The 144,179-nt window shown below is 46.3% G+C and overlaps 1 protein-coding gene and 2 long non-coding RNA genes across 4 annotated transcripts; 2 read left to right on the top strand and 1 right to left on the bottom strand.

Annotated features, from left to right (window-relative positions):
- The first annotated feature begins 5,740 nt into the window (after nucleotides 1-5,740).
- LOC123586757 (60S ribosomal protein L32-like) lies at nucleotides 5,741-6,104 on the top strand. Its single transcript, XM_045456147.1, has one exon. The coding sequence runs from the start codon at nucleotides 5,742-5,744 to the stop codon at nucleotides 6,102-6,104; it is 363 nt and encodes a 120-aa protein (XP_045312103.1). The 5' UTR covers nucleotide 5,741.
- A 4,085-nt stretch (nucleotides 6,105-10,189) lies between these two features.
- Nucleotides 10,190-117,914, top strand: LOC123585426. The gene is made up of 6 exons (XR_006706157.1): nucleotides 10,190-10,315; nucleotides 102,491-102,694; nucleotides 104,681-104,807; nucleotides 105,370-105,372; nucleotides 115,737-115,871; nucleotides 116,700-117,914. It is a non-coding gene; the product is annotated as an uncharacterized LOC123585426 (long non-coding RNA).
- A 16,453-nt stretch (nucleotides 117,915-134,367) lies between these two features.
- Nucleotides 134,368-136,309, bottom strand: LOC123585427. 2 transcript variants are annotated; one of them, XR_006706159.1, is made up of 2 exons: nucleotides 135,757-136,309; nucleotides 134,368-135,201 (listed from the first exon to the last, which is right to left on the bottom strand). It is a non-coding gene; the product is annotated as an uncharacterized LOC123585427 (long non-coding RNA). The 2 variants fall into 2 exon arrangements; XR_006706158.1 differs by having other exon boundaries at nucleotides 134,368-135,266.
- Between the last annotated feature and the right edge of the window lie 7,870 nt (nucleotides 136,310-144,179).

Genomic DNA, 144,179 nt, shown 5'->3' on the forward strand with positions numbered 1-144,179 from the left:
ACTTACTTGCGAGGCTTGTCTTGCATGCTACGAGAGGAGCAGATCTCTGTATCTGTCTGTCAAATCTTAAGTGCATGTAAAGGCCTTAACTAGTTTCAGTCACGGGTACCTTCCAGATGGTCTCGGCACAACCACATCTCTGTCTAAGGCTGGGTCCTTGGGGCAGCTTCTGGAAGCAGGGAAGACAAGTGGAATGCACACTCCGAGGACAGGGAAAGGAATGAGGAGCCTCCAATGGCTGGGATCCAACTCACAATTCAACCAGCAGTCACATCCTCTCTGCTGTGACCTCCCCAGCACTAATGAGTTATTTATTGAGCACTTTTTCATTGCTTATTGCTATTTGGATATCTCCTCTTATAAAGTACCTGTTCAAATCTTTTATCCATTTTTATATTGGGTTGTTTGTCTTTCACTTATAAATTTTAAGCCCCATTTGTGATTCTGGATCAGGTGTTTGTCAAATCCATTTCTTGCAAATATCTTCTTTTACCTAGTGACTTTCTGGTGGAAACTTACATTCTTAATTTTAGTGTAGTCTAATTCTTTAGCTTTTTCCTACTAGTGGCTTTTGTATCTGATTTATGAAATCTTTCCACAGCCAAGAGCTTTATTGTTTTACCTTTCACAATTCACACATAGATCAACAATCCGCTCGGAGAAGTGAATTTTCATATAACGTCAGGTGGGAGCCAAGGTTTGTCTGATCACTCAGTTTTGACTTTGTTTTCTCATGGATATCAGATTGGCTCAGCACCACTGATCAAACTGAACTAAACATGAGTTCATACTGATGTTTCCAATTCGAATCCATGATTGCATGGATCATTCTAACCTCTTGACTTGTTTATCTGTAAATCCTAACTCCAACAGTGCAAAACTGGACTCCTTTTATCATCCATTTACTTAATTGCTCCAGTATGTTACAGTAATATCACAACTGTTCATTTGTACGCCTTTACTGAGATTGTCTCATACATTTGTAATACACTTAGATTCTTTTGTCATAGTCTGCATTCTGTCTTGGGATGTCCTGATCTTGTAAATTAAAAAAAATGTTTTTTCAACATTATGCTTCACTTTCTGTGCTACAAAATTCTATAGGTTTTGACAAATACATAACAAATAATGCTATGTCTTTAGCATACAATTATTTATTTTATTAGGCAATTTACAGTTGCCTAATACAAGCTATTTTTAGATCTTTTCCCATGCTTATTTGCCATTTTGAATTTATTTGATCTTGAACTTATAGGACTTGTAGGGCTTTCTGTAAATTATTTAATAGAAATGTTGTTGAGCATCATTGTCTTTTTTTCCAATTTTATGAAGGGAAGTTTTCTACATTCCATCATTAACAATACTATTTATGAAGTGTATATGTGCCTTTCCTTATAGATTTCATGTGGCAGTAAGGGAAATTTGTTTTATTCCTAATTTGGTTACAGTGTTAAAATTTAGCCAACAAGTTGGTTGCCTAAAAATATGGAATTATCATCATTTTTAGGCATATTAACCTGTAATTTTTCTTTCTGAAGATATTCTTACTGGGTTTTGGTATCAAGGTTGTGCTGGTGTGATAAAATGAACTGAAAGGAATTGCTTTTTTTATGGTTATCTAGAAGAATTTATGTGTAGTTCAGTTTTTCTTCCTTAAACTGCTGGAAGAATTCATTGCCCTCATTATCAGTCTTTTTTTTATTAATTTTTTTTAACGTTTTATTTATTTTTGAGACAGAGAGAGACAGAGCATGAACGGGGGAGGGGCAGAGAGAGAGGGAGACACAGAATTGGAAGCAGGCACCAGGCTCTGAGCCATCAGCCCAGAGTCCGACGCAGGGCTCAAACTCAGGGACCGTGAGATCGGGACCTGAGCTGAAGTCGGACGTTTAACCGACTGAGCCACCCAGGCGCCCCTATCAGTCTTACAAGATTATTAATGGACATATAAAATACTAACAAACAACAAATAAAATAGGAAGATTTAGGATTATTTGTATTTTCTATATTCTCTGTGTCAGTTTTAGAAAGTTTTAGGATTTGTCTTTTTAATATAAATTTTCATGTCTATTGGGAAAAATGTCATTTATTTTATCCTCTTGTCACATTAATGTCTGTCAGATTTGTGGCAACATCCCCTTTTATGGCCCTAATGTTTGTAATTTGTACCATCATCCTCTTCTTGGTAAGTTTTTCAAAATGTTTATCAATTTTTTTCTTCATTTCAAAGAATAGCTATGTCTGTCTATTTTCTCTCCTTCGTGTTTCCTATTATTAATTTCTGTTTTGATCTCCATCTTATTTCCTCCTAGGAGAAATTTTAATTGTCCCCCCCCCCTTTTTTTTGTCAAAATTCCTGAGATGAAATTTTATATCTTTGAATTCCCACCTTTCTTCTTTTCTATTATGTGTATTTAAGGTTATGAACTTAGCTGTAAGTATACTTTAACGAGATCTCACAACTTCTGACAGACATTATGTTCATTACATCCACCTCAAAGTGTTTTTGATTTCCTTCAGGATTACTATATTGATTCATATATTATTTATAAGCATATGTGTTAATCTCCAAATAGATATTTGGAATATTTCTATGTGTTGCTGCTTTCTAGCTTATTTCCCATGTAGGCAGAGAATGAATTCTCAATTGTGTTAATATTTGACATTTGCTGAGACTAGTCTATTGTCCATCATTTGATTAATTTTTGTAAACATCGGATAGGTGCTTGAAAAGATTGTGTTTCTTGAAATTGCTGGTTTCAGTATTCTACATATGTCAGTTTGGTTAGTTTATGAGTTTATCATAATCAATTAAGTTTGTCTGAAACTGGGTTTCACTCTTTATAAAACCTAATTTACTTTTTTTCTTTGCTCTTCTCCCTAGGAATATATAATGATACATTTATAAATATCTGGAGGACATCTTGATTATTTATCAGCACTCCTTTTTCTTGGTCACCAAGAAATCTAAGTTATAAATAGCCCCAACATGATGCTCCATTTAGCTGTTCAGCTCGTCCATCTCCTGGCTGCAATCTTTTGATTTTCTGCAAAGATGAATAAGCAAATGTCTTGAGTGATCAAAGGTGAGGCTACCAGGCTCTGTACTGCGCATTTCCTAATCTGTGGCAATTTTGCTTCTTAAATATTGGTTATTTCCATAGCCATAAAGTCTATGTCATTCTCTCTTGCCCCAAGAGGGTGCCAAAGTTATGATTAGTTTCTCTACTCCTTAGCATTCTCTTTTTGCTAAACTTCTCAGCCTGGAATACGTAAAAATCTATGAATGCCTTGCAGGAAAAAGTGACATAAAATGTTGGATTCACCCCAATGCATTTCCCTTCTCTCTATGGTCCTAATTCTGGCTCCATAAGTGACTCCTTGGTACATTCAAATTATTTTTGTATTTTGTCCATCTATTCTCTCTGTTCTCAGCAGGAGTTTTAGACTGCTACAAGGTAGGTCTTCATTACCAGAAATAGAACTATTTTTGTTTGTTTGTTTCTGACTTCTTGAATTGAAACTATAACTCATTTAATTCCTATATTGTTGATTCTCATAAATAAATACATATCAGGTCATATACTTCTAAATATCACATTGACTTAATCTCTGAGGTTTTGATTTAACTGCTTTATAGTTCATTTCAAAATATCTTGCAATTTTCATTGTCATATTTTTCTTAACCCCTGAGTAATTAAGGAGAGCTTTCAAAAAAATGTTTAGGCACATGCTTTTTTTTTTTCTCTTTCAGATACATTTCCGTTACTGATTTTGAAGTCATTTATACTGTTGCCAGAGAATATGCTATCAAAGTGTGGTCCAGGGACTTGTACCATGTCATCAGCCAACAGTTATTAGAAATGTAAATTCTTTTTTAAAAAATATACTTATTTCTTTGGGGGGGGGGGGGGCATGTGTGCACATGAGCAGGGGAATGGCAGAGAGAGAGAGAGGCCGAGAGAGACAGAATCCCAAGCAGGCGCTGCACTGTCAGAGCCCTGATGAGGGCCTCAGTCCCATGAACTGCGAGATCATAACCTGAGCTGAAATCAAGAGTCTGACGCTTAACCGCCTGAGCCACCCAGGTGCCCCAGAAATGTAAATTCTTTTTTTTTTTTAACGTTTATTTATTTTTGGGACAGAGAGAGACAGAGCATGAACAGGGGAGGGGCAGAGAGAGAGGGAGACACAGAATCAGAAACAGGCTCCAGGCTCTGAGCCATCAGCCCAGAGCCTGACACGGGGCTCGAACTCACGGACCGTGAGATCGTGACCTGGCTGAAGTCGGACGCCTAACCGACTGCGCCACCCAGGCGCCCCAAGAAATGTAAATTCTTAAGCTGCACCTCAATCTACTGAATCAGACTCTCTAGGAATTGAAGCCAGCTATCTTGTGGCTTAAGAAGCTTAACAGGTGATTCTTATTTACAATAAAGATTATTAGAATTTCTTAAGAATATAAGCCTTTCTTTGTGACTTAGTCTATGGTCAAGTTTTTTAAAGAGACAATGTGTTCATAAAAACAATCCTATCTCTCTTTGTTGGGTGTAGAGTTTTACATTACATTCATTGTACTATTCAAATAATTAAATAATTTATATACTTTCCAGTTCTTCAATATTCTTGATCTATCAGTTTCTTTAGAGAAGCATAAAATCATGGTTTTTTTCCCTCTTGCTATATTCACTTATTACTTCAAGAGATAATAATTGATGTCCACTATGTGCCAAATACTGTTGTTATTTTTAATATTAAGGAGTGAACATCCATTCTTATTAATGCTATTACTTTTAAGTTCAACTCTTTAAAATAATGATATGCCTTTGTCAACATTCCCTTACTTAGGATATGCATCTTATACATTTTCTTACTTATATCTCATTTACTCTGCAATTTTATTTTAGGTGGGTCTCTTGTGATCAATAAGAGGTAGAAATAGATAGTTTTCTTATTATTATTGTTATTGATAACCTTCGTTAAAAGGTTAATTAGCTTATGTGTTGTGATTACAGGCATACTCAGATATATGTCTATCCACTAATCCTTTTTTCCAGATTACCATCCTTTTCTAATTGCCTCTTTCCCCTTCTTACTTTGTGAGGTTGATGAAAATATATCCCCTTTTTTATTGTTTTGCTAAAAAAGCACATATTTCTATTCTCTTTATTGGTGATTACCATATGGTTACTAAATATATATTCATCTATTGATTCAATGTGACTTGAACAAGATTGTTTTCCTAGCATTGACAAATTGATTCTAAAATTTATGTGGCAATTCAAAGGACCCAGAAGAGCCAAAATAATCTTTATATAACAACAGAACAAAATAAGATGGCTTTGAACTGCTGTCAGTTTTAGGCTAGGCAAAGAACAGAAGAACAAAAGAAAGGGGAGAAAAGAACCACCAGAATTTTTGATAGAATAAGAAGAAAATGGCATAAAATTTGAGTAATTAAATGTCTAGAGAGAAAGGAGAGTAACGCTAGGGCAGAAAAATTATTTCAAAAAATGAACGGTCTGATAAACTGAGAAAACTCTAAATGGGATAAGTATAAAAGAAACCAAACAAGGAACATCAAACCAAAAATTTCAAACAACAGTTTTAAAAATTAAAATCATCAGCTGAAAGCAAAAGACCCGGAGAAACCTTGAAATCGATCAGAGATTTAAAGACACAGTTTTGTCACTTCCTTGGGGCAGCCTACAGAGGTTAGCGGCCATCTCCTACTCGGCATCATGGCTGCCCTCAGACCTCTGGTGAAGCCCAAGATCATTAAAGAGAGGACCAAGAACTTCATCCTGCCCCAGTCAGAAAAAATATGTCAAAATGAAGCACAAGTGGTAGAAACCAGAGGCATTGACGATAGGGTGCACAGAAGATTCAAGGGCCAGATTTTGATGCTCAACATTGATTATGGGAGCAACCAGGAAACAAAGCACATGCTGCCTGGTGGCTTCTGGAATTTCCCAGTCCACGACGTCAAGGAGCTTGAAGACCTGCTGATGTGCAACAAATCTTACTGTACAGAGCTTGCCCCCGATGTCTCCTCCAAGAACCGCAAGGCCATTGTGGAAAGAGCAACCTCGCTGGCCATCTGAGTCACCAGTTCCAATGCTGGGCTGCACAGCAAAGAAAATGAATACACAGCTTAGCTTATGTGTGTGTGGTATTTGTGTTAATAAAACCATAGAACTAGGGGCACCTAAGTGGCTCAGTTGGTTGAGCGTCTGTCTTCGGCTCAGGTCATGATCTTACAGTTCGTGGTTTCGAGCCCCGCGTCAGGCTCTGTGCTGACATCTCAGAACCTAAAGCCTGCTTTGGATTCTGTATCTCTCTCTCTCTGCCCCTCCCCGGCTCATGTCCTCTCTCTCTCTCTCTCTCTCTCTCTCTCTCTCTCTCTCTCAAAAATAAATAAACATTTAAAAAAAAAAAAGTAAAACCAGAGAACTGCCAAAAAATTTAAAATAAGTAATAAATGAAAACACTTTTAGATGGTGTTGGCAAGATGGTGGGATTCAAAGTTCTCTGCTTGTATCTACCTGCGGCACAGTGATTTGGCATCAATCCTTGGGCAAAAGTGCCTTTGTGGGAGCCTTGGGACCCAGGTCGAACATTGTGATACCTGGGTAGAGTCCAAGACCAAGAGCCCGCACCCAGGTGGCTAACTGACTGGTCCTGGCTGCAGACCCAGAAACAGCTCTGTGCCCCTGCAGACTAGGCTACAGCCCCATTTGGTTGTCACGAGCACCATATGCTAAGGGACCGGGAGGAGTCACACCCACCCATACATTTAGTAATAGGCCACAGCCCTTACTTAGTCTGGGCTGTGGACCCTGAAGCCATGACCTGGCTTCAGACTCTCTTAGTCTCGGTCTGGGAGCCCCTGGACACAACCCACCCTGAAACAGCCCTTTAACTGAGCTCCAGCCACTCCCAGCTAGTCCCAGGGCAGTCCTACCAGTCCAGAGATCCCAGCAAGAGGCACTCCCGCTGGCACCCCTGGAGATCCTAAAATGTCGCTGTGCTTGGCTCCAGACCATCCAGACACGGTCTGTGAGAAGTCCCGCTGGTCCAGGGACCTGACAGGGGGCAAGCCCATCATGCCCCTGAAGGGAAGCCCAACAACCTAGAAATGATCCTGCGACTCGGCTCTAGTCCCTCCCAGCCACTAACTGCAACGGTCCCACTGACCCAGGTGCCCCGTGGGAGACCTGGCCATTCGTTGCCCCCCAGAGGCAGAGCAGACAACCTGGAGGCAGCACCAGATCCTGAAATGGCCCCGCGACTCTAACCCCTGCCAGTTGTGGGACATGAGCAGTAGCCCAGCAGGACACACACCTGCCCGTGCCCCCAGAGTGAGCCCCAAACCTCAGACTGACTACAAATCCTGAAACAGCCTCACAGTCCAGCCCCCGCCACGCCCAGCCACGCCCAGCCACGCCCAGAGAGACCTGCCCCCTCAGATACCGGCTGCAAAGTATGCCCATCTCTGCCTCCAGAGGCAGGTATGCAGACTCTAGTCTTGGCTGTAAAATCTGGAGCAGCCATGGTACATGGGTCCAGCCCCCTCAGCCATGATTGGGTGCCACTATTGCCCTCTCAAGGGGCCACCCAGTGACCAGGCAGGAGTCCTCTCAGGGAATAGGTAGGGGCCACACCTACCACAAAGCTGGTATCAGGCCAACTGTCTGTGGACCCAACTGAGGACTCTGAAATGGACCTTTGACTCAGCGCCACCCTACTGAACAAAGTCCTGGAGGCATTTCCGTCTACTCAGGGACCAGACAAGACCCATGCCCGCCCAACTCCCTGGTGACAGGTCCACCAGCCCCGGATACCACTGCAAACCCAGCAACAGCCCAGATAGTCTTGGATCCAGCCCAGTATGACGATGATTCCAGAGGCAATGCCGTCTGGCAATGCCCAGGAAACTGACAAGAAAAAGTCTTTATCTGCTGAAACCAGTCTATAACGACTAGAAGAGCCGTTGGCTCCTTCAAATGCACAGAACATTTGGGCTACATGGGTCATGAAGAATCAGGCAAATATGACACCACCAAAGGAAACTTATAAAGCTCCATTAACTCCAAGGAAATGGAGACCCAGAAACTGCCTGACAAATAGTGCAAGATAATCATCCTCCAGGAAGACATAACAATCCAGATTAATTATTATATTAGTCAGGATTCGCCAGAGAAACATAACCAGTAGGATGTGTATACATATACACAAAAGAGATTTATTGTAAGGACTTGTCTTATGCTACCATGGAGGCTGACAAGCCCAAAGATCTATAGTCTGCAAGCTGAAGACTCCAGAGAGCTGATGGTATGGGTCCAGTGTGTGTCCAAAGGCCTGAGAATCAGGAGAGCTGATGGTGTTGTTCCCGTTCAAAAGCTAGCAGGCTTGAGACTCAGCAAAAGCCCGTGTCCTAGTGTGAGTCCAAAGACAGGGGACAATTAGTGTTTCAGAAAAAAAGCAGTCAGGTAGAAGAACCCCCCTTTATTTGGGGGAGGGTCAGTCCTTTTTTTCTATTCAGGTCTTCAACTGATTAGATGAGGCCCACCCACATTAGTCCAGGCAATCTCCTTCACTCAGTATATCAATTTAAATATTAAACTCAACCAAAAATATCCTCGCAGAAACACTTGGAATAATGTTTGACCAAATAACCGTGTACCCCATGGCCCAGCCAAGTTGATATAACACTAACCATCACACTTAGGCATTTACTAACAGAGTTCCAAACTTCATAAAGCAAAATATGGCAATACTGAAGTTAAAAATAGCCATCTCTATAATCATAGTTGGAAGTGTTATCATCCTATTCCAGTATTTGGAACACTAAGACAAAAATCTCAGTGTACTCATCCAGTGAATTGTTCACTTCTGATATTAGACTTTTCAGCCCTAGATTTTCCATTTGGCTCATTTCTGTCGTTCTCGTTTCTCTGCTAAGATTCTCCATTTCCTCATATGCCCACCCTTTCCATGAACGTGATTTCAAGAGCTGTTTGCATGTTTTCGTCTGCTACTTCCATCATCTGGATTTTTCCAGGACTGTTTCTATTGACTACTTTATGCCTTGATTGTGGGTCACATTTTCCCACATGTCTTGCACTTGTAGCGTATATATTTTTACTGTATGTTCAGCCTCATGAATAATCATCCAGATGTTTAATCCACTTGGATTATGTTCCAACAATGGCATTTGTGTGTGAGAACCATAAAGTTTAAAACGTTTTCTCAAACTCTCCTAACAGAGATGCCCCAGAGACCGTCTTCACACTCAGATCTATTTACCTTTTCACCAAAGTAATTTCCCTTAAGGACATCATTATACTGGCTGTTCTGTTAACATATGCTTCATGCTGTTATAAGGCTACATGGTGATGATGTATATGTCCCCAAATGGTTGTCATAATTAAAATTATTCTCCTCCTACATATTCTTTCAGTAGGTCCTCTAGGCAAAAAGAGTAAGACCAGATGAGACCAGGAAGCCTAGAGAGACTCATTATCAGGAAGATTTTCCCACCGAAAGTATAAAGATGGCAAAATGAAGAGGGCCCCCTTCATCAGAAAGTTGAGTTTCTGGCCCGTATCTCCCAGAACAAGACCGCAGGCATCTCATTATTTTGCACTTGGTTTTCCTTTGCTGTAATAACTGGAACAATGCTGACCTCATGGGATTATTTGAAGGATTAAATGAGATGAACTGTGTCCGTATTTGGAGTTCACGGTAAATACTTGATAAACACTTGTTGAATCTGAATATGACCGTTACATAGGACATTGGAAAAAAGCAAAACTCGGGCGTTGGGTATAAAAAACAAGGAATCTCTGGTAGCTCGTGATCTGGTGCATTTCCACCTCAACTTGCTCCTTTGTGAAAGGGGGGACTCCTCAGCTGCCCCGTGAGGAAATGGGGCAGGTGAACTGCAATGATCCTATAAAATGGCGAACGCGGTGCCCGCTATAAAGTCTCCCTGTAATTAATATTAGAACTTTTGGCTTAACATTAATTTTTTTATGTGATCTTCCACAGATGCATTATGTTCTCATTTTCTGGAGCTTTAGGGCAAAAAAGCACTGCTCCGTTTAATCCATCTTCTCTCCCCCACGCATGTGCTCCCTCCTTCCTGACGGTTTTCCTTTCTCTGTTTTCTTTCTGCTTTAGGCTCAAGTGGATTAACTACTTCTGAGCATTTGAGACTGAGATGAATCCTCCCGAAGAAATCTCATCACAGATGGTTCGGAGCTGCACTGATTAGAATGCTTACTGTTCCAGCACTAGGACACGTTTAGAGGTGAGAAAGATAAAAACATTTCTTTCTTAAGCTGAGGATTTCCCAGAAGGTAATAGGAAAAGAGTCTAAATCAAGGTTAAAAAATGAATACATTATCTGTTTGATGTTTACCCATTGGCAGGTCTTATAAGTTAAGAAGAAAGTAATATCTTTGAGGGGGTTCACATTTAAAATCAGTTATGAACGAAATCCGATGGCATTGAGTGTTTGCATTAGATAAGCTCCCCAAAGCCTAATTCTCAAAGTCAAAGATTTTATATTTCCATTACTTTTCCTTTCGACCATTCTACCAATGTGATGAAAGTGTACTGGATTCACAAAGAGGTTCTGGACAGCTGCTTATTAACTTTGCAACCTTGGGCATTTCACAGAAACCTTGCGGGCACCCTGTTTATTTGCAAAGTGAGAGAGTTAATGCCACTTATCGGCATCCTTTCTCTCTTCTGGTCCTACTGTTCCTGTCCTGTCCTGTCCTGCCCTGAGTCCTCAGTATTGCTCTCCAAAGCAGTTAAAAAAAAATAATAAATCCTTCCTCCAGGATCCCCATCTCCAATCAACAGTTTCAACCGTCCTGAAATTATTTTTTTGTAAAATGAAAATGTGATATCAAAAAAACACTCTTTGGGGTGCCTGGATGTCTGCTGCCAAGGCCGTTAAGAGGCAAATGTACTTCTGGGTCAATGACCTTGAAGGCTGTGGGATCCTGCTGACATAGGTACAACTGGAAGGAGAGATGTTCTATCCCTATTGGCCTATGTGCGAGTGAAAAATAAACCATTATGATGTTATACCATGGAGCACTGGGGGCTTCTTTGTTATCACAGTACATCATGGCATAGCCTGACTGATAAAGTTGCCAATATTTTAAAATTAAGAAGTTTCACGTAAAAATCATGAATCCTAGTTTTATTTGGAAAAACTAGAACATTTCTGATGGTGGGTTTGGACCCTTGAATAGCAGCAATCTGCTGTACCTTGTGTTCAGCTGGAACACGTGTGATCTCTTACCCACCACTGCCTTTCCCTTCTGCTGCTCTTGTTTCCATTATCTGCCCAACTATTGTTCTGTGTATTTGAGTTTGTAACCCATGGTCTACAAAATATAATTCCAACCAATGTAGCATAACAGGCCCTTCCTGACTTGAGCTCACTTGTCCTTACGATCTTGCACCAAAATGCACTGGTAACCTTGCATTTGAAGTTGCTCAAAGATTTCATTGCCTTCCATGCCTCTAATATTTTGGGTATTTTGGTCTCTTGGCATCTATGGTCCTTGCTGCATTGTTAATTTGGCGGATACTTCTCCATTTTTCAATATCCAACTCCTATCTTACCTCTTTGGGAAATCTTTCCCATGCCTTTTTAGCACTTCTCCCAAGCAGAACGATTTCTCCATGTTAACACTTACCCTCTTGTCTTTCTTATGTATGTTCTAATTCCCAAACCCAAGCACGGTGGCTGGCACAGGGCAGGTGCGTAGCCCATGCTAACAGGGTAGTTGCTGAAGTATGGCATTTGTTTTTCAAGTTTCAGAGCAGCGCATGCACAGGGTGATGATTCAAATAGCACAGAAAAGCTCATGGCGGAAGAAATGCTCCCCCCTCCCTGCTCTTAATGCCGCTAATCAGAAACAGCCTCTTTTTCATACCGTTTCTGCTTTATTTATTCCATTTACTACATTTGAAACTGTATTTCTTGATTTATTGTTTTCCTCCCATCTCACCCACCTCTCCCCAGCATCTCAGACTACTGCTGCTAGCTTTACGCTCCGCCAGTTGCCTTTAAAACTCTCATCGTAAGTGTTAAGTTCTGGTTTCTGTTCCTCTCAATAGTGTCTCTTAAATTTAGCCTCTTCTTTCCTTTCTGCCACATCCCCCTCTTGCCCCCATAGCCTCATTCTGTAGACATCACTGGCTGTCAAGGATGTTCATATCGAGACTGTACTGCCACCCTAATCAGATCTTCTCTGATTTATGTATTCATTTGGTCCAATACCTTTGTCCTTACTGCACAGCCAGATGCCCCTCCCCTACGCCTTCCAACCTCTCCCTTCGCACCCCTGCCCCACGCTACCTTCCCAGCCGACCCATTTCTGACAAAAGCAAGGAACAACGCTCTTCTGCTCTGAAGGCTTCCAGCCCAATCTGTTTTCCTCTCCTTGCAAGCCTACTCATTCTGTTATTTCCTAAATCATCACAGAAGCAGGGCAGCTGAGAGCTGAGTCAGGGACTGTCCCAGGCACTCTGCGTGTGAAAAGAAATATGCCTTATAAGCTAAGTAAATCAGGAGTCAACATTTTTCTTTATAGACACAGATTCGACTTAATGGGCTGAATTAGTAAATCCAGAAAGGGACCTGTCCGAGAGCCAAGTCCATCATCTTTATAACAGTGTGGTGTTTTGAGAGCATAACTCTATAGTCCTTACAACTCAGCGCTGTCAGGATCACTGAGGAGGCAGCCACTGTAAGAGAGGGATGGGTAATTTTTTTCCACTTCGGTTTTTACAGTGCAATTAGCCCAGCTGTGGAAGGTTGAAGTCTTGGATTCCTGATCCAGAACTATCAATTCTTTGGCTGGACTAATCAAACAAATGGGCTTAATCTCTGTCTGAACTCCTCCATCACTTTCTAGGTCATTACCAACTCTAGTTGACAAAGATGTCACTCCCCTGGTGAAGATTCTTTGGACTCCTTACTCATTTCTGCTGTCGCAGTCGCCTCTGGGTACCATAGATGAAGGGGCTCTGGTGACTTTCTGAATGAGTATTGTTGTTTAATCTACCTAGCACTTATCCCCCCTCCTTTCAGCAACCTAACTCTGATTTTTCATGGAAACACACTCTACCTATCCACATATGTGACATTGGTGTGGCTCACCTCAACCTCCAGTTCTGGATAAGCATGTGACTCAGCCTTGGCTAAGGGGCACACGCCACCATTCTGGCCACCAGATCAAGCTCCAAATGGGCATGAACAAGTCCAAGTGACTCATACTATCTTTCGGGTGTGCTCTGGGAGAGAACTCTTAGAATAGAACCAGTACTGAGACTACAGAGTTGAGAAATGGGTTAAAAACCATGCTCTCATGTCATCTCTTAACTTGAATTCTCTTGAAAGCAGAGCCTAAGATGAGAACTTAGGTTCAGGAAGTTTATTTGGGGAGGTTCTTCCAGGAAGGAGTGAGGAAGTAGGGAGAGTGGGAATGAGGAAAAGGAGAGCCACTGTAAAGGTGTGTTTTTGTGTTTCGAGAAACATCTATTGAAGATGTCCTTAATCCCATGGGAGAGATACAAACAAAGACAATTCCCCCTCAAAGAAACTCTGGGTATTATTTTACATATAATGATGCCTATGGTTGCTGCAGTCAGTTTGTGGTCAGCATGCTACTGAAGCTCACAGAAGGAGGACAGAGTTAGGAAATCCAAGAAAATTGGAGTGAAGTCATGCCAGAGCCTTGATACTTGGTGCCTGCTCACTTCTGGACGAATTGTTACATGACATAGTCACATTTTGCTGTTGATTTAGCTGGCCTATATTGGGGTTCTTGCTACTCTATAGCCAAAATTATCTTGACTGATATGCTTACTACTGAATGTATTAGAATGAGGAGGAACGAAGAGAAGTTAGGGCAACCATGAAGTTTTGACCTTGGTGGCTGGGCCGATGATGAAGCCGTTCACTGAGACAAGGAACACTCTAAGAGGCCCAGACTTGGAAAATGGATGATAACTTGAGTATTTAATATGTTGGACTTGAGATGCCTGCTTGACATTCACTTGGAGAAATCCAGGGAGCAATCTGACATGTAGATGTGGATCTTTGGGTTTAGACAAGTTTAGGGTACCACGTACATGGGTGAGAGTTGAAATGTGTGATGACTCAGACCACGCACAGAGAGATGGCCAGGTGAGCAAAGAGACATAAATCAGCAGAGGTATATCAGAGTCCCTTTAAGTCATTAAAAAAAAAAAAAGTTGATGTGCTTGGGGGAAAGTAATCCAAACTAGATGTATAAGGTGATAGACTCTAAGAAATGAGACTCATACCTCATTCCTTGAGGATTTCATCCCAGTGCACCACAGGTCAAAGTGGGCTCCAGAAAATAGATAAAGCAGGAAATTATACCCACAATCTCTCCCAGGTTATGGGCTGTGCACTTTGCAGTTGGGTCTCAACAAGAGCGTAAGAGAACAGGAGGATACAACGAGAGAGAATGGACGTGCCCAGAGTCCTCACTCTCTGCCAGGGATCGTGCGTACCATGTGCCATTTCACCTTGTGGCCCCCCTGTGGGATAGGCACTGTTGTCGTATTCATTTCACAAGGGAAGCAAAGAGGCTCCGAGAACTTAAACAACTACCCACAGTCACGTGCCAGCAGGTGATAGGACCCACAACCCAGAACCCCGGTCTGCCTGATGCTAAAATCTTTGCTATCTCCACTACTGTATGTAGTCTCCGTTAGGGATATACTGCATGTTCTTGTAGAATAGTAGTTTGTGTATATATTTACCTTCCTTGTAGGCTGCTGGTGGCATATTTCAAACTTCTTTTCTAATTATGAATTACATAAGCAACGTAGTAGAGTGTATTATGAGTAGATTTGCCTATGAGGAAAAGAGAATATCTTTTGAATAAATGATAAATGTTGGCTAGATCATAGATTGATCCTTCATGATTGTGATAACTCAGATTACTATTAAGCAGACAATTGCCTCCCTAACCCACTCACTGTGGGTAGAGTATATTTTCTACCCATTAATGTTGGGCTTGACCATATAACCTATTTTGATAAAGGGATGTTAATAGACATGAAACAAGCAAAGACTTAAGATGTCCTTATGGGGGGTGGGCTCCACCCCCTTGCACGTCTAACCATTACCATGAGGAAAATGGGCCCCCGGAAACCTGCTGGTCCCACATGAATGAGAGACACATGGAGGGGTGTTGCTGCCACTGACCCATGACCAGCAGCGTGAAGCAGAGCCACCAGAACTGCCTACAAGCTGTGGTTGTGTGGATGGACACTTACCATTCCACGCTACCGAGGTCTGGGGCCGTGTGCTATGCAGCAGGAGCCAAATGATGCAATTATTATCAATATAAATGACATTTCTTGATCTGATGCATCCATTAATTCAATATTTATTTGACAGTTACTGTAGTGGGACCCAAATACAAATGATGAAGACAATAGGCACAGCCATGTCATCATAGCTTAGTAGAGGAAAGAAGTATTTAAATAAAGCATTGCAACAATATATTGTTAGAATTCTGCAGGGGAATGATAGGAGGGTACAGAAACCATAGCACAGGCATCATCCCATTGTGGGTTTATGGTCAAGAGAGATTCCTGGAAGAAGCAACATCTCATCTGTCACCTGAGAAGGAAGTGATATTAAAGTTAGTTGGGAGAGGAGGACACTTGGGAAGGAGAGAAGGTGGGGGGAAGAGAGGACGTTGCAGGCGTCCTGCAGAAAGAAAGGACGGCATGTGCAGTGTCCCAGGGGGGCAGAAAGAACAAAGACTATCAGGGAATGTGAAAACTTTTCAATAAAATGGAGGCCAAAGGGATCAGAATGGATGGATGGCTGATCTCAGATCTCAGATCATGTAAGCACTGTAAGTCTTGTTAAGTCTTGTTAAGAAGTTTGGACTTTGGGGCACCTGGGTGGCTCAGTTAAGTGTCCAACTCTTGATTTCGGCTCACTGCATGATCTCAGAGTTCGTGAGTTCGAGCCCTGCGTCAAGCTCGGTGCTGACAGTGGGGAGCCTGCTTGGGATTCTCTCCCTGCCCCTCCCCTGCTTGCTCTCTCTCAAAATAAATAAATAAACTTAAAAAAAAAAGTTTGGACTTCATGAAAAGAGAACTAGAGAAATTGTTTCATTAAACTTTAAAAAATCTGATTATTTTTCTCCTTCCAAAATTATAAATAACTTAGTTTATTCAAATAACACATTTTGAAAATTTTAGGGCAAAATAAAAAAAAAATTAAAGATCTCTTCCAAAATCAACACACCCACTCTAATGATGAACCACTAGAGCATTTCTAATTAACCAAGAGCTCATTTTATGTTCCTGATCGGCACACTCGGAGAGCCATGTGGATAATTTAATGTGAGGGTGTGAATGTGTGCTTCCCTCTGCTCTTTATTTCATGCTTCAGACGTTGCCATGGGTAACCAAAATCTGTTCCAGAAATTGACAGTTAGTTCGTGCTTACACAAAGGCAGGCAAAGAAGAAGAAAATCTTTCACAGCCCATAATTTCCCCATGACCTGTCCTCTTGGAGTCTTCCCAGGTCCCAGTCATCCCACGAACTTCTCCATCTGGAGACTATAAACTCCACAAGGGTAGGGACTCTCCTGTTCATTCCCCGAACCCCCAGGATATAACACGGATCCTAGCACACAGTAGGAACTCAATGTATGTTTGTCGAATAGGTGAATAAATGGATGACTGATTGACTTGCTCATGCAAATCACAGTGAGCCAGTCCAGGTAGGTTTCCTTTACTAGACTGAGAGTTTCTTGAGGTCATGAAGCAGGCGATGCCCTTTTGTGTGCCTTCAGTACCTACCACTGTGCCTCCCAGGTCATAGATATGTGGCTAACGTCTTACTGCATGGACGGGTGGGTGGGTGGATGGATGGATGGATGGATTGGTGAATGAATGAATGAATGAATGAATGAGCAAATGAATGAATGAATGAGGTGAATTGCAAGTACAGCATCTGCTAACCAGAAATAAGTTGGAGTCCAAAATATTAAGTATGAACACAGAAACAGATTCATTTAAGACAAGTAGGTTAATAGCCGAGGCAGGGGTTGAAAGACATGAGAAGAACAAATGAAAAGTGGAAACGTCAGTAACCGAAAACAAAGAGAGTGGAGCAACATGCCTTGGCTCATTCCGTCCTGGACACCTGGGACAGTTTCAGCTCCTGAATGCCCTCAGGCCTTGTCTGTCTTCTCTGTTGAACTGTTCCTTCCTTAGTTATTAAGACATGGCCTGGATACATCAGTGTGATGTTTAAATTCCTGTAATGATGAAGGTGATAACAATCACCTAGACTAAATTACTTTTCATTTTCCCCCCAAATCCACAGAAAAAGAGGGGAGGTGTGGACAGAACATGAGTGTTTCCCGCTTAATCTCTTTGATATTGCTGAGCCAAGCCTTGCGCCTTGTAGGGAAAGAAGACCTGGTCTGATGACCTTGATGTTGCCTGTGGTTTTGTATAAACGTTGAGCTCCTCGCCTTCTCCACACTGACTCTTTCAGAGAACCCAGCTGGATGGCACAACGTTTCATCTGGGCACCGAGGAGGACCAGAAAGCCCCACTGCTGTGCCTGGGAAGACTCTGGCCAGCATGGTGGGGCCCCAGGGTATATACCCCTGTCCTGATCACTGCGTCCCCTGGTGGGCTGATTGCAATTCTGGCAACGTGGTAGAGAGGAAACAAAAGTCCATGGAGACATTCCTATGTCATCACTGGCTGGTGAAGGTCTTCTGGGTGCTTTGTGGGCTTTCACATTATGAAGACTATGGATGAGGAAATGTCTCTGGTTATATTTATAGTGTGGACTGTGTGTTCACTTGTCCATCCTAATTCGAATAACAGACATTGCCTCACCCATGTGCTGCAACACCCGTCTTTCATTCACTCTGTAAACACTCATCGGGGGAGCATAGGTTTGTTCTAGGCTTCTCTAGTCCTGATGAGGTGCTCTGCAAATATCCCCAGCTGGAGATCCAGACTCCCTGAGAACTGGCCTGGTGGGGAAACAGTATCTTTCTTCCTATCTTCTACCCCAAACACTTACGGAGGGGTAGCTCTGGGCACAAAGGACTGGAGAGGATGGAAAATATGTATTGAACATCTACATTGTGACAGGCATGTGCCCAATCATGTACTTTTTTCCCCAGCCAAACACCATAAGGTAGATATTCTGGTTTGTTTTCCACAGCAGAAAATAGATGTTTGGGAATATTGCATAACTTGTCCAAGTTCATACATCCGTTAAGTGGCTAAGTAGTAAAGGTAGGAATCACCCTTGGGTCTACTGACTCTTTCCTACACAGCTGGCTGTCCCCAGGGTGGCTCTAGCATCTCACTTCTCCTAAGGTGGTGGCAGGCTTCTCCTCCTGGAGAAAGCAGTCCAAATTCCAGCAACACCTAGATCTCGTGTCCACATTCTCCTGTTCTCCCCCTCTGCCTCCATTCACTACCCACCCGAGCTTTCTCTCAGGAAGTCACAGCTGGACGTCACTGACACTTCGGTGCCATTAAAGTCACAGTGCCCCCCTCTGTTAGAAGATCTCAGTTCCCTGATAAGCTCCCCCCTGTGGAAGGGAAATCTGTCCATAGTTCGGCAAATTTGAGGCAGTGTCTGGGAGGAGGGAGGGTTTTCTGAGAGGGCTCCACAAAGGTCATGACATTCTCTGCAAGGTCCCAGAAACCATACTACAGGCTCAGCTGTCATTCTAGCTGACCAGTCCAACCAAGTGAAGATCATAAAGTTAACAGTACAAAGGGTCTAATAGAGAGCTCCTTAGAGGCGCCGAGAGGTTACAGATGCAGGTGATGATGGGAAGGGGAGACGGAGGGGCCAGGCAGTCGGGGACCTCAACTGTCCCATATGTAAGGCTGTCCCTGGGAGGTCCAGAGTCCAAACAACTCCGTTTCAGGGAGGAGGCACAGCAGGGTCAGGGAGGCACTTGGCATGTCTACTAACAGAATGGAGGTGAGTTTCCGGCGCCCCAGCTAGCAGGGGGTGGAGGGAGGGAGAACTGGTGGAAATGAAAGAAGGGTTGGAGGCAAGAGTCACATCCAAGCATCCAAGTCATGGGCCATCCCTGAAATCTGATTGGAAGAGTAATGGAAAAGCATTTTTTTTAATTATGTTTTAAGAATTGCTCAAATGTTTATTTTTGAGAGAGAGAGAAGGAGCTGGGGAGGGGCAGAGAGGGAAAGGGGACAGAGGATCTGAAGCAGCCTCCTCACTGACAGCACAGAGCCCGATGTGGGGCTTGAACCCACGAACCGTGAGATCATGACCTGAGCCAAAGTCAGATACTTAACCGACTGAGCTTCCCAGGTGCCCCAGGAAATCATTTTAAATATGAGATTATTACTTGAGCATTAATGTTATGATACAGCAGGATTTCTAAGGTTCTGAGCTAGTAAGGTTGCACAGGCAATAATTAGATAATAGCTCTGTAGGTTAAGCTCTCATCAATGGGAGGAGTCTGGCTGAGCAAGGCTGGGTAATATGTAGTATGCCCAGAAACCCCAGCCTAGAAGCTTCCAGTGGGCCTTCTCACCCCCTCCAGAACACAGAGCCTATTATCAGGCTCTCTGGGATCAATTCCTGCCTCCACCCCTTACTAGCTGTGTGACCTTGAACAAATTAATCAACCTCCCTGGGCTTCGCCCTCCTCATCTGTAAAATGAGGATAATAATAATAGGACCTCACATTGTGATATGAGCATTTCACGAGTTATCATATATGCTCATAACAAAACCTGGCACATGGTAAGAGCTATGTGAGTGTTAGCTGTTAGTATGACTATTATCACATCAGATTTTCAGGGCCAACGGAGGAGGGAGGAGACAGACATACAGGAGGACCTTTGTCCTCAATTTAGAGCTAAGGAGACATGATCTCACTTTGATAAAATATATATATATATATATATATATATATATATATATATATATATGCACGCACTCAGGTCCACAATACACCATGGAAGCAGTTATGCAAAGGTGACATTTGGATGTGCTTAAAGAGGGGACAGAACAGGACAAGGACAACAGCCCCAGGTGACCAGTAGGCAGGGGACCAGGAATTTGGCTCACGAGCAAATCCTTCGTGCTTCTCAATTTGCATCAGTTTCTCTGCAGACTTGTGGTTTCTTCATCCACCGACCGTTGAGCATTTTTGGTGAGTGCCCCAGCAGATCGCTCATGCGGGTCTGCCTGGTCCACATCACATCACTTCTGCAGGCTGTCTGCGCAGGGGTGGGGCGGGCCAGGCTGCGGCTGCTCTAGGGAGCCCAGGAGGAATGTGCAGGCTTCGGAGTCCCCGAGGTGTCCTCCTCTGAGCCTTGGTTTTCCCTTCTGTCAAGTGCTTGCCTCACAGGACAGCTAGCTGTGAGGAATGAGTGTCACGACACGTGCGAAGTGCCCGCTGCATTGCATCACGTGTGGTCAGCATGTGGCCCTTCACTTCTGTCACCCATGGCAAAGTTCCAAATAAGGAACGAGCTGAAGGGGAGTCTTCTTTAGTCTGTAGAAGCTGCCACCCACTAACACTGATGGCAAAGATTCCAGAGTCATTGGGAAGATTTATTAATCCAAAAACCATTTATTGACCACTTACTTGCAATAGCTCCTTCATAGATATTGAGTTCTCGCAACAGCCTTAACAGATAAGTGCTATTATTACCTCCATTTTAGGGGAGAAAACTGAGGCTCCGACAGGCAGAGCAAATTGGCCCAAGATTGGAATTTGGACGTGTCTGATTCTAAAAAGTTAGCTTCAGATTCACTCCCTCCCGCGAGCCTTTGTGATCGCAACACGGGGCTATTGTAGTCGTGTTTATGTCCGGCAGCGCCTTACCTTTTGGGAAGTTGGTTTCTCTTCCTGTGTTACGTCCACTGTGAAGGTAGTGCCTCGTGGCAGGAGAAGGCCACCACCCAAGATAAAGCTGGGAAAGAGGCATATGATGCAGGACACTTTCCCAGTCACCCCGACACCCACCCGAGGGAGAAGGTCAAGTGGGGTTGTCGGATTTCAGGAACGAGAACACTGCATTTGACATTTTATTGTTAGCCCTAAGGCGAGGGAAGCGGACGTGTTGGGCAGGGGATGGGTTCAGAGGGGAGTCAGGAAAGGGTCCACTTGTACCTGAGGACTCAGCATCCCTCTCTTGTCTGAACTCAGTCCAGAGTGGCTACATCAGGAGAGAAAACCCTGAGAAGGTGTAGGGAAAGCAGGAGGCACTGGTCTTAGGACCCATGTCTCCATTAGAACTTTGGGACAAGACTCCTCACAGGGTACCAGCACACCAGCATGTGGCCCCGGGGCAGCTGGGCTGATGGCAAGGGCCCAGGAAGAGCCAGGAGGGGGCCAGAGGGAGCACTCCAGGGTTCCTCAGCTTCAGCCATGCAGAAGGGAGCACACATTTCTGGTTGCTCCTGAGAAGACGAGGCACACGTTAGCTGAGGCTGGTGAGCCAGGAGCCCAGCACGAGGCCATCCTGCTGATGGCTGAGGCTGCTGGCCAAGGTCTGAGCCAAAGCTGAGGGGCAGAGTGGGGATGGGCTTAATGCAAAACAGGGGAGGACAGAAGAAGGAGAGGAGGGGAGGGAGGGGAGGGGAGAGGAGAGGAGGGGAGGGGAGGAGGGGCGAAGAGACCAAGGGGAGGGAACAGAGAACCTCCTCACTGCCCTCTGTCTGCATCGCCAGCCCCAGATCTTAGCAGCAAATGTCAGCCTTGTGATGAGCAGAGAAAGGGACCTCCCTAAATAGACTGTGAGGACCCCTAAAACCACAAGGCCCCACCCCAGGACCTGCGTTTCCTCTATCTAGACCACCACTAAAATACGGACACTTCCTCTTTGCAAGACCCCAAAATGGCCAGGAGAAAAGGGGGAACTCAGAAAGACTGAGGAATTTTCTACAGCAGGGACATTTGAGAAAATTAGAGAATGAGATTACTGGCAAGTTCAAGTATGTGGAGCGAGTGTGTGTTTCCTCGACCCAGTGGGATGGAAAACCGGAGCAGAGGGGATCGGATGCAGAAAACAAAGATGCGTGTTGAACTCCCGGTTTGCAATGTATTAACTTACTGGCCCCACTACATGGGAATGAGGAAATACATTCTTGGAAGAGTGAAAATGCCGTTCAGCATGACTGCATAGAGGGTCAAATAATGGGGGTGCCGCTTGGTGCCATGACGGTAGATTGAGAATCGTGGTCCCCATAGCACCGCACTGCTCCCAGTGGCAAGGATAATACTCATCCTGCTCCGTAAAATTTCACTGGAGAACCAGTCACAGGGCCATAGTGACACAGACAAAGGATTTTAAGCTGGCTGTTTTTATTTATTTTTTAAATGTTTATTTATTTTTGAGAGAGAGACAGACAGAGGGTGAGCAGGGGAGGGACGAAGAGAGAGAGGGAGACACAGAAGCCGAAGCAGGCTCCAGGCTCTGAGCCATCGGCACAGAGCCCAACATGGGGCTTGGACCCACGAACTGCGAGATCGTGACCTGAGCTGAAGTCAGACGCTTAACCGACTGAGCCACCCGGGTACCCCTAAACCAGCCCGTTTTAGATGGGAAGATTCCTATGGGTTTAGTGGCCACCAGAATGCGAGGCCATGGGACATATAGCCCGGAGAAGGTGATCAATAACAGCCAGCCTGTCAGCGTGCTGGAGAGCCTCTCGGCTGTGCTCAGGTGCAGCTAGCAAAACCCACCTGCCAAGGTTTCCTAGAGAAGATCAATGAAAAGGATGCGAGCAGGGACTCTGGGAGAGCCGGGGTTTGAACCCAGGCATTTTGGGGCCAGAGTCCACGTTCTTCACCGTTTTGTCCCACTGCCTTTCATCGCATTGGGCACTCAGTAACCATGTATCAGTTGAATGAATGTATGAGCAAAGAGGTGGATCTGAGTCGCTGGAAATGAATTACAAGATTCAGGGAGGGCCAAGCAAAGGAAGCAAGGGAAGGTGAGCATGCACAGCCGCTCTACGGGAGTCCACGCAAAATTCTGTTGGACGAGGAGGTGCGGCTCCACCCCTTTTTCCGGCTCCTACTCTTCCTGAATGCACCTGTTTTATCTTAATAAGGATGCTGTAAAGACATCTGACATATAAGCCCCCAAACTAGCGCTGTGGTTCGTCCGTGTCAAGAGTAGTAATCTATCGGGGTGCCCGAGTGGTTCAGCGGGTTAAGCATTCAACTTCAGCTCAGGTCATGATCTCACAGTTTATGAGTTCGAGCCCCGCTACGGGCTCTGTGCTCACAGCTCAGATGCTGGAGTCTGCTTTGGATTCTGTGTCTCCTTCTCTCTCTGCCCCTCTCTCATTCTCTCTCTCTCTTTCTCTCAAAAATAAATAAACATTTAAAAAAAGAATGATAATTATCATAGATTTCGTATCAGCCTCACTTCTGGTCTTGTGCAGGGTTGTGCCTCAGCCCTACCTGAGCTTCAGGTCACTGCCACATCCCAGCATGACTAGGATCCCACCCTGGGTTTCTTTGCCTTAAAGAAAAAGTCATAATAAAGCGGGGGCGGTGTTGATTATCCACACAAGACAGGTTAGATGGGGCTCAGCAAAGTCTCAAGGCGTGGGCTGGAGTCCTTCTGTGAAAAACCTCATGTCGTCCTCAAAATAACCACTGAGGTTGGCAATATGATCATTGTAGCTTTTAGGATTGGAAAACTGAGGCTGAGAGAAATTACATAATTTGGATGAGATGGTAGAGCTTCCTAGTAGCAGGGTGGGACTTGGATGCAAGTTCTGCTGAGACAAAGACCCAAACCCTTAATTTTTGTGTCATGCTCCCTCACCATGAGGTCAACCTCGGGGCCATGTCCATACAACAGTTGAGCTGAATGACCTTGAACTTGAATTGACAGAGTGGAGTGAGAATTGCCTGAGCCTAATAATTCTCTGATTTACAGTTTGCCCTTCAATATTTGTTCATCCTATTATTGTATTTGCTGCTAGCCATAAATTAATCAAATATGAGATACGATATTTACATAGTTAAAAACCAATGCTCTTGTCCTCTTCTTTGGTCCAAAAACATTCATATTTTACCCAAAGGAATGTAGTCAATCTTGTCCAGAGATGTTGACTCTAGATGTTCTTATCTTATCTTAAAACAACACACTTAATCACCTTCTGCACACAAACTTAGCATGGCAACCCGATCTAAGTAAAATTTAACTTTCTGTAGATTTTACCACACATCACCACTTTCCTGCTCAAGAATGATTTCCAGCCATTTCTGTCTATTGAAGGAATGGTTGTTTGGATTTATTTCTAACATTTTTCATTTGAAACACCGTGATGGAAAAAATAGACTTCTTTTCATTATACCCTGGGTTATGACATCAACCACAAAGACTGTCACTTAAGGTCAGGTTTCTGGGAGGAAGGGAGAGCCAAGATGGGTAGACTGGAGGTTTAGGACACTCAGCTGATTCTGGAGTTGTTGAGGGGGTGGGTGGGCCCAGTAGCAATGTCTCAGGGAAGCAGGAGAACTCCTCAGTGTAGGAGGTTGGATAGAATGAGCCCAGCCTGGCAACTGGGAATCTATGCTCCAAGCAAGGCAGGTAGGGGCATTATGCCCCGATGGAGAACACAGGACAGTGTAGGCACTATAGAGAGTGGAGGGGTAAGAGGCCAAGAAAGCAAAAAATCAAGTTAGAAATGAAGTCACGGAAGCCAAGGGAAATGTTCAGGTGGCCAGTGCTTGGGGCAGACACACCACAAGAGTCCATGGGCCAAGCCAAAGTCACCAACCTGGCTTGAGGACAGTTATATAATTCTGGGATCCGTCTGTTGCAGGAGTGAGTTCACTGCCATCTTGTACACACTTTATTGGTCCAAGGACCAGCTGGGGCAGGTGCTGCAGGGGACAGGCCCTAGCTTCCTGTGGCTGGGTGAGGATGGGCGAGAGAGAAGTGACAGTGTCTCCACAGCTGGCCAGATCTGAGTTTCTGCACCTGATTCACTTTTGGTATGTTTTGTTTCCCCTAGTCTGACGGCATCTTCCAATTTGAAATCCACCCAGTTGCCTGAGTAATGGATCCAGTTACCGTAACCATGTTACAGACCAAGTTAGGAGATGGTTCTACTTGTCTGCCCAGTTTAGGAATGCGGTCCACAAGACATCATCTCACTCTTACCCAAAGTGTAACAGGGTGCAGGCATCAGCAGCAATGGCATCACCAGAGAGCTTGTTAGAAATGTCAAACCTCAGACCCTACCCTTGACCTGCCATATCAGAACCTACATTTAGCCACAGACCCAGGTGACTGAGGAGCACTGATCTGTCCCGTATTCTTTCATCACATTCTTCAGCCACACAGGATGGAGGAAAGTGCGTGGGTGGGAAGACCGGGTATGCAGTATAGTTGTCACTTATTTGGTAAATAACCTTGGGCAATTAACCTGCCTCGGTCTTGATATTCTCTTCTGTAAAATGGGCACAATAGACTCCACTTCCTGTGGTCGTGAGGATGATTACAATGATATCTGTATAAAGTGACTTCCTATGGTGCCTAAGAAATGACAGAGGGTAGACAAGTGGGAGTGGCCGTACTGGTGATGCTGGAGCTGGTAATCCCCATCACCATCCACTGCAGCCTATAGGAGCTCTCCCTGAGGGGGTTCAGCCACAAGAGGAACTGAATGGGAGTTGGTGGGGAAGAGGGAGTATTTCGGGTGCATCCGATTTAGACAGAGGCTCTGTAAGCTTCTGACCAGCAGGAATCTCCCACTTCTGCCTTCCCCACCCTCTGTTCCCTGCTGGTGGACACTGATGTCATCAAAGCAGGTTCTGATTCCAGGTCCAGACTACACCCAGCAGTGAGGAAAGGGGTGTTCTAGAACCGGGGTAGCTGACTTCAGCCTGGGAGTTACTCTTCCTTGCCTTAGGCCACTTTGCCTCACACCATTAAGCTGCCATCTTGGATCTTTCTCTCTGAAACTCTGACTCAGTAGGTCTGGAATGGGGCCCAAGAATAAGCATACCTAACCTGCTTCAGGTAAGGCTGACACTGCCTGTCTATGGACCACCTTTTGACCAGCACAGCCCTAGAAGACTCGGAGGAAGGTAATGTGGGACCACAGATGAATTCTCCACTAGATGAAGAACTACTTAGTGTAAGTTATGGCTCATTTACATTTCCCCATGCCGTGCCCCTCCCCCCCCCCCCCCCACCTACCCACAGCCCAGTGACTGACACATACAGGGCTTCCGTGAGTATTTGGTGAATGAAAGAACCCCCACCAATCTCCAGCATTTATGTTAGTCTTTACAGAACAGAAACTTACCCTACATCTTTTCCCAGAAGCTAGGACCTAGCCTCTTGCCCAGAGTATGAGTTTCCCGGAGCTGCTGTAACAAATCACCACACAGTGTATGACTTCAAACAGTAGAAAGGTGTTCTGTCACAGTTCTGTCAGAAGTCTGAAATCAAGGTGTCAACCAACAAGCTGTGTTCCTTCCAAAGGCTCTAGAGGAGAGTCCTCCCTGGTGTCTTCCAATGGCTCCCAGATGTCCTTGGTGTTCCTTGGCTTGTAGCTGTACCTCTCTGGTGTCTGCCTCCATGTTAGCATGACCTCTCACCTGTGTCTGTACCTGTGTGTCCTGCCTTCCTCTTTTTTTTTTTAATTTTTAATTATTTTTAAAAATGTTTTCTTTCCTCTTCTTATAAGGACACCAACCACTGGATTTAAGGCCCGCATTAATCCAAGATAACTTCTCTTGAGGTTATATCTGTGTAGACCTGGTTTCCAAATTAGGTTTCTGAGGTTTCAGGTGGATTTGGGTGGGGGCAGGGGGCACTATTCAACTCTCCACAGCCAGGTGGGCAGACCTGACCCTTCTGATTGAACCAAGATACCTCTGCATTCTTTTTGCATATCCCCCTTTCCTCTACCAAGCTTCTGGCCTGCAAACAACATTTACCATTGACGCTGTGCAACTTGTGCTTTCTGTTTCCACCTGCCCTTCCCCACTGTGTGCATTCTCATCTCTGTCTCCCAGGTGGTGAATCTTAGATTTTGAAGTCGCACAATTTCTTGTACTTAATCTTCCTGCTTAACACCCTCCCGGCCCCCATCTCGGCTCTGATTCTCAAACTGGGACAAAAAGGGGATGATGTGGACCAGGGTATATGAAGTTTAAGGGAAAGAAGGGAAATGATGCTGGCTTATAAATTTTTCTGAAAGATCCTGGTGGAAAACCAATTATGTTGAAGAGATTGATGACGGGCGCACAGGGTTTTTAAAGAACGAACATGAGAGTCTTCAAGTACCTTTCAAGCTTGTGTTATGCTGCTTGGGTTACTTCTTTCTGAGATTTCTCAAATGCGATTGTGCATTTCTACTCTGGGGCACTTTAGTGGGGTAGGGTAAGATTCTAGCTTTTAGAACAAGACCACCTTTGATGTGGCCCTGCCTACTGGTCTGGCTGGTAACCCTTTTCTACCCACCACCTGCCCAGCGCTCTATGTACCTGTGACTCCGATATCCTCAAGAAGCCCAAGCTCCTGTGAGCCTCTGTGCTCCTCTACACATGTACCAGCTGCCTGGGCAGCCCCTGTTCCTCGCCCATCCGACTGGCCCTTATTCATCTCATCAGGCTTTACTCAGGTCTCACCTCTTCCAGAAAAGTTCCTGGATTCTTCTGGGTGAAATTAAGCTCCCCTCTGTCATGTTCCTCTTTTGCTGGCCTGTGACCTTGGGTACACCAGTGACTGAGTGCCCATCATCCATGCCAGTGTGGTCCTGTTAGTTTCTCTTGAGGACTGTGAACAGCATGGAACAATAAACACATTTCAGTTGTCATAATCTTCCCAGCATCTGACAGATGGCTTTGCATGGGGTTTGGCCTCAAGGTCTGAGTATGTACCAAGTGGAAGACTACATGATGGGTCAATGTATGGATGAAGGCCCCCAAATAGAGTCCTCAGGCATTTCCCCTAAGATTCCTGTGTGTTTCCCACTGCCGCTGTGACACATTGCCACAAACTCTGTGGCGTAAGAGAATACAAATTTATTCTCTTACAATTCTGGAAATATGAGTCTCACTGGGTCTCAAATCAATATGTTGGCAAGTGCCCTTCCTTCTGGAGGCATTGGAGAGAACTCATTTCCTTGTCTTTCCTAGCTTCTAGACAGAGACTACATCCCTCGACTCAGAGCCCCTTCCCCCGTCTTCAAATTCATCTCCTTGAGTCTCTCTTTCACTAATAAGGACTGTTGAAGTTATGTTGAACCTGAATAATCCAGGATAATTTACCCATCTCAATCATATCTGTAAAGTCCCTTTTGTCATGTAAGGTAATACATTCTCAGGTACTGGAGAGTAAGACCGGAAAATCTTTTGGATGTTGGCGGGGGGGGGGGGGGGATGGGGTTATTAGGACCTGGATATCTCTGCACATCTGCAGGGGGAAGGCTTACTTTATTCTGCCTACCACAATGACCAGAGCTCAAAGTCCCCTCCGGAGCCCCCTCCAGCCAATGACATAAAAGGGGCCAGCTTGCCATTCTCCTGGGTGCAGGAGCTCCAACAGTGTATGAGAGCATCACAAGGGCTGGGCTTTGGTCTTCTTCTGGACCTGTGGCGCTGCCAAGACCTCCTTCCCAGCAGCTTCCTCTAACTGCACAAAGGAATGGGTCCCCAGGGATGCCACTAACCTGCTCACCAAATGTGCAAGGAAATGAGTTGCCAGCTCTGAAAATGAATAGCTCTGAAGGTGCAAGAACGTAATGTGTGGAGGCAGGGTTGGACTTGGAAGGCGGTTCTGACAAAGGGAATATGTTCGTCAGTGTGGCAGCCGTACTTCCAGGCAGTGGGATGGCGAGGCTCAGATGGCACGAGTTCCCGTTCTCTGCTTTCGTGGAAAGGTGCCTGGGGGGTTGCCACAGGCATCAGCCCTGTGCCAGGCACTGTTTGGGACAGATGAGCAGACAGAGACCGGGCACCCAGGGCCCTGCAGGGGACAAGGGTGACTATAGTAAGACACAGAGAGTGCAAGGTGGGACTGAGATGGGACAGCTTTCAGGATGGGGAGGCTGAACCAGAGCTGAGGACATTCCTAGCTGGGGCATTAGCATGACCAGAGCCCTGGGGGGGAACTGTTTGATCGGAAGTAGGAAATAGCCCAGTATCAGTGTCGGAAGGCAGAATTAGTGTGAGGAGTCCAGACAGAGAAGCAGCATTAAAAGTCACTCTCTAATGGTCAGTAATTCCTGCACGCCTGGGTGGCTCAGTCAGTTAAGCAACTGACTCTAGATTTTGGCTCAAGTCATGATCTCATGGTTCATGGGATCAAGCCCCGCATCAGGCTCTATGCTAAAGGCATGGAGCCTGCTTCGTATTCTCTCTCCCTCTCTCTTTGCCCCTCTCTGTTCTCGCTCTCTCTCTAAAAATAAACAAATAAACTTAAAATTTGAAGAAATCTTTATAATAGTTGATATTCCCTGGCTACTGACCTGCAGGTGTTCAGAGAAAGCCCCTCACATAGGGTCACCTCTGACGCAGGTCCCTCCCCTGAATTGATTTGAGGACTAAAAGAGAGAGATGTGTAAATGGCCACAGTCCCTGGCTTTAGCTCAATGCACTCACGGGCATCCTCAGGACCTTGCCCACGCTATTGCTTCGACATGGGCGCTCCCTACAGCCTCTGTTCTCATCCTGGCAACCATTTAATGGTAAATGTCCCCTCCCTAGAGAGGCATTGGGAGCTATCTTATTAAAATCGCCCATCCGCCTCACTTAGTCTCCATTCCAGAACTATGTGCATGTCCTTCCAAGTACACCTCAGGCTTGCATTTTTTTTTCTCAATCCCTTGGGCTTTGTCTGGGTCCCTTTGTGTATCCCTGTCCACAAAGACAAAGACCCTGTCCACTTCTGGGCCCCTGTTGTCCAGGGCTCTGCAGACATGCATTGAATGAATAAACACATTCATGCTTGATGTATTTTTAAACGTGTCTCATCTGTTTTATAAGAGGCTTCTGTTAAAGATGCCAGAACCACAGAGAGCAGGTTTTTGGTTGAAGCAAAGCTGAGCATTGGGATCAATAGGATCGACGGCCATCAGGAAGCAAAATCCTTGGGACCTGAGGTCAGAGTACCCAGGTGGGAATTTTGGCTCCCTACTGACCCGGCTGATAAGCTCCTTGAGCACAGAGTGTTCCGGTGCTTGGGACAGGGAGCACCATTGAGTGTTCAAAGAATGCATAGAGAGATATTTGTACCTCTTTCTTTCTAGTGTTTTTGCTTCTACTAGTGTTTTTGTCTTTGGGCCATCAAAAGTCTGAGATACTTTTATGTAGTCCTATCGCGTTTGGTCCTTGTATTCCTATTTATTTTTAGCAAAAAAACAAAATAACATAAGATAAATGCATCCACTGTGATTCCAATATGATCGTGCTATTTAGTTCCTCTTTCGTTCAGCCCAATGAAAGGGTGATTACTTAGAACTTTGATACATTCCTAGCTCTTTGGACCAAATGGGTGGTGGAACTGTCCCTGCTCCCTGGAGTTTTCTTTTCTAGCCCCGGGCTGTGGTAGCTTATAAAATCCCTCCACAGTCTTTGAACTACCAAACAGTGACCCCTCCTAACAAATCGGCCCATCAAGCTGATGTTCTTCATCCCTATTAGCGGGCCTGAATTTCCAGCCCAGACCCACTTCTAATGGGAGTTTGTACTTTCTGGGGCGGAAAGCTGAGCTTGGCACAATCCAAATGCCTCTTTGTTTATGCCCGTTTGCCTATGATGAGAAAGACACTAATTTTCCAACACAGAAGCTGATGGTCTCTGTCAGTCACTCTTCCACAACTAATTTCCCTCCCTCCTCCCCTTTTCTTCCTCCTCTCCTCCCTCCTGGATTAGAATCCTGGTTCCTCCAATTAGTGGTTGGTTGACCTTAGTTACATGATTTCATCTGTTTGTGCCCATTTCCTTCTGTCTAAAGTAATTGTTCCTACTCAAAATTCTATTTTTAATATTACATGAGAAAATGTGTGTGTGGTCCCAGACAGCTTGCCTGGTGCTTAATAAATGCTTCATAACTGGGGGCTGCTATCCGCTCTATTTCCTCGATTCTCACCCTTGCTCTGGCCCCCTCTCTCTTTCCTCCTCCTTATGCACTCTTTCTTCCTTCTAGTATATAAATTATTCCTCCTTCCCTCCCTTCTTCTTCATCTCCCCTTTGTAATTCAGCTCCAGCGATTACCTAATAATCAGCTTGACCAGAAGTTACATTATCATCCATCTGAAATGTTCAATTGGGTTCCCGGGCCCTTTGAACCAGCGAACATCAATACAGAGTTGGTTTATTATGGCACCGATATTTACGACGGCAGGACAGTGTGGCCTTGTCTCCTCTCCAGCAGCCGCTGGATGGTAGACGTAATCACAGAAGAGTTCATGTTCTCTAATCAGGATGTAGGAGCATCAAAGGAAACAAACCTCTTAATCTCGGGTAAGATTTTTCTTAGGACAAAGCAAGTAAAAAATATGCTTATTATGCCAGGACTTTGCATCCTTTTTCTGACTTGAGCAAAGGCCCGTAAATTGTTTTCCCACTGTTTTCAGGCCAGCTGTTAGCTGTGTTTGCTGACTCTCTGAATTATCGGCCAGCATGTTGGCACCTTGTTAATCATGGCAACGTTTCCTCTGCCTCTTTTTGGAGAGAAATTCTGCTTTCTAAAGGAAGACACCTTTTGGCCAGTCAGAGTTTAATACCAAGTGATGGCCACCCATCTGCTCCCAAACTGCTACCTTAGCAGGCAGTGCACTGTCCCTTCAATTTGTAGCATGCTTTGTTACTATTTCCTCAATCTGAGCAAATGTGGGGCGATGGCAGTGAGCGGACCTGCCACCCCAGGACATGGGTTCCAAGAGCAGCCCAGGCTGCGCCCTCTACCGGCTGGGTGGCCTCAGGGTGTTTCACCTGCTTGTACCTTGCTGTGCTCATCAGGGTGTGCACGAGGGGAGACCAGCCCTGTCCTGCTAATGTCACAAGTTTGGGGTGAAGACCAGGTGAAATGACACGGTGTGAAGCCAGTTTATTGTTCTTCAGAACTTCAAAAGATACGATTATGTCCTAAGAGTTGAGAGGGCACCGAAGGAAAGGAACTGGCATTTATGGAATGAGCATTGCTGACCTGGCAGGGCTCCAGACATTCTCCTGTGTTTCTCTCATCTGAACCCTCCAGAAAGTCAGGTTGTACTCTTGTGGTTTTTTTTTTTTTTTAATTTATTTATTTTGAGAGATTGAGAGAGAGAGAGAGAGAGAGAGAGAGAGAGAGAGAGAGAGAGAATCCCAAGCAGGCTCTACACTGTCAGCACAGAGCCCGACTCAAGGCTCCACCTCACAAACTGTGAGATCATGACCTGAGCCAAAGTCAGACACTTAACGCCCCCGCATCGTATTTTTGCTTTACATACAACAAACCTGGGAGTGTAGAGGTGAAGTCACTTGCTCAAAGATACACACACAGTCAACGAACAACAAAGGTGAGGTCTGACTGCCTCTTCCCCAAAACAACCTGGTTCTTTCTATTACACCATACTCGTAAAGCCAATGAATGTGTTTCCCCTCTTAAAAAAAAAAAAAAAAAAAGACGGAAGGGAAAGAGGAGGAGAGGGAGGAAGCAGGGAAAGAGGAAGGGAGGAAGGAAGGGAAGAAAGGGAAAAATAGCAAGCAACTGATTAAGGGTTATCTTTCTCAAAATATGCGGATATCATGTGGTTTGATCGGATCAGCTTTAACAATCTGTTTCGCTCCGGCCACATTCTTCCTTAAATATTTATTGAGCCATGGCTTACTGTAGATACTGTGGTTGTTCAGTTGAGTTTTATTGACTGATCCCACCCAGGCCAGCGGTGATGAATAGTCCAAATAAAACAAGCGGTAAGTGGAGAACTCTACTCTTTCCACAGACAGGTAAATGAAGGCTTCAGAGAAGTTAGAGTAATTTGCTCATTTCCAGGCTCTGCCTCCTTGATGTTCCAGTAACCAGCTAAATGGGCTATTTGGCAGCCGAGACGCAAACAAAATATAGTAGGTCGTGGAATGTGGCCTATGTGTTGAGAAACAACCAACCGCTGGTCAAATACAGGCCTTGCAGTTATAACACCTGCATTTGCTCTTGACCCTTCCTTTAATGAGGGATCCCTTGGGCCAAGGCTCTTACCTGATCTGAGTCCCCGTGTCCTTGTCTGAAAACCGAGAATAATCAATCACAAGTGGTGGCCATATGTGAAACGCAAAGCCCTGTGCCTGGCCATAGTGGGTCCTCCACTAGTGTGCGGTCCTCCTGCCCCACGCTGCCCACCCCACCCCCCGCCAGCGATCAGGGAAAACTCCTGCCAAATTCCACAGAGCTGGGATCTTACAGAATTTTGTTTCCGGATGAAGCCTCCACGCTATTTGGATGACTTTCCTCCACCTCCTTTTATGATGACGTGACAAAGATTCTTCTGGTTGTGTTGTTTTTCCGTTTTATAAAGTGGCCAAGACAACAAACCTCATGCAACCTTGGCTCCGCGGTACATTTCCATGTTAATTAATAGCAGCCTCAATCCGGCGAGTTTTTAGGAAAATAAATTACATATATTCAGGTGTCTGGTTTTTACCACCATTAAACTTAACTACCCTGTTTGTGTCCTTTATTGCTTTTGTTTTATAAAGACCATAAAAAAAAAAAAAAAGCTACAATACTTCAGCCAGGGGCCAGGAGGAAGCCGCCTTTTCATATTTATAATAGCTTCAAATAAAATATGTTCCAACACTCCCAGCCATATGGCTGCAAACGGTTGTTTAGAGGGGCCCCTTTCCCCGCCCCTGATTCTTACAGGCATCAATCTTATTTTCCAGTTCCTTTGCTGGATTAAATTTATGAAATGCTCAGCCCTCAGGGTGATAAATGTGTGGATTGTCACCACTTCGTCTTTTCAGTTTCCAATTAACATGATTGGTATGGAATGTGCACAGACAGCTAGGTCTCGATACTTTACACCTTGCAGCCCAGTAGCTGAGCCAGCACAGATTTCAGAGACAGCCCCCCCACCCGCCCCCCTCTCTGGTCGGTTCCCTGCTCACGCACCTTTTAGAGCGTTTAACAATAGCTCAATATTATTTCCATCCATCTGGGGGGGAGGGAACACCTCGATTTAAGATCTGAAGATGCAACTTGTAATTTTTCTTGAAGAAATTCCACTGAGTATAAGTAATTTTCTATAACATTTTCATACTATGGGCAGCGTCCTATTTGCATAGGAAAATAGACTGAGCTTGTAATCAGGCAGTACTACAAGTGATTGCGAGGCTTTTTACACATGCAAAGTGACATGGCAAAGGTAGAGAGCAACAAAGAAACGGAGTGGCTCCAGGGTGTTCGTGAAGGGCTGATTGCCTTTCGCTTCTGCATTATTCTAGCAGCCCAGATCCAAGTCCCAAGAAAAGGGCAGAGGATCTAAACAGAGGCCTGTGGCCCTCCTCTTCCCCTCCCCCTTGTTCTCCTCCTCTTCATCTCCCATAAACTCTTGGCCAGCAGTGTCGCCATCTGAGTCACCAGTGGGCAGTTTGGGGCTGTGGAGAGAATGCGGTTCTGTTGTGGGAGGCCAAGCTTGACTCTATTCTTGACCTTATTGTTTTGAGTGGAGGGACTTGTATCCCTCGATTCCAATTCTGGCATCACAAGAAGAGAAAAACAAAAACACAGTACCTACCTCTCCCAGGTATGAGATGAAATAATGCCAGCAGAACAGCTGGCCTGAAACAAGTGCGCAGTGATGTAGTCGCTAATAGCCGAGATGCCCACGGGGCTGCTTGGCTTCCAGTCCCAGCTCTACCCTTTCCTGGTTGTGTAGCCCTGGAAAAATTATATAACTTCTCTCGCTTCTGTGTCTTCATCTATTAAATGAGAATACTACTCATAGAATATATTTTATTATTGCGAGAAATAATAAAATGGGCTGGGGGCTTAGGCTGTGTGACACTATGAAAATGTAATTGTGACCTAAAACATTCATCAACAGCCTGTTATTACTTCCTTCAACTAATATTTGAGGAGCAGCTACCATGCGTCAGGCGCCCTCCTAGATACCTGTCATGGCCCAGAGATGAATTAGAGCCCTCAGAGTCAGCTCAAGCATGACACTCGAAGGGGGGGGGGGGGGGCCTCCTGTGTACTTAATCTCTGACCATATTAGATGACTTCTCTTAAAATCAGAGCCTCTTCTTTCCAACACCGATCAGTGTTAGATGTTTCCTCTGTGTGCTCATTCAATTACTATTCCATCTGTTAAGCCATCAGCCCCATGAGAATAGGAATTCTGTCTGTTTTGGCTCATCACCAATGTTTAGTGCAAGGCGTGGGGGATGCCAAGAGCTCAGTCAATATTTGTTGAGCACGGAATGGAGGCAGTGTCTCCTCCTTTGAAAACCTGGTATTTTGGCAGAGTTGTCAAACTTGGAAAATTCTATAATGTTCTACATAAAAAAAAAAAAGTGTTGGAGAAGTTCAAAAAGCAAAGGACTCCATTCTGGCAATGGAGGAAATCTTCCTAGATGTAGGGACTTAAAGGGTGAGTAGGAGGTCTTCAGGCTAAAGGGGGGAAGGCAGGCATCCCAGACAGAAGAGAGACATGGCTAAAGCTCACGTAAGCCTGGTATAAGGAAGGTTGGGAGACAGAATCTGGTGTAGACACCCTTGCCTCTTAAGCACGTAGCTCAGTGCCTTGCTTGTGTTTGCTGCCCAATATTTTTTCACTGAATGTCAAATGAAAGGGCCAATGCTCATATTCAGGGAGAATACAAAGTACTTGAACATGAATAAATAGACACAAAGGTATATTATTTAAGATACAGGTTCTGGCTGCGGTAAGAAAGACCAGATAGTTGAAGAGTGGTTTACGTTAGAGAGATGTTTACTTTTGTCTCCTACAACAACCTGAACAGGAACAGGATAGGGATGATACAGCGGTTCTGTGGCACTGAGGACCTGGGCTACTTTTATCTTGTTGTTCTGCCTTCTCAACACAGTTTTGTTTTTCTGGATCCAAGATGGCTGCTCCAGCTCTCGCCACGCTATCCCCATATGCCTGTGGATGGGGAAGAGAAGGAGCTTCTCCTCCCAGGGACCAGGAGCTAGCCTCAAGAGAGGTGGAGAAAGATTATCTTGAATTGTGTGATGGTCAGCCTTATGTGTCAAGTTGGCAGGGCCGCAGGATATCTGATGAAATGTTATTTCTGGGTGCGTCTGTGACAGTGTTTCTGGAAGAGATTAGCGTTTACATTGGTGGACTGAGTAAAGCAGATTGGTCTCCCCAGGGTGGGTGGGCACCATCCAATCCACTGAGAACCCAAGGAGAATAATAAGGGGGAGAAAGGTTGGATTCATTCTCTCTCATTGTCTGACCACTTATTTAGGATATTGATCTTCTGCCCTTGATGTTCCTGGTCCTCAGGCCCTTTGCACAAGGCTGAAATCTACACCGTCAGCTTCTCTGGATTTCCAGCTTGTATATGGCAGATCATGGGGCTTTTCAGCCTGCATAATTGTATGAGGCAATACCCTATGATCAATCTCTTTCTAGATCTATCTATCTCTCTATCATCTATCTATCATCTACCTATCATCTCTATCATCTAGCTATCCATCTAGCTCTCCATCAATCATCTATCAACTATTGGTTCTGTTTCTCTGGAGAACCCTTACTACAACAAGCTGGGTAACCATGGGACCAGCTAACATTTTAACTACCATAGGGTAAGTAAAAACAAGTATTGATGTGGCACTTAGACATCTCTGCTCAGTCGGCTTCCATGCATGTCAGGAGCCCGCTAAGATAGGACTTATTATAGGACAACTGGGCTCCTGGGAGACTCTGATTCAACTTCCATCCTTCTCTGAATGTGAAGTTGGACTTCCTTCAGTGAAAAAGAGATCTTTCTAGAGAAAAGGGTCAGTGCAACTTACACATGCTAATGTGAGAAAGTACCCTGATGTGTGTATACCAGTTATGAGAGGTGTTAGGAATCATCTACTACTATTACGATACAAATGTTTAGAATGGACATTTTCTGTATGGATCTGAATTCCTACACTTGTATTATGAATGCACTTTATCGTGTAGGAGAGAAATGGGTAGGCTTATAATTAGTTCAGCATGCTTTAGGGGCCATGGTGACATGGGAGGGTCATAAACTTCCTTATCTATAGCAGAGTATGAGAGCTTGTTATGCTTAGTATACCCTTCATAATTCATGTCACATGGGTGCTGGGGAGGTTGGAAAAATTAAAGAAAAGCAGAACCTAGGAAGGAGGGGAATTCATCGAATTCTTTCCTTCAGGATGGGGAGAGGGTGAGACCAGTGGCACTCATAGGAAGAACCTGAGTAGTTCAGACCAGGGGCTGTGCCAGTGACAATTCTGTGAGTTTCCACGTCTTTTATCAGATTATTTTTTTCCAGCACATGTTCACTTCCTCCCACCTTTGGGGTGGATTGTATTCTCCTGCTTCACTAACTTTTGCTTAGATGATAGAAAGTGAGCAGATTTATTTATTTGTTTGAAGTTTAAAAAATTTATTTTGAAAGCAAGCGAGTGCAAGTCGGGGAGAGGCAGAGAGAGAGGGAGAGAGAGAGAGGATCCCAAGCAGGCTCCATGCTGTCAGCACAGATCCCGACACGGGGCTTGAACTCACCAACTGTGAGCTCATGACCTGAGCTGAAGTTGGATGCTCCGCCGACTGAGCCACCCAGGCGCCCCTGAGAAGATTTCATAAGGGCAGATGATATAAATCCTATTTAAAGTGCTGGCACAGTTTGGCTGAGCTCATGGACTCCAGTGATATCCCTTGAGAGGTGCATGCCCAGGAAGCCCCTGTCACTTCAACCTGGGCCCCGGGATGGGGACAGGCGGAGCAGACCTAAACCCAAGTCTGGAGCCAGGCCTGCTGCCCAAAGCAGCTCAGCCGAGCAGAGAACAGCCCACATGAGCCAAACTGTGGTTGGCCTGCGGATCCACAAGAATGGGAATAAAAGTGCTTGTAAGCCTTGGAGTTCTGGGTTGTCTGGTTATGCAATCTCGACGTAGGGATGGCTCACAAATGCAACAAGCTTCTGGTTTATATTTGATATTGTTTTCCCACATGCATCACAAATGAACGGCACCTGATTCCTCGTGCATGCGAGGGTCCACTGAAGGTGAGCAGGGGGTGTGGTGTGAGGAAGGGCTCTGTTCTCTATAGTCACTCATGGATTCAGGCTCCTTCCATCTCCTGGGTCTCTCATGCCTCATACTTCGCTAAATCCTACACATTTGTCGGCAGGTGGGTGAAGAGAGAGGGTGTAGAGGCTTGTCAGAGGCTTATGGGTTCCACGCACGTTCTGGTGAGTCTGTGGCCTAACCTAACTGCAAGGAAGACTGGCAAATACAACCTTGCCTTTTTTCTAGGAGGAACAGAAATTTGTCTGATGGGCAATTAGCTAGTCTTCCTCATATGGGAAATGGAACAGGTGGATGCATTCCCCATTATTGCCGGAAAGAAAGTGACAGGGAAGCACACAGGCCAAAAGTGAGAGGGGCTGGAGTAACCGCGGGGGACATGTTGTGTGTGACAGGAGGTGACAGAGGAGGAGGCAGGAGCACAGACAGATCAGACCTCAGACATCGTAATTCACGTACATGGGAGCAGACTGATGTCCTCTGTGGTTTTAGCGAGCCACGGAAGTATTTTGGCGGACCTGGACGCCTCAGATCTGCACTTAGAAGCTCCCCGTGGACACAGTGGGCAGGGTGGCCATGTGGGCCTCTTGGGAGAGGCCAGGGAGGCTGCTACCCTGGTTTGGGGAGGCTCAGGGCCTTCACTGGAATTCCGGTTGTTGAGCCGGGGAGAGACCAGAGGCCAGAAAACTTGGGAAAAAACAAAACTTGAGCAGCGACAAAGAAACAAGTCTTTGGGTGGGATCCAGGAAGCAAGAATCAGAAAATTGAAAGGAGAAACTAGGAGAGTTTAAAAGTGCCATAAATAGGAGTGCTAAAGGGGAGGACTCGTTAGGACCGAATAAAGCGATACAGCAGAGACCCACGCACCAGCCACGCAGCGAGCGCTTATCCCTGTGAGGCCCTCCGGGGCTGTGGTGTGGCTCTGTTCCTTTCCCATGTCAGATGCAGAGTGTGGCTTCATCAGGCCCCTAGAACAAGAAAAGACCTCGAGGTCATCTGGAGCGGTGCGTCTCAAAAGCTGGCAGGCGTCTTGTTAAAGCCCAGACTGAGGGCACCCAAGCAATAAATTCACTGGGCCAAAAAATTCACTGGGCCTGGGAGGAGCGCGAGGATGTGCGCGTCTAACAGGCTCCTGGATGACCCTGATACTGCCCGGCCATAGACAACACTGAGAACGCTAGAGAAAACCACCCCTTGTATAGACTGGAAAGCCCAGGTTCAGAGAGGGGGAAAGACTGGCTATGCCAGGAATGACCCACGCTGGAAATGTTTTCTCCAACCCCATTACCTTACCCTCCCCCTCCCCCCCCCCCCACCACCACCCAGGCAGTGTGCATCAGGACATGCCTGCGTCCATCTCGGTCTTCCCTGGTGTCTCCCAGAGCACCTGCTCACTATCCTGAGCCCTGTCTCTGCACGTCCCTGTGCTGGATAGCTGCAAGTTTAATTGACCAGCCACCAGCCAGACGAGGGAGTAAAGAGAGGGGCTGAAGTAGGATCAGCACACCTTTCTGTTATCATTAAAGAAGAAAATTGGCTTGGAGCAGGGGGAGAAAAACACCAAAAACCTATGACTGCAATCCTGCGTAATCTCTATCCTTTCATTCAGCTCCAGAGTCCCCTCCCAGGGGGCTCTTTCTTTCCCTGCCAAGCGTCCATTGCACAAGCAGGTGCTTGTGTGCTGTCTCCCCACACTCCTACCATAGACTCTCCATCAGAGCAGGGCTTGCCTGTGTTGTAAGGGTCAGGTTAATGCCTATGAGCAACCTGAGGGCGAAGCTAAGTCTTCTTGTTCTGTCTTCTGCATTCAGCACGATGCAAGGATTTTCGTGTGGCAGTCAGTATCCAGCCAGGAACAGAGAATCCATGCCAGGTGGCTCAGGAATCTAATGCAGGGAACTAATTACAGAGGTGTTGGAAAAGCAGACAGCAGGGAAAGGTGAGGCAACCCAGAAATTAACAAGCGCAGAAAGCTGCCACCCTGGGGCTGAAGGGACCGTGAGTGACAGTGCTCCCGGAGCCCCATAGCTGGCACTGTGCAAGGGAGTCGGGGCGTCGGAAGAGGGGCCTCCCAAGGGTTCAGCCAGAGCTGAGCAGGTGAGGTTGCCTGCAATAGAGGAGACCTGAAGAAGGTAACTGAGGGCATGGAGAACAGAGTCACCTCGCAGGATCTGGAACGACCGGGAGGGAGTTGGAACCGGTGCAAGTGACTAGGGTAAGAGCTGCCATAAGGAAAGAGCCAGAACCACTGACAAGAGTTTGCCAGAAGCAGAGCGGGAAGGGCTTCTCCTGTTGTCCTAGCCTGGGTTCTCTAGAGGCAGAGGCTGACACAGGGGATTGTGTGCAAGGCATGCACTAAGAGAGGCTCCCAGGAGAGATCTGGATGGCCAGGGGACTGTAATGGAGAAAGGCAGGGATTAAGCAGGGACGGGGTTCTGGGTAAGGTCTAATGTCAGCCAGATGCTGCAGGGAACTTTAGAATACAAATTGCATCTTGGTGTTTGTCCTGCCTTGAGGCATGAGGATGGGCTTTTGTACACCCTACACAAGTCAGTGCTTGGATAAGCATTCCGGAGTGTTCTCTGACTCTCGAGCCAATTCCAGGTGAGGTAGTCCTAACTGTGGGGAGGGCAGTCCCAGGGAGAAAATGGGAAATGTGAACCTGCCCCAGGAGCACGCTCAGTAGCGGGAGATGGGCACCCCAAACTTAAAAGGCCCCCCCAGGGATCTAAATGGGGCACCAGTCATGTCTACTCCATAATTCTTAATGTTCCTTTCTCCTAACATGATTTTTATGGGTTGAATTTAACTCATGGAGTTAAACATGGAGGGTTTGTTGGAAGACATGGGGTGGGAGGGGGTTGAACCTGAGGACAAACAAGCAACTGACAGGTAGTAAGTGCTCAATAATATCTGCTAAGCTGAATTATACTTCCCCCGCACCTTCTAGACTTTTTGGTGCTTTGCAAAAATTGAATCTGTCAACAGCAGTTGAAGATTTACCATCACTAAGGAAATAGTTTTCAGGAGAAAATTATCATTTGCCTAAGAGTGCATGACAGATACTGATTTTGTGTCAAACATAATACAATTTACTCATGGACCTAAAAGGAGTTGAGGGAAAGTGTGGATGCAAATTCCAGTTGGATGGGGTTGACCCACGACTGGCCCCCTTCTGAAGGGTTGAACCAAAAATATTTTAGAGCTATTTTTTTTCTCCTAGATACAGAAAATGCATTTTCAAGAAGAGTCCAAAGTCAGCTGACGTGTGAATTTTGTGCAGATTTTGAGTTAAAAGCCTCGAATTGCAGTGCTGATTTATAATAGAACTTTACCGTCTTGCAAATTTATTTTATAGGTTCTTTCTAGAATTAACAGTGTGCTCCGCCATATGATGTCTCAGGGGGATCCCACCGCATGGCCCGCCAGCTAGTTGTTCTCATGTAATTGTATACAATATTTGCTCAGCATCTCACACCTTTTAGAAAATGTTAGTTCATGGAAGTTACCTGGTGTCCAGAAGACTCTGGAATTCATACAATGAAAAAACCCAAACTTGTTAAAGAGAACAGAAAGAGAAATGCGTTGTAGCGCTTTTAAATGCCAGGCGCAGTGCTAGGTTTCACCATCCACTCGTCTTCTTCCCATAACATTTCTACAAGTTTATGTAGGTGTGATGCAGAGCACAAGACAGATTCAGACAGATCAGGTGGCTTCCCTGAGGCCACATAACTCGAGGTGACAAAACCAAGATTTGAATGTGGATCTCACTGACTCTGTAGCCCATGACACCGAAGAGATCATAATAGTAACACTGATAATTAACATCTATGCTTTGGGCTTTGTACATTCCTCTACCTTTGCTTGAATGCCTACCCCTCCCCACTTTCTCGTATGCACCTGTTAGATCTCAGACGCGATGTCACCTTTCTGGAAAGGTTCCCTTTTAGTGCCCGGGTCTGTGACAGGTGCTCCTTCCTACGTGATCCTAAAACACACTGTGCTTCCCTGGTAACCGTGCTTATAGCTTACATCACTATGTTCTTATGGACTTCATCTCTCTGGGCGTGCTGTGAGCAGAGGGGCTTTCGTTATTCTGTCTACACACACACACACACACACACACACACACACACATTACTTTAATTGACCAACTTTATTCTTTTCCTCCTTTCCAGAAACTTTACTTTAATTCCTAAGTATTAGTATTTATCAGTAAGTCTCATATTTACCAAGTACAGAGAAGAACTCAGTCCTGCAAGGGATGGGCTCAGTGAAGTAGTTATTCTATCCCCGCAAAGGGCATGCTACCTGGTTGTAGGGTATCTGTCAGTACGCATTTAAATACAGTGAGCAGAGCAGTCACTGATTCAACAGATGCTGTCACTTCCAAAAGTATTTATTAAGTGTCTTTCCTGTGTTAGGCCCTCTGCTCACAGCTTCCTCCTTGAAGGATTCCAAGCTTCTGCTTAGAGCTCTCAAGACTCCTTTTGCCTAAAAACCTATAAACTGACATTTGAGCTAAACCACATGCCAGCAGAATGACCTGAGGAAATGATTTCATCCCTGTAGACATCCGTCCTCTGAAAAAAGAGCTGTCAGGATGTAATTTTAATAGCGTTACTGAAAGTATAGCATGTGTGGTATTTAGTACAGTGCCTGGAATAGAGTAGATAACTGTTCAAAAGCACTGGCAGTCATCTTCATTATTATTGCATTTATATTTTCTTTTTTCCTTTTCGCAATTATGGCAGGTGTTGAGGCAAGGTGATTGTTACTGTGTTCCTTAGATTTTTTTTTTTTTTAATTTTTTTTTTTCAACGTTTATTATTTATTTTTGGGACAGAGAGAGACAGAGCATGAACGGGGGAGGGGCAGAGAGAGAGGGAGACACAGAATCGGAAACAGGCTCCAGGCTCTGAGCCATCAGCCCAGAGCCCGACGCGGGGCTCGAACTCACGGACCGCGAGATCGTGACCTGGCTGAAGTCGGCCGCTTAACCGACTGCGCCACCCAGGCGCCCCCTGTGTTCCTTAGATTAACACAGACATTGAGGGAAGGGGTTTTCCACTGTGTTTACTGGGAGGAAACAGTTTCGGAAGAACACTTCTGTTTCCTCTGCCCACTCTCAGAACATGCTAGGACACAGTTCTTACATGGTCCACGTGAATGCTTTGTCAATGGTTTTGCTCAACTAAGTAATACCATAAACAGCATATTTTATTATCACAAAATTCATGTTTTTTCTTTATTGGTTAAAAACCCAGGGGCGCCTGGGTGGCTCAGTTGATTAAGCATCCAACTCTTGATTGTGGCCCAGGCCGTGATCTCATGGTTTGTGAGTTTAAGCCCTGATTGGGCTCTGCACTGACAGTGTGGAGCCTACTTGGGATTCCCTCTCTCTCCCGGTCTCTCTGCCCCTCCCCCCCTTCCTCCCTCCCTCCCTCCCTCCCTCCCTCCCTCTGTCTCTCTCAAAATAAATGAAGAATTAAAAAGAAATCCATATTGGAGGAAGGGTATGATTAATCATGAGTTCTTCAAACTATTATCCCATTTTTCTCTGTTTCACAAATTAAAAAAGTGAGGCTTGAAGAAGTTGGGTCACCCCAAGAGAAGTGCAGAGCTAGTATTTGAACGTGGTCCCACCCAACTGCATGTCCAGAGCAATCCCTTTCACTCCCTTGGCATCTGTCAGCCAAGGGACCCAATGTGAGGACAGGTCATTTGTAAGTAAGCTCCATATTCACAACTCAAATTTCAAAGGAAGCCTTGAATCATTGATTCAAAAGTAATATCATGAACAAAAAACCGGTTTTATTATATGTAAGAAAATAATTGAACTAATAATCAGATTTTCATAACACAATAAGTTAGAACACAAGGGGTTTCAGTTCCTGGTCTGACACATGAAGAACTTCGAAGTTGTCACTGCCATTCTCACAACACGATAGAAGCCAACCAAACTGCAAATCAGTAACTGTTCTTAGATTCTTCAGAGAATTGAGGTCCCAGGGCAATTTACTGGCACCAAAATCAGAGAAATCAAAAGGTAGATACAGAGAATCACAGCTTACTGGGAGCAGAAGCCCACACTAGGAGCCAGCATTGTTGAGGGCGCTTTTAGCTATCTTTGATGATTTGCCAGAGGCTAGGTGTGGACTAGCTTGAGGGTTAGAAAATCCAAGGGTGGGGGGCAGGCTTAGAAGGGACCCACACTTTAATAAGCTTTACTTCCAGGAGTCTTACTAGATTCTCAGGTCAGGATGAATTTTGGAGAAAAATCCCCTCATGCTTCTAGCAGAGGTGAGGGAAAAGTGGACATTTTGAAATAAGCTCAGAACTTTCTGTTCTCCTTAGTCAAGTTATCCCTAAGAGAATCTGTTTTACCAGAGGTTAACTCAGTGGAATTTTACTAAAGCCTAGATGACCTACTTAATATAGTACTAGAAGTTCTACGCAGAGCAATTAGACAAGAAAAAGAAATAAAAATTATCCCAATTGGAAAGGAAGAAGCAAAATGATCTCTGCTCGCAGATAATACGATCTTATATGTGGAAATCCCTAAATATTCCACAAAAGTCCTATTAGAACTAATAAATGAATTCAGCAAACTAGCAGCATACAAAGTTAACACACTCGGATCAGTTGCATTTCTATACAATAACAATGAACAACTTGAAAAGGAAATTACAAAAACAATTCCAAGTACAATAGCACCAATAAATAAATAAATAAATACATACATACATACATACATACATACATACATACACACACACACCTAGAAATTAACTTAACCAAGAAAGTGAAAGACTTGTACAATGAAAACCATATAAAACATTGCTGAATGAAATTAAAGACGACTTAAACAAATGGAATTACATCTTATGTTCATGGACTGGAAGACTTAATGTTATTAACATGTGTATACTACCCAAAGAGATCTAAAGATTCAATGTAACCCCTACCAAAACCCAACTGATTTTTATGGAAACAGAAAAACCCATACACAATAAAAAATGGTGGGTGGGGAGTGGGGGAGAAGCCAGAAGGAAATAATGCTACCTTACCTACAGAGGAGCAAGATAAGAATTTCATCTATCTTCTCTTCAGAAGCCATGCAAGCAAGAGGGGAATGAAGCTAAATGTTTAAATTATTGAGGGGGAAAACCCCTAGAATTCTGTATAAAGCAATATCGTCCTTCAAAGTAAAGGAAAAATAAAGACAAACAAAAATCGAGGTAATTTGTAGGCAGTAGGTCTGTCTTGCAAAAGAAAAAAAAAGCTAAAAGAAGTTCTTCAAAGAGTAGGTAAATGATGTATCTCAGGAGCTAGAATCTACGTAAAGAGGAAAAGAACATCAGAGGAATAAATGGAAATGTACTGGTTTGCTAGGACTCCTGTAACAAAGTACACAGACTGGGCGACTTCACAGCAATTTATATTCTCACAGTCCGAGAGGCTAGAAGTCTGACCTCAAGGAGTCAGCAAGGTTGTTTCTGCAGAGACCTCTCTCCTTAGCTTGTAGGTGGCTGTCTTCTCCCTGTGTCTTCACCTCTTACCTCTGCGTGTGTGTCCTAATTTCCTCTTTTTTTTTTTTTCAACGTTTATTTATTTTTGGGACAGAGAGAGACAGAGCATGAACGGGGGAGGGGCAGAGAGAGAGGGAGACACAGAATCAGAAACAGGCTCCAGGCTCTGAGCCATCAGCCCAGAGCCCGACGCGGGGCTCGAACTCACGGACTGCGAGATCGTGACCTGGCTGAAGTCGGACGCTTAACTGACTGCGCCACCCAGGCGCCCCCCTAATTTCCTCTTCTTGTAAGGACACCAGTCTTATTGGATTAAGGTTGACCCCAATGATCTCATATTGACACAATTACCTCTTTGAAAACCCTTTCTTCAAATAGTCACATTCTGAGTTACTGTGCGTTAGACTTTAACATGTGAGTTTTGAAGAGCCACGATTCAGGCCATAAGAGAAGGTAAAAGAAAGTCTTTTACTTTTCTTATTCTTTAGTGATGTAGTAGATTAATGGTTTGTTCAAAATAATAGTAGTGACAATGTGTTGAGTGATGATAGCTTATGTATGAATGAAATTAATGACAGCAATGTATTAAGGAGTAAGAAATTAGGAATATTCTTGAGCATATACACCACTGGTGAAGTGCTATAGGATAATTTGAAAGTGGACTTAGAATAGTAGTTGTAGGGGTGCCTGGGTGGCTCATTCAGTTGAGCATCCGACTCTTGATTTTGCCTCAGGGTCATGGGTTAAGCCCCAAGTTAGACTCTGCACTGAGCATGGAGCCTGCTTAAGATTCTCTCTCTCCCTCTCTCTCTGCCCCTTCCCCACTTGTGATCTCTCTCTCTCTCTCTCTTTAAAACAAACAAAAAAGAATAGTTGTACACTGCAAACTCTGGTACGACCAGTAAACAAAGGTTTTAAATGTTTATTTATTTATTTTGAGGGGGAGAGAGCATGCCTGTGCAAGTGGGGAAGGGGAAGAGAGAGGAGGAGAGAGAGAGAATCCCAGAACAGAGCCCAACTGGAGGCTTGTTCTCACAAACCATAAGGTCATGACCTGAGCTGAAATCAAGACGCTTAACTGACTGAGCCACCCAGGCACCCCTAAACAAAACAAAATTTTTTGAGAAGTAAAATTGATATGCTAAGAAAGAACCAAAAATGAAATTATATAAAATGCTCAGTTAAAATCAGGGAAGGCAGAAAAAAGAAGAAGATTAGAAAGAAAGAGAGAAAGAAAGAAAGAAAGAAAGAAAGAAAGAAAAGAGAGAAAGAAAGAAAGAAAGAAAGAAAAAGGGCAATAAATAGAAAACAGTTATGAATTAGATATTAATCCGGCTACATCAATAATCACTTCAAATGTTAATGGTCTAAATACACCAATTAAAAGACACAAGGCTTAACTAAAACTGCTACAGGAAACCAACCTTAAATATAAGTCGTAGCTATTTTAAAAATAAGGGAATGAAGCGAAATATACCACATTAACACTAATCAAAATAAAGCCAACACAAGCTGTAATCATTTTTAACAAAGCGAGCTTCCAAGTAAGGAAAATCATCAGTGAACTACTCTCTAAGGCAGACACAAGAGGGTGGGTTACTCAATAAGTAACGAGTTGGTGGGTTCCAATTTATGTTTCCTTCCTTCCCTTCCTCTATGGTAGAGTCTGAGAAGGTAGAGCCTTACATGCCCGGACTCTCTTGTAACCAGTGGAGGCCACATAACGGTTTCAGAAAGTGCGACATAGGCAGATGTTTGCTAAGGACTGTTGAGAAGGTTTTTGCTTCCCTAATTATAGGAGTCTTCCTTCTTTCTCTGCTTCCTCTGTTCCTCCTTTTTCCTTCCTCAGTGCGATGGCTTGAGTTATCCTGTGATCAGGGGGGAAAGGCCAAGAGATTTCCACAAACTTTAGCCCTGACCCCCTTGAACAGATGAGTGGGATGGATCTTCTAGTCGTACTGAACGCAATCCAGTTCTGAATAAGACAGCCTCCATTGCTCCCAAGTGTTCAGTGAAAATCTGTTATAAACCACAACTCTTTGCTGGGGCTTTATAAGGAAATGAAGGAAGATGGGAGAACATTAGCTCAGACAGTTACAGGGAACAAAGGGAGAGCAGGAGACACGGAAGGAAGTGTACAACTGCCTCGGGAAATGAGGAGACTCATACGTGTGCACGTTCGCATGTGTGCACGCATGCGCATACCTGGGACCTGCTGCTTCTCGAGCTGTGCAATAGGGGATCAAACTATTTGCGGAGTATTTAAAGACTCCCTTAAAGTCTAGGTGATTTAGGGACATTCAGGTGCAGACACGTTGAGTTACTTCTGCCTAGTTTTTGTTCTGAAACACAAAAATGTCGGGGCGCCTGGGTGGCTCAATCGGTTAAGCCTCCGATGCTTGGCTTCGGCTCAGGTCATAATCTCATGGTTTGTGGGTTTGAGCCCCACATCGGGCTCTGTGCTGACAGTGCAGAGCCTGGTTGGAATCCTCTCTCTCCCTCTCTATCTGCTCCTCCCCCGCTCATGTGCATAGTCTCTTTCTAAATAAATAAATAAACTTTAAACACAAAAATGTCACCATGGCAATTGCAACTCTAGATCACACTTATCCTGATGTGATGATCAAGAAAATGGTATAAAATTGTTCTTTGTATGCGCATTTTTGAAAATACACAAAATTATTCACAAGCATCTCGCTGAAACAAATGAACAAGGGACGGTAAATGGAAGTACATTGTCAAATGCTCATTTGATGTGAGCAAAATGTGTACTTTGTCTTATTTAGTGAGCTTCTCCAGTACCTGATGCCCCCATGCACACCCAGTCTCTATCACTCTAACCTGGCATCTTTCTATGGGGTCTCAAATTTCTCAGTCATGCCATCTTATACTAGGCATTTCTTCAGGGACTTACTCTTCCATGGGGGAGGGAGCGCCATCAGACAGAGGGAAGGCCATGTCCGTGTTCTCAGGAGATTGGTGTGGGCTCGAGTGAAGAGGCAGGCAGAGGGGGTGATGTGTCAGTCAAGTTTAAAGGCAGACGGTGCCTGTGAGGCATCTTTGTAACTGTTCCCACTCTTTATCAAAGCGCTGCTGTCCCAGTCGGGCAGGGGATCAAGTGGCTCAAGGAGAATGACCTTTGTCTAAACATTCCTTGGTGACTTGGGAAGGCACACAGGTGACAAGTATGTGCCAGTTGCCCCCTTTCATGAACACCACCACCCATTTTCTCCAGAAGTTGTCAAAATATTACCAGTTTCTAGGCGTGCCTTGAAAATGGCGGAAAAGCTGTGCTTTGTCACCCCTGTCCCTTGTCTTGAACCTCTCACCTGCTGGTTGGTCCTGGCTGCCAGGTGTGAGCTTGGATTCTAGGTAGGGGACCAGTTCATCTCAAGTGGCCTAGACTTCCCTGGTTTCGGCACTGAAAGTCCCTCATCTTGAAGAAACTCTCAGTTCTAAGAAAACTTACAAAGTTTTAAAGTTATAAGTTTATAATTTTAAAGTTTATAAGTTTTATAAACTTATAAAGCTGGTCACCCTGTTTCTGAGCAAGCTGAGGATGCATGGAGAGCCTGTTGACGTCACAATGCGTAACCTTTAGATCATCTTGGAAATGCCACACAGGGATATGGGGCAGCATTGTCTGAGGTTCAGGCTCAGATCTCTGGAACTTTATTGAGCTCCGGTAGCATGGGCAGCTGTAGTTGACTTCCTTAGTGCTAAAAGTCAACTTTATAATAAGTGACAAAACTTATTATAATAAAACTTGTTATTTAATATAACTTATTATAATAAAAGTTGATTACAAAAAATAGAAGCAGAAAAATCAGTATTGTTAGCTAGAAAAAACAAAATTAAGAAGTTCTTAAGGATCATGGCAAAATTTTCCAAAGGAAGAATGTATCTTTGGAAATCACAAAATCCATAGGTTGAAGTGAGGTTTAAATGTTTCGGCAGCGGGGCACCTGGGTGGCGCAGTCGGTTGAGCGTCCGACTTCAGCCAGGTCACGATCTCGCGGTCCGTGAGTTCGAGCCCCGCGTCGGGCTCTGGGCTGATGGCTCAGAGCCTGGAGCCTGTTTCCGATTCTGTGTCTCCCTCTCTCTCTGCCCCTCCCCCGTTCATGCTCTGTCTCTCTCTGTCCCCCAAAAAATAAACGTTGAAAAAAAATAAATAAAATAAATGTTTCAGCAGAAGCTTAAGTGAATGAATGGACTCACTCAAGGAAAGGAAAGGGAACCTCACAGGAAATTAACTCTAGTGGGGAGAGCCCTTTTAGAGAGAGCAGGAAAATTTCCTGAGCAGATGAAAACATGAGGCTTGCCCCTGAGGGGGTAGGTGACTACAAAAAACGAACAATAGTTCTAAGAGAAGAAATGGAAAAATTCCTCAGTTCCTTGAAAAGACAGTTGATTGCCCTTTTTTTAAAAAAAATTTTTTTTTCAACGTTTATTTATTTTTGGAACAGACAGAGACAGAGCATGAACGGGGGAGGGGCAGAGAGAGAGGGAGACACAGAATCGGAAACAGGCTCCAGGCTCCGAGCCATCAGCCCAGAGCCTGACGCGGGGCTCGAACTCACAGACCGCGAGATCGTGACCTGGCTGAAGTCGGACGCTTAACCGACTGCGCCACCCAGGCGCCCCTTGATTGCCCTTTTTAACAAAACTCCTAATAAGTAGTTGACAGTTCAGGGTTGGTGAGACTGGCCAAAGAAACCACAATGAATTGAGAAAAGAAAATGCACGTAGCAGACCAAAATTCCCTGAAGCGGATACTAAATTTGGGCTTCTACAAAAATGGCTTCAAGACCTCGACAGAGACTCGAAATTCTGGGTTGTCAGATCACCAGATCAGCTGGGATGGTTCAGGGATCCGGGATCCCAGGTGTGTTAACTGGACCCGATGTCACCTCCGCAGCGTTTAGATCCAAGAACGAAGGCTCCCTTCATCAGGCTAACCACATCTCAGGACAGCTCTTCCTCCTCGAGGGCAAAACAGAGCATCATGTTTTGTTCCTAAGTGTGGTTCTCTCTCCAGACCAGCAAGACTGCCAGCTTTTGGTGCACTTCCTTTTCCTGGTGCAAATGGTCTAAGATCCTGAAGAATAACATGAATGATGCCTTTGGTGGCTTGGGCTCTCCTGCTGTGTCTCTCACAATTAAAAGTGGTGTGGCTGGCCCAAACTTCGTCCCTCCGTCTCATGATAAAACAACAACACCCCAAATGATCTAATTTAAAAATGGGCAAGAAGCTTGAGTAAGTGTATTGGATAAGTCTCCAAAGAAGATACCGAGTATCTAATAAGTACATGAAAAGATGCTCATCATCACTAATCTTTAGGAAAATGCAAATCAAAACCACAGTGAGATACCACTTAGAGTGCCTTTGTCAAAAAATCAGAAAATAACCAGCGTTGGTGAGAATGTAGAGAAATTGAAAGCCTTGTGCACTGCTGATGGGAATGTAAATTGGTACAGCTACTACGGAAAACAGCGTAGGGGTCTTTCAAAAAATAAAAATAAGGACACCCAGGTGGCTCAGTTGGTTAAGCATCTGACTCGTGGTTTTGACTCAGATCATGGTCTCACAGTTCGGAGGTTTGAGCCCTGTGTAGGTCTCTGTGCTGATGGTGTGGAACCCATTTGGGATTCTCTCTCTCTCTCCCCTGACTCTCACTCTGCCTCTCCCCTCCCTCTCTAAATAAATAAATAAATAAATAAATAAATAAACAAACAAACAAACTAAAAAAAATAAAGCATGCCTCTTCTTACAAAGTTGCCACAATGACCCCTTTCTCTTGCAGAAAAAGAAACCATTGTTTCCTATCTTAACATGGTGATTGCGAAGATTTTCAGACAACCCGTTGATTTTCAAAGCTTGAATGAGCGAAGATTCGCAAAAACAGTTTTATCACCCTTGCCCATTGCTTGAGACAGCATCTCCCTTGATGGTCCTTTAAATATGCATTAATGTAATAACATGAGGCATTACTCCGTCCCATATTCTCACTGCCGGATTGGAGTGTGAAGGCGACCCAGATTCCCGCAGCTGCCTGGGGCCTGGGTCGATTGCAGGCTTTGGGACGGTGGTCCTCGGTGCCACGAGGTGAGGGGGTGGCGGGAGCACAGCGAACATGAGCTCGCCTTGAATCTGTGACTCTGGATGCTTTTCATGTGCTTAACGGTCCCTGGCCCCTGCCCGCATCAATCCAGGCGTATTCCCCCACACAGAAGAGGGCCCGCCTCCACATTACAGGAGTTAATGTGGTGATGACAGCCGCTGCCCTGGCCTGAAGAGGTCCCCCTCCTGCTGGCACCCCACCTCTGCCGTGGCGCTTCCGGCCAAACAGGTGAGCGGGCCTGACAGCCGGCTGGCTGGGGCCAGGACAGGGCCAGGACAGTGGCCCGAGTGGAGGTGAGTTGCCTGGCTGTGTGGTGGACGACCGGGCGGAGACTTTGGAAGCCTGGGCACAAGCCACCTCTCCTTCTGAGAACTGAGGCCCTTCACTGAATTGCTTTGCATTTTGGCCTTCTCTTCTGTAAAATGCGGGGGAGGGGGGGGGCAAGACTTGCCCGGCAAGTCCGTTTTCCTCTGACTCACTGTAGGTGTCGTCCCTGAATCTCATCTCTACTATTCAAGAGGATGCTCCCAGTAAAGTAATTTGATTCTTGCCCTGGCACTTTTGTAGGAGCTGCTCCGAATGCCTGCGATGTCCTCCCCCTGCTTTGCCAACTACTGCTAGTCTTCCAGTATGCCACCCACATGTCATTCATTGCTTCTTTTCGGAAGGCCACTGCCCCCTTCCTCCTCTAGAGACACACGGTGCTGAATACCTTCCCCTCCTGGGATCCCCTTCCGCACCCTGGTCGTATTTCTGTTGTCAGTCTTCCCTGATTGAATTGTCACGGGCCATGTCTCTGACTCCTCTGCCAAGCATGGCTCTGTCTCAAGAGTCCACAATTCTTCTTTTGTAGAAGTCTTGCTAGTAAAGAATTTTCGGTTTTGAGGACCATGCAGTTTCTGCCGTAGCTGTTTGATTGTGCTGCTGTACCGAAAACACAGCCACAGGCAATAGGCAAACAAAGGAGTGTGGCTGTATCTCCAGTCGACTTTATGTACAAAACAGGCAGGAGGCCAGAGTTGGTCCACGGGCCACAGTGCCCGACTCCTGCTCTATCCCACACATGTAGCACGGAGCTTGGCAAAGCAAACACTGGGGGAGAGACGTGTTTGTTCCAAATTCTGGGCTCAATCCTGGCCCTGTAACGTCTTCTTCCATCCATATGTTCTGCTCCTGTGTCTGGTGGGTTCACTGGATGCAAATAGAAGCCAAGGAGGCCCACTGCATGTGACTTTTGCTCCGGAAGCTATATATTGTTTTTTTTTTTTTGGGGGGGGGGTTGGTTTTTGTTCTTGTTTTGTTTTGTTTTGCTTGAGCCCAATCAGAAGGACAGGTGATAGCATACAAAGGGTGCTGTTCATGGCGTCAGCAGACCTGGGCACTTGCTGTGTAATCCTTGGCTGGCCATGTCACGTCACCCTTGATGACACGAGACTTAGTGTCTTCATCTACAAGATAGGCTATGTGCCTACGTGGGAGGACGATAGTGAAGATCACAGTGATAGCCCACATTCTGTCGCTTGGTAAGCTCGCTTGCTAGTCAAGTGCTGGCTGACTAGAAAAATATCATCCTTATGATTCAACTAAGACTCTAGTCTTCTTAGGCCCACAGGGGAGACATGCGTTCATTCATTCGTTCATCCACTCATTTCATTACCAAGTCAGGATTGGAAAATTATCAAATAAGGAAGGAAACTATTCCTTTGGGCCAGTATAGACTCAAAGAACATTCCAAGAACATCCTGATCTTCTTTATCATCTCACTCTATTTTTATATGTCCTGGTGATTTGGCCATTGGGTAGGGGTCTAGAGTAAGAGCCACCAAAGCGCTTGCCTGAACTCTCAGCCGGCGAGGGAGTCATGCGTCGTCTGCGGAGGCCCATTTGGAGAATGGGCTGGGGTGACAGAGATTGTATCTGTTCTACCAAAGTCTCTTCTCCTCTTCTTCCCCGGTCACAGCCACACCACGTGTCCTTCGCAAGGAGACTGAGTAGATACGGCTAGGAGACTGAGTCACAGCCAGGGAAATGTCAGCAGAGGGACAATGCTTGTCTTCTCGGACTGGCCCTCAGGAGAAACAAAGCGAACAAAAAAGAAAAACACCCACCAGGTACACCTCTTGCTTTCCTACCGCCTCGTGGGCGGGGAGGCTATTGATGAGGGAAACCCTGGATACCACATGGGAATGACTGCAGCTGGGATCCCTTCACGATGTGGCAGAGCAGAGCTGCCCCTGACTTGAACCCCCACCTCAGACACTTAACTGAGCATAGCGTCAGCTTCTGGTGCTGCGCTATTGGTGTTTTCAGCTACTGAGTTTTAAAGCCTATTTGTTACAGCATTTTCTTACCCAAATGAGACAGGTGTATCTACCTTCTTTCCCCCATTCCATCATGCCTTCTTGTCTTTCTGTCTTCCTACCTTGCTTTTCCTTCTCCAAGTGCATAAACCCATAATCCTTGAGGTGGGACGTGCTTCAGATCGAAAACTTTTCAAATTTTACAAAACTAATGTAGCGCCCAAGGGCTTACCCCTTGTGAGGCCTGAAGCTTATGCAATCTGGGGCACTTCTTCAAGTAAAAAATTACCAGGTTTTGAATACAATATCAGGTACAAGAGCCCTGACGTCTAAGCCTCTTTAGACTGAGTGGCTGAAGCCACTATTCAAATTTATTTATCCATCTGCATAAAAACATATGAAAATTCTACATGGGATCGATGAAGATCATAGATGGCCCCCCAGTAATTCAGGTCAAGTTTTTCCTCTAAATTAGTTAAGGTCAGCTTTGTTCTCACTGTCAAATGAATTTTTTAAAATATAGCTTTCAGACCTTTTTGGATTTCGGAATGGTGGATAGGGGATCTGCATCACAAATGGCCAGTCCTGATTAAGTCCCGTGAGGGCAAGAGGGTACCACACGTACAACCCTTTCCTTCAGGGAGTCTACCATCTCATAAGGACATGGAGCATGAGGTGTCATAGCTACAGTGTGATTAGTGCCACGAGAGTAGCTCACACGAAATGAGAGACTTACGCTACCCAAAAGGACTTTCCGTGGGTGAGTGTTAAGTCCACAGAGAGCCAGGGGTCCTGGAGAGTCCCTACGATGTGCCCTGATGCTCACCAGGAGGACGTGGCAGGTGCGGGCGTCCCAGACAGTGAGTCAGTCAGAAGCAAACTGACTCAAAGAAGCAGACAGACCTGAGCCCAAATGCTGATTCTTCCCTTATTTATTGTGATATTGGGTAAGTTGCTAACCCTTTGGGATCAACTATAATTGACAAGACCCAAGAATAGTTGTGTCATTGGCTGCCATTTGTTGCCACGCTGCGAGTATTGTGATTGGTGCTTGAGATGAATGATCTAATTACTGCCCCCCAAACCCTGCAAGATAGATGTATTATCATTTTCAGACAAACAAATCAAAGATCAGAGAGCTTTAGAAACTCATCTAAGGTCCAGGTCTCTTTGACCCCAAAGCCCAAACAGGGAACTACTGTTCCTCTGTCTCTTCCAAGGATATAAAAATGATTCAGAAATTTGTGAACATAAAATGGTGCCGAATTCTTGTCCTCGGTCTGGTTTGTCCAAACTTCTGAATTCTCTCCCTTTGAATCTGAATTTGACCCAGACACTTGATACCTTTCCCGGGCCTCCCAGTCTGAGCTTTTCCTTCCCAAGAGGACATGAGCCTAGATTTAAAGGCAGAGATCGTAAAAAGAGACAACATACAGGACACCCGGATGGTGACTAGGTTTGTGGCCTTAAAAAAATACCTTAAATTCTTTTGAAATTTTAATTTGGTAATTTTGTAAAACATCAGGCTTCCCTTGAGAAATTGAAATGACAATCCTAAGCTTACATTTTTCCGTGACAAAAAGTGGCAGCCCCCCCCCAAATCTTAAGCGGGTCCCCTTTTTATAGCACCCTGTACTTTTCTTTATAGTCCTTAACAAAGTTCACAGCTCTGCCTTTATCTCTATAAATATATAATATATATAAACTACTTGCTCTCCTGACTAGAGAGTGAGAGCCATGTCTGATTTGCTTACACTGTGTTCTCGGTGACTAATGAACAAATGGACCGAATGCGCAGTGAAAAACATACCCGTTAAAGAAATATACATTTCTGAATTAATGAGGACAATGACAGGAAGGTAGTGTGTTCACATGTCCATTTCATACCCTATTACCGTGATAACTTAATAATCCATGCCATTCAATACGAAGGAGGCTTTTGGTCTTTTTGAAGAGTCGATCCATAATGGCCCCATACACTTGCCATTTAGGTTCAAATGTTGGAAATACAATGACTTCATAGTGATGTCTTTCTGCTACTTAATGGCCCCTAAACATTAAAGAGATGGTAATTGGCAGGGTCTGTGGGGCTATTGTTTTTTTAACTTATGGTGGCTTTATGCTTCTAGCCCATATAATAATCAAGGATTTATAGGCAATAAAACAGATCCCTCACCATAAGAATCGTCATGAACTGCATGTGGGAAAACAATCACCAATTTATGTTGCCTGATGAGACAGTGATTGGCCATAATCATACCTTGATTTCATACACTGACTTTCTTCAGAGGATCATAAGGTCCCTGAGCATGTGGTTTATGAATCATGATCCATATAGACAGGGAAGGTCTATTGTCACCAAACCTTCCATAGAGCACTTTGCATATTAATCCCCTACTAATTTGGACTGTTGTTATTTGAGCAGACCCATTAATCTAACCAACTGAGCAACTACCAAGAGTCCAGCCCTATGCACATGGCTAATCTCCCCAGTGTAGTGAGAGGACCTGTACAGCTGACTCAACTCACGTATTTTCCAGTAAGTATTTCCAGATCCTCCCAAGTAGCATAGCCTTTCCCTGGTCGTCCTCCCCGCTGCTCTTAGCACTTGGCCTGTTCTTGCCTCAAACACAATTGGCCTCAGGTGGGAGTCGGGCAGCACAGGTATAGCAACAAGGCACAGGTTTTGGGACAGATGGACAGGGTACACCCCTGCAACCACCTCTACCAGCTGTGAGTTAGGCACACCAGTTTTCTCATCTTTAAAATCAGAAATAACACTACTGGCTTTGCGCCGTTGGGAAGAGTATTTGGGATATTGTACGTAAAACACTCAAATATACAGACGGTATTAAATAAATATTAAACTCCTCTACCAGAGTGCAGGAAATGTGTTGTGCTCTTTCCTCTATTACCCTTGGCAGAGCTCCTGCTAAATTGAAGATGATCGTAAAAGACTTATTAAAGGAAGGAAGGGAGGAAAATTCAAAACCATTAAATGATGTAAATCATTTCGTAATAACAAGAATAGAACAAGTAGGGATTCAGAATTCTCCAAAATAAATTCAAGGAAAAATAAGTTTAAGCACATGAATGGATATTTGTTTATTTTATTTTATTTTATTTATTTTTTATTAAAATTTTTTTAATGTTTATTTTTGAAAGAGAGAGAGAGAGAGAGAGAGAGAGAGAGAGAGAGCATGAACAGGGGAGGGGCAGAGAGAAAGGGAGACACAGAATCTGAAGCAGGCTCCAGGTTCTGAGCTGGATGAGGGGCTCGAACTCACCAACTGCGAGATCATGACCTGACCTGAAGTCAGACGCTTAACTGACTAAGTCACCCAGACGCCCTATTTTATTTTATTTTATTTTATTTTATTTTATTTATTTTATTAATTTAATTTAATTTTATATTATTATTTTATTTTATTTTATTTTACTTTAATTCCATTCCATGCACTACTGGGTATTTACCCAAAGAAAACACTAATTCAAAGGGATATATATATATATATATGTTCCTGTGTTTATAACAGCATTATTTACAATAGCCAAATTATGGAAGCAGCCCATTGACAAATGATGGATGGATAAAGAAGATATGGTATACACTATATATATATATATATATATATATATATATATATATACACACACACACTATACACACACACACACACACACACAGGAATATTATTCAGCCATGAATGGGTATTTCTTGACAAAAAGATTCTGTGGTCAACATAACCTCCATTGGCATGCTTCATTTTGAGGGTTTAATATGAGGCCTTTCCAAGAAAAATCTATTTTATTATATAATTAAGTGTTTCAACTCCATTTCTTCTCTCATGAAAAGGTCCTTAATTTTCTCCTCTCCTACCTCATGACAAATCCAAGTCCCAGAGGTTCATTTGGTCTCCACAGTCAATTTTAGTTGCAAATGGCCATGCAGGGTAGAAACTGCAAGATTTCCATCCATTGGATTTCACTCCATGGAAGATTCACTCCATGCTATGCTGCACTAAAGTCAGTGTCATGCTGCTGAAAAGCAGATGTTCTCATGTCTCCAGAGGACACCCTTGACCTGCACTCAGTGATCAAAGCATGTCACCACCCCAGTCCTACAATAATTTACACCGGAAGTGTGAGGAAGGGGGACAAGGTCTTGCCTCACTGTCCCCCTAGTCGTGGTCATTCCACACACACACACAGATGTGGACTCCGTATTGTTCAGTGTCCCAGTGGGAAGTCACACCCAAGGGATTTAACTGAAGGAAACTCAAAGGGACAATTTCACCACAGGAGTGGCTGAGTAAAAACAGAATTGGTACCTTTCTGAAGCTATGATTTGAATAGCATCTTTTTTTTTTTTTTTCAACGTTTATTTATTTTTGGGACAGAGAGAGACACAGCATGAACGGGGGAGGGGCAGAGAGAGAGGGAGACACAGAATCGGAAACAGGCTCCAGGCTCTGAGCCATCAGCCCAGAGCCTGACGCGGGGCTCGAACTCACGGACCGCGAGATCGTGACCTGGCTGAAGTCGGACGCTTAACCGACTGCGCCACCCAGGCGCCCCTTGAATAGCATCTTTTAAAGCTCCAACTACACCACGATGAAATGTGTTTCAGTAAACACTTTGACGCACCTGGTCTTCACCTTTCTCCGCCAGACTTGCCAATGGGTGCCCTTATTGGCTTTTCTTTCCATAGTGGAGCCCACAGGATCATGTTTAATATTATGCTAATAACAAGCCTAACTTGGCTCAGAGAACACCCTTCTGGCCTGCAACTACAGCCTTCAGGTACTGCCTCAGTCAAGGGAAAAGGTAGAGGGAGGCTCAACGCTGCATTGCAGAATCTGCGTGAGAGACACAGCTGGTAAGGACTGGGCTATTTCAAGGCATGAAGATGAACAGTAGAAATGCACTTATGGGTAAGTGTACCAGATGCACTAGTTGGAGTCTACTGTCCACATGTTTGAAGCCTTCTTTCAAACACACATCTTCCAGTTTTCATTTACATCTTCCGAAATTCATTTGTTATTCCCAGCTGGACCTGTGGCCAGGGCTCCAGAATGATAGTGGTAATCATTGGGATTTTAGGAAAGTGAGGACAAGAGAGTCTCTCCAATATAATTTCCATTCTTTTGGACGTAGTTTGCTATCATTCAAACCCGTCAGGTCACACATGGGTTGCTAATGGGATTATCAGAAGTCTAGACCAGCCAAATACACAGAACTCCATCCTGAATCATATTCTGGCTGTTTCAGGGTGCGGATTTTAGATAGAAGCTCAGAAATAAACATGAAGGCTTTCACAAAGATATTTATCAACATTATGCAGTGACTGGTTCTAAATTTTACAAATATTTTAATGAGAAGTGAAAAATGGAAGTCAATTTCCAGGTGGTTTTGTTTTCTCGTGTAAAATGGATAATTAGAATAGTGCTTTCTTCACTGGAGGGTTTTAAAGCTAAAGGTGGATTAATACTTTATTCATTTGTTGAATGAGGCAGGGAATAGATAGAGGATAGATAGAAGATAGATAGATAGATAGATAGATAGAGATAATGGGCAAGTAGGTAATAAATCAGTATTGATACATTTATAGAGACTGATAGATACTCAGTGATGGTGAATGTTCAAGCCCTGAGCTCAGTGATCATTATTCTTGTATTCTTAAATACATTTGTATTGAGTATACGGATGATGACAGCAAAGCTCCGTATTGGTTTTTAACATTCAGTCCTTAAACTCCACACATCCTTATTCAATATGTCTTTAAAAATAAAAAAAAAAAAAAACAGAATCTATTCTAACTAAAACTATTGTAATATAACTTCTAAGTTTTATTTCCAAAAGATATATTTCCACTGATAAATTCCACTGGCAAATTATGAAGCAATTACCTACAGCATTTACAGGGACAAGTACCTTCTGTCTGCCACTGAGTGTACAAACTTGCATAGGGCAGACCCACACACATGAGTAAGGGGTCCATAGGGGACATCTAGAGGCACAGCTCTCTAACTTGGAAGAAAGAGGGTCTGTGGGAAGTGTGGGGGGGTGTATGCGAGGACTGTTTCATGAACAAATTGATCTGTACAATTAGAGATTGCCTCTTATTAAACCACTCAATCTTGGTCATTTATGAACACAACCTGGTTTAGATGAATCTACTCAATTTCCGACAGCAATTTCATTAATAATGATGATGATTGCTAGCACTTAACTATGTACAAGAAACTAAGTGATTTGTGTGTATTAATTCATTTAATCTCAACAGTCCTGTAAGTTAGGTACTGTTAGCACCCCCTTTTCACTGATGAGCCAAATGACACAGAAAGGTTGAGGAACCCCATGACATCTCATACTTAATATGTGGCAGAGCTGGGGCATGAACCTCACAGTCTGAATGCAAAACATAAGCTCTTGGCCACTACAGAACACTTTTGTTTATTTTCTTAGTAAATGGATGCTGAGAAAGGAAAAAGATCAATAGTGCCAGAGCCAGGGCTGGGAAGTGTCTTTTAATATAATTCGTACAAATCTACTCAAGGCTTCCTTTAGGCTAGCAATGGGTGAGGGACTTAGATGTACAATGGACACCAAGACAAATAAGGTCCCATCTTAGTCCCAGCAGAGAGAAATTGAGTGGAGCATGAATGAGTGAGCTGGTGGCAGTTAAGAAAGTGGGGAGGCTGTGCTTCTGGTGTGCAAGGAGCCAGGGCAGACTTGAGGCCCAGGGTGTGAGCAGTAGGATCGAGTTAGCCGGAGGGGGGCGGGCGGGGTTGGTGGTGCTGGAGCCTTGGCACATAAGGTCACGCTGCATTGTGAACAAAATGTAACACTTCTCATTGTGGCCTCCAGAGTTGGGAACCGTCTGGCCCCATCTACTTCTGGGATCTCATCTGGCACATTCTCCTGTCTTCTCTCTTGTCCAGCCCGGCTGCCTGTTTTCACAGTTTCTTGAACTGGCCAAGATCTCTCCTGACTGCTGTCTCTGTCACATTTGTTCTTCTTTCTGCCTAAAATGTGCTTCTGTGCCTTTCCAAAGGTGCCTGGTTTCCTCCTTTGGGGCTTGTTTCAATGTCATCTCCTCAGGGAAGCTTTATAAATGACCCTCCACATAGTTTCCTCCAATGACCTCAGTTTGTGATTGTCATGGTTGAATTGTGTCCCTCTCGCCCCAAGTTTATCGGTGGAAGTCTTAACCTCCAGGACTTCACAGCGTGATCTTATTTGGAGATAGAAGCCATTAGGGTGGACCCTAATTCAATATGACTGGTGTCCTTATAAGACGGGGAGATTTAGACGGAGAGACAGTTGCAGGGAGAAAGCCATGTGAGGATGAAGGCAGAGATTGGGGAGACGCTTCTACAAGCGAAGGAACACGACAGATTGTCAGCCAAGCACCAGAAGCCAAGAGAGGGGCATGGGAACAAGCCCTGTGGACATCTCGATCTCAGGCTTGCAGGTTCCAGAAGTGTGAGATAATCAAATTCTGCTGTTTAAGCCACTTAGTCTATGCTGCTGTGTTCTGGGAGCCCTAGAAAACTAGTACAGTGATTACAACTTTATTTTGGGTTTACTTAGCCCCACCCAGCTACAGGGCCAGGGCATGTCTGCATCAGTCACCAATGCCCCTAACCAGAACTGGTACATGGCAGGTGCTTAAGGACCTCTGGGCGTGGGCTGATTCTCCTCTCCTGGCTAACCCCCGTCCTCCTGTCTTCCACTTCCTTCTTTCCTGCTCCCTCCCCTCCCCATACTTTCTCCCACACCTTGTGCTTTTGAGATGCTTTCAGGATGATAGGATCCATAAGATTCCACAACTTGCTCACAGCTTGGGCAGGTTGACAAACAACTGAGACCAGAATCAGATGCCAAGGAAACTCCACAAACCCACCCGCTGACCCAAGAGACCCTTGTTTAAGTTCCAGGGAGGCTTAGGCATATCCTGTTTCCCATGCACCTTCGGGCCTCACACAATTAAGAATTCTGCTGTTGCTTAACTGGACGTTCTCCATTCTTATGGGTTTCTTAACCCTGCCCACCCTTCTAGGAATAGTGACATCATGTCTTCAACTACTGCCTTTGATGTCCCATCTGTCTCCAACTAGTACCATACACGATATATACATATTTCATTAATCCTCTATTATATAGTATTGCAATATTTCCCTAGTCTCCTGATTCACAGGTGACTTGTGTCTGCTTTTTTTTTTTTTAAAGGAATTTGGATACAGTCAGGTATCCCCAACTTGAGGCAAAGGGAAATCTAATTTAGCAAAAAGTTTAAATCCCAGGACTATTTTCAAGAACAGCTATTATATAATTTAGAATAAACACAGTTATAGGAAATCGGAAAATGAATTAAGAAATCTTCCTGAAACAGAGATAAGCCAGACATAATGCAATGGATAACAATGGTGATGTGAATTAACATTTTGGCTACAAACTGAGTTTCTTTAAATGGTTCAAAGGACTTGCTTGCTTACTTAGGAAGATTAAGCTTTCTCTTTGAAAATTATTTACATTACTCATTGTATGTAGAAGACTTTTCCTTGTGGTTTCACAATCAGCTAACAGTCCATGGAGTATTTGGGATGAGTCAGCCACTCTCTTAACCTTAACTCAGTGTGAGAACTCCGTAAGGTTGGTGTTCTCATCCTCACTTAAAGGTGAGATCAAAGTTCATAGAGGTTAAATAGCATACTTAGAACCACACAGATAAAGAATAAACTCACTTCTCAGCAGGAGAGAAATTTAAACCTAAACCTTTTGCTTTTAGGTCCAGTGCTCTTGTTACAGCATCAAACACTGACCCAACAGAATACATTTCAACAGAAATCATGAATATTTAACAAACCCCAGACTTAGCAGGTTGAGAAACAACTGAGACCAGAATCAGATGCCAAGGAAACTCCACAAACCCACCCGCTGACCCAAGAGACCCTTGTTTAAGTTCCAGGGAGGCTTAGGCACATCCTGTTTCAGGCACAGCATGTATCAATGTTCCAGAAATGTTCAAATTCAGTTGGAGATATGTGATATTGAAGTTAGGGCCCCATAGAGTTCGAGAATTTACGGAAGTAATGAGTTATAAGTACCATGTTTAAGTGAAACAAACATTGTGTGAAACAAAGTGTTTCATGAATAAAAATAAGCATCATAAAAAATACACTATGAAACAGGTGGCCAAGTGTGCCCACATTGACATCAGTTAAAACTGATATAACCAAATGGATATAAAAACTGTTAGGGAAAACTACGTGAAATGGGTCACCCTGCATAGAAAGTATGTGTACGATAGGAGAGGCGATTGATTTTTGGTGTGTTAACAAGAATTAGTGGGCCAGAAAATGTATCTTCATTTTCCTCATTCTGAAAATAATAGACTGTACAATAATAGAATCGTTATCACAAGTGTGGTACCAAAATCTCATGGGCAAGCCTCATCTGAAGCAGTGTTGGTAAAACATATGTCATTTATGGAGATTCCTTCCCCTCCATGCTCATAATTACAGAGTTCAGCTGCTTCTGTGTGATGCAAACGACTCGCCAATAAATAAAAGAGATAAACCAATCTGCCTACACATTATGAGCTGAGCAGCAGTGCTGGAAATGACAGCCACTGAGGGAGGGAAGTCTCCTGTGACAATACGTGGAGTCGAGAGAATGTGGTTGCATTTAGTTCAAGCTCAAGACTTCCAAATAATTTACTTGCAGAGAAAGACAGTGTATGTCAGATCTGGTGGCATTCACGGATATATAATACTTTTTAGAATCCAGCTCTAGAAAGAGGCGATTTTATCACATATCTGCATCCCCTTCTCAACTCCCATGCCAACCACCTCTCTAAATGTGGTTTCCATAGACACATGAGGCCTGGTGAGGGTAAGCAAAGCTTTGGGGCATGCAGAAGTCGAGACAGAACATGCTGCTTAAGGACCTCTGCCCCCTAGGTTAGATGAGAGCCTGGAAACCAATGGAGAGAAACATGGTGGCCATACAAAGAATATGGATGGACCTGTAGAGATCTTGGACACTCCCGTCCCCCAAAGATTCAGGGGCTGGAAAACATATTCTTGGAAAGACCTGTTGACCTCCCCGGTTTCAGAGCAGCTTTATTGGAACTGACCAGGTAGGCTAAGTCCTTTTTACAGCTGACTCTTATAGATTATTAGTCTGGCAGAGACCAAGATATCTTTCTTATCATTGGGGATCAATGCCAAGGTACCCTATGGCTCAACTTGAGCCCCACTGAATGGGGGCTTGAGCCAAGGGAAATTTTACATCTACTCAAAAGGATTCTAATAGCCAGAAAGAGAATAAAAGGCAACTTAAAGAGACAAAATAATAATACTTAAGATAATATTATAACATGAAAAAAAGACTTCACAGCACCAGATACAGGCGATTCTATGATTTGTGGTAGTTGTTTTATGCAGTTGCTGTGAATACTGAATTAGCAAATGCTGGGCCATTGCTGCTGGAGGAAACACAGGGATAGGTTTCTATGAGTGCCTGGTTACAGCATTTTCACCAACTGAGCAATCAATATACACCTTCGTTTCATGTGTGTTTGTGTTTAAAGACATCTTGTTCAGTACATATCATGGATCCATCCATTGAGCTCACGGCCAACATTATAACTCACATCTGAATGAAGCTTATCTATTACACATTTGCTCTGGAAGGCACATCACACCCAGTTTGTACAGAGGGACCCTACATAGCACAACAGCACTATGCTTGGGGGCCATTTTCAATAGAAAAATCACCACCAAAACCAAAACAAACAAACAAACAAACCTGTGGCTAAATGTGGCATTACCTAGACCATGAAAAACATATTTTCAGTATGAGAGCTGAAATAAGAAGGTACCTGAGGGCATGCACTTTGGGTTTCTCGAATTTTTTTTCACTGTGCACACACGTGCAAATGACTGCAAAAGCACCATGAGTTTTGGTGTTGAGGTTGCAAATAGATCTTAACAAGTAAGCAAATTCACAAATACAGATGCATCAACAATGGGGATCAAGTGTGTATAATAATATTTTTAAACTAAAAACCTCAGAGGTTGAAGGAGAAAGTGGTGACCCTTAGAACCTGGAAGACCTAAGATTAGAAAAAATCTTCAATCATGAGAAAAACTAAAGAAAGGGAACTGTGAGGCAAAAGATAAGAAATGAGATAAGATGGGGGTGGTGCTAATTTGCATCTACTGGCACTTCCAGGGGAACAAAATAAGAACAGATGGAGAATGGGTTATAATAAAACAGTTAATACATTAAAAATTCATTGAGTTAAAGAAAGACTTGAGTCTGAATCCTGAAGCCTCAACCAATTCTAAGGAAGATGGATATTAGAAGTCATATAACAAGCCAAAGTCTGAAAATGCTCTTTATTTTTGAATCTCAGGAATACAGAGAAAACGTTGAAAGCTTCCATACAGAAAGAAAAATAATTTGCAAAGGTAAACAAGGATCAACCTGGCATGGAACTTCTCATCCGCAGAACCAAATTAGAGAGAACGGAATAACATTGTGAGGTTGCTCAGAGCATGAATTTTGAGCCAGGAATTCTAGGTCCAACCAAGATGATATTTAGCTGTTGGTGTGAATTATGTCTGCAGATATATAAGGATTCAGGGAACATATCACCTACATCTCACTGAAGAAAATACTGAAGTAAAGATTCTAATCAACCAAGAAATGGATCTGGCAAGAGACCTCAAGACAGAAGAAGATAGGAGGCGAGAGAGTGTGAAATCAGTAAAGATAGAAGTAGAGACAGATACACAGAATTACCAAAATCTTGGGATGCCTAGGATACATATCAAAGGGGGATTCCTGAAATAGAAGTCACATGCTTTGAGAGAAAGTACTTAAAACTGGAAGAACCAAATTCCTTCTGTGAGTAAAACCCTGAAGATGTGGGATAGACCAGAGGGGAGAAATGAAAATATTTCTAAGAGCTCATTACCTTGAGGGGAGAGGATAGTGAGGGGCAGACAGGTTACAGAAGTTCAGGAGTAATAACTGCTATCCTACTGTAACACGAGAGTAGAATAGTGATTCTGGAAAGGGAGGTGCTCCTTTTTGGAAGGAAAGGGAGGTCATTGGTGAGGGGATCCAACAGAACAACATAAATTCTAACCTAACCAAAGGGATACACGGATGTGCAGTGACTAGAACAGACCAACGAAAATAAATAAGGAGAAACTGGAAATAGTGATGTACAATAAGTAATAAATATAAAGACTGTGGAAAGAATAGATCATATCCAGTTGTTCTTATGCTATATGTGAATGGGCTAAAGGCTGACAAATTTGCTTGAAAAATAAACCTTATTCTCCATACTGTTGACAAAAGTGAACTTAAGACACAGCAATGGAGAAGGTTGGAAATAAACAGGTGTATAAAGATCCCTCAGGCATACAGGAAGAAAGCCGAGTGGCAACATTAGTGTTATATATACTGGAATTACTCACTTTGCACGTTGTATACATATTTATACATGATCTATGTGTGCACATCACCCTTCATTCTTTGACTATATCACGTATTTTTACGTATGTCTAGTAAACATGTTTAAAAATTGATCGTATTCCTGAGTACAAAACAACCTAAGAAATTCAAAAATAGAAATTAAACAGACTACATACTGTGATCAAAATCATGACTCTAAATAATTAAAACAAGCACCAAAAATTATTAACTACTTAAAAATTTAAAACTCAAGGTGGCAATTTCAAATGAAATTATAGACTAAAAAATAAGGAAAAGGAGAAAACTTTGTATCAAAACCCATTGGGCACAACAAAATCAATATATATATACATATATATATACATACACATACATAATGGTATTCTTTTTATAAGAAGGAAGACAAAAATATAAAAGAAATTAGGCTTTTTCTTAGGAAATGAGAACCAAGAACAAACCAAAAAGTCTTAATGAAGAAATAATTATTTAAGTAGAAACTGAAATTAATGAAATATACAAGAAAAATATGTTTTGGAATAAACACATAAAAAATCTGGTTCTTTGAAAAGGTTAATAAAAATATGTAAGTGCCTTATTGACAAGGAAAAAGGTTAAATAGTCATGGTTCAAACTAAAATTGGAGGTTTAAATATATGAGAGAGAATTTAAGAATTACAAATGAAGGATATGTGTAAATCTATAGCAAATAAGGAAATATGCATGGAAACAAATCTACAAATCTGGAGCGATGGATATCTCCCAATTAAAATACAAACTGCCAAAACTACTTTGAAAGAACTTGAAAATATAAGCAGATTAATTACCCAAAAATGACTGAAGACGAAATCATTTACTTTTATTGAAAAAAAAAAAAAAAAAAAAAAAAAAGCTTAAGGACCAGATGGCCTCACAACTGAGTCCTAGCTCGAAACTTGGCTTGATGATGCAAGAAAAACAAAACTCTCAAGTATGCAGCTCTTGAAACCAGCATAACCTTCCTACTAACTAAGCCTACAGAGTCCTGAAAAAGAAACAATGGCAAATATTACAAAAATAAGTTAAATTTTATTAATAAATTAAATTTTATTTCTAATTGGGCTGCACAATTTCAGTATTTGCAAGTAAGATCCTGCACTACGCCCTGGAAGGTTTCTTCTAAAGACGCTCTATCAGGAAATCTATTAATAAAAAAATAATAAAAACATTGAAGGCTGATGTATATTCAGCACGGACTCTGCACCAGCTGTGCCGCTAAATGATACTCTTGTATTAACACAATGGCTCTCTCACTGCAATCCTACTGTGGTCACCACAATCACAATTAGAACTCAGTTTTGAAGATGAGACGCCCAAGGCATTAAGGACGCAGTTAAACTTCTGTGATCACACAGAGTGTGAGTGTTAGGGCTGGGAATCTCAGTGCTTATCACTGACCATTTCACAGGAAATAAAGGGGTGTGTTGGGGCAGAAGGAGGTAGGGTGAGATCCTATGAACAGGTACTGGAAAGGAATCTGATAAAATTCAGGAGCTGTTATGATTGCATTAAGAAATAATAGTATAAACTAGGCAGTGATTCATTATTTATGAAAATATACTCTTTTTTTTTTAAAGTTACTAACTTAAAAAAATTTTTTTTAACGTTTATTTATTTTTGAGACAGAGAGAGACAGAGCATGAACGGGGGAGGGGCAGACAGAGAGGGAGACACAGAATCGGAAGCAGGCTCCAGGCTCTGAGCCATCAGCCCAGAGCCCGACGCGGGGCTTGAACTCACGGACTGTGAGATCGTGACCTGAGCTGAAGTCGGACGCCTAACTGACTGAGCCACCCAGGCGCCCCAGAAATATACTCTTAAATGTCATCTAACGTAGAGAAACTCTGAAGCTATTTCTCTTAAAATCAAGCACAAGATGGGATGTCCATTGACTCTATCAACATTCAATATTTTTGTAGGTTCTTGCAAATGCAATTTAACATAAAATGAAATAATAATTTGGGGGCACCTGGGTTGCTCAGTCAGTAAAGTGTCTGACTCTTAATTTTGGCTCAGGTCATGATCTCATGGTTCCTGAGTTCATGCCCCATGTCAAGCTCAGTGCTGAGCACAGAGCATGCTTGGGATTCTCTCTCTCTCTCTCTCTCTCTCTCTCTCTCTCTGCCCCTCCCCCCTCAAAATAAATAGACATTTAAAAAAATGAAATAATAATTTAAAACACTGTAAAAGAATCCTCAAAGACACTGCTCCAACAGTTTTCTTTTTTTCTTTTTTTTAACGTTTATTCATTTTTGAGAGACAGAGAGAGACAGAGTATGAGCAGGGAAGGGGCACAGAGAGAGGGAGACATAGAATCTGAAACCGGCTCCAGGCTCTGAGCTGTCAGCACAGAGCCCGACGCAGGGCTCGAACTCACAAACTGTGAGATCATGACCTGAGCCGAAGTCGGACGCTCAACCGACTGAGCCACCCAGGCGCCCCTCCAACAGTTTTCAACTTCTCTCTTACACTGTTAATTGTTCTGCCGTCCAGCATCAGGACCATCAACACAAAAACAGCATTTTTCCTGACCTTGCTTCCTCCTCTAGCAACCAGAACAAACCTGTGCCCTTCTTTGCATCAAAATACATTAAAGTAGTTGTTGGGGCCTTTACTGTTCCTCAGTCCCTTTCCACGTGTTTATTCTGACCACACACCAAACTGGCTTTCGTTTTCACCCCTCCCCGACAACGCCCATGTGAAGATCACAGATGACCTCGATGCTGTTGAAGCCTGTGGTCACTTTCACCTTTATCATGTGTGGGTACTGAGGCAAGCCATCCAGATTCCCCATTCGGGGCCAAGGTGCTCCTTCTCAGTACTGCCAGGAATGGTGGCTGCCCCCAGGTCACAGCTGAGTCTCTGCCCAGGAATTTCCGCAGGGGCCTCATCCACATCCAGGGACCCGTCCACTCAAGGCTGCAAAGGCTGCCACCTTGACCCCGATTCAAGACATCTCTGAATGGTGGCCCCCGCTCCAGAGTTCCTTTTGGGTAGAGCTGAGGACTCTGTTGCAACTGTATTGTGGCTTCTCTTCCACCTCTGCCCAGTCCTGCCTCCCTCATGTATATGGAATATTTAGAATACATATTGTACATCCATATCTGTATCTACCTATACATATAAAAATAAAAATAATAGATATAGAGATACATAGAATGCATACCCTCAATATGGATTTCCCCCTTAACAATTAATTATCTACATCTACCCAAGGCAGTTTGTATACAATTAATGCATATATTTTAATGACCACATACATATATATTTACATATATATTGGATTTAAAAATAAAATATTGATAACAAGCTTTGTAAAACTTCTGTACGTGTGTACATATGGAGGAGAGAGAGAGAGAATGTGTTATCTGGCAAATGGTGGAGGAAGGAAGAGAAAAATAAGATAAATAACAACTCCCCATTTAGTTAAAATTATAAGGCTCTTCCTGTATGTTTGCATAAAGAGTGGTCTGAAATATGGATAATAAAATTTTAATGATGGTTAGCTTAGAGGGCTAAGATTTTATTTGATTTTTTTATTTTCTTTTTTATAATTTTCTGGATGATTCCAATTTTTCACAATGAGTATGTATTACGTATAAGACTGGAAGAATGTGCGGTAAGACGCCGTTCCTTGTAGAGAACTGGACTAACAATTCTTACAAAGAAAATTTTAAAAAATTAACTCTACCCTCTCCCTCACACTGGGGTAGGCAGGGATGGCAACTGACGTGGGGAAAATTAATGTAATTGAATGTACAATTACATTATTGAATATTGAATTATTACATTATTGAATATTGAATAATTGAAATATTGAATAATTACATAACTGAATGTAATTAATTAATGTAATTAATGTAATGAATTATACCCCATATTGTCCTGGGGTATAATACGTAATCCACATTACATTTAATATATAATATAATAGGTAAAAATGGGAAATGCAAGGGCCCAAGGAGCAAACTAAGCTGTTTGAGGAGAAGGTTCCAGAAGATCCCCAAGTCTGCGAAGGACCAGATGATGGGTAAAGAAGTACTAGGAACCAGCAGGGATCAACAGGGGACTCTTGTGAGGGCTGTTTAGAACCAAGTGCTTTTATCTGTAAGTCCTACGTTCCAAGGAAGCATTTTATGGGGCATTAAAACAAAACAAATAGAAGTCAATAGGTTTTGGTGCAAGGAGGAGTGGGGGCCTTGAGGACCCTCCAGAATCCCAGCCAACCATAATGGAAACTCCTGAAGGGCCTTTGCAAAACCCACAGGTTCCTAAGAAGCAGCATTTTCAGACCCCTTTTCCAGAAGACTGCCTTATGTCCATAAATCCCTTTTGTGGGCTCCTGGGGTCCCAAGTGTTAGCTGGCTCAGCCTGGCTTTACAGGATCAGGATTTGGTCGGACACAAAGGAAACCACCACCACCAGATCCATAGTAGTGATTGCTCACGATTAACACCAAAAAGAAGTGGACTCTTTTTGGGGAGCCTGGGTGGTTCAGTCGGTTAAGCATCTGACTTCGGCTCAGGTCATGACCTCACGGCTCATGAGTTCAAGCCCCATGTCAGCTCGGTGCTGACAGCTCAGAGCCTGGAGCCTGCTTTGGACTCTGTCTCCCTCTTGCTGTGCCCCTCCCCCACTCACACTCTGAGGTTTCTCTCTCAAAAATAAATAAACAAACATTTAAAATAATTTTTTTTTTTTAAAAGTAGACTCTCCTTTAGTCTGGGTAGTACAAGGACATAAGAATAATAGCCCAGGATCCAAAGAATTACTCTTCTGGCATTGTCGTTTATAATTCCATATAGAATAGCCATCATATGCATATACATATTACTTATAAATATGTATGTAATTATATGTGCATATGTACAGGCACTGTTATATTTATTACTTTTTATGCATTATGACATCAAAACACAATATAGGAAATTTAAAGACATTATACATCTTGATCCACTGTAATTACTTTATTCACCAGTTTGTACAATGATCAATTATTGCATAATGACCCCATTCTTTTCTTCTTTGGGGGCACAAAAAGCCTATTTTCCTCATTTATACTGCATTTAAAAATTAACATGACTCAACAAAAGGCTTAGTAGGTCACTGTTCATTACCACAGGATTTATTATAGTGAACACCTGGAAGCCGTCCAAAAAGTAAATAATCGGGGACTGAATAGAGCCCCTAGTGCCTCTCTCTGATACTATAGCATGCAGACGTAAAGTGGAGGCTTACCTAGAGTTTATAATGAATTCTCCTACACCTCACCTGAGTACGTAACAGTGGGATGTCAAAGTCAAGGGCTGCTGTCCCCACCTGGTTAAGAAGTCTCACGGGTTACTTCTGACTGTCCTCAGAGAAGGTCATACACCTGTTCACCCTGGAGGCTGTATGGAAGCTCCAAAGGGACATTCTCTTTCTGCTCGCTTTCCCCCCTCCCTGACGCCTTGCCGACGGCGCTAACTTCACGAGCCCCGCTTCCAGGCTCCCCGTGCTCACCCGAAAGGCTGGCCCAAGACAGCTGCCTTCGATGCTTCTAGAACTGCAGCTTCCGGGGTGCTGGGAGAGACAGGACTGTGGCGTTCTAACTCACCGAGGCCTCGCTGCATTTCTAAAAGAAGCTGGAGGATCAGTCCTTCCATGAAATTCCCTCCTAAGAATACCCCCTTGAATTTAATCCAAAGGTCTTGGTCCCTCGAGCTCAGGGGTGAGTCCATGTGGCCACCTCAACCTCAAACACTGGACAGTGACCACGCGATCTGCTCTGTATTTCCTTCTCCTCCATTAAGGCTCTTTTTTGTCTGCAAAGTAACACATGCAAATGTGGGTCTGAGGACTTCCTCCTCCTCTCAGTAGGCATGCCTGACTCACCGTAGCCACGGACCACGTGCAAGCTCTACCCTCTCCCACAAGAGCTTGTGAAAACATACCGCTGAGTGCCACAACCTGGGACGAGCAGGCTAGATATTTCAGGTAATCGTGCAGGCATTACCTGAACACAGATGGGAGATATGAGAGATTTGTTCTCATGTTTTCACTTGCACATATTCTGGTTTTTATAAAAATTTTTTAACGTTTCTTTATTTTTGAGAAGGAGAGAGAAAGAGCATGAGTGGGGAAGGAGCGGAAAGAGAGGGAGACACAGAATATGAAGCAGCTCCAGGCTCTGAGTTGTCAGCACAGAGCGAGGCGCAGGGTTCGAACTCATGACACGCGAGATCATGACCTGAGCTGAAGTCAGATGCTTGACCGGCTGAGCCACCCGGGAGCCCCGTTCACTCTCCCATATTCTTAACAATGAGCTTTACTGTTACTTCGGGTCATGGGGGAGACGATAAAAATGTACGAAAGATTCAAGTTGTTTAATGTATGAATAATCAAGACGTACTGTGTATGTGGTAGGTGCCAGATACCCAACAGTCACTGTACCTCATCTTTACAATAAACCTGCAAGATGGCTGCTATTGTTCCAACTTTATGGATGAGCAAACGGAGGCTCAGTAGAATTCCCTAAGGTATGTAGCAAGCGATCTGGAATCCGTTTTTTCTCTGACCCGCCCCCTCCCTGTACGGGGAGCTTCATAATCCTTTGGAGGAGATGGTTCCTCCCTCCCCTTCCACTCCCTGCTGCCAATGCCAACGATAATCCCGCCCACTGGCTATGGTTCATTGGTCCAGGGGTGAGCATGTGACCTGCGTTGAACCAATGAGATTCATCCGAAGGTATTTGAATTGATTGCATGGGAAGCAAGCTGGTGCCCTTCTTGTGGCCGATCCAAGAGCCGCGAGATTCTAGACTAAGGAATCCACAGTTGCTGGCAGGATCAAATCTACAGAAGAATCCTAGGAAACACAGGCCAGGGACAGAAGACAAAGGGGAAAGACCTGTCAGCGCTCACACCCCTGGTTTTCTCTGAGGCTCGTTTCTCCAGTGATGTCCCAGCAGCCCCTCTCTTTGCCTCAGCTAGGTGAAGGCTTTCTGTTTGTAACACAACCCAAAAGCCACGCGCCATGCAACAGATCGGTGGAGAGCCTCCGCACCTGATTCTAAACTCCCCATTCTTGGTACACCCCTGCGCTGCCTCCCTTGACACAGGTGAACACAGAACTCAGGGACAGAAGGATAGGGGGCCATGCAGGTGCAGTCCAGACCCTCAGGTCAGTGCCTCTCCCTCTGGCCTGGACTGTTGGGATGTGATTTAGGCCTTTCATAAGCACTGATCTCAAAACTGGGCTCCTGTTACTAGGATTCCATTAGTTCCCAAAGGGAATTTTCTCTTCCCTAGGTCCTCATGCCTTCTCTGGCTCAGGAGACCAAAGACTGTGAATGCAGAATAGGGAGTCCGGCAATGGGGTCTCAGGTGAGGAGAGGGTGGCTGAGCTGAGCCCTAAGAGACCCTAGACACTATGATTTCTCAATGCCTGAGAAGCAGCTTCCCTTGGGTCTGGCTTAGATCCTGCCCTTAAGTCCAAGCAGCACCTGCCCTGACCCCTCTCTCCCCTGCTCACCCTCCCACACTCCTACCCTCACTTCCCAAGCTCTGAAGCTTCCAGATCAAGTGCCAGAGATTTGGGACCACCCCTGAGAAGCTAAGTGATGCAGGAGTAGCATCGAGCATTTGGGCGAATTGAGCAAATCCAGGTTCGACCTCAGTCTCTTCCGGTGACCAGTTACCATGAGTAAGTTACTAGCCTGCTTTAGGTCTCCTCTTTCCTGTCTAGGAAAGGGCGTGGCCAAGCTTTTAAGAAAATATCAAGGACTCTACACTGGACGATTCCTCTCCCTTCTACTCCTTTATTTCTGCCTGGAGTATATATTAAGTTTCTGACAAATACTTATTGAATAAATGAACATCTCTACTTGATGTCATCCTATATGATCATTAAGAGTGTAGCTCTGCCTATCCCAGTGAACTCCATGCTCCTTGGGGTATTTATCAAGCATATACTATGTGCTAAGAACCATGCTGTGTCCATTGTTTCATCTCTGAATCTCCCACAATGCCTTATATAATAATAATAACTAACACACTACAGGGGAACCCAGGGTACTGAGGAGAAGGTCTCCTGACGTGACAAAAAATAGCTCAGACAAGTGAGGGAGGATTTTCTCCCTGCTGCCTACACCTTGGCAAGATACAGAAGCAGCACATCTGGACGGTTCATCTCTGGAAGTCACGTCCCTGCCCCGGAGCCTCTGCCCCCTCGTTCCATGGAGTTGCTATCAAGATTAAATGAGAGAATGCCTGTATGGTATCAGCATACTGTAGTAGGCACTCACAACTCCGTTACAATCAGAACGCCGCTATGTTGCATCTCTAGAACAAAGAAAATCACCGAAACCAAGTAGTGATTTAATTCTCTTAAAAAAGAAAATCTGTTTTCCACTTCCCTTTTGCTCGTCCCTCTTCTTTTTCCTCCATTCAGGACTGCTTGTCGCAGGCTAAGCAGAGGTGTGTGTTTAGAGGACACTCAATTAATCTTTTAATATACAAAACAACTGAACTGTGTGAGCCGGCAAAGTACACACTGAAGAGATGTCGACTTCACTGAATACTTCTATTAGGAAAAGAGATCAGCAGAGGACACTTAGGCTTTGGCTGAGCCTGTTTTGAATCTGATGATCTCTCCTGATATTTGTTGCAGAAACTAGGCTTCTTGCAGCAATCAGAACCCCAGAACCCCAGGGCAAAGTTACTGCACGTAAGGAGTCAGTGGGACACCAGGAGGGCCACAGGTGCAGAACACTACACTCAGGTCCAAGTGCGACACCTGTGTGGGAAGACACACGTAAGGAGTTTTATGTTGAGAGGGATAAAACGCACGGTGTTGGAGGGACATTGAAAGCAAAGCCATTAGCACTAAGAAAATGAGTCTGAGACTGTGTCCCGTTTGAGGAATCTCAAAGGCTGTGTGGGAAGCGTGATGTGCTCTAGGTGCGACCAGGGTGGGCTCTGGGTAAACGGATAGAGCTGTGGGAGAAGTCTGCCTCAGTCCAAGGAGGGTATTTCCTCTGTCACGGCTGTCCAAGGATGTTCAGGCACACAGAGAGGGAGTGGAGAGGGTCCAGACATCCGTGAGGCTAGAATCGCAAATTTCCTTTCTATTTCTCAGTTCTGTGAATCTATAAAACCCACAAACCACCCACATTCCACCACACTGTGAAGGTTTGTTGTTCAATATGCCTGTACGGTCACCAGCTGCCTCCTTTTTCTTTCCTCCTTGATTTTCAAGAAAGAAATTCAAATTTTTCGCCACCTGTTATGCAAAACGACGTCCAATTCCTAGGTAACTTTGTTAGCAGCTAATCCCAGGTCACTGCACGGTGGGAATCTGGGCTGGGATCTGGACCTACCTTTATTCTGTTTATCAAAGCACTTATGGAAGTATTCCTTCCCCACAAAGACAATTTTCTACCTGTCAGAAAGTCATAGGAATAAATCAGGTAACCTCCTGCTGCATATTAGCGTGTGGGCAAGCATATGTGTGTGTGTGAGTGTGTGTGTGTGTGTGTGTGTGTGTGTGTGTGTGTGTTGGGAATGTTTACTAAGATTCTTAATGAGGTGCGAAACCATTTGCAGAAGATCAAGGAGGCCATTATTATCTGAACCTGAACTGGCAGCTACTGAGATCTGAGATTTATTTCATAGGTGTGCAATAATCTGAACAAAATCATGAATGATGCGTGGGAGAATTGAGCAGGCATCAGATAAATGAAAGGGGGGTAAAGTTAAAAAGTCAAAGGTACACCGAGTGAAATGACACAAGAGTGGCCAGGAGAAGGGTGGGGAGAAGTCTGACCAGGTGCAAACCCAGGATTTTCTAGGAGGAAAAGCCTGAAAATCCACTGCAAAATCGGCTGGCTATCTTGGCCACCCAAGAGGTGAATTTTAAACACCTCTGGCTTTTGGGGAGATTTTAACCAACTGAAGAATGCAGAGGAGAAGCCAGGATGGGAGAGTGTGGGAACTGAGCCTGAGGGCTGCTGAAGCTTTGGGGGTACTGGGCTTGGGGACGCGCCAGATGGGGTGGCCCTCAAATCTGGGCGGGCGGGGCATCAGATGGAGCGTCCTTGACTTTTCCAGAAGCAGAGCCAGGAAAGAGAGGTCTCAAACTCACCATCCAGAGAGGTTGGGCGAGTGACGAAAACGTGGACCGGGTGGCGGTGACACAGGGCTTGTGGGGACAGTGACGTGGTGGTCACTCATGCCCCAGCTAAAGTCAGATGGCAACTGCCCACCTCCTGCCATCTTGCCCTTTTTTTTTTTTTTTTTTTCAACGTTTATTTATTTTTGGGACAGAGAGAGACAGAGCATGAACGGGGGAGGGGCAGAGAGAGAGGGAGACACAGAATCGGAAACAGGCTCCAGGCTCTGAGCCATCAGCCCAGAGCCGGACACGGGGCCCGAACTCACGGACCGCGAGATCGTGACCTGGCTGAAGTCGGACGCTTAACCGACTGCGCCACCCAGGCGCCCCATCTTGCCCTTTTGGAAACCAGCCTTCTGCTTACAGATCTGATATTTCCAGAGGCCAGATAAATAAAATCTATTTCCACTGTGAATAATTACATTCAAAACTTAAAACTCCAGGCAGTGCAATTCACATCTCTAAGGGCCACTGGCATCTACCATATCTACACCTTTGATTGAAACTAGTGAGCAGTTGGATTTCTGCTCAACAAAAAGGACTGATTTCTAGTGACTGGAGCTACTCAGAATGGACAGGATTCCCAGGGGGTGCGCTGGGATAGAGGAGTGAGCTCCCCTGTCATTAGAGATGTTCACGCACAAGGACACTAGACAAAAATGTGGAAGCATCGGTTGGGGCTGCAGACGGGTGACGTCGTAGCAGACCCACCCGCTGCAAATGAAAATGCCAGGACCTGTCCCCAGAGAGTCCGAGTCAGCAGGGATGTGGCAAAGCGGGGCATGAGCGTGTTATGGAAGCACTCCAGATCTGATGAGGAGCCAGGAGCGGGACGTATTCTGTTGAACGACCACCACGATTCGATCCCCACAAAGCCTACCAGATGTGGAGCAGAGACGAGGCTCAAGGAACTGCAGCTGGTTAGTTGGGAGAATCGGTCTAGCACACCCGGAATGGCTTATCACACGTGTCACACTGCATTATTATTATTTCTTGTTTGGGTGACTGCGTGTGACAGGTGTTATGGGATTACTTCCTTCGTGTGTGTCTGAGTGCACTCTGCCTGAGTGCACTCTGTGTAAGAGTAGGGCATTTCTTGGTCCTGTGCACCAACGGTCTCACTGTCACATCAGCCGGGTCCCCTTTCCTTCCCCAGATATTTTTATGGCTTCTTTAATTCAGGTGTCTGCTCAAGCATCCTCTCTTCAGAGATACATTCCTTATCTACAAGCCTTAAAACGGTGGCCTCGCTCTCTCTCCGTTTCTTTATCTGGCCTTAACCATCCTAGACGCGTTTATCACTGGCGTTGTTTATATACTCCCTTGTTAGGTGGTCATCTGTTACTCTTTTAGAACATAAGAGATGTGTCCTGTTCTCTCTTCCCTGACCTAGAATGCATCACAGGATACCCGAGACGCTCAGTAAATAAGTGTGGGTGATGCAGAGTCATGAAAGGCTCCAGCAAGTCCCCTGGATAGAGAGGATTCCCGTGTGGCTGGGCCCAGGAAGAGTGGCCAGGTGGAGAATAGTGCACAAAGTATGGAGAAAGAATGCCACAGAAAATTCCCGGGGTTCACGATTTGCCCTTTAAGCCAAGATAAAAGAGCTAGGGCAGTACTCTGGCGGGGGTGGGCACTGGGGGGAACAACTCGATTACGTGTGACTCCTCTGGAAAGATCCATCTGGAAAATAAGAAGATTCTCAGCATGTCTCTTTGGAGGATTTAGCATCCTGTGAGCTAGCAGAGTGGCCTCGGAATGCTTGCAAATGCGGCTCTCATCCTCCCTGTGAGGGGCCTGCATTTCTTGCTTGGTGTTTTCTAGCATGGAAGGTTCATCACGCTGCCTTCCCCGTGTTGGAAGTCAAATCTTTCCAGGGGAACTTGGGAGCAGTTCCGAAGTGACACCCCCATGTAATTTGCCCCCAAATGAAAAGCCATGAGTCTGGCTTGAAAGTCACTCAGGGCCCACAGTTATCCAGACCAATGGGCTAAATCCAGTACCGTGAAGTTGGGCAGGGAGTGGGGGTGGTGGGGGGCGGGGAGAACAAAGCCTTGCAGTGGCCTTCATTAGCTCTGTGTGTTTTCTTTTTATTAAAATTTTTTTAATGTTTATTTTTGAGACAGAGACAGACAGAGCATGAACGGGGGAGGGGCAGAGAGAGAGGGAGACTCAGAATCCGAAGCAGGCTCCGGGCCCTGAGCTGTCAGCACAGAGCCCGACGCGGGGCTCGAACTCACGGACCTTGAGATCATGACCTGAGCCAAAGTCGGAGGCTCACCCGACTGAGCCACCCGGGCTCCCCAGCTCTGTGTGTTTTCTAACTGTAGGCAGACAGGACAGCTGAGGCGCTGAGTGGGCAGTGCTCCTGGTCGGCCGTGTCAGTGTGTGCCTGTCTCAGTTCTATGCCCTGACCCTCTGCCTTCTGAGGGCTCAGCCTCCCCAGCTCAGAGCCCTTGGGGACCAAGAGAGGTGGGATCCTGGTCGCTAGGATTCCTAGGGTAAACCCAGATGCCTGGGGACCCTCCTTCTTCCCTGAGCTCTGCCAGGCCCTCACCATGCCCACAGGAACCCTGCCTGGGCAGCAGCAGTCTGCGTGGTCGGTGCCCTGATCTCTAGCCCACCTGCTTCCTGCCTCAAGACCCCCATGCAACTATCTCCACCCAAAACCCTGTACCAGCCAGGAAAGGGGCTCTGGCCATACACCCCAGGGACCTTTGCATCCTGCTCCCTCCCCTGTCTCCATCCTGCTCTGCTTCAGACCCCTGAGACGGTGACACCAGGCTGGGTGGAGGGAGTGAGGACAGAGAGGTTGAGGTCAAGACATCATTGTTAAAAGAGCAGCAGGAATAGGGCGGGAGCAAGAATAGTAACACCAGTGACATCAGCGCCTATCTCTGTAGGCACAGAGCAGTTTCCTGCCATGTGTGTCCTGTGGTAGCATTTTACACAAATAGAGACTGGCCGAGCCTGAGGCTGTGAGGGCCCAGTGACCTGCTGAAGGCCACCCATCTGGCTGCTGAGTCCGGATGAGATCCCATGTCTCCTGCCGCCTAGATCCGTGGGTTTTCCCGCCCATAGTGCCGACTGTATAGGTCTCAGATCCCCTCCAATGGTCGGGAAAGCTCCTCTTTCTTCCCTTCATGTATTTCAGAGATGAAAACCCAACCTAAAAACCTGGCTCTGTGGCTTTGAATCTGAGCGGGACTTACCTCCTCGAGCCTCAGTCTCTCCATTTGTAAAATAGGAAGATGGGGCGCCTGGGTGGCTCAGTCGGTTAAGCGTCCAACTTCGGCTCAGGTCACGATCTCGCCGTATGTGAGTTCGAGCCCCGCGTCGGGCTCTGTGCTGACTGTTCAGAGCCTGGAGCCTGTTTCAGATTCTGTGTCTCCCTCTCTCTCTGACCCTCCCCCATTCATGCTCTGTCTCTCTCTGTCTCAAAAACAAATAAACGTTAAAAAAAATTAAAAAAAAAAATAGGAAGAGACAAAAACTATCCTGGAGGATTATGCAAATAAGACAAACTAATGCGTGTCAAAAAGCTCTGTTCTGAGAACGCATTAAATCTGACGGCATCATTGGAGCAGGGACCCCCAAACCCCTCTTTTGGTCATCACTCCTGGCAGCCGTGTAGACTGTGGGATGAGAGGAGGCAACTTGGCACATTTTGCACCAGAAAGAGAACTGTCAACCTGTATGGCACAGCTTGGTTAGGAGCTGGTGGGGCACGTACTGAAGAGACAGTGACCAGCCAAGACACAAAGAGGTAGAGGAGATGGGCCAAGAGAGGGAAGAAAATGCAGAGAGAACCAGAACCTCCTGACATTGTAGTTCTCAAGGAGAAATTCAGATGGTGGCATCATCTCTAAAGTGATCTCAGAGTTTAAGGGGTTCAGGGTTGAGTCCCTAGCCCTCTCTCTGGGCTGAGAGTGAGGATATGCCCAGTGTCCCTGGTCAGTTGCAGATGAGGTATCAGTTCTATCAACGGTTAGGCAGGCACCCGCTCTTCCTGCTTGGATAGCATTCACCAGCAAAAACTAGATGGGATCATCCAGATTAAAGCCTTATATGGTCTCCCCACCCCCACTCTCACTGCTTCCTAGCAGACGACCAGAGTGGGAACATGGCGGGACGGAGGAGAACCTGGCCAGGGTGCTGGTGCCGCCAGGCTGTGCCCAGAGCCTGAGAACAGGTTGGCAGAGGGACACAGGGCATATGCACCAGCTGGGCCTCTGTCCCCGTGTTTCCAAACGAGTTTCTCACGGATGGGTGTCCCTCTGTCCAACGGATTCCAACAGCCTCCTTCCCAGTGGACGAGCGTACTTGGCACTAGAGAAGGCAGCGGGGACAGGAGCATCTTTCTAGCCCTTCCCTGAGAGGGTACAAGCATTGGTAGGAATTTCCTCCTCTCTGTTCCCAGTCAAGACGAAAAATTGAGAAGCCCTCTCACGTCTGTTCCTGCCTCAGGAATCACTCGGCCCCAGTGCATCCCCATCTGTAAGATGGAGATAATAAAAGCACCTCCGAGTTCCGTTGCAGCGAGGTGTGAACGAGCAGAAGTGTATAAAGCACACAGCAAGCGCACAAATGGCGTTAGCTGTTACTTTGCTGCTGTAAAGGAGGCTTCCTTTGTGATCTCACATGGATTCAGAGCGGATGCATTTGTGATACACCACGGGTTGGCTGGAGGAGGCAATGGTACCCATGCGTGGTACTGGCCAGTGCTCCAAAGTCCTGTTTTCTCTTACAGATGAGAACGCTGAAGTTAGTGGTAGGCAGTGATCTGCTGGAGTCAAACACAAAGCCACAGGTTCGGAAGTGACCTTCACATCCGCCTTCCACCTTTCAAGTTCACTTTTGTTCCCCAGCCAACATTGTCAACTGCAGGAGAACAGGAGCAAGAAACCAAATCGAGTGGGTTCCTGAGTTTCATCCAAGGAAAGGGAGAATTTCTCTGTTCAAATGCAGGCTCCTTCTTGTAAGTCAATTTTCACAGACTCTTCCAGAACCACCAGAGACTGCTGGTCTACCTTTGAGGATACCCTGGAAGTTATTCATGCCTTCTTACCTAATGGACTTACTGACAAATTGCTTATTTGCTCTGTGGTTTGAGAACATTTTATTTTGCTGCAGGGGTTTCTGTTTATCTCAGAAGTCCTGAGCAGCTCTTAAGAGCCAGAAATGAACATGGCAGTTCTCCTGTGTTTTTGAGCACCTGCTGGTGCTGAAGAGGGCACCAGCCACTTTGAAAACTCTCATCTCATGTAAGCCTCATCAAACACCCTGGAGTGGCTATTGCTTTCCCTTTTGAGGACGTTGAAGCTTGGAGAAGTTACGAAACTTGCTCAAGGTCATGGTTATAAATGACAGCATCAGGAATCAAACCCAGTTTCGTCCATCTCCAAAAATGGAACTGCTCCATTTCCGTTGCAAGAAAGTCAACACCTTCTTGAGAAAAGAATAAGGCATGGGTGGTGGAACTATGAATCATTGAGAATCTGCAGTCCTCCAGGCCTCGTTAGGCATTTTCATACATTGTTACCCTTCAGAACGGTACCACTTGAGCCAGGCTTCTTGATTTCCATGTTAGAATTGAAACAACAGGGTCTAAGGGTGGTCCTAGCGTCTTGCACAAGGTCACATCAGCTGAGAATGGGTGGAGTCTGGGCCTGATCGTAGGCCCCCTGGCCCTAGACTACCACTGTCTTTTCTTTGCACCACATGGCAGAATTTTCCAACATGCTATTGTCTTATAGGAAAATATGTCAACTATTTTTTATATGCTTCCTTCAGGGGAGTATACATTTATTATTTTGCCTGCCTAGTGATTTTTTTAAATCTGGTAAGAGATTTGGCGGTGGGGGGGGGGGGTTGTTTGTTTGTTTTTACTTTTCTTTGGCGTAGCCACGGCGGTAATTCTCAGCTTTTGAATTCAGTCTTAGTGAGACCATCAATCACGTCTTCCTACTTTCCCCTGTCCAAGGTGTGGCATGTGACCCAAGTTCTGCAATTTGTCTCTTTCTGCCTAGAATTTGAAATTTAAGTGGAGAGGGGCACCAGGGTGGTTCAGTCGGTTGAGCATCCAACTTGGGCTTAGGTCATGCTCTCACAGTTTGAGGATTTGAGCCCTCTGTTTGGCTTTTCGCTGACAGCTCAGAACCTGCTTCAGATTCTCTCTCTCTCTCTCTCTCTCTCTCTCTCTGCCTCTCTCTCTCTCTCTCTCTCAAAAACAAATAAACATTAAAAAATGAAATTGAAGTGGAGAGGCTAACAGTGAGAACCAGTTGGAGCGAGGCTTCCTAACTGGAACATCCAAAGAGACCAGCCCTGTAAGATGACACACTGTGGTAGGTGCCTATTGTCCAACACAGTTATTGTTAGCAGCCTTTTTCACCCCCCAAAGTGCCTTGGTTGAGATGACAAGTTATATAGTCACCTTAAATACCACCACAGATCCTGTAGTTCCCATATTCTGGATACGTTCTGATGCCTGGATCTTCAACAGCCCCTTCCATTATGTAGCTGCCTCAGACCTCCCAACAAAGTTTTTTTTTTTGTTTTTTTGTTTTTTTGTGGTTTTTTTTGCATCCATGAATAAAGTCTGTGTCTTGTTTGCAACAACTTGAGTTGTGTCCCTTGAAATGATTCACCAGTACAACTTTGTGTAGAAGTGGTTCTCAGTAATCAGGTGGCTAGGGTTTTTGATGGATAATATTCCTTTGTCAGCAATATCTATGCTTGTTCAAAGGGCTTATGGACAGATGTCCCCGGTAGCATGGATAGAAGTCATTCTCAAAAGCCTGACTTCCACTCACCTGGGTTGACCCAGTTCCTTCCACCACTCAGTGCAGAAGCAACAACAAAGCCTGGGGCTGCTGTGGTACCATTCTTTGGAAGGATATGACAATCAAGCTGGAGACAGACTGATTAAAATGAATTTCATTCATTTTGGTGAGAAATGGATTAGTCCTCATTGGAATTGATGCCTATTCTGGATTTGATTTTGCCTCCCCACTCTCTGATACTTACTCTGTTTATGGACTTTCTGAATGCCTTATACGTTGCTCTGGTATCTCTTACCAGGAAACAGTTACCACTGCAATGAAGCAGGACAGTGGAGAGATGCCTATGGGATTCATTGCTTTATAATGAACCCCATTGCCCAAAAGCAAGCACATGGCCTTCTAAAGAAGGGAGGAGGCCTACTGATGGCTCTCCCTTGGAGTCAGCCTGAAGACAACATCTTGTAAGGAGGGCAGCCATCTTGCTTATGTGGTTTATGCTCTGAATCAGAAACCAATGTTTGGTTGGTGCTATTTCTTTCATTGCCAGAATAGAGGGAGTGGGAAGCAATGAGAAAAAGTAGAAATGATGCAGTCTGACTGTCCTAAGGACCTGCTTACGGAGTTTGGGCTTCCCATTCCTGAAATTATGGACTTTGTTGTTTTAGGAGTCCCTGCACCTGTTTCAGTCAGGATCCCAAAGAAACAGCACATGCAAGCTAGGATAATTCAAGTATAGTTTATCTGTAAGAAGACTATTTTAAAATCGTAGGCAAAATGTAGTGGAACACAAGGAACAGTGAAGGACCCAGGGCCAGCAGCATTAGGGTTTTTATCACCTCTAAGCTCTAGGGAACAAGGGGATAGGAGGGTCTCAGAAAACTGGAAGAGTGATCCCTATAGAATCAGCTGTTTTGAATGGTTCCATGACCTTCTGCTCAGAGACGGCAAAAAACAATCTCACAGAGATGGAACCAGAGGAATAAACACCCTGCTGCACTCTCTTCCCTCCCTCAGAACCTTGTTCCTTGGGATCCATTGGCCAGACTCAGCAGAAGGCCGAAGGGCATTAGGTCCCTTGATATGTAATCCATTAAGGCAGAGATCAGTATGGGGAGCAATAGCTTATGTGTAGAGAGACAAACAAGATATTCAGCCCACTATCCAAATAAAGAATGCAGAAAACTATTATAATTAATCACTAGCTACCAATCAATGTTTTTTAAATAGTCAATTGTATTTCTCCATACCACATGAGCAATCAAAAACTAAATGTATACATATATACATACATAACTGAAAAACCTCAGTTATATAGAAACAAATCTAAAAATGGACAAGATGTCTGTTAACACAAAGCTGTAAAACATTATTGAGGTGAACTAAAAAAGGCCCACACGAATGTAGAGATGTATCATGTTCCCATTATTGGTAAGCCATTATTGTATTATCCAGAGTTGGTCCATAGATTTCATGCTACTCTAATCAGAATTCCAAATTCCTTTATGGAAACTTTAAGCTGACTCTCCAGTATAGATGGAAATGCAACAAGCCAAAAAATAGCAAAGATCTTAAAGAAGAAGGACCAAGTTGGATGATTTGTACTACCCAGTAAAATGTTTCTTATAAGCCATATTAATTAAGACAGTGTGGCATCGGTGCAAGGGCAGACACATATATCAATAGGCCAGAACAGAGTCCAGAAATAGACCCAGTCAAATAAGGACACTTCATTTATGACCAAGTGACAATGCAGAGTGGTAATGGATGGTCTTTTCAATAAATAGTGCTATGTCAACTGACATTCATATGCAAAAAAAAAAATGAATTTTGACCCCTATTCTGTCCCCTAAATAAAAACCAATTCCATGAGGTTTTGAGGTCTACATGTAAAAGCTTAAAAAAAAGAAAGCTTCTAATGAACTCAAAATGGGTCATGGACCTGAATGTAAAATACAAAATTATAAAACTTCTAGAAGAAGTCACGGAGAAAATTTGCACGGCCTTGGGTTTAGTGATGAGTTTTTAGATACCACACCAAAAATTACTGTAAAATTAAAAATTTAACTTTAGTAAGAAGGAAAAATTGAGAAGTTGGACTTTATTAAAATGGAAAACTTTTGCTCTGTGAAAGATCCTCTTAAAGGAACAAAGAGAGAGAAGCCACATACTGGGAGAGAAAGTTGAGTCACTTACACAGAATATGCAAGCAAGTCTTAGAACGCAATAAAGAAACAAACAACTCATTCCAAAAATGGGGGAAAGATATGAAAAGATACATCACTAAAGAAGATGTAAAGATGGCAAACCATCATAGGAAAAGATGCTCCACATCATTTGTCATTATACAAATGCAAATTAAAACCACGAGATCCCACTACAGATCTATTAGAGTGGCTAAAAATAAAAAAGAGAACAACAAACAAAAATGAGTTCTGATGAGGATAGGGAGCAAGAGAAGTTGTCATTCATTGTTGGTGGGAATGCAAAATGGTGCAGTTTGCGGGATTGGTTGTCTCTTGGAAAACTGAACATCCTCTCAGCATACAATCCAGCCATTGTGCTTCTAGGTATTTACCCAGCCTATCTGAAAACTTACACACACCTACACAAAACCTGTACATAAATATTTACAGCAGTTTTATTCACAATTGATGAGAATTGGAAAGAACCAGTAAGTCCTTTGATAGGTGAATGGACAAACAGGCCATGCCACAGCCACAATATTGAAAGCCATTTAATCATCCGAAGCAACAACATGAACGAAGCTTAAGTGCATATTGGTAAATGAAAGAAGCCAGCCTGAGAAATGCTTTCACTTATATAACATTTTGAAAGGCAAAGCTATACAGACGGACAACAGATCAATGGTGGCCAGGGGTTTTGTGATGGGGAGGGTTGACTAAGTGAAGCACAGAAGGTCTTTTAGGGCTATGGAACTATTTTGTGTGGCCATGTGGTAGCTACAGGGCACTAGCCAGTTGTCAAGATCCATAGAACTTTATAGCACAAAGAGGAAATCTTAATGGATTTAAAATGTTAAGTGTCAAATGTTAAAAAAAAGTATGAAGGTGGGAGATCTCAAGGTAGAATGCAGACAATGGCCAAAGAATCTAACTCTTGTTACTAATGTGTGACATAGCCTCTCTGAGGACGGTGGGGGAAGAGAGGTGCTGACCTGTGAAACCTCAGGACCAAATAGAAACCATTAGGCTAACTGCAAAAGGAACTGTGTGCGAGCATTGTACTTTAGCTGACACAGTTGTTTCCCATGGGGCACGGGCCTAATAATTCTGAAACCCCCTGTAAAGGTCTACTGAAATCAAACAAATGAGTAAATGGATGACAGATGGCAGAAACCAGGTTTCTCACTTTGGAGTAGGAGGTAACAAGTAAGTGAGAAGACTAGAATGAACCAGGTGGTATTGAATTAGGGTCTGAGACATCGATCAGAATTCACATTTAGCTTCGTATGGATACTGCTGGTAGACGTAGATGCGGCTGCAGATATGTGTGTATTCATGTATACTTGGTTTTAATACTTGGTTTCATACTTGGTTTCCTACTTCTGCCCCTGACATGGTCCAGGAGCAACAAATACACTCAGAATCCGGATTTCGGTCTCTAATACCGATCTCTGATAAAAGAAATCAAGGCTTCTAGGAGAAATGACTGATTCTAGGGCTGGGTGGTAGGGGAAAGCCTGGGGCATATTATAGTGCCAGAGGGCAAGGATGTGCTTTAAAATAAATAAATAAATAAATAAATAAATAAATAGGAATGGGCCATGGGCCCTGTCAAAGGGACAGGAGAGCCAAGGTGAACATTAGCCAAAGCTGGAACAAAAGAAACAGCCCAAAGTGTAAATTAAATATCCATGAGTCCATACCAATGTAAATGAATGATTGAATAAAGAAACAGGAGAGAAGAGTCAAATCTCTAAGACAGAATTCCAAATAGTTTTTGTAGCTCCTCTATCCTCAAGGAGGTGCAGACTTTTGTTTCCAAAAGGCACAGTGTGAAGAAGGGAGAGAGGAAGTAATTCTACAGTGGAGAAAACCCCACTCCAATTCTCAGGCTTTGACACTCAGGTGGGGACTTAGGCCATTGGTTTCCCTGATTCTCAGACTTTCAGACTGAGACTGAATTACACCACTGGCTTTCCGGTCCTCCAGATTGCAGATGATGGATCATGGGACTTCTTGACCTCCAATAACAATATGTCCATTAGAAAAATGGATCAATAATGTCCATACAATGAGAAACAAAATATTGATGGGAACGAGCGAACCATTGCTATCGGCAACCACATAGATGATGCTCACAATTATGTTATTTAGGTAAGAAACTAGACACACTAAATAGATACCCTATGATCACTTTCATGCAACAATTTTTAAACATAAACCAGCATAGCTAATTTGCAGTGTTAAAAGTGAGGATCTTGCTTACCTCAAAGGGAGAAGTGAGGGTGTCTTAGCACCTAGTCTAAGAAGAGTCTGTAGGATTCCAGGGATTCTATTTCTTAATCTGGGTAGGGTTAGATGGGTAAGCATGGAATTTAGGTAACCTTCCTGTCCTAGATCAACTGAGAGGAAGAAATTTTATGACGGTTTTATAAAACAGATTGTGACTAAGCATCCTAGCTTGACTCCAATGACAGCTTCCCCCCTTACCAGCAGGCAGCCTGCTTACCTGGGGCAGGATCAGAGTCTGGAATGCTAACTCATTCAGAGCACTTATCTTATCATTGAGATCCCCAAATTTACAATTCAACTGATGAGTTCAGCTTTCCAAGTTACCTAACTAAAAGTCCAACTTAGACAAATTTTAGACACATGGGGAATTCACTCTGGAGGAAAGGTTCTGGAAAGAGCAGTGGTCCTACAAAGAAATTAGTGGGGCAACCATACTAGCAAAGAAACAAGATTTTAAACCATATAGAAAAAAACTATCTGATCATCCCAAGCCATAAAATTTCATTCTGCTTTGAAGAGAGAATGCCAGGTGCCTACTATGGAGTGAGAGCAGGAGAAAATTTGACATTTTTCAGTACTTTTTAAACACTACGATTCTACTTCAATATTGCAATTCATATTAGCCTCCCTAGCACCTTGCCTTCTGTGACACTCCTCAGCTGAAAGAGCTTGGCCTTTAGAATCAGGGAGAACTGAATTTAATCGTGGTCGCCATCTCCCAGCTGTGTGTCCATGGCCACCTGACTGAACGATAAGCGTGACATTATGACTCTCTAACTGCGTGGCCCAAAGGACAAAGGAGTCATTTTTAGTGCCACATCTTGTGGATCGATAGGAATTGCAGCTGAGGGATTTCACTCAGGGATCACACCTAAGCCTAACCTGCATTGGGGTCATTGGAGGCTGAGGCTTGGGACCTGGAGCCTCAGCCCATGCCATGACTGGGTGAGACCTGGGGGTCGCGGGAGACCCCAAGAGTATTTTGCACACACGAGAGACATGAACACTTAGAGCCCGGGGGTGAAATGTAGCAAATTAACAGCAAAGAGGTCTACGAAAGGTTCTCCCATTCTTGTCCCCCTTCGAGAGGGGGGCCCCATGTGCTTTCCCCTTAAATCTGAGTGGGCATTGTGATTCATTTTGATCATAAGAATGCCACGAAAGTGACCCTGTGTGACTTTCAGGATTAGGTTTTAAAAGGCTCGTGTTCTTAGAGCTGTCTCGCACCTGCCAGCCCCTGATGGGCTCGCAGGGGAGTGAGTGCAGCCACATGACCCACACGAAGCAGCAACAGGGTCAAGTTGAGTCCAGCCAACCCCTGTGATAGGAGATGTAGTAAGCGTTTGAAGCCACTACGTTTTGTGATCATCAGTTACCCAGGAGTAGGTAACGGAAACCTGTAACTGAAAGAGGGTGGGGCTCTGTGACCAGAAACCACAGTGTAAACACATAGGAGGTGTGTAAACACACAGAGGGAACCATACACTTCTAGAAGACAGAAGTGCCATGGCCACTCCATCCCACCTGTTGGCTGCCCTCTACACACCTGTACCCTCCTTCATATATGTTTGAGAAGCATCCTCTTCTCGAAAAAAGAGAACACTATCCTATATACAAACAGAAATATACCCACTTCCTCCCAAAGACAGACAACCCCCAAACACTTTCAGTCACCACAGCTGCTTCCAAATCCACCTGTTCTGATCCAGCACCTCCTAGTTGGAACTAGGAGGACTCGGGTGTATTTTTCATGGTCTATCAATGTGTGGAATTATAATAATGTAACTAATCCTGACATACCCAGGACACGGTCGTGGAGGGGAGATGGGAAAAGAATAAGGCCAGGGTTCTCCCTGCTTTGGTAGAAAAGAAGAGGGGCAGTGCCTATGTCCACACAGCCATCTTGTTGGACAGGTGTCCTGAGAATCGATTGTTTTGTCAGTTCAGGGAGTTTCCTGATCAGTCAACCTGGCTGATCTGTCCAGTTCTGATCTCTGAAAGACTTTCTTTTGTCCACTGTTCTCCTCCACCACATCTGAGTCAGGCCCTGGGGAGGATTCCCCTCCCAGGCCTGCAGTGACTGAGCAGGCTACTTCCTGTTGCTTCACACACCTGGGAGTTGTGCAACCAGACCCTCAATCGCCGGGACTGAACCTTCTCCTGCATACAACTCCCCAAAGATCTTGGTCATCTGTTGGTCGGTGCCATTTCTGGAAACAACACTGGCTGGTAACCAAAGACAAGGGCTTCTTGAGTCAGAGGCCATACATCTGGATACACTCTTGACATTTTCGTTGCTTATTAATGGGTCTCAAATCTCTGCCCATTCTAGAAGGCCTCGGTTACATAGCTTCCACCTGGGTGGCTGGCATGCACAGAGAGACAGAGGTGATCTGCCCTCCACCCCTCTGCTTCTTCAGAAAAAACCTCTGTGCGCCCGTCATGCCCTTCCTGGCTTCTGAACAGAGGCCTACCACTCCCTTCCTTTTACAGGATTGGTTTGGATGGAAGGGTGTCCCTTGACCACAGTGCAAACAGTGAAGGTCGAGAGAGGAAGGGAATACTTCCCAATGTTCCGACATTTTCTCTGAAGTCCCCTAAATGCCAGCCTTTGAAAATTCGGGGTGTAAGGTTTAAGATACCCACTCTAACAATTTTCGCAGACTGCTCTGTTACTCCTGCATAAGAGGGCTGCCAGCTTCCTGGCTGCATCAGACAACGTCTCAAACCATACACCCTGCCTGACCCAGGGAGCCCTCTAGCACATGGCCTGTTGCTTCCAAGCACATATTCCCCAGTTCACAGAGCTCTTTCAGAGGAATTCAGCTAAAGGTAAATTAGGAAGGAAGGAAAGAAGGGAAGGAGAGAGGGAGGAAACAGAGGCTTAGACCAAAAGAAAAACCAACAGAGAAATCTGCTAGAGGCATATCCAGATCTAGAGACTGCAGTGACGTCATTGGGCACCATGTTTCCAACAGCATTTTGCCATTTCCTTGTGTGTTAGTGAGTTCTCCTCAGTCTCAGATGGGCTCTCTGCAGTGGTAGCAGAAACAATGCCTTCTGAACATCCTACACCCCGATTGTTATAGCCCAGGATCCCCCCAAACATGAAGACCCTTTCTTTCCCAGCATCTTCACATTGTTTTGCGAGCTTTGCTGGGCCTCTCACTGGTTCAAGGGATGTGGTTTTGCCCAGCACCCGGGTTTTGTTCTTTCCCCTCTGCCGAGAAAGGCAGGAGCTGGGCACTGACAGCCAAACTGTACAGGGAGGATCAATTTTCCTGGGGAAACAGGGGTCTATGCAGAGACAATAGATGATGCCTAATCTCTCTAGTGGAGAAAGCATGTTTACATTTTTGACCTGAGTTTGACCTGAGGTTTGTCCAGCTGGAGAGTGGAAAGAGAGTGTCAGTAATCACTTTTTGGCCTGATCCCAGAACAGAATTTTCATTCATTTCTGGGGGTTCAGTGAGGGGCAGAAGGAGCTGCATGCTCATGAGCATAGGGCTCGCGGTTGCCTTTCCTGCTGTGGTCTTGGCTTCTCAATGCCTGGGACCCCATGGCTGAAACCTGCCAATGGCTATGCCCTCTCCAGCTGGCAGCTTAGATACCTCCAAGGACCACAACAAAGCTGCTCAGTGCCCTCTGCTGGAGTACAGAGACCACCCCCCACCACCAGTGTTGTGCCCCCAACCCCCGACCCAAAAGCACAACTGCTTTGAGCTTCTGATGTCTCAGCGTCCTGGGGCAACAGCCCCCCCACCCTTAACTCGGGCCGGAAGACATAGGGCCAGAGGTGCACCGACCGTCTTGGTGACAGACCCCAACTGAGCTCCGGTCACTGCTCCTCTCCAACACCTTTGTCCTAGAACCAAATGTATATATTTATAAGTTCTCGTTCCTTCAGGACAGGCATTGGCTCAGTTACTCCTCATGCTCATGGGCACACACATCCTGTGAGGATGCTGTGCTGGGCCCGCCTTTCACCCTCTGATCTAATTTGACTATAAGATGAATGAGTTCTTTCCAGACTTTAGCTCCACAGGAAACCATTGCTTGTGGTCAACTTTAATTCCAGGGAATTACTTGGTGGAGACTCCCTCTCCTTTCTGGACCCTAGAATATGCTCCAAAGTCAACAGTGATGTCAGTTCACTGTAACCAGCCATGATGAAGTCAGCAGCAGCCAACGCTGCCGTGCCTCAGATGTGCTTCCAAATTTAAAGTGGTGAATAAAAGTTGCTTCTTTTTCACAAATATTTTTTCCCGGTTTTATTTATGTTTTTTTAAAATTCACGTGCTTAGTGCCAAAAATATGGAAAACGCACATTTATCAAGACGAAAGTGAGATCACCCAAAACCTTTACAGTTAACTGCTATTATCAGTAACTGCTGTGACTTGGAAAAATAAGCAAATTTCTGGGCAGGAAGTTAAGAGGAAATGTGAGCCCAGGCATGAGGTGATCAGTTTCCACTTACTTCATTATGATTTTCTGCCTGCCTTTCAAAATTTTGCCTCCAGGGCAGCATCCTTTTGAAAATGAAGCCATGTGCTTCCTGGTCCGTGTCCGGTGGCAGAGAGAGAAGAAGCCCACCCACAGCCACAACGAACAGTCTTCTGTAGTTTGGATGGGTTAATTAGGTTCTGGAAAGAAAGAGGAGGTAAAGGGACATGGCTCAGTACACCACAATTATTTTGCAGGAGCTTTATGAGTTTTGAAGGACAGCCTGGCCAAAGGGGACATAGACATTCTGGGGAGTAATTAACTGTTAGAAGCAATTATCAGCACGTACCTTGTACTTGCATTATCACAGTGGCAGGACTCACTAATGCAAGGGTTCCTCATCCTCACCCCACTACTCGCTGTTTTTCTCAATTAAAGGCAAGTACTCGCCAGATTAGTTATGAGGAATTGTTAATGTCAAGTAAGAAGAGGAGATAAAGAAAATCCCAACATGAGAGATGAGAGGCTGGGAGAGAGATTTTAGCCAAAGAGGCTAAGCTGATTTCTATACTAAAGAGCATGGGATAAAGAGAAGAGGGAAAAGGAAAAGCTCATGGCCTGGAAGCTTATAGAAGATGCTGGGGAAAGGGGTGCGCCTGGGTGGCTCAGTTGGCTAAGCATCTGACTTGATTTTGGCTCGGGTCATGATCTCATGGTTGTGGGATCAAGCCTTGCATAAGGCTCTACAATGAGCATGGAACCAGATTGGGGCTCATTCTCAATCTCTGTCTCTGTCTCTGTCTCTCTTTCTCTCCCCGCCTGCTTTCAAAATAAATAAATAAACATTAAAAAAAAGAAAAGAGGTTGGGGAGAGAGGAGCATGGGAGAGATTCTGGAGCAGGTACAGAATCTGAATGAACAGGTTCAAGGAAGAAGATCTGTGCAAGCCTGGTGTGGATTACAACTGGATCCCTGCCAAAATTCCTCAGAAAACATGAGAAATCTTTGGAATCACTTTGGAAGATGGCGTTCGTGGCTGGACTGGGCTTCTCTGGCTGTGCCTTTATACAGGGCCTGGACCACCTGTGATACCGATTATACTTGGGTTACAGCAAAATTTATACAGTCCCTTGTTTCCACGGGAGTATAGGTCCTGGGCAGTAAAATGCAACTTTGTCTAATTAACGATGTTTGGTTCAGTGTCTGTCTTCATGTAGGCACTCGGCCAGTCGGTGCTGAATAAATTAGTGGAGATGAAGAGAAAGGACGATGACTTGAATTTATTAAGCCCCCACAATATTCCAAATACCCTCTGCACAAAGTTGAGGGGAAGAAAGCTCAGAGAGGTCAAGAGGCTTGCCCAAGGGTACAATTTATGAGTGAGGCAGCCAGGGGTCAAATCAAGTCTGCGCGAATGAGGATCATTCGCTCTTTATGTTATTCCACAAGGAGGAAGGAAGAAGAAGTCCTGAACGGGGATGGGGGGGTTAATTATAGGTCAATGACTTTTTCCTGTTATATATAAATTCTCCCCAGGGCCTGCTGGAGTGCATTGAGTCTAAAGCTACTGCTGCCAATGCCACCACTGTTACCACCAGTAAGTGCCACCAGACATGATGTCCCCAGTACCTACAAAGACGTGCATTATACGGAGGATCAGGTGGTCTTCTTTAGGCCTTAGAGCACCTGACTTGGAGTCAGATGATGTCGGCTCTCCCATTACTCACCATATAGCAAGGTCTGCACGTCCTTTGCGTCTCTGCAAAGTAGGACTAATTGACAAATGCCTACATCACTGCCTTACTGTAAGACTCAAAGGAAATAATGGTTGTAGAAGTTTCTCCTTTGATTGCTACTGTAATGAGGATTTCTTGGGATGATGTATTTATTGGAAAGATGCAGAAGGTGGTAATGGTGATCACAGAAACTACGCAGTGCACGCTTGTTGAATGAATTAGCAATGACCCCACACATGAGAAACTCCCTCCATCCAGGGACCCAGATGTAGAAGTAAATTGCAGAGAATCTTAGGGTCAGGGCTATGAGGGAGGTTGGTATGAGGAGCTGTGTGCACCGGGATATCCCTGCCTGGTCTCCCCGAAAGCCCACCAGGAAGCAGGGGTTTCCTGCCAAAGAGCTAACCCATCTGCCTGCCTTCTTGACAGCCGGCATCCACCCTATCAGTTGGTGAGTGGCATGTGTGTATCCGTTCAATTACAGAGCAGCTTAGTGTGTGAAAATAAAAGAAAATGTGTCATTCCAGGCTCTTGTCACTCAGGAAGGTTCTAGATTACCTGGATCCCTGAGGGCCCACCCAGCCACAGCCCTGGCCCCACAGGCAGTCTTCCCACACTGTGTGGATGTTGGGAGAGAGACAGAGTCAGGAGGCCAAGCTTGTTTCTTCTCCTCCCTGGCTCTCTGCTAAAAGTTGCCTCCTCGGGGTAGGGGTGGGGGGCACCTCGTAGAACTTCACCATGTGGATGGCCCATCTCTCACACTGTAACATGGGCTTCCTTCCTAATATACTGTCCCATCTGTAGTGACTTGTTAATTTGTGCCTCCTTGTCTGTGGTTAGTCTCTTTCTGTGCTGGAGAAAGCTCCACGACAAGAAATAGGTCCCTTTCTTTCACTAAGGCATTCCGGTGCTTTCCAGCATGGTTGGCACATAGTAGGTACTTAAAAAGTAGTGATGAATGAGCGGACTCTAGCAATCCCGTTCCTAACTGCTCATCCAATTCTGGGGTCCCAGCTACAAAATCAGAACAAATGGCCACGTATCTCGTCTCGAACAAAGCTGAACAGATACATTCAGGGAATTGGCTGCTGGTGTGGCTTTATTTCTGAAGGGTTTGGTAGAAACAGACCTGTCCTGGGTACTTTGGGGCCTGAGTTCCAGTCCCGTTGTGTCCATGGCATTGCAGGTGAACCGAACAAAGCACTTACATCTTGGATTTGAGTCTGTCATGGTCAACCAGATGAAGCTGGATTAGGTAGTATTTAGTTTCTGGGCTTTGAGGCTCCACCTCATTTCCTTCTTTTCCATGCCCTGTTTCTGTTTCTGCTCACTTGTTCACGGCGTCAAGGCTGAAATCTTGCATCTGCCCTCCCCTCATCATTGAAAGGCAGTGCGGTTGCCTAGGGAGAGTGAACTAAGCAGTTAGACAAAGCTGGAGTCCAGCCCAAGCTGAGTGAGCTGGACAAGGCTTAAAAAATTTTTTTTAACAGTTATTTATTTATTTTTGAGAGACAGAGAGAGACAGAGCACAAGCAGGGCATGGGCAGAGAAGAAAGGAGACACAGAATCCAAAGCAGGCTCCAGACTCTGAGCCATCAGCACAGAGCCTGACGCGGGGTTCAAACTCACACACCGCGAGATCATGACCCGAGCCGAAGTCAGATGCTCAACCGACTGAGCCATCCAGGCTTTTAAATACACACACCGTCAGCTCCATCGTTTGTAGACGGGGGTCATGACAACGCTGCATGTGGCATCTGGCACCTGGTACCTATTCAACGGTCACCGTCATAATCACTATTTTACCGGTGAGAATATTCCAGATTTCATGGCCTTGATGTAACACGTAGAATTTAGATTCATCAAGAATCCGTGAATAATTGTTCATTCAGCTCACAGTTAACTGATATTTATTATTAACAAATGTGTGTGCTGGGATGTTCGTACATAGTTCGTTATATAATCCTTAACTGTCTATTTCAGAGATCGTGCACACTGAGTCCCAAAGAGTTTACTCATCTTGCCTCAGGTCATACAACCAGTAAGATTAATAATAGTTGCCATGTTTCGATGGCTTGGTATAAGTCAAGGATTGCATTTTGCTTATGTTTTATCACTTAATGCCTACAACAACCCACAGTGGCATGTGTTTTTATCCCCACTTTACAGATAATAAAACTGAGGCTCAGAGAGTTCCAGGAAGTTGCCAGGTTAATACAGCTAATAAGTGTCCAACCAAACATCGGAGTCCTATGCCAAGTGACTTCAAAATATCCCTGACCTAGGACTAGAAATTCTTGCTTCTGGCTCCAAATTGCCATTTGCTGTGTTAGGTTGGGTCAGTGTCCTCTTCAGAAAGGATGCATGCCCCTGGATGGTTGATACAGTCAAAAAGGAGGTCAAGGTAGAAAGTACATTGTAACCTGTGAAGTGATGTGCTCAAGAACGGCATTCTCAGTGCTAGTGTTAAAGGCTTAACAGTAGGGAACAGTGCTGTGGCCTTTCATGGGACAGGGTAGCAGTGAACATGGCAGTTGTCAAGAGAGTTGTCATGGGACCAGTGGTAGTTATGTTAAGAGCTGAAGGATGGCTAGTGTTGCATACACCACGTGAGGGCAGCCCTAGCGTCATCCCCAACTCCTTCCCTTTGGCCTCTCTTTCCAGACTCCCTTGTAGATGGCAATGGCCACCATCTAATGAGATGTGAGTAGAAGTCCTAAGGTGGCACTCTCCAAAAGAGACTCACGAGCATCTGCTCCTGCACCTTTCCCTCTTCTTTCTGCCTGAGATATAGACACAGGCCTGGAGAGACTGCAGCCTTCATGTGCCCATAAGGATGTGAACAGGGAGATGGCAGAGGCTCATTGTTAATGGCTGCCGTGACGACAGACTTTCGTGTGAGACAAAGATATCCTTAGGTGGTTAAACTCTTGTTACTTGAGTTGTCTTTTATTTGCCACTAAAAGCGTTCCCAACTGACACAGGTGAGGATCGCATAGGTGGGGGTCACAAATGACGGCAGAGAGGAGGGGGGTGCAGGAGAGAAGGGAGCTAAGGAAGCCATCCCACGTTGAGCCAGGATGCACGAATGAGCGGGCACCAGAGAGAGGGGTGGCTGCTGGCCCCAGACGGGGTCCCATGCTCTGCATTTCAGTCCATGTATTCCCCCAGCCCTGGTCATTAGCAAGGGATTCCAAAGACTGTGCCTGGCCCAGAGTGGGGACTCATTCACTCATTCAGAAGACAGGTCTTAAGCATGACTGTCTTCCAAACATATCGCTAAGTGCTCCCCGTGCGTGGCCTTACTTAATCCTACCAACACTTCTGAAGGATGAGTGCTGTACTATCCTGTCCCCATTTATGGATGAGAAAATCAAGTCACAAAAACCACGTCCAAAATGGCTGACCTAAGACCCAAGCCCAGGTCTTACTGGCTCCCAGTGAGCTTTAACTCCTGTGCCATATGTCACACCAAACGTCTGCCCCTCTCCGAAATCAGATTAGACCTACCTACGCACAAAATTGTTCAGGCTCTTTTTGTGGTCCCACATGCCTACCTCTACATGGAATCAAAATATAATAGTTATATTGTCGATTTCTCCAGGGCCGTGGGCCCCTTCCCAACCAGGGACCAGACTTCCTCCAGCCTCACACCCCAGTGCCTAAGATGCTGTCTTCAGACAGCATGGCTTCTGGTTGGAAAAAAAAAAAAAAAGAGAGAGTTAATTAAACAGAAGTTAGTTTGGGCACAACCAACCGGAAAGTGCTGATTCTGAGGACAGGGACAGGGACAGAAAAACTCCAGGCTCTAGTGACAGGAAACAAGAATGAGGTGATTCTGACCCTTCTGAATGATTAGCAGCTTTTCAGCTTTTTGCACCATTCATTATACAAATTGTAATATTGCTAAACTCTTCACGCATGCTGTGCCTTTGTCTTACGCCTCAGATACACGCTAAGATTTCTGGGTGTGGCAAAATTAAGAAACCACCTTTCAGTGTGGCTCACGAGTGCTCTGTGAGATCTGGAACACAGCCTGTCCCCTCCCTGTGAGTGGTAAGCCAAAGGAAAGCAGTAACAATCACATCCTGAAGCAGGTAAGGACCGTGGATCTTGTTAATGGCCAAGACAAACGCTCTCCATGCTGGATTGATAATAATTTGTCAACCTTTGTTACCAAAGTCTTAAAAAAAGCTGATGTGAGTCACGAGGAGCTATTTTCATACGATTTGTCACCTTGATCTGAACGGGAAACGAATTGCTAAATATAAAATGCCGTTTTGCCGTGATTCAGAGCTCTTCCAAGCTGACAGACGTCGTAAGGGGATACAGTGTTTTCTCTCTTTCTCAAAGAATGAAGTCAAGGGGCCTGCCTGCTCCGTAGTTTCTTATCAACCTGAACAGAGATGAGAGAGAGAATGCCGGCAAGACAAGCACGAGGAAGAGGTTTGTCTTTTCTGCTTTCAGACACTGTCCACGTAAGGAAAAGAGGCCGTAATCCACGTGGTCTGTTTCTAGGAAAACGACGGCTGCAAACTATGATTAGCCTCGCCTTCGGGTGCTACAACTCGATTTGTTTCCTTCTCACAATGCATGTAAATGATTATATTCGAAAATTAGAATATATTACAGTCCTTCCCCATCCTCCCATACTGCCACGTAATTGTAGGCTATACAGATTGGTTCTACTTACCTAAGCATTTCTGATTGAGTGTATGCAAATGTCAAGGTATTCCTCAAGGTATCTTAGGAGGAAAGACAGAATCCTTAAATGGTGGAGCTCAAATGGTGTTAAGCAGTTAGACACTAAAGCTTAGGGGCTTTTTTGTTTGTGTTTTGAGAGAGAGAGAGTGCGCGTGGAGGAGGGGGACAAAGGGAGAGGGAGAATCTTAAGCAGGATCAAGCTCAGTGCAGAGCCTGACACAGGGCTCAATCCCACAACCCTGGTATCACGATGTGAGCCGAGATCAAGAGTCAGATGATCACAGATTGAGCCACCCAGGTGCTCCGCTAAAGCTTAGTTCTGGGTGTGTGTGTGCTCTGAGTGAGCAGAATGCGCAAACATCTTGCCGAGACTCTTTGAGAGATACAACCTGAAGAGCGTCTAGTGACAGAGGAGATTCTCACTAGATATTTACAACCCAGTGGATCTGATATCGCACAGCGTCGTGGCCACCGGCCCAGGTTCTGGGTGTAGACAAATCCATGTGGGAATTCTGGCTCTGCCGCTGACGACTGGAGCAGCACTTAACTACTCCAAGCCTGGAGTGTATGGGTGTGTGTGTGCCTATGTATGTGTGTGCATTCATGCGTGCATGTGTGTACGTGCATATGTGCCTGTGTGTTCACATGCATGCATTCATGTGTGTGCATGCATGTGTGTGCGTGCCTGCACGTGCATGTGCCTGTGTGTTTCATCTGGAAAATGAACATAGTGTTTTCCCCGTAGGGTTATTTTAAGTAATGGATGATATCACTGATGTCATTCAATGTTTGAAAGTTCCAGGTATTGTTCATGAAACACAAAAACGCAGTCGATAGGTTAACTATTTGGTCACTAATGCAAGATGCAAATTGTTGGACATAACGTGCTGTTTCATTAGAAATGCTAAAATAGGATCTCTGGTGATGTCAGAATTTGACCCATGACCTTGCCCCTCCAGCTCAATTTTACATGTTTTCTTAACCACAGATTCTCCCACTCTGAGAGTTTCGGGAACCCAGACTGGAGGTGGGTGGACAGTGGAGTGAACCCTAAAGAACTCATGGCTTCCCAGTTCATAGATTTTAATCCCCGTTCCTCTCCTAGCCGGATCCGCATCTCTGAGCATTCTTTCTCCTGGACTCATGTTTCTCTGATCATCCACTAAAGATGGGTGATTCACAGGATCCATTTCTTAGCCCTCTTCTTGCCCATACCCTCTTCTGGAGGATGAGTCTTGTTTTGTGAGTCTGATTGCGACTAGTATGCCAATTCAGGCCAAGTGTGATTCTCCTGCCTGACCTGGGTCCTTCACTTAGAGCCCCTTATAGACCCACCTCCCTGCTGGGCTTCTCAGACTCAATCTTCCATTGACACCTGACACTCCTTGTGTGTCTGAGACTCTTCATTCCTTCACCCCATCTCCTCTCCCACTGCCGTCTAACTCAGGTGGCACCTAAGTAAAAAAAGAAAAAATATGGGAGTCACCTGTGTCCACTCCTCTCCTTCACACTCCATATCCAATCAGTCTGAAAGTCCTACCAGTTGTTCCCCCTACATGTTGCTTTAACATACCTGACCTCACGGTGTCCACTACAAGTGCCCTGGGCTCGTCTCTTTGCCCCCTAACCAGGCTTCCTAGAGCCATCCGTATATTCTCACTAGCCTCCCATGTCCCTCTATCCATTTTCCACTCTGAGTCCAGAATAGTCTTCCTAAAATGCTGACCCTATCCCCACCCCTGCTTTAAACCTCGTAACAGCACGCTATTTTTCTCACTGAGTACTGCCCAAACCTAGTGGGGATGCTCAGGGCAAAACATACTCGGTGGTCAGACAACTACGGGGGCTGGTCCCGGCTATGCTTCTCCTCCCCAAGTATTAACTAATCCCACGTAGGAGGAGCTTGCTTGATTCTTCTAACTCTAACTTCCTCAAAACTTATTTGATCCTGTCCTTCAGAACCAGTGTTCCAGAAATCTCCAACCTATAGGATAAATTGCAAGGTTCCTGGAGGGATTTAGATGGTCGTCTGGGATCATGCCTGCCCTGTATCTCTGCAGCTCGGTAGGTTATCAATCCCCGCTTCACACTTGATGCTCTGAGAGAACGATCATTGGAAATGGTGAGTCTATCTTCTTCTCCGTGGGTCTTTCCTTGACCCACGTCAGCCCGCATGCTGAGAGCATGGCTGCCCCACAGGGGGCAAGGCAGATCAGAGATCAGCGGCAGGCTCTCGAGCCAGATGGACGAGACCAAATCTGGAGCGGGATCTTGGACGATTTACTTAACCTCTCCTGTCCTTGGTTTCCTTGCTTGCAAAACGGGGATGGTAATAATAAATCAAGCCTCCTAGGGTTATTATGAGGATTAAATAAGTCCTTATATGTAAAGCACTTAGGTCTAACAACTTCTACAAACACTCAGCTAATATTATCAATCTGCAGGTAGACGACTGTCATAAAAGGCAGGGAATGTGCATTTAAAATCAACAAAGCTTTCCTGGCAGTGAGGCTCCCTGCTTTCGCTCTCCTCCAGCTTGCTGACTGGCTCCCTGGGCGCTCAGTCCCTGAGGGCTGTGATGGACTGCAATACGGTGCAGCCTCGTGCACCCTCAAGTTCGTCTCCCTGGGTACCCACACTCTGTCCTTGACCAGTCCTCGGGAGCCCACGTACAAAGCCTGCTCAACTTCTCCGAGCTATCTGTTCTCCTCGGTGCCCACTTCTGCCTAACACAGGACGTGACGTCTCACCCTGTCTAGTCACACTGTTCTCGGAACACGCCAGGGAGCTGATGTTTGTCAATCAATAAGAGCTGGAACTCCACCAGCATCATTGGCTACCCCAAGGGGAGACTTGCAGCCGATGTGGGGGGGAGGGCAGTAAAATTGCCACCTGTCCCCTTCACTGATATGGTGGGTTGACATTTTCATAATCTACTGTCACATGCAATGCAAAGCCCGCTTTAAGATAAGTCCTCTAGCCCATACCTTCCTGATGCTGTCCCTACATCAATTTTAAAATTATGAAATATATTCGTGGGTCAAGTTATAGTTACTTTCCAATTTTTTTGGAAACAAAAGAGTGTAGAATGGCTAAAATGGAATGGAATGGAATGGAATAGAATAGAAGAGAATAGAAAAATGAGTACATGGCAAGCACTAAGGGTAAGTACTGTGTAATATATTTTGTTCAGTTTTATATATCTTTTTATGCATTTGTGTATACACGTATGTGCACACTGGAGCATGACATCAAAGGTATTTTTACTCTAGGTCAAGAGATGGGGCAGTCTACAAAACACTATCTGGAGCCCTTCTCATAGGAAATATTTTGCAGTCCAACTCACTGGAATTACCCACAACTCTGTCTTTTCTCTTTCTAAGATATGAAGCCCTTCAAAATAGCAAAGTAAAGCGAAATACATGAAATAAAATCCTCCTTGACATGTTTCCTCATTTGAGGACCTCAGCCACATCATCCCTGGGAACGTGGAGACACGTTCCCTGGGAACCTGTGCTCACAGCCACCCCCCGAGGGGGAAGCAATCTGTCCCCGCTGGAGTCCCAGGCACAGTGGAGATGATTCAGGTAAGCAAGGACAGCCGTCCCTGCCCCCAGAGAGATTTTTAGTCACAGAGAGTGACAAAGACTTGCCGGTGAACTCCGATCACCAGAAAGTCCACTTTCTAGGGGTGTCACGTCTACATATTGGAGCTTGGAAAATATTTAATGAATGAACCTTCATTTCCTCTGCCCCTGTCCCAATACACCCATGGTTCCACACGTTCACACTGACTCGCCCGTGGGAAGCTTTGCCCCTTGTTCCTTCAGCATTTGATTTTTCCTCCAGGTATGTGGTTTTCAAGCATTTTCAGCAGCTGAGCCCTTGGCTTCAAAGAAAATCTTTAACAGCACCCCAACATATAAAACAGATAAAAACCATGAAAGGGGTCCTACAGCGTTGAAATCACCATTGTTTGATGAGGGAAAATAACGATAATAGGTTTGTTTTGCTTTGTTTTTAAGAACCTCCGCAACCTATCTTTAGAGCCTGGTTTGAAAACTAAGTACTTGAGACACTATGGCGAGATAGGTCCTGTCCATCACTGAGTGTTTCTGAAGCCTGAGTGGGAGAGTGCATGGCCTGGATCTTTACTGGAAGCCGTACAGGCCTATTACTATTTCAAAAGAAAACAGATCGACCCTTTTTTTTATTTGGAAATAGTTTGGGACTTACAAAAAAGTCATGACAAAGCAGAATTCCTGCATATCCTTGACCCAGCTTCCCCAGTGATGACGTCTTCCATTGCCATAGGACAATGATCAAAAGTAGAAAATTGACACTGGAACCTTCTGGTAACTGAATGACACACCTTATTCAGATTTCATCAGTGTTTCCATGAGGGTCCCTTTTTCTGCTCTAGGATTCAATCCAGAATCCCATACTGCATTTAGTTGTTGTGTCTCCTTAGTATTTTTCAAGTGCTAACAGTTTTTGGTCTTTGCCTTTTATGATCAGGATGTTTTTTAAGAGTATCACTTACTTTTTTTAAAAAAATTGGAATCCGGTTGAGGAACTGAGCCTGGGTGGCTCAGTCGGTTAGGCGTCTGACTCTTGGTTTTGGCTCAGATCATGATCTCATGGTTTGTGAGTTCAAGCCCCGTGTCAGCATGGAGCCTGCTTGGGATGCTCTCTCCCTCTCAATCTCCCCCTCCCCTGCTTGTGTCCACTCTCTCTATCTCAAAATAAATAACATAAAAACTTATTAGATAAATAAATTTGAGTATAGTTGGCAGACAATGATGCATTAGTTTTGGATGTATAACTCAATGGCCCTGTGTTATTATTGTAGGTTCCACTTCAGTTTTCCATAGTTGAATAGCCTTGGGCAAACCAGCTTCCGTGGGAGCTCTATTTTGCCATCTCTGAATCACCAGGATCAAACTGGAGGACCCTCAACCCTTCTTTAGACTCTATATATCCACAGAACTGATACAGGCACTGTTCTCAGCACCAAGGTGCTGATACGTGCCATAAAGCCACGGTTCACGGTGGAACTTTAATCACCATGGCAGGTCTTCCCAGTTGTCTGATTTTATAACCTACTCAAAGAGGCTCTACATGTCTCTTAAGTAATTTTTACAATATTTAACTATTCAACCAAGAAACTCATTTTAACATGTATCATTGAGTTCTTATAATAATAGTAATAATTATAGCAATGTTTTTAAGACTTGACAATCTGCAAATGCTCATGAAAGTTATTTCTTTTGATTCTCAAAACAACCCTGTGTTTCCACTATAAAAGGAGAACGTAGATGCAGAGAGAATCGCTGACTTGCCAAAGGCTTCCAGCAAGAAGCTGGAGCTGAGATGGAGTGTCCCATGGGGGCCACAGTTCAGAAAGCTTTGGTACCTGGTCAAGAAGTCTCCATTTTATTGGGTCCACAACCCAGATGCAAGAATCCCATGAGGAAATGCAGAATAGCTCCAAACTCAAATTCAATCTCTCTTGGCATGTTAAGTTCCAGAGGGCAGAAAGATTCCCCTTCTCACCTCCTCTTTCTTCACAGGAACCTTTCTCTTTAGGCTACCTTCCCAGCCTTCCAGCGGTTCTCATGAGTATTAAATACATCGGTGAGTCTGCCGTTCCCCGCCTCAAGCTGGAAACTGGAATCCAAGAGTCACGAGAAGGTTCAGGTCAGTTTTGTGAAGCTGCCAAATCTGATGGGCGAAACGTTCATCCTATTTATGTTATATGTATTTCAAAGGTTCATATTCATTTAACTGTGAAAACTGAACTACTCCCGAGTTATTTGAAAGAACAAAAGCTACATTGTGGGCAGCGGACTTTGGCCTAAGTCCGAAAAACAAATGAAGGGTAAGATAATCCTGAATTTCTTAGGGTCCTATAGCAATGAAGCAGCAGGTGGAGGCTGGGGTTCTGACCACAGAAGGCACAGGAGACAAAGCTGCGGGTACCTCGCAGAACATGCACAAAACTGGTGTACTGGCTTCACGCAGCTTTTGCCTCAGAAAGAGAGGTGGGCGTTCCCTGTCGTTTTCCCTCTTCTGATGCGCCAGGGACAATTTTGGTGGTCATTCCATTGAACACCTTCAGTGTGCTGCATGGGAATAAACAAAGATCAGCCAAGTGAGACCAAGCAAAGGTTGCATTCTGCAGAGACACCAAGTCAGGCAGATGGGTGGCAAAGCTTTGGAGTAGAAAGAAGGGAGGGCTTAAGGGGAGCCCTGATTGGAGGCTGTTGGCAGGGGGAGCCGCAGGTGGGCTGCTAGAGGCGGCCATCCTTTGTGATGGGTTACTGACGCATATTTGGCTTTCTCTGGTTGGTTCCAATTGGAATCAAGGACTAAAATTAGAGAAGCTGTTATTAATCAAGTGCTCACTGTCTGGGGCCAATTGTTAAAGGGGTTACTGTTTAGCTTCCTGGATTGTTACTAAAGATAGCGGTTTGACTTCCTACCAGTCTGACTAATGACAAGCAGGCTTTCTGGGCTTTATCGTAGGTAATGTGTTGCTGTGAGTTTTAGATTAGAGTTTTTTATTTATGTATTTGTTTGTATGGTCAGTCTATCAGTGGGGTGCCTAGGGTGTTCCTGCAGGGAGCTTGGAGTCTGTTTAGAGACACGAGTGTGCATGAGGGTCTGGCAATACCTGGGCAGTAGGGAGGTGTGCAAGATTAAGCAAAGACTAAAGGAGCAGTGCAGCCAATTAGAAGGTTCCAGAAAACTTCACAGATGCTTAACCTCAAGCTGAAAGGAAAGAGAGGACTTTGCCCAGTGGTCACGTCAGGGAGACTACTCATGCAGAGAGAATGATATTCCAGAGAGGGCACAAGTATATGAGTCTAGCATGTTTTGTGAAGCGACATAGTTCAATAATGTTGAGTTTTACGTGCAAAGGAGGCAGGAAGGGAAGATAAGGGGGAAAGGACCTTCTAAGCATGGCTGAGCAGCTTAGAATTTGCCCTGCCCTCATGGGGTCCTGTCAGGATGGTGGGGAAGGGTCTGGAGACAGGGAATGCATATGAGCTTCAAAAGCTGGTCTGCACTATAGGACCTGAGAGTCGTACGTGGGGTGCAGACAGAGAAGGAGCAAGAGGAAATTAGGAAAATACACGGGATTCAGTCTTGGGCAATGAGACGGCTTACCTTGTGATCTCGTCATCAGCCTCTGACTTCTCCATGGGACGGGTCTGCCCTTTTCCTCCGCAGAGTCTGGCGCAGAATGGACGCTCAGAGTGTACTAGATGAAAAAATAGACAGCGTACTTCTATAAATGCAAACTTTTATGACATCTTTCAGGCATTTGATTCACCGAACAAAATCACCCCAAGTGACATGCAAAACACAGCTGAAGGAAAAAACTTGGAGAAAACAAAGCATGGAACACAGTGAGTCGCAGGTGTCCCGCTGAGGGTCCCCAGGTGGAGACATCCGGTCGTCAGCTGGACTTACGGGTCTCAAGCTAGAGATTCAGACTGGGAAGCTGTTATACAATAAGGCAGCTTCGTGAGACTCACAGGCCTTCACAGCCTGCGTTCTGGGGCCAGTAGGCAGACAGGGAGAGGAGCCAGGCTGGCCAAACAAAGTCCAGAGCAAAGGTCTGTTCAGAGGTTGGGTAAGGAAGACAGAAGTCTTGCAGGACGGGCATCAGGGCTGGCACAAGGTGGGCACAGTCACCAGGGCAAGAGCGCAAGTGGACCAGGTGAGTAGGACTAGGGCCAGGTGTGGATGGATACAACAGAGTAGCCCTCCGGGAATGGGGGAGGGGGCGGGGAGCCAGTGAGGTGCGGCTCTAACTCCTTGCTGGCACAGTATTGCCTTGGCCAGTGCTAGTTTAGAGCCTCCCAAACACAGAGTCAACCTCCTGCATCTTAAGGTGCTCCCTAGGGCTTTGGAAAGCTTGGAGCAGGGGCATTCTGTGGACACAAGGCTCCTTGGCCTTCCTGTCGCAAAAGGTAGTCTTCCCTGTCTTTGCATCCTTCAGTCCATAGAATTGGGCAGAGGGTGAGGTTGGCCTGAGACTTAGTTAAAACAGAGATCTCAGCTGGCTTCATGAGAAGCGCTGAGGCTGGGAGAGGCCTTTGGGGACATCACATACTTAGGCGAAAAGGCAGGGTTTGGGTCCCCCCACCTTGGCCAGTGGTTGCATGTATTTGCTCCCAAAGCAAAGAGAAATTCCCCCATAGGTACCCAGCTGGGCACTCAGCCAGCAAGACCCCTGACGTCTGCATCATGTACCACAGCATCCAACACCTCCTTCCCCGGAGGGCTAGGAAGAGCCTCGTGGAGGACGGATCTCCCAGACAGATGGGCTTGTGCGTTATGCCAGAGCTTCTGAATACAACCGAGTAGGCAATAGGGGGCCAGGGAATATTTTTGAGCAGAGGAACCACCCTATTGAAATTGAACCATAAGAAGACAAATCTGGTAGCACCAAGTAGGAGGGAGGAGAAACTGGAAATAGGGGAACAAAGATTGACGGTCAATAGTCATTACGGCTTGCAGCAGCCTTGCAATGACAGGGGAGTGGTCATAACAGCCATAACCAGTCATGACGGAGCTTGACACTGTGTTCTAACTGTCCCACCAACCCAGAAAGGGAGCTGCGGTCATCCCCAGTGAACAGGTAAAGAAGCCAAAGCAGAGGGGAATTGTTACACGCATAGCCCAAGCTCAGTTTGTCAGAGGTAAACTGGGATTTAAATCCCAATCAATCTGCATCCTAAATCCTTAGTCTTTCTAACACGTCCGTGCACAGCTGTGATCGGTGATAATTCACACATCACATGGCAGAACGAGCCCCGGGCAAGAGGGTTCCCGGTCTCCCTTTTCTCCCACAGGACACAGAGGGTTAACTAGCACGAAGGCACACACACTGTTCCTCTTTGTTTAGCTACAACTCGAGTTTCACTCCTTCATCAAAGGAAGTCCCCATAGGACAGTTGCTGGGGCTACAGTACAGACTTTCTGTCAACCAGGAAGGGTAGAGTGCTCCCCCTGAAAGAGGCCCATACCCTGTAGGCTTGGACTGTGCAATCTTTATGTAGGCACAGAGCCCCAGATACTTCTTCTGGAATCACAAGGGAAGCCGGAGTCTGTTGATAGCAAAGTGGTGTAGATGGAGCCTTGGGCTAGGTTTTATAGCCCTTAATCACACACACCCATATGTGCCAAGAGGGATATGCCTTGAACAATACACTGTCACGGGTTGATAAGACAGGCATGCAATACATTTATTCTCTCAGAAAATAACTTTTTATTGAGTAGTTACTATGTCATTTGTCATAGGATCATTTCTTTTTTTCTTTTTTATTTATTTTTTAATTTACATCCAAATTAGTTAGCATAGCGTGCAACAATGATTTCGGGAGTAGATTCCTGAATGCCCCTTCCCCATTTAGCCCATCCCCGCTGCCACAACCCCTCCAGGAGCCCTCTGTTGTTCTCCATATTTAAGAGTCTCAAAGGAATCATTCCTGATCATAGATCCTAGGTGAATCAATACATTAAAGCGGCTTATATGATTATACAATGTAATGTTATCACGGGAAGGACATACCGATGCCTTTGCCATATCTGTTAGTGCGACGGACAAGCCCTGCCCACACACAAGGAGAAAGAACAATACGCGGGCACGAGTACTAGGAGGTGAGGGCAGGGAGGCCCTCGTACAGTCTTCCCAACAGAGAAGCAAAAGGGATAAGTGTATTAGTCAGGATTCTCCAGAGAAGCAGCACCACTAAGATGGAAAAGAGCGGGGAGGGAGAGAGAGAGAGAAAAAGATTTATTGTAAGGAACTGGCTCATTTGATTATGGAAGATAAAAAGTCCCAAGATCTGCAGGTAGCAAGCTGAAGACCCGGATGGGCCAATGATGTAAGTTCTAGTCTGAAAGCCAGTAGGCTTGAGACTCAGGAAGAGCCCATGTTTCAGATTCAAGTCCAAAGGCAGGAAAGGATCCATGTCCCAGCAAAATGCAGTAAAGCAGGGATTCCCTCTTACTCATGAGAAGCTCAGTCTTTTTTGTTCTATTCATATTCAGGTCTTTGACTGATTGGGTGAGGCCCCCCCACCTTAGGGAGGGCAATCTGTTTACTCAGTCTACAACTCAAATGTTAATCTCATCCCCAAATGCCCTCACAGACACACCCAGAATCATGTTTGACCAAATGTCCGGGCACCCTGTAGCCCAAGGTGACACATAAAATCAACCATCACCGTAAGGCCTCCCAGCTTAGAGATCAGACTGTGAAAAAGTGAGGAATGGTACCCTCACAGGTGGGGGTGATGGATCCCTCAGTACAGCTGAGGGAGGGGGTGCACGGTAAGGGGGACAGGCAGGAGATGTGGGAAACTGAGACCAGACTTTGATGACTGCAGGCCCCCGGACAGGAGTGCTGGGGACATGCCCCTCAGGACCCCATAGATGGGAAGGGACAAAGCAAATGCCCAAAGGGTGATTTTAAGCAACCCCCATCCTCCTGCTGACTAGACTTTCAAGAGAGACACTTCAAAGCATCGAAGTTAAAACTAGGTTGTGTTAAAAGTCATCGGAGAAAAGACAGGTTACCGACAAAGCAATGGCAATTAGGCTTACGACAGATATGTCCTCCTGCCAACAGGTGCCAGGAAAGAGTGGGTATCATCTCAAAGGTGCTGAGGAACAACTATTGACAATCTAGTGCAAATAATAATAACTAATAGCTATCAGCTTTTGAGCACTTCATACGGCAACCCGGAGGTCTGTACTCAACAGAACAATCATTTCATGGGAGGAAAGGAAGGACTTGCAGACACAGCAAAAATTTACTAACCACTGGCCCTCATGGGAAAGCAAAATCTGCAGGAGGACGGGTAGGGATGGGGAAACCAAAGGGGAGTGCTGGTAAACTAGGTTGCCGAATCTATTTGACAGTTAATTGTAAGAAATTAATAGTAACTTCTATCTTGTTTTAAAAATGGTAGAATTGAAAATGACAAGAAGGAAAATACAAGGGTAAGTAGTAAGTGTTTGAGATAATTTGTGCCTCATGAGAATGGTTGAGATAAAGAATATATTTAGAACTCGGAAAAAATGATGAGTTGAACATGAATATTGGAAATAAAGATTAATAGCACAAAGAATCGAAATAGTCATATCACATAGTAAATATATAAAATACCAATTATGGACCTGATCCATGGAAAGCCCTCCTTTCTAGGCACTGGTGACTGAGAAGGACAAGACAGAAAAGTCTCTTTCCATATGGATTGATTCATTTACAAGTTTTTTGATGTTTATTTATTTTTGACAGAGAGAGAGAGAGAGAGAGAGAGAGACAGAGACAGAGCATGAGCAGGGGAGGGGCAGAGAGAGAGAGGGAGACACAGAATCCCAAGCAGGCTCCAGGCTGTGAGCTGTCAGCACAGAGCCCAAAACGGGGCTCAAACTCACGGACCGCGAGATCATGACCTGAGCTGAAGTCGGATGCCCAACCGACTGAGCCACCCAGGCGCCCCTGGATTTATTCACTTAAATTGAAATGTGTTCCCACAATAAACGTGGTTATTTGTGGCAGTGCTGAGAGCCACTTCAGGTTTTCTTTCTAAGAATAGGTGATGCCTATAAACCATAAATAAGGCCTTGCTGCTCATCCAGAAAGAAAGTCTTCTTGATGAGAAGTCTACTCACAGTCCTTAGCAATTAGCCTGACATCTGACACAGGTCTTTCCCCCTGGGCTTAACATGAGGGTGGGAAATAGCTTAGCTTTAACACTCAGACACAGCTGAAGACTGGAAGGTAGGCAGCGGCCTGGGCCAGGCAGATGTGGGGCAGGGGGCCCTGGGGAGACCAGAGCACGGAGCTGGCTTGGGGGAGCAGATGTGGATTCAAGCCCCATTCTCTCGTCTGTCTGTGCTGAGCAACTTTGGACAAGTCAGTTACCTTCTCTGAGCCTCAACTTCCTCATCTGTAAAGTCCGCGAGGTTACTAGAAAAATCACGTATGATAATGGATGTGACGACCCTTGTAGGAGCTCTCTGCTCCTCAACAGTAGGTGTCCAAATACTGATCGGAGGCCCCTCGCCGATGTTTCTTATTTCTCTCAATGTGCTTGAAGCTTCTGGAAGGCACGTACTGGATCTTATTTGTATCTTTGTATTCCCTGGTATTGCGCTCAGAACACTCTTAACAAATGTTCCTTAATTGAAGTAAATGAAATGAAAGTGGATTGAATTGACAAAATCTAAACATGATACAATTAGAACACAGTGGAGGACGCTATCTCATTAAGGGCTGTTTTCTTGGCTTTTCTAGAAATATCATAGATGTTCAGAGAAGAGAGAGATTAAAGTGGACTGAATAAACATTTATTGAGGACAGGCATTTATTGAACACCTGTTTTGTGCCAGACACTCTACTGGCCCTTCTCCCAAACGTTATCTCATTATCCTCAAAAACACGCTGAGAAAAAGTACGATTAGCTTCATTTTACAAATGAGAACCCAGGAGTTCAGCAAAGCAAATTAAGCCGCCCAAGTTTACTAAGGTGAAGAAGCAGGGATAGGGGCAGGGTAAGAAGGCAACTCCCTCTGGTCCTCGAGCTGCGGCCCCTGTCCTCTCTTTCTGATTCAGCCCCAGGCAGGGGGAGGGAGGCACCCCTGCTCGCCTCCGTTTGATTTCTCTTGTTTTCTGCCACACTGGCTGAGCTGCACTCCCCGTGCCCATTTTCAATTATAGCTTGCAAGCCTGTGCTTTGAAAAACATAATTTATTTTCCCAGTCAGACCAAATAGAAAACACAATTGTGTGTTTAAATACTAATTAACCTTTCACAGTTGTATGACTCTCTCTCTCTCTCTCTCTCTCTCTCTCTTCCTCCCCTAAAGGAAAAACATTCCACGTGCAGGACAATTCTTGCCACAATTTCTTGCCTTGATCCTACCACGTGCAGGTCTGAAGCATGTGGCTGTGCAGACCTCTGGACTCGAATTAAACTTTTTCTGGAAGAGCAGAGGACTGTGGATGTGGTCACTAATGTGCTTTTCTCTCTTCGTGGAGAATTCTAAGCTCCCTTTGCCAAAAGGGTTTGCATGGTTCATTCCAAGGATGACTCCGTTGGGGTTCCATAGATATCATTCCCAATGATATTATCTTCTCCGCTCTGAGATCTCCAGCAGTTAAAAGGTCATGGGCTTTGAAGGCAGCCAGACTACTCATTTCAATGGACTTCATACGTTCACACAGACCAGTTTAAAGATTATTCCATCAGCCGCTGCATATCGACTGCCGTCCATTGCCCACTCAGCTGCTTGGCCCTCTTCTGCTTACCATGTCCTCCAGTCTGGGGCTCCATTTTACATCCAGGTCCTTGCATTGGCCACTTGGGTTTGGAGTAGTGATACTCCACCTTCACCTTTAAAGCCTTTGAAAACGCTACCGTCTACGTCTCTCCCCAGTCTGAGTGCCCAACTCAGAAAATACTCTGTCATCCTCAGTACTCCTCTTTAATGGACCCTATGACCTGTTTGATTTTGGCCACATTGACTTTATACTGCTCGAGGGGATATTCAAACAGAGATACGATTGGATATGTTGGTTCAAAGTTCCAGAAAGAAAGGGAAGAAGGCTGGACAATAATGGTGTCATGGAAGGTAGAGAAAAGGGAGGGATTACTAGAAGAAAGGAAGGTAATGGAATCAGATGCAACAGAGCAGTCCAAAACAATAATAAAGGGGTGCATTTTTTGAGTCTGCCACTCAAGAACCCAATGTTCTCCTCTGTTAGGTACATTTATATGCTTGAAAGTCAAAGACACCAAATGAATTGCAGTGAGTTAAAGAGAGAATCAGAGGAGAGGATGTTAAGAGGGACAGCATCAATCTTCATTTCATGTTGCCTAGCACAGGGCCTGGCATACGGCAGGTGCCTGTTGGGTAAGTGCTAAATAAATGGGATTAGAGGGAAAAGCCAGAGTGGAGGGTAAGAGCTTTGGTGACTTGCCTTGAGAAAATGTCGCAAGGATCTACTCTCAAAACGTGTCTGCAGGCTAGCTACTCTCAAAACGTGTCTGCAGGCTGTAAGCGTGCAGGTAACAATTACACTATGACTTTTTGAAGGTGGATAATAAATTGTGCACATTGTATTAGGGCATACGAAAATGAGGCTGTGTGCTTCAGTTACAAACAGAAGGGTGAAGTCTTGGTATTGTGAACAAAATCCAAGGTGGGATCTCTAAGTCAGAAACGCCATTTGACAAGTGCACGGATAGGTGACCTATCCCTTGTTAATTATATTTAACCAGTCCCCTAGAGGCTGGTATTTATCCATTGGTCTTTTTGTCAACAGATATCAGTTGAGCTCCTACAATGTATAAATCAAATTGTCCGCCTACCATGTGACAGTGGCAGATTCTATGATTCTATGAGGAAGATCAGAATGTGTGCATCTGTTGGGCACAACAACTGCTCCCAGGAGGGAAAAAAATCTACACAAATTTCTGTCCGTATGGCTGGTCCCAATGTTGCTGCCAACGTGGATTCGGAGTGAGAGGAGCTAAGTGGGTAATTTTAATGACTATGGACTTGCAACAGTGGTAGACCAATGACTCCATTTTTGTCATTGACATTGACTTTCTCAGTTGACCAGATTTCTGTGTGGGCAGGTTTGGGTACCCATCTCCTTGGATATTACTAGACAAACCAAAGTCACTCTTTTAGGAATTTCTTTTTGGTGAAAGCACAAGGTCAGAGTCAAAAGCTGACAATGGTGAGAAACGAGGGCAAGGATTGACACCTTCCAGATGCTTCTCCAGCATCTGGTACATAGTAAGCATGAGGTAACAATTTTTTGAATGGATGAGTGGATGAATACATGAATGGGTTTCATGGAATATGGAACAGGGATGGGGACGATGTTCACTTTTGCTAGCCTTGTTGGTTCCAGCTGCTTTTCTCTTGCCTTTTTTTTTTTTTCTGCCTCTACACCTGACCCAGACTTGCAATGGTTCTTCCTCAAGTCCTTTCATTCTCAATGGAAGGATGTATACATGTAAGCGTGTGTGTGCATGTTTTATGCACGTGTGTGTGTAGTTGGATCTAAAAAATGATAATTATAAGTCTGAGTATCAACCAAGAAATATCCACCAAAATTTCTGTGCCCTCATATTCAAAACTTAAAATGGAACAAACCAAAATTAACTAAACTAACAACAGCCGCGGAAGGCAGTTTCATTATCCCATTTCCCATGAGGAGGGTCCATACCAAAGAGAGTCAGTGACTTGCCTGGGTGTCATTACTAAAAAATGGCAGGACCAGGGTTCAAACCCTGGTCAATTTGGCTCCACACCTGGTAATACTCAACACATGTAACACTTGGATTTCCTTTCAATAAAAGAAGAGATCCGTCATAAAACTTTTCTGCAATCCCAGTATTCTCTGATACAATGGATTCTTTTTCTTTGCCTTTAGTGCCTAGCATTGAGTGTTGTTGTAGGGCATGTGCGTAGATCATGGTGGTTTAGACAAGGTCCAGTAGGTGGAGCTAGAGAGCAGACATGAACCGCGTGTGGTTGGGTAGCGTAGGTGGCTCTTGAGTGACAGAATACCTGGGCAGTGACTGTCCTCATCAGAATCCCGATAGTTGACTTCCTTCTTCAGAATGTTACTATTACGATCTGGCCTTAGGGGGGAGGGAGATGAATTCCTGAGAGGTAACTCTCCCAGTCCTGAAAGACTAAGGCTAGAGAGAATTTCCCACTTCAACTAAGTTCTGTGAATGTCGTTCTATGGGAAAAGGGAAAATCAATTAAAGAAACATGAGTGCGTCCACAGTGTCTCAGGTGATCAGTGGTTTGAGTCCCGGTTTTCTTTCTTTGTGTGTGTGTGTGTGTGTGTGTGTGTGTGGGTGGGTGGGTGTGTGTGTGTGTATCAGGATTCAAGTAAGGTCAAGATATTGACATTTGTTGATGTTTAATAACTTTCCCATTCTTTAAAAAGAGGCTTTATTGGTTTAGATTTACAGAAAGATGTAGAAGACAGTATGAAGCACACCCATATACTCCACACATAACTTCCCTTATCCCAGTGGTACCCCCTTACCTGCGAGGGGTGCAATCCCAGACCCTGAGGGGATGCCTGAAACCCCAGATAGGACCTCTATATACTATGTTTTTTTCCTGTCCACACATATACACCACTGATAAAGTTTGTAGATTAGGCACAGTAAGAGATCAACAATAACTAATAATAAAACAGTATACTATAATCAAAGTTATGTGAACATGGTCTCTCTCTCTCCGAATATCTGCACTCACCTTTATTCTTGTGAGGATGTGCGATGCTGTAACACCTACGTGATGAGATGGAACGAGAGGGGTGATGCAGGAGCCATGACCTAGCCTCCCGTTGACCTTCCGACAATGGGTCACAAGGAGGATCGTCTGCTTCTGGACCTCAGTCGGCTGCGGGGAACTGAACCTCAGATAAAGGGGGTGCTGCGTTCACATCTCAAACCAGTATGGCACATCGCTTGTAGTCAGTGCATTGATATCCATGCCCTATTGTCAACCAAGTCCACATTTTATTCAGATTGTCTTAGGTTCTAATGTCCCTTCTCTGTTCCAGGCTTCTATCCAGGATACCCCATTATGGTCAGTCACGTCTCCTGACGCTCCTCTCGGCCGTTCCTCAGACTGCCCTCGTTTTTTTGATGTCCTTAGCAGTTTTCAGGATGCCCTACTATTGGAACCGGTTTTTCTCGTGAGTAGACTGGGGTTATGGGTTTCAGGGGAAGAAGAGGTAAGTGCCATTTTCATCATATGTCAAGGGTACAAACAATCGACATAATTTATGACTCTTGGTGTTTAAGCTTGACCACCTGGCTGAGGCTGTCTGCCAGTAGAATTCCTCCTTCCTGGAGGAGGGGTTCATCTTTTTTTTTTTTTAATTCGAGCCTTCAACAGATTAGATGAGGCCCACCCTCATTGTAGAGGATAAACTGCCTTACTAAAGTATACTGATTTAAATTTTAATCTCATCTAAAACCACCTTTAAAGAAACATCTAGAATAATATTTGACCAAATATCTGGGTCTCGTGGCCTAGCCAAGTTGACACATAAAATTAACCACTGCCAATGGTAAGACGGGAGGTGATGGTAGGCAGAAGTAAGGTTGGAGGACCTTGCTCAGTGTCACCCCGGTGGGTGTGGAAGATCTCTTTGAGAGAGGTCGGACAACTGATCTGTATTACTCTGGAAGCGGTGTGGGGGTGAGCTAGCTGGAGCCATTTGGAGCAGAGGAATGGGGGACGGGCAGTGGGAGTTCTGGCTTGTCTCTCTGTAATTTTGACACGATCATTTCACCAGTCTGAGCCAGCATATACAAATCATGAAAGCCAACAGGTGGGAGGGATGATATCTTGGTGGGTGAGGGAACTGACTCGATTTGTAACAGCAGACTATATGACATGCGCTGTGGTAGGAAATTTATACTCATTCGTTTATTCATTTATTAAAAGCATAGATGACGGGCCGGTCACTGGGAAAGGGGATTTATGTTCAGTGACTCATTCTCTGCTGATGTTGCAGGATTCTTTACCTCAATCCCCGGGATTCGTGGTCTCGCTGCTTCGAAGAACGAAAAGATGGACACAAATGAGCAGCAGGCAGAAATTTATTAGAGGGTAAGATCAGAGAGTAAGAATACCATGAAAGCTCTCCTTGCAGAGAGGGGATATTTGAAAGAGAATGCCCGTGACTACAGGCAAGGATCCTTGTTTTATAAGGTTCTGGTCCCCACCCCCCTCCCTTTGCCCCTTGCTGCTTCTCAGGTTTTACCCTTACTGGCTTGATAACTCTAGTCCTGGATTGTCCATTCCTGATTCGCTTGATTCCATCACAAGGGGTGACCTATGACCATATCATTCCTTGTGGGTCATAGCACTTATTTTGTTGTCGGGTCTTTGATTGCCCAATGCCTGAGGGGATCCTGAGGGGGAGTAGGTGGTGTCTATTACACTCAGGAGGAACCTTAGGCCGGAGGGGGTTTGCTGTGGTCAGACACTCCCATCATTGTTTCAAAATATGTGTTTCTCCCCACTGGGGACCGCCGGTGCTAATCTTTCCCTCTCGGACTGGTTTATCCTATCTTTTCCTATCATACTAACTTACATACCCATCACAAAACAGAGTGTCGTCATACCCATTTTATGGATGGAGAAACTGAGGCTTGGAGACCTTTTGCAACTTGCTCGAAGCTCAGGGGTCAGATGTAAGCGAGATTAGCCTGGCTCCCTGGCTTGTTCTCCCCCATAACTCATGCTCGCTCTCCACATCTTCTATGACTGCGCGTACTTCTCCTGCAGGGACTGGGAGAGCTTCACGTGAGCCCTGAGGACAGGAGCCAGCATCTGGGGGGACCCGTCCCTAAGTCCTAGCGCTGTTGTCTCTGGTGATACATTTCCCTCTGGGCTCTGGCTCCAGCTCCTGATGGAGTTCTCAATGACCGTTCATTTCGTAACATCTCCCCACCTGCCTGCCAATTCATTTCCTGGGCTGATCGCACAGAAATCAATGGGGCCAGGATGGAACTCGGCCTGCAGAAAGCCTGTTCGTGTCTAAGGGCAGCGCAGGGCAGAGGGGAGAACACTGCCACCAGAATTAAAAGCAGAAGATGCAGATCAGCACAGAAGGTACGCCCAGCAGCATGCTGGGGGGAGAGGAAAGTGAGGAGTTGGGGCGCCTGGGTGGCTCCATTGGCTGAGCGTTCGACTCTTGATTTCGGCTCAGGTCACCATCCCAGAGTCGTGGCTGGAGCCCCGTGTCAGGGCTCCGCACTGAGTGTGGAGTCTGCTTGGAATTCTCTCTCTCCCTCTCTCTCTGCCCCTCGCCCACTAGCACGTGCTAAACAAACAAGCAAACAAACAAACAAACAAACGGAAGTGGCCCCGGCCCTCAAGGATCACGGTGCCTGGATACACATTCAGAGACACGGTACGAGGCTCCCCCAGAACATTGCTCTTCGTGCACGCGGGCGAAGCTCTCCGGTCCTTGCTGCTAACGGTCGTAATGAGTGCGAGAAAACCCACCCACTACACTAATAAAATGTAACGCTCAAATCCAGCAATAAAATCGCCTATTCATATGTACTTTTATGTCTTCTGATATAGTAAAAAGGAGTCACATTCCCCTAAGAGTTTCTAAAGTCAGTACGCAGATTCCCTCCCTGTCTAATCCATTGGTTTCCCAGATAACATCCCGGGGGGCACATCCAGAGGAAAGCAGAAAAGGGAGGAATCTCGGCTTCTGTTCCCCGGTGGCCCAGTGTGGCTTACTGGTTTAGATCTGAGGTGCCAGCCGGAACCCCTATTCCCTCCTGGGATTCCCTACGGGATTCCCTCCCTGGACTCTGTCTGGGGAAAGGTGTGGGAGCAGTTAGATAAAATAGTCTTTCTCCCCTGTCCTGTTCTTTCATCACTAAGGCGAGGCCTGGGTCAACTGAACGCAGAAAAAGGGAAGAGGAAGCCGATGCAGGGGTTCGCAGTTTTGCCCAGAGTTGGAGGGGGGGTGCTCGCCGTGGAGAAGTGCTCCCGTTTTCCTGTTGGATGGGCAGGAGTTTCAGGGGGACCGGAGGGTGTGGAGCACATTCTGAGCAGGTTTCCCCTCAACTTCCCTTGGGCGCCATGAGCGTTGGGAGTGGTTTTGGCTGATTCATCGTCACCGTAAAGTTACTGTGAGGGCACCTGATCTGGACACACGGAGACTCTCAGGGCACCTGACGTGGACACACAGAGACTCTGAACGGCAGAATCTTCTTCTGTCTGAAGTGTGTGAAATCTCTGAGTTCCAGCCCTCCCGGGACACAGCGAAACAACTAGGAATCACCCACGGACCGTGAGATCATGACCTGAGCCGAAGCCAGACACTCAACCGACTGAGCCACCCAGGTGCCCCAAGGTGCCTTGTGTCTTAAACACAGTGTGAAGAGGCCTGCCATAGCAGAGGGAGGCATAGTCTTGTGAGAGCCCAGAGAAAAGGGTCCATTTCATTTCAGAAACTGACACAAGACAACCTGAGAGACTTCGGTTAGCTGGAAGGGGAGCTCTGTGGCAGATTAAGCCCTAAAAGATCTTTCCAAACAGGTGACGCTATTTGTGAATTTTACCTTTGCCACGAAACTGAAGTAGTGATGCCTAGAGCAAGCCCTCTGTACATATATTCAGCGATCATATAGAAACTTTGCTTTACTGTCGTTGTTTACAGGAAATCTTAGAACATGGGAGCGACACTGCGTTAGCTGATAATAAGCTATTGTCAGGAAGGGAAGGAACGCAACATCGCCAGGTGACTTTGGGCATGCTTCTGCGCCGTGCTGGCCACTGAGTCCCGTGGGTCAACAGGAAGAGCTGGATTCAGGGATCTCTAGGGTCCCTTCCTTCCCTAACCAGCTACAAACGCCCCTTTGAAATTACTTTAGGGGCTCCTGCGGGGCTCAGTCATTTAAGCGTCCGACTTCAGCTCAGGCCATGATCTTGCAGTTTGTGAGTTCGAGCCCCGCGTCCCGCTCTGTGCTGACTGCTCGGAGCCTGGAGCCTGCTTCAGATTCTGTGTCTCCCTCTCTCTCTGTCCCTCCCCAGCTAGTGCTCTGTCTGTCTCTCTCTCCTCTCTCTCTACAAGAATAAACAAACATTTAAAAATTACTTTGGAGGTAGGAAAATCCATTTAATGTCATGCATTCATGCATTTGTCCCATCTTCCTTTCATCCAACAAATATTTATTCGCAGACCACATCCTGTGCTTGTAAGAGATAAACATGTAAGACAAAGCTGCTGTCCTTAAAAATATCCAGAGTGGAAGCATTGTCTTTAGATTCTACGTATTTCTCGTAAATAGCGCTCCTTCAGAATACAGGTGGAGCTTCCGAACACTGTGGTAATTCCAAAATTTTGTTTATCTTTAGTGCTCAGTGCTGAAAAGACCCACAAATAATCAAGTCGTAGAAGCTAAAGCGACTTTTAAATAATGTACGTTCGTTTCTGATACCCGTCTGATGGGTTTTTTTTTTTTTTTGGTTCATTCTTTGGTTCATTTATTTTATTTTTTGAATATAATTTATTCTCAAATTGGCTTCCATACAACACCCAGTGCTCATCCCAACAGGTGCCCTCCTCCATGCCCATCGCCCACTTTCCCCTCTCCTCCCACCCCCCATCAACCCTCAGTTTGTTCTCTGTATTTAAGAGTCTCTTGTGGTTTGCCTCCCTCCCTCTCTGTTTGTAACTATTTTTCCCCTCCCCTTCCCCCATGGTCCTACACCCATCTGATGTTTGAACTGTCTCCCTTACAGCATTTCCTCCGGCAGAGACTTCCTCAGCTTTGCAGGGAGGCCCCTAGAGTGGAGGCCACGCTGTCTAATGTGGTCTCTTGTCTCCCTAGGTGGTTCTAGGCGGTTCTGACAATCACAGAGCTTTAATTTCACCTGCTGAAGTCTGTCCTCACAGGCGATATACTCAACAGCTCCTGCTCAGCTCTGTCAGGGCCATAAGGAAGGGCCTGCATATGGCAGCTCTTGGCCCTGGGGAAGTGACTTTTCCTCTCTTGTCTCACAGTTTTCTTACCTATCAAATGGCTAATACTGTTTTCTCTTCTTTATAACTGGGAGGATCAAGTCTGCTTTCCAACAGTACAGTTATCAGCTGCTATGAGGTACCATATATGTATTAAGCATGCTTGGTGCTGGTGGACAGAGATGACTATGGCGAGACCCGGGGAGCTTTGTCGGCCTGCCAGCTAGCAGGTGGCACCCCGCCCTCAAACGCATCCTGCGCTGCACTCGATGTCGTGGTGAAGCCATCTTGGAATACTTATTACTGCCTGAACCGGGGCCCTGCGTCTTCATTTTACACCAGCCCCGTGAATTACGCAGCCAGTCCTGCCTTGACCGGCCCTGATGGGGAGAAGGGGCCAGCTGTTTGAGGAGACAAGAACAGACGCCAGAAGCCAATGGGAAGAGCAGAGAGAGGAAGAGGGCACAGGCTGACAGAGGAACAGGGGAGGGACACGTGGAGTGAGGTGACAGAGGCAGAAAGCCGGCTCAGACCCTCTGTCCCCTCGGCCACCATGCCACCGCCTCCTCACACCGATGTGGGGGTCAGGGGCCCCACCCCTGGCCAACACCCCCTTGCGCCAACCGTGACTCCAACCCCACTCCATCAAACTCACGCCTTCCTGTTCCTGGCACTTTGGGCTCCCGTCTGCAGCGCGGGGCCTCAGGTGGGAGCAGTGTTTCTCAGTGTGGCCTCTCTGCCTGTGCTCCGGCTGGTCTGTGTCCTGCTCTCTGCCACGCTCAGTGCACAACCGGCCAGCGGCACGGCTTTCCCTGTGCAGAGATCCAAGGTGCGTCAAGAATGCACAGAAAGCGAGTGGTTTTGAGCCCTTCTGGTGGGGATTATTACGGGAGGGAAGGAGAAGGAGAACGTGCTCAATGGGCCCAAATCTCTGTGCATCAAATTTAGAGCATCACTTGGGGGAGAAGACCTCGGAGGCCCACCCCCCCCCCCCCCCCCACCGCTCTGAGATGCGGGAATGTCATCCGTCCACCTGTCTGGCAGACTCTTAGCCTTTAAAGCCTCAGCTTTGCTGCCTCCTTGAAGCTGTTTCTTCCTCCATGATTATAGCTGACTACAAAACAGAAGGGGCTGATGTGTGTATTTTTCCTGAGAGGGCCAGGGGAGGGGTGGATCCGAGAGGAAGCAGCAAGGGGAGATTGAATGGCAGAAGCCTCTTGGATGATGCTCCTCCTTTTCGAGTCGACAAAAAAAACTCATAGAAGAAAGTCTGCAGGTTGGGGCTGGGATGAGGAAGCCTTAGCCTGTACCGCGAGGGCACTGGGTGATTTGAGGAACTTTTATCAAGAGGTAAGAAGGCCAGCAAGATGTTACAACACACACACACACACACGCACACACGCACGCCGGAACAGTACATTACAAATGCTCATCCTTCCCCCCCTCTTCTCCACCTGCTGTGCTGGAATCCCTTAGCAGCAATTGTCTTACACTGGGCTTTAGCTTGCTAATTGGTGACTAGATTGGATGGAACTGGGAAAATCAATACAGCCTAAAAGGATCTTTATAAACTGTACTGAGGCTGAAATTTTGGAGAGGAAGATGTTGGGTAAGGAAGACTTTCAGAAAGTTCTCTAGGACGTCATACAATGTAACTTTCCTTTTACCAACCCTTTGCAGGGGAAAAAAATCAGCAAAGTATTACCTTCAAGACGTCAACAGATCGGTGGGGATCTGTCATCTTGCCGAAGTCATGTTCTAAATTCAACGCGAGTTGGGGAGAGGGTGCTCTAGGCCGCTAACTGACCCCCTACGTCCATTCCCATCTTCTTTTAGAATTAGGGGCACCCAGGTGGCTCACTCAGTCAAGTTTCTGACTATGATGTCAGCTCAGGTCACGATCTCACAGCTCCGGGGTCCGAGCCCCGCGTTGGGCTCTGTGCTAACAGCAAGGAGCCCGCTTGGCATTCTGTCTCTCCCTCTCTCTCTGCCCCTCCCCTGTTGGTTTCTATCTCTCTCTCAAAATAAAAATAAACCTTAAAAAAAAATAAAAGAAGTAGCCTGCTCCAGGTGTAGTTAGGAACAGCAGCTTGCAACATCACAGCCAGGAGAGGACGTGAGATCATTGCTGGCCCAGAGGTGCTGTGTGCCCTCCCGAGGTTGTGTCCCCCCAAGGAAAGGGACATGCCCCGCACTTCTCTCTCTCCCTCCAGGTGAAAGCGGGGCAACCGTTTTTAACACAGGGGTGGACACCCGCTCTTGAGGACCGGAGATTGCCCGGGAGTGTTGAGCTGGGCGCTGTTACAGGAGAGAAAAATAAACTTCCGCGATGCCGCAATCAGGAAGGTGGAAGGTAAAGTGGCGAGGCCGAGGCAAGTGCCCTCTCTGGGATGCAAACGCCCCGTTCCTGAAAGGTGTCCTGCTATGTTTAGAAACGTGTGCGCCCTCACAACGTCCTTCACAGGACTGTCGTAAGGACAAGATCCCACGAAAGACTATACGATGAACCTGTTCTGAAGCAGCACACGCTTTGTGAGTATGAGCTATTGGGATGGTGTCAAACCCCCCAGAACTTGCTTCTGGCATACTGTCCATCTTGATTCTCCAAAGGCTTTAGGCCGGTGCCCTGGCCACTTCTCCTCTAGTCACACCCGAAGTGCCAGAGTCTTCCCAGCATCACCCCCCCATAGCCCACCCACCTGACCCTGACCGTGCCCCACCACCCCACCCCCTGCACCCCATGTCCTCTGGCGGCATGGCTGCTGTCCCGTATCTCTCCTCCTCCCTCGGGGCTGCAGGTGACAGCCACAGGGGTCCTTTCAGAGCCTGACTCACCAGACCTGACCCCCAAACCCCCTGACGCTTGCCCCCTCAATCAGGGGAAGAACCACGTTCCTTCCCATGCCCTGCACCAGCCTCCAGAACTGGGTCTCAGTCCCCCCACCGCGACCTGCTCTCCACGGTCTCCACGTGGGCCCCTCTCACACCAGCCCCACTGGCTTCCTGTGTGCCCTGGTCCCACCAAGCAATTCCTGCCACAGGGTCTTTGCACTGTCTCTTTGTTCTGCTTTGAATGTACTCCTCAGGAATTGCGTGGGTCCCTGCCTGGCCTCCTTACATGTCTGCTCAAATGCCCCTTTCCTAAGGTTTTTCTTGGCCCAAAATGCTTAAAATGTCAACCTTTTATTCCAGGCGCTCCCTACCTTCTGTCTTCTGTGCACATATGTGTGCAAATACGTGTGCACATGTATAACATGTTGATCGTTAGGTCACACTGTATCTGTTTGCTTGCTGATTGTCTGGACCCACACCCGTGGGATGCCGGCTTCACGAGGACAGGGTTTTTCCATTTTATTCACGGCCTTATCTGTGAAGCCTAGGACAGCGCCCCGCGCAGAGTAGGGCCTCGGCCAGGACTGGTTACGTGAATGGGCGCGTGGAGGACCGAACGGCATCTGTTGGCGGACACGGGGGTGCTCACGTGGGAAGGAGGCCGGCCAGGTGAGGAGGCCAGGGGTCCGAGGTGACAGAGGACAAGGGAAGTAAAGCCATGGCCACTCGGATGTCACAAGCACAAGCTGCCAGGACTCGACGCCCACAGGTTAGGGAAGCAGGAGAGGAGTGAGAAATGCGTGTGTGCACCAACCAGCCTGCATGGCCGCGAGCAGGGCGGGCGTTGTGAACCTTCCAGAGTCGGGGTGCGGGGCCCAGGGCCAGCCGAGGGGGACGGTGGGGGAGGGGCCAGGGGAAGCTGGTATGGTGCCCACGGTTGGCACACTGTTGGCAAAGGGGAGCACGGCGCTGGAAGGGACAAGGGACCGTCGTGACGGCTGAGTGGCAAAGGCGGGAGACCTGGCCTGGGAACCTGGCGACCGGTCCCTCCTTCCACTTAGCGTGTGTCCCAACAAGGTGTGTGACCTCGGCCCAGCCACTCGTCTCTCTGGGCCTGTGCTATTTTCTGGACCCGCCGTCTCTTCCGTCTTCCACCCCTGCCAGGCTGGCATCTAGGGGTGGGGCTCAATGGCCCCGTGGGGTGGGGGGCAGGCTCTGCTGGACTGTCCCCACCTCTCAGTCCAGGCAGGGGCCACCTCAGTGCTCTGGTGAGCTTCCCGCCCCCCAGAAGACTCCCTCCTGAGCCCCACCCCCCTGGCCTGGCAGTTAGTAACACAGATTGCCTCCCCCACTGCTCTCCTTGGAGAGGACAGCAGATCAGGCTCTCTGAAGCCAGAGGGGGCCGGTGCCAGCTTGCTCCTTCCTCCTCATTTGCCGCTGATAGCCTCCGGATGCTGCCGACGAAGCCACCCTCACTGCTTCCTCATTGCAGGGAGAATGGTGCCAAGGTGGACAGGCTTCTGGCCCCGGCTCCGGCTCTAAGCTGCTTGCAAGATGGCCTGCTGCTGAGATGGGCACCGCCTTGTCTGAGGACCCGGGGAATGGCCCCGGCGATTGCTTCCCACTGACCGTATGGTCTGGGGCCACTCCCCGTAGCTCCGTGCTGTGCCAGATGCCGAGATGGGTGGTGGCACCTTCCGGGCCAGCCTCGCACACACGCTTCCCTGCCGGGTTAAAGGACTTAGCAGGTGCTAACCTACTTGGTAATTCTCCAAAGACTGTGTACCCTTAAGGGACTTTGCTACTATTAGTTCTCCCCCGCACCCCCGCCCCCCAACCTAGAATCCTAGACCGGGACCCCAGGGTTCACCAGAATCACCGAATGAAGACGAGGTGATGCGTCCCCCACAGTCCTGTGTTCATCTTCCGCTTTCATTGCCTCCTCTGCGGTCTTCGTGGGTGACGGAAGTGACTTTTCAGATACGTTGAAAGGAATAATTTGGAAAACCGTGTACATGAGCTAAGATCTTTTCTTCCCAGTTACCCCGTTTGCACAGACCCTCCGAGTTCATTCTTTGTCACCATAGCAACCCTTGTCCTCTGACAAAAGGAGTGAGCATCATCGGGGCAGGTAGGGGAGCCTGCAGACGCAGCCACGTGGGAGGTGTGGGCCCTCTGTGGGCTGTTTTGGGCCATCTCGTGAGCGCTTAGTCACCCCTGTGACATCAGCACCTTCTCATGGGCCCTGGGGCGCTCTTAACACCTCGGCACCAGGGTCACCAGTCAGATTCGCGCACCTCCTTTTGTATGATCTTGTAGCGACGAATGAGAAAAATACCAAAACCATACAGCGTCAACAGGTCAGAGTGTGGCCAGCGGCCTGCCTGGGCACCGCCCACGAGGTGGGCATCTTGTACCTGGTGGGCCTCTGCAGGGTCTTGTAGGAGCCCCGGTGGCATGTCGGGCGGTGCTTCGATCCCACAGACCGGGCCACGCAAGTGGGGACAGGGCACAGAGCGGGTCTGCGGCAGGTCCAGGCTTTGGTGGGGGGAGCTGGGCCTCATGAGCCGTATGACTCAACAGACCCTGTGCCGCTGGGGTATCAGCGATGGGAAGAGGGGCCGTACACGGGGCATGGCATGATCCGGGGGACAGATCCTGGGCAGGACGCTGGCTGTTCGCCAAAGGCCCTGCCAGCTGCAGTAGAGAATCACATGTCTTTTCAAAACTGCTGCATGTTCCTGGTGGGGACAGACTGATGACCAGGACGTGACTGTTGGGCCGGAAGCGCCCATCATGAGCCGGGTTCAGTCGCAACCACTGAGTCATCTGGCTGGACGAGATACGCAGCCATGTCTCAGGAGATGGGGGTAAGGCAGCCCAGACGGAGCAGCCCCGGAGGGCACAGTAGGGGGTGCAGACCGTCGAGGCTCTGCGGCCGTCACACCAGGGGGCCCCCAGGCCCCCCCATGCCTCTGTCTGCACGAGGGGTGCTGTGTGACCAGCTGAAGGGGATGGAACGACGTCCGAGCTCGGCGTGGAAGAGTCACTTGTTATGTGGGTACAAGCCAAACATGGATGGCAGTCCCACCCAAGGGTGGCCTTGAAGGACGATAACTAGACAAATCCCCCCCAATGAGCAGAGCTCCGGTCACACACGATCACCTGGGGTGGGGTGGTCGCTGAGGATGAGGGGAACTTAGAACAGACAGTGGGGGAGGGAGATGAGCATCGACTGTAGCCAACTGCCATGGCAGGGGCTGTGGCTGGTCCTGCTAACCTCCTTCTTCCAGATGGCTCCTTGAGACAAAGGGTGAGCTGGGACCCCGGAGGAGCTGCGTGGAGCTGAGGGGTGCAAGCTTAGACTGTAGGCAGGAGAGGAGCCACGTGTGTGCCCTTTACGGAAGGACAGATGTGCCGCTTGGCTGTGAGGAGTGTGGCTCACTCCTTCCCAGTCACACTCCTTCCCAGTGGTGGAGAGGGATAGACTATGAAGGCCTGGGCGCTTCAGCCCACGCTGGAGCAAGTCTAATGGACGCTCCTTGCCCCAGAGCCCGGCATCTGGTGACTCTGAACCAAGGGTGATTGTTCACAGTTCCGGGCTCCTGCCCGGACATGTGGCAATTTCTGGAAACAGTTTTTGTTGTCATAACCTAAGGAGGTGCAACTGGTGAGTGATGGCCAGCGATGCGGCTGAATGCACGGGACTGTCCCCCACCACAAAGAATTGTCTGACCCCGGATGTTAATAGTGCCGAGGTGAATGGAGGCTTCATTCTGCTTGCCTCTTAATTCAAATTCTTCCTCCCCTTCCTTTCATAAGTGTTGGTCCCCAATAAATATCTTGGATCCCAAACTCAGCCTTAGCATCTGCTTCTAGAGAAGCCAAGCTGATACGAGGATACCTCCATTTCCTACCACAGTGCCTGGCATGTTGTGGGTTCTCAATAAATATCATGAATTGTGAGGATGATCTAGATTAAACGTCAGACCCCACAGCCTGTATGTCCACAGAGCGCTAATCAGGAGACCAGTCAGGAGCCAGCGTAGTTTTCGTTTTCCATGAAAGGCACCCCGTGGGAACACTGTTGAATCGTGCAAGATCCTCAGGTCAGAGACGTTCAAATCTGATGCTCATTTTGAGTCTTTGTACAAACTATTCCCTCTGCTTGGGAATCTCAGGGCCCTCACCGCCTCCTTCATAGAGCCTTTCATGCCTGCTTCCCCATCCCTACTAGTAATAAGGATTTATTCTCCAGTGGTCCCAATATCACAAATATCACATGAGGCTGAGTTCAGTCCCTGGGCTTCCCATAGAATCTGGACAGGTAGTGTGCAAAGCCTCCTTTTTAACCGAGAGGGGAGCGGAATGAAGAGTTTTGACTTCCTTTTAAACAAAATAAATGGTTTCATACCTTTCAGATCTGTGTGGAAGAGGGGGATGGGAAGAAAAAGAGAGACAGAGACACAGAGACACAGAGACATGGACAACAAGATACCCAAGGCTGTGTCCAACCCCAACCCAGCCCCGATCCTTCTAATCAAGCACACTTTGCACATGGAATTCATTAAGAACAGAATTAGCACAGTTGAGGAGACACAAGAAAGCTTAGGGCATCCCAGAGAGAAGCACAAGGTTGAGATTTTGCTCTATTCCTTTTTTTTTTAAATTTTTTAAATGTTTATTTATTATTGAGAGACAGAGAGAGACAGACCGTGAGCGGGGGAGGGGCAGAGAGAGGGGGAGACACAGAATCTGAAGCAGGCTCCAGGCTCCGAGCTGTGAGCACAGAGCCTGACGCGGGGCTCGGACTCATGAACTGCGAGATCGTGACCTGAGCCGAAGTCGGACGCTTAACCGACTGAGCCACCCAGGCGCCCCTGCTCTATTCCTTTGAAGCAAGGATGGTCAGGAGACCAACCCCCTTGTTGATAAGCTCCCTGATGCCAGGATTTTCTGTTCTGGCCTCTGCTGGCTTGTTGCGTGTCTACACGGCTCGTTGATGCACGCCAAACGTGCCCTGATAAGTATCCGCAGGTGGACTCAGCAGGGAACCCCCCCCCCCCACTTGCCTGGCTTTAACTCCTCTGGGTATGTATAACTATGAGGGCCATTTCTACATGCCAGGCTGGACTCCCCTGCTCTCTGCACCATCTCGGGGGTCCAGCATGTCCTGACCATTCCCTCTGGTGTCCCAGGATAAGACGCTAATCGTTTACCCAGGGCCATCAGAGTGCCAGGCACCTTTGTGACAAATCGCTTCCATTTCCTGTGGCAGAAAGCCCCCGAGGGTAGCATCCTTCACCTGTCCCCAGGTGAGGATCCCATGGGGCTCAGAGGCCAGGCACCTCGCCCTGCAGGTGACTTTGTGAGGTAACAGCTCAAACACACTCTGTGCCAACACCCCATACACTAAGGGGAACCTGAAAAGGGAAGACAATTAAAACCATACTGGCCGAGGAATAATCGTAAGAACTTAAGAGTGGTTCACTTGGTGGTAAGGATATAGTCAAAGGGTTCCTGGGTGCGACAGAGTTTGGGGTTGTGCTCTGTGGCCCCAGGACCCGTCAAGGAGGGCAAGGGGAGACCCAGCGCAGGTCAGTAGGAAAGAGGGCTTTCTTACAGGATGTGGGGGATAGGCAGTTGGAGAAGTGGAGATTCCCACGGCGAGACGTGCGCCAGCTGCCGCCAGCTGTGCAGATGCGGTTCAGCCACCTGCCCCTGGCTACACTCGAGGCACTTTCTGGTTCTCCAACCCAGCCCATCGCCCGTTTCCATAAATAAGTCTTCACTGGAACACAGCCACGTCTCCATTCCTTCACATACAGTCCGTGTCTGTTCTCCCACCACAGTGGCGGAGTGGAGTAGCTGTGGGGGTGATGAGGACCCGACGGCCCAGAGCCAGACGGACTCACCGCCGAGCCCTTCGCAGCAAAGGTTTACCAGGCAGCCCTTCCTGTAATCCAGTTCTCTGGGAATCTGTTGACTCTGCCAGTTTCCGGAGGGAAAATTGGGTGGCGTTGTGGAGCTGGAAGTAAGGATTCCCCTGAAAATGACTGAAAATTTTTTTTTCCCTAAGAGAACCCGAGACGGGTGATTTTTCTTGTTCCCTTTTTCAGTTCCTTTTCCCGTTTCTTCTTCTTAAACCCTGAGCCGGCATCTCAGCCTCGCCCTGGCAGAGGTTTACACGGACGCCCCCGCTGCACTAACCTTCCTATTTCCTAGGGATTAGGCGCAGATACTGTGGAAATCTAAAAAAAAAAAAAATAAAACAAAAAGAATCCTGGGAAATTGAACCCTAGAGGCAAGAGAGAGAGTCTGAGATCCAGGCAGCTCAGCCTGGGGATTCTAACTGGACAGAAACAAGGAGTCAGTTTGATGACCCTCATGGCGTGAATGTACCTTAAAGGTGTGGACTCATCAGGCCTGTGCTGGTGCCTAACAGAAGACTTGGCAAATACGAAATGTCGTGGCTTGAATTGTGTTCCCATAAAGATGTCTTGATAGCCTAACCCCTCCTCTGTAAACTTGAATGGGCCTTGTTTGGAAATAGGGCCTTGGTAGATAGAATCACATTGGAATGAGGTCACACTGGAGTAGGGTGGGCCTCGCTCCAATGACTCATGCTTTTCTAAACCGTGGGCCATTTGGACATAGGCATCGAGGAAGGAGAAGGCCGTGTGAAGAGACAGAAAGACACGTAGGGTGACAGCCACACAAAGACATAGGGGTATATTGGTGTGAGGCACCTGCAAACCAAAGATTGTAGGGATTACCAAGAACCACCAGAAGCTAAGGAGAAGCAAGGGAGAATCCTTGTCTCGAGCCTTCGGAGGGAGCATGGTGCGGCCACCCCTTGATTTTGGACATCTAGCCTCCGTAACTGTGAGACTATAATCGCTGCTGTTTCACGTTACTCATTTTGTGCGCCTCTGCCAGGGCAGGCCCCAGGAGACAAAGACAGTAGGTGATTAATAAAGGTTTACTGAGGGACTGACCGAGTGAATGCGCACCAACACCAAATCCAAAGGGGTTCAGAGGCGGGGCTGTAGGCAAATCCACAGGTGAAGTGAGACAAAGCAGAGGCAGGTGTCTGTGAAGGAGGCAAGTGTTGAGTGTTTGTTGAGGGTGACGGTGGTCACCTCCCCCTTGCCTTTCTCCAAGTCCCATTCATAATTGTACGGGAAGGTTAGCCACAAGGCGGAGATTGAGGGAATACAGTTACCCCAGTCTGGGCCTGACTGAGCACACACGCCGTGCTCTGGGGTGGTGCGGGAAGGAGGAGCTGCGTCTTGCTTTGGAACTCTTGAGCCAGGACCACCCTTGAGTGACACAGTTGTTGCCGGGGGCCGGGGCACAGAGATAATCGTTGATGGCCTTGCTGTCACGGCTGAGGATGAGTAAACAGGACTCAGGGGCAGATAAGCCATCTGATTTGCCCTCAAAGAACACTGAGGGCAGACGAGCCAGGCCCAGCACTGGTTGGCTGGGTGGGTCTTCTTTATAGGACCCGGGAAAAAGTCATCAGGCACGTGATGGGAGAGGAGAGGAGGGGCTCAAGAGACGGGAGAGGGGCCTGAAGTGAAAATCAAGAATGAGGAAAATGTTCCAAGACTTGGCGGTGAGTAAAATAGGGCTGATGCGAGCAGTGGGCACGGGGAGACAAAAACGTGCCAGTTACGGTGGCTGGCAGGCCTCACCTCCCTTAACTCCCACGCTTGATGGATAAGAAATCACCACCCCAAATCCCAAGGATGTGTGTGCAGAAGAAATCAGGCAGCTGGGACTTCCAATTCCTTCGATCGAATGTGGAAGCCCACACCAAGTCTGCCGTGGCCCATGCTACCCTCAGATCAGAGGCTAAGTCGCCTTCCCCCTCGAGCTCTCTAGAAAGTCCAGGGGGACCTGAGGACACATCATTTATTGCCTGCCTAGTGAGGCTTTTAGATAGTTTCCCCCAATCCCCACCTCCCCACCATGAGATTTTAACACCGAAGATTTACTTCATATTTGTTTATATTCCACATGTATATCTGTGCCTTATCCACCAGAGAGTAAGATATGTTTTCCCCAAAACAGTTTTCCCCCCACCTCCACTCCGTGTTGGCAATGCATAGGTTGGAGGGTCCAAACCCCATCTTCCCATGTAATGCTGATCGCTGTGGGCAACCTTACGCATTAGAACACACTTATTCGATGAAATGGGGAAGCTCTCACTGACGTGGCTAAAGCCTTCTATGAACTAACTGGGTCACGGCATGCAGACAAAAGCAGCTGGGAGCTGGTGTTCTGAGCACCAGATTTCTTAGAGGTGTGTGTGTGTGTGTGTGTGCACATGTGTATGTGTCTATCTCATTACATCTTCCCAAAACGCAATGAGGTCTATATTGCCACTCTCTTTACACAAATGAGAACACTGAGGTCACACTGTAAACCTGAGGTCACTCAGCCAGTGAAGTATAAAGCCATGATTTGAACCCAGATCCACGTGACTCCAAGTAGCTGTTGACCGTCACACAATAGGTGGGAAATTTTCCATCTTACAGAGCTTTGGTCTCTTGGTTTGCAAAGTGAAGCTGAAAATAAAGACCACTGCCCAGGCCATCAAATGAGGGTTGCATCTACAGTGACCCTGTCTGGAGCGGGATCTTAACAGCTCCCCTGAAATCCTTGTGCCTCGGGGCACCGGGGTGGCTTGGTCAGTTAAGCGTCCAACTCCTGATTTCAGCTCAGGTCATGATTTCACTCATGGTTTGTGGGATCGAGCCCCGCATAGGGCTCTGTGCTGACAGCCTGGAGTTCTGTCTCAACTTTTCTCTCTGCCTCTCCCCGTCTCTCTCTCTCTCTCTCTCTCTCAAAATAAATAAATAAACTTTAAAACAATTTAAAAAATCAAAACAAAACCCCTTGTGCCTCGGGGCCTCGGCCACAGCTGAGCAGAGGGACCACCTGAACCAAGCTGGGGCCATCGCATCCTTGGCTAGGGAACTTGAACCTTGAAGGGATTCATGGATTCAAGTCAGGCTGTAGGAGTGGCTGACTAGAGCCCCTCTAAGGAGCCAGGACAGCTGAGCTTTCCAAGCTGGGCATGTGTCTGTCTCCTTCCAGACCTTCCGTCTGCTCTGCATGCAGGGGAATGTGCTTCCCAGCTTCTAATGCCAGCTGTCACTGGGCATGTTCAGACAGTGGGAAGCATTGAAAGGGAGGCTCGGGCATTTCTTACACCTTGCTATTTCCGCTGTGTCTTCAGCAGTGGCCTCATCTCTTGTGTGGGTATCTTCAGGGCCTCTCACCCTGTTATCCCGGCATCTGATGGAACAGCCCCCACCATGGCTCTCGCTTCTGCTGCAGGGTCCCCACTTCTGATGCTGGCTGTCACCACCTCTTCCTGTTTTCCATCTGGCCCTGGGGGAGGTGGGCTTTTTGCCATTGCTAGTCTTGGGCAGGGGGGTTCCATCATCCTCTGGACTCTCACCTGTCGCATCCCCGGTAGAAGCACTTCCCTGTATTAAATAGTAAATTAGTAAACCACTTTCTCCCATCCTCTCCTTCTAAATACTCGGACTCCCAAAGGGTGGGTTTTTCCAAACCAAGTGTAACCAAACCGACCGTGAGTTCGTCCACCCGCTGCACAGGAAGCCAATAAAAAGCTGATGCCAAGCTTTTGCCGTGAACAGACAGGCTATTTGCTGGCGTGGTACCACCCAGGAGAACAGGGAGCTAATACTCAAGGTCCCCAAGTCCCCGACGGCTTGCAAGTGAGAGTTTTTAAGGGCAAAACTCAAAGGTAAAGGGTCTGGGGTTGCCTGCTTTTCCGATGGGTCAGGAATTGGGTAAACCTCAAGACAGACTTGTCTTTCTGGTGCCATTCCGTCTGGTTTCATCAAGATTGCGGTCAGGGGTCTTTCCCTTCCCTGATCCAGGTCTGTGAAACATCTCAGCAATGTGTGCAGTGATGCTATCTTTGTTAGCAAGGGCAGAGGCCATACGCTTTGTGACTATGTGACGGCACAGGCTCCTTCGTGTCTTGTCCTCTGGGCTACATTTTCGTCATGTCGGGCAAAACAGGCTGATGTTTTCCCCAATTACCTTCAACTCTGGGCACCACGCCTCTCTGCAGACTTAACTGTGTGGACGCTTGCACAAGCAGGCAATTCGGGTTCTCTCTGGACACCAACTGGGTGAGCTGCAAGTGAACTGGCTTCCGACTCTACCTGCCTGGAGTTAGTGTGGATCCCGCAGGTTAAGGCTCAGCCCCACAACACTGCCCCCCACTTCAGATGCCAATCGCAAGCAGTGGGTCCCCAGCTTGCCCACGACGTCTGTCCAACCTGGCTAGACATCCTCGTTTTTTCTACCACTCCCTACTCAGCTTCAGTAATTTGCTGTAATGGCTCAGGGAACTCGGGGAAATGGTTACTGACCAAGTTCTTAAAGAGAATATAATAACGATACAAAGAACAGCCAGATGAAGAGGTTTACAGGCGAGGTCGAGAAGGGTCTAGAGAGGAGCTTCTATTCCTGTGGAGTTGAGGTGTGCCAGCACAGAGGAATTTTGAAGCTCTGTGTCAGGAACCAGGGACAGAGACCAAATGTATATTTCTTATTATACCCTCTGTTTAAAAGATCTACAATGGTTCTACCCAACTTGACCCTGACTGATTCTATCAAATTCCCCAGACTCTTGCCCTCCGTGTCTAAGATGTTTATATTTTTTGTTGTTTCTCTGAACTGCCCTAGCATCTTTCCAGTGATTCCCACCACACACACACACACACACACACACACACACTTTTTTCCCCCAATGAGTTAAGCGCTACTGGTTTTAGATGTTCGTCACCAGCAGAACCTTGACTAATTCAGTGTTTGAACCTGAACAGGGCTCTATTAACCATAAAGCAATGTGCACAGATGACGTGTGTCATGGGAGGTCTAAACACATGTTTGAAGAGCGATGAATCGTAGTCATCAGCCCCTGGCCGACGCACACACATGCATGCTGGTGGCAGATCTGCAGTATTCATTTGTGCTCCGTCCTCGCCTTTACAGAGAGTTTGCTCCTCTCCATCGCAGCCTGACTCCACTGCCTCAAGGTTTCGCGTCTGTGTCAAAAACCAAAGACACGTGGACGCACAGAGTCACCGTGCCTCCTGGCTTTGAGGGGACGCGGGCAGGCTATTTCCGGGAGCGGGCATGGAGACAAATGTTCAGGACTCTTAGCAGGAGAAAACCTTTAGGTTTGGTCCACAAGAGAGTGGGAGATCTCTTGGAGGAAAAGGAAAGAGAATAGTTAGCGATTTCCCAAGGGAGCGGGGGAGACTCTCGGGGTCTGCTTGCCCAGAGCTCCCCAGGAAGGAAGGTGCAATGGGGTGTCAAAGAGGCAGATCACGCTCAGTCTTGGTACTGACTCCAAAGCCAGGAGCATCTTCTGCAAAACCGGGGGAGGAGGACGGGCCAAGAGAGCTCACTCTTCAGAGTTTCCCACGCTTGTCTTCATTTCCAAGGGTCTCAGCAGCCTGGGGTGCAAGAGCTCTCTGAAGGCACAGGGCTCTCATTTCATACGTGAAGAGACGGCAGCTCAGGTCTGAGAAGCCACCGGACGCCACCAGCCAACACGCGGCAAAGCAGTACCTCGCGCTCTGCCTCTTGTAGGACCTGTGATACTGCGTGTCTGAACTCACCACAGCGGGATCTGATTAGAATAAATCAATCGTTTCTTTCAAAACCTCCTTGACTGGGAAATATTAGTCGTTAAACCTTTGGAGAGAATTATTTTGGGCAAATTACATTTCTGAAAGCTACACTGTGAAGGCGAGGTATTGGAGGAGACGGGGGCGGGGGGCTAAGGGCAGGGCAGGTGTCCTGTGGGCAGAGGTCGGCTAGGGGCGGATGGGAGGAAGGTGGGGGAAAGCTGCAGGGAATCCCAAAGTTTGAGACCGCCTGAAGGAAGTTACAATGGAAACAAACAAAGGCAAACAAAACCAGGATCCTGACGTCCGGGGGCCCCCATCCCAGCTTGACCACTGAGTGAGGGTCGGCTTCCATGTCTGTGTAATGGGGGTTAGAAACCTCCGCCCCCCCCCCCCATCCACCTGCTGCCCTGGGGCGTAGTGAAATCACATGGGTAACCAAAAGCCCAGGGAAATGTGCAGGGTTGGCACTCTGGGGGTGAACGGTGGAAAAGACCAGAGCTCCATCACCTGCTGCCCGAGCAGCAGATTCTCGAATCTCTCAGTGTCTCTCCTACCTGCACACAGGCCCGGCTCCTGCACGGACCCAGCCTCATGGCGAGCTGGGCGCCCTCGGGGTAAGAAGTCGAAGATCCAACAACAAGCCCAGACGAGGTTTTCTGTTCTTATCCACTGACCTGTCCTCAGTTCTCAGGTATTTTTAGCCAACAGAGACCCCTTGATGGAGAATGTCCTCTCCCACATCCTCCAGGAAGTAGAAGGAATGCTTGGACAGAACACAGCGCACGGTGGAAAGGGCAGGCCTCTGAGGTTCACCGTGGTCTAGCCCCGTCTTGACCTTAACAGGGAAACTGAAAAAGCTTGTAACTGAAACATGTTGCTCCCAAAGATGTATCTTAGCTGAAGAAAAGCAAGGGCACTTAAAGGAGCTCTTACTGTGGGTCCAGCACGTCACTGCTCCTTGACTTTGTTTCATCTGCTTCTCATGACAGACTTGCACACAGGGAGCGCCGTTCATGGTTTACAGATGAGGAAATCGACACACACACACACACACACAACGCAAATAGATTGAGGGAAGCCGGCAGTTAATGAGTAGCAAAGCGGAGACTGGCGCCTGGGGTGGCCTGACCTATAAACCCATGTGCACACGTTACAATAAACTGTTGATTATGTGTGCGCCACGAGGCGGGGGCTGGATTCAGGGCTTTGCGAGCACCGTCCCATTTCCCTCTTAAGACAGCTCCACCAGGGGCGCCTGGGTGGCGCAGTCGGTTAAGCGTCCGACTTCAGCCAGGTCACGATCTCGCGGTCCGTGAGTTCGAGCCCCGCGTCGGGCTCTGGGCTGATGGCTCAGAGCCTGGAGCCCGTTTCCGATTCTGTGTCTCCCTCTCTCTCTGCCCCTCCCCGTTCATGCTCTGTCTCTCTCTGTCCCAAAAATAAATAAACGTTGAAAAAAAAAACTTTAAATAAAAAAAATAAAAAAAAAAAAGACAGCTCCACCAGATAGGCCCATGGCCACCCCTCCTTCCCTACGAGAAAACCGCAGCTCTGCGAGGTGACATCACCGAACCAATGTCACACAGGCAGATCTCGCTGCCAGATCCCGAGGCTTAACTGTGGGGGCGCACGGTCCCCTTCGTCCAACCCCAGCTGGTCGTTCCTAGGGGGAGTAGAGAGAGAGCGTGGGTTCAGGTGACCAGCACTCTCGAATTCAATATGGTTATGCTACTTGCAGAATAGCAGTGCAGATTCTAACCCAACGTTGGATGCTCTCCTGGGCTCTCTCAGGGCTGGGAGCGGTACAGCCATCCTCTTGAGGGAGGGAGGCGGCAGAGATCCAGGGTCCCTCCCTGCTCTGCCCTCCCTGCACCAGCAAAGTCACCCTTTGGGAGACAACTTCCAGACATCTGGCCAAAGTCACGTTTTCTTTTATTATCCGCACAACGGACAGGTAGTGTTCTCCTATCAGTAACTGACAGCCTCTTCTTAAATATCCGGGATAATAAGGACACTATGAAAACTTGCTGCGACTCGAGGTTCTCAATGACACGCCTGTTTTGTGCTTTTGCCCTGTGTTGGGTTTTAGCACACGTTGGGCATAGATCATGGGTTGCAGATTCCCATCCTACCCTGACAGTGGGAATTTTCTTTTTTAAAGAGTTAAAACACATACTTCTTGGAAATTTACATCAGCACTCACTGTTGCGTAGAAGCATCTGCTGTGATGAGAATGAACTCCAGCTAAGCTGTCCAGACGGCGCAGCCCCGGACCCGTGTGGCTGCTGGGTACTTGAAACGGGGTGAGTGCAACCGAGGACCGGGGTTTTTAATTCAATTTTAATTAAATTTAAAGAGCCACATGTGACGAATGGTGACAGCATTGGACAGCACGCATCTAGATAATTACTCAGAAAATACCACCCGGTCACTTTTGTATACACTTACTTTGTTGTAAACACGGAGCGATTTCAGTTTGTTTACCCAGTGGGTTTACCTCTTGGCCCCAGTATTTTGCACTGTGGGGGTTCACAGTTGTGTAAACACCCCGTGCACGAAATGAAGTACAAGAAAGAGGCCGTGTGTTTGCTTATTAGCTTTACACTGTAAAAACTCCAAGAGTCATAATTAAAAGATTAAACACTCAGAAATGCAAACAGCCTCGCCGTCATACACGCTCACCGCCTACCTGCTCCCCAACGGCATCGACATTGAAAGAAGCGTAGTGATCACCTCGAGTCCAGCGGCTTGGCCTGCAGAAACGTGCCCTCCGGGCGTGCGGGGTGGGGGGCGCGGTGCTGGGCTCGGCTCCCGATCTCACCACGTTACTATCTCCCTTCCAGCAAGTTCTCTCTGCTGGATAGCCCTTCACTCCTTTCCCCTCACTTATAAATGTGCTTTTCATACCTGGCCCTTCCCTGGCTCCGTAAGGGTGTATTCCCTGTTGTAATGAAATGACCTGTCCTGAAACATGGGCACCAGGACGTCTCTCTCTGGAGTCGCCTCCCGTCTGAACGGGAAATGTCATGGCCTCTCCGGTATTTAAACTACACGGATTCCTGACTCCAGTTCGCAGACCTGGGTCAGAATGACCGCGGCGGGATCTGGACAGCTGTGTTTTCGTACAGCGCCCCAGGTAACTGTGATGTGCAGCCAGATCGGGGAAACGAGGGCCCAAAGCATCCTCCTTTGACAAAGGCTTTTAGCAGTGGGGTCGGACGCAGAGGCCTGCCCCAGCCACAAGGGCTGGATGGGCCTGAATACCATCATCAGAGCCGTCGGCTGATTCTCTCCTGCAAGCCCTGCCAGGCCCCGCACTGGGCGTTTAATATGAACTGTCTCTGCATAACCCTCGGGGGAAGGTGCTTCTGTTCCCAGGAAGACTCAGAAGTTTGGAGAAATTAAGAAACGTCCCCTCCGCGTCTACACAACAGGTATCATGTTCCCGGTCTGCACCAGGTGCCGTTAGAGGACGCGGAGGTGCAGCAGGGAACAAAACTGCTGTCTCTGTTCCCAAAGACTTTGCGTTCTGATTGGAGGAGACAGACGATTAATGAGTAAACACGTCGATACGTCCGATGGCAAAGGCCACAATGAAAACCAGCAAGGCGGGGTTCCGGGGGCCGGACTGTGAAGCAGAAGCTCTTTGAAGGAAGGGACTCAGGGAATCCTCTCCGAGCAGAGCCTTGAATAGATTGACAACGTTTGCCACGAAGGATCTGGACGTAGAGCTGCAAGGGAGTAGAGAAACAGGTAACAGAGCCCTCGGGCCGGAGGGTACCTTGCTCTCGGCCACACAAGTAATAGAAGGCAGGCCACTTCCGGACTTCAAAAAGAGCCCTTTCCACTGGCCTTTGACCGCCGACTGTGTTAGCAGTTTGTTGCTAAATGGCACTGTACAACGGGTTGATAGTTTCTTTCTCATCTGCAAAAATGCAGTTTGGCTCGAATGGAAAAAGCCCCCTTAAAGGGCAAGTAGGGACTTTGCATGGGGTCGTTCGTGCCGGCACTGCGAGGCGAGCGTTGCGATCACGCCCATCTGACGGGTGAGAAGACCAAGGCACAGAGAGGGGAACCGGCTGGCCGGAAGCTCCCTAGCTACCACGAGGCAGAGGTGGGGTTTGCATCCAGATCTAACACGGTAGCTGATCCCCACCGGCACATCTCCGCTCTAGTCACCGAAGGCCAGGAGTTGTAGAGCCCAGGGGAGACAGCTCTGGGGGCTGGGGGCTGCGATCTGCACCTCGGGGACTGACTTGGGATTACATATGATAAGAGGTCCCAACCTCCGTGGGTGAGACATTGGCAGAATTCACCGTGGCAGGTGCCCTCTTAATATTGGCTTTCGAAGGGAAAAAGAAAGAGTTTTTCATCGAGGCATATGGCAGCTGACACATTAGAGCATCATAGCTCCAAATTGCAGACTTATTAAAGCCATTAGAATAATTATAATTGAGAATTTACTTAAAAGCCCATAATGACTTTTTAGACAGCCTTTTGCTTGAGTGCCTTCTCCCGTGTCTGTCATCCCCAAGCCTCTTTCCCTGACACAATCCTCCCAGACCCCCTGGGAGCCTTTGTTTTCTCTTTACCAGCATCCCCGGGGCCACAGTCTTAGAAGCATTATGGAAAAATCGTGCTAAAGAACGAAAGTGGACCTCTCCAGGCCGCTTGTCTTGCTGTGATCACATCCTGCATTTCCTTAGCCTGAGCTAAAAGCCCTGTTCATTTGGCGAACTCCTACTCATCCTGCATGCCCCAGCTACAATGCCCCACCTGAGACGATCCTCCTTCAGGCAGGTGATCATTTCCCCTTCTAGGCTCTTATAGTTTCTATGCACGACTTTGCTAGAGCTTTTTCAAATCAGTTTTACTTCTCTTGTTTACATGTCTGTCTCCGTCAGAAGGCCGTGTCTTACAATTTAATTCCTCCGGCGTTTAGTGTAGACCCTGGCACACAGGTGGAGCTTAAAAAGTAACCACAGGGGCGCCCGGGTGGCTCATTCAGTTGAGCGTCTGACTCTTGATTTCGGCTCAGGCCGTGATCTCACGGTTCACGGGACCAAGCTCCGCGTTGGGCTCTGAGCTGACAGGGCGGAGCCTTCTTGTGATTCTCTCTCTCCCTCTCTCTCTGCTCCTCCCTGGCCAGGCTCTGTCTCAAAATAAATACGCTTAAAAAACTTTTTGAGGGGCGCCTGGGTGGTGCAGTCGGTTAAGCGTCCGGCTTCAGCCAGGCCACAATCTCGCGGTCCGTGAGTTCGAGCCCCGCGTCAGGCTCTGGGCTGATGGCTCAGAGCCTGGACCCTGTTTCCGATTCTGTGTCTCCCTCTCTCGCTGCCCCTCCCCCATTCATGCTCTGTCTCTCTCTGTCCCCAAAATAAATAAACGTTGAAAAAAAAAATTAAAAAAAAAAAAACTTTTTGAAAAGCAACGGCGGCATAAGTTAGTAGATGAAGAAATGAGCGAACAAATGGACTAGTGACTTATTCCACGAGGATATTGCTACCACCGACCCTTCTCTGATATGAGAATGTGCATCGCAATCCCAAACGTGCATCTGCGAGAAGGACGGGTAAGGAAGCAGGACTGGGCCCAGGGAGCAGCCGAGCTGTGACTATGTCCTGACAGAGGCCCAGCCAACCCCCCAGGGAGCTCGAAAGCTGAGGCAGCCCTACGGAGCTGCCCTGAGATGAGATGTGGAAACCGAGTCTTGGTGCCTCACCCCTGATCAGTCATGGTGCGCCCTCTTCCCGGCAGGAGGTGCGACCTTGGGCCTGGTGGCCCTCCTCAGCCAAGGTAACCCCCCAGGGGAGACCGTGGAATTACGAGCCACGGTTCTCACTGCCGAGGGTCCAGCTGGGCAAGAGCAGGAACCATCCCGGCCAGGATGGCAGACCGATCAAGGGGTAGGGATGCTGTGTCTCTGAGACACAACCGGCCAGGGAGCATATGCCTGGCCCGTTGGGGTCCTCGATCCCTGATACACCTTGCCTTATTTTAATTGTAAACAGAAGCACAGCAGCCTTGATGTGACAGAACATGATGGACCTGGCAGGGATGAGGGTCTGGGTCACCCAGCAGGGAAGTGACTGAGACTGCGGTGCTGACTGAGGGTGAAGGGGGTCTGGAAGGAGCATTGGGGGAGTGGGACGATGATGGTCTTTTATGGCCTGAGAGCCGGCTGCAGTGCTGGGGACTGTAGTGCGCCCCACCCAATTTCCCTTTCTTAATTTCCCCCGGAAGACAAGCCACGGGAGCCCTGAAGAGATGCCCCAAGCCTCTGTGAAGAAAGGACCTGAGCAGTACCAGGGACTCTCCTGGGGGGTGGGGGGGGGTGGTGTGAAGGGGGGTCAGATCTCCTGCAGACCCCGAGGTCTTGTTGCCTTGCTGCCCACCCCCAGCCCTCGCTGTCTGTCCCTCGTTTGCTGAGCGAATGGACAAATGATCTGGAATTTCCAGGACGTGTTAGTGGAAGTGTTCCGCGGGAGATCAGCCCACTGCCTTCATGTGCCCTCATCGGAGGTGAGCCTCGTCACTTCCATCCCCAGGGCAGAGGACGACCCCGTCTACTCCAGAGGGCAGGTGTGCATCTGCTGCCCGACAAGCAGGGGATCTTCAAGCTCGGGAAGTGAAGCCCGAGGCTTTTTGTTCGTGGTGCCATTCAGCCCAACACCCGTTGTTGGCCAAGGGTAAGTCTGGGTGTCAAACTACCCTACGAGTGGAGTTAAAAATCAAGAGATAGGGGCGCCTGGGTGGCGCAGTCGGTTAAGCGTCCGACTTCAGCCAGGTCACGATCTCGCGGTCTGTGAGTTCGAGCCCCGCTTCGGGCTCTGGGCTGATGGCTCAGAGCCTGGAGCCTGTTTCCAATTCTGTGTCTCCCTCTCTCTCTGCCCCTCCCCCGTTCATGCTCTGTCTCTGTCCCAAAAATAAATAAACGTTGAAAAATCAAGAGATAAATCCTGCCCCCCTCCCCCTTTTCTTTAAATTGCTTGCATGTGTGTTTTCTCCTGAGATTCCCCAAAGAAAGGCACCAGCTTCCTGGAAGGGAGTGGCTCTTTGCGTATCTTTTGTGAGCCTTGTTGAATGAGGCTTCCAACTTGGGCATGGCTGGGTCACACACACAGTCTCCGGCCAGTCAGCCCTGGGAGTAACTCACGAAGCCCACACACACAGAAGCCTGAGGAAGAGACTTCCCCAAGCCACACGGCCCTGAGACAATGGCTATGGATACTATTTTTTTGAAAATTGCATCTTGTTTTTTTTCTCTCTCTTTTTTTTTTTTTTTAACGTTTATTTATTTTTGGGACAGAGAGAGACAGAGCATGAACAGGGGAGGGGCAGAGAGAGAGGGAGACACAGAATCGGAAACAGGCTCCAGGCTCTGAGCCATCAGCCCAGAGCCTGATGCGGGGCTCGAACTCACGGACTGCGAGATCATGACCTGGCTGAAGTCGGACGCTTAACCGACTGCGCCACCCACGCGCCCCGCATCTTAAAAGTACTAAGGGAGGTTGACTTTTTACAAGATTCCAAAATGGCTCTTTGTCCCTTTCTTTCTTTCTGGCATCATTCCAGGCACATAGTAGGTGCTCAGATAATGACAGCTACTCCATCCCCTCGTCTTGTATGCAATGAAGGGTCCTTCTGAAAGATGAACAATTTGTCATGCCATACGTTTGGGGTTTTATCGAAGAGTGAACCTCAGCTGAAGAGAGAACTTTGATTCTTCATTCATTCATTTATTCACACAAGAAACTTGCTACGTATGGGCACCGTGGATTAGATATGTTGTATTCTGTGAATAAGTGAGTGTGTGTGCATTTATGTACATTATATAAAACATTATGAGACCATGATTAGGAATCATATCATTCAAACCATGACAAGGTAGTTTTTTTTGGTTTTTTTTTTTTTTTTTGGTGGCATTTGACAAGCAAGCTGATTATAAAATATAAATGACAAAGCAAAGCAACAGAAATAGCTGAGACATTCCAGGGGAAGAATCAGTGATATAACTTAGGTTATGAGATATCTAGATTTGATATCAAGTTCTAAGGATGAGGACCGCGTGTTGTGGGTAAAGGGTGGATCCTGGAACTGAACAGAGAGCCCAGTGACAGAATCTTCATCTATGAAAACCTGATAACTGATCAAGGGGAAAGAGTTGATTCTGGGATGACTGTCATCCATGTAGGAAATGTTTTAACTAGGACCCCCTTGTCACATGATTTACAGATATCAATTCCAGGAGCCCCGACTCCATGAGGTTCAAGGTAAAACTGTAGAAATTTTATTTATTTTTTTTAAACTTTTTTAAACGTTTATTATTGAGAGACAGAGAGACACAGAGCATGAGCAAGGGAGGGGCAGAGAGAGGGGGAGACACAGAATCCGAAGCGGGCTCCAGGCTCCGAGCTGTCAGCACAGAGCCCGACGCGGGGCTTAAGCTCACGAACCGCGAGATCATGACCTGAGCCGAAGTCGGATGCTTAACTGACTGAGCCACCCAGGCGCCACGAAACTGTAGAAATTTTAAAGGGAGGCACAGAAGAGTAGCTTTACAGCCTTAAACTAGGAAGGGATTTATTAAACACGACACAAAAGCACATACGATAAAGAAAACAAAAATAGACAAAATTGTCTACATCACACTGAAGAGCTTCAATGTATCCAAAGGAGCCATAGAGGGTGTAAAGATAAGCCAAAACTAGGAAGAAATATTTGTACGTAGGAAATTGACAACAAATGACTTTTCAGGATATGCAATTAAGCTACAAATCAATACGAACAAACAGCTCAGTAGAATCACGGGCAAAACAGATTCCGTTGAATAGAAAAGGCAAAATTAATGGAACAATCAACGTACAAAAACCAACACATCCTCTCTAGTCAGCAGGGAGACATAAAATAAAACCATAATGAGATGTCATTTCGCATCCGCCAGATTAGCAAAAATTATAGAATCCGACAGTAAATGCTG

Source organism: Leopardus geoffroyi, chromosome C3, assembly GCF_018350155.1.
Source record: "Leopardus geoffroyi isolate Oge1 chromosome C3, O.geoffroyi_Oge1_pat1.0, whole genome shotgun sequence".
NCBI classification, from domain to species: domain Eukaryota; kingdom Metazoa; phylum Chordata; class Mammalia; order Carnivora; family Felidae; genus Leopardus; species Leopardus geoffroyi.

What these genes read in the sequence shown, in the direction of transcription:
- LOC123586757 (XM_045456147.1), top strand. Translation starts at nt 5,742, where the DNA reads ATGGCTGCCCTCAGACCTCTGGTGAAGCCCAAGATCATTAAAGAGAGG.